Raw genomic sequence first — 144,179 nt, forward strand, 5'->3', positions numbered from 1 at the left:
GTACTAACAAATGTGATTCATTGTCACATGATCTTGAATGATATTGTTTTAGATAGTGGTTCAGAACTCATTATGGAAGACCATGTTTCAATTTTTCAAGACCTTGGCCTAGTAGTTATTATAAAATTTCACCCACTTTGTTCTGTTTTTTTTTCCTTGAAGCCAATTTGAACTGAACCATTTATAGATAATTAAAACAAACTAAATCATTTAATATTAAGTTTAAACCAAACCATTTAAGTGAAACTGATTAAATAATTAAACAAAAAATATTAATTAACGCATTAAATTGATCAAATTATTGAACCATTAAAGAAATTAAAAAAAAGCTAGCTAAAAACCAATAAACCATTATAACCAAGCCACACAATCTTATAAATTGATGAGCTTGAAGTGTAGAAGCAAACTGAAATGAAACCAGTTCATTTAGTAATAATTGAATTGAATCAAATTGTTTAATTATATGCAAAACCCAAACCAAGCCTGTTAGTTATATTCAAACCAATAAACTGTTAAACCATGGCTTAATGGTTCAGTTTGGGTTGAAATTGGTCCCATAGCTAATCAAATCCTTGAGTTGTACCTTTCGGATATTGTAAGTTATCAAACAACATGGTTGGATTTGGTTCTGACCACTTCCTAAATGTGCCTACAAAAATACCATACATTCAATTGATATGATTGCCTTCTTTGTTATTCTCCTCGACACACAAATATTGTTTTGTTTTTGTGTCTTTTATTCTTTCTCCTCCTCCCTTTATATAAAATGAGGACACCTTTTTATAGGTGCAATTGCTTCTTTTTTGCACTTTTCAAGTGGAAAATAATACTCATTGTTTTAATATATGTAATGTCCCATTGCTCGTAAGATTTGCAGTTACATTTCTTTGATTTGACAAGTTTTGTCACGTTGTTATTTGAGGCTAAGACAATGGGTATTTGCACAATTCACCCGAGTTCACCCAAAATCACAGATAGGGATTATTACGAGCATAACCGTAACGTTAGTTCTCTAATCTTAAGGTTAGATGAGGGCTAATTTCTAAGGAACGAAGAATGGGAACTATGGTATCTCAATCATACAGTGGGAAACAACTTTAGAGTGTTTCATCACTTGGCCACTTCGATCAAATGTGTGCCTCATTCAAATATATGAGACTCTTGTAGGATATAAGTAATCAATATGGTGAAATAGTTTATTGTTGAAATCCAAGTTTTTTTAAACAAATTTTCCAATAAATGTGGACCACATCGCTCTTGTATTATTGGAATCATAGTGAACCTATAATATGATAAAATTCATCGAGGATATGTAGTTATTCTTTTATGTATTTGATTTATTACTCTAACTATTGTTCTAAATAAATTTTCACCTATAAGCAACTAGGAACGTATGAGTGATACATCTACAAATCTCATGGAGAGTTACTTGATTCTTTACTAAGTGCAAACAACGAACATCTTTCAACAACATTTTACATGTTTGCATGAACCTTTTTAGAGATGGCTTTGAGGGGTTGAGGGAATGGCTTTTAACCTCTTAGACAAATGAGAAAGTAATGGCAAGCTCTAGTGTTTGTAATAAAGTTAGACCAAAATACTTTACCTTGGATCTATTCAAGTTGGTTGGAATCAATATATATGCCTTATTGCTATTTAATTTGAGAGCACTTTGATACCTGTATGATCTAATATGGTATGCACAACTAATACATGATATTACCTCTCTAACGACAAGACCCTTGCCCTTAATGATGCAGAAATTATGCTGGAATGGGTATATGTGGGATTTTAATGCTATTTAATCTAACGCAACACATATATCCCTTGTGTTTGCTCATTGATTGGGCTTTAGTACCTTGAATGGGTTTGTGTCTTTGATGCAGTGTGAAAAAGTTAAAACACTTTTAGCACCCATATGAGAGTCGAGACATGATATATTTGGAAATATAGAAAATGGAAGTTGTTGTAGCATTCGGAACGATTAAAAAAAGGCGAGGATTATGTGGTCCACATCACTACTATACATATGTGAATGAGTACGAGAATAATTGAATCATTGCAATATGTTGACCCCAACTTGGCCTTGTCTTGTATATACAAATACATTTTAAAATATTTAATCTATTGGAATCTCTTGACCCCGTTGAGGTCACACGTGAAGCTATATATGGGATGGGGACCTCATTTGATATATGTATAGTTCATTATTTTATTTGTTTAGCATTTCAAGTGCGATGGAATCATGGCAGTTGAATTACAAATTGCTCTTTCATGAGTTGATACTTTATCACTACATTTATTTCTTTCCGAATTGTAAAGTGCTATGTGTTGGCCGAATTTTCATGACATTTTTTATTTATGATGAAGACTCACATTCAACCAAAGTTCTTTAGATTTCAAAAAGTGCATGCCATTTTATATACTTTATCAAAGTTCCTTTTAGGGTGGTTTATTAAATGAGCACAATAGAGGGGACAATTGACTTGTTTTTCCTTTAATGCATTTTCTACTCTACTTTAGCCTCTTTTTAAAGCAAAGCTAATAATTGATTTAGCACCATATTGCCAATGTTGGGAAGTGTGCACAATAGCTTGCAAAGGGATCGTTGCATCATTTCTATTAATGTGTTCAAGTGTCATTTCAGACGAGGATGCCCTAAATTTGTGCTCTGAAAACATACTTATCCATATGATTCACTTCCTATTTATCAACATGGTCTATCTGTTTGCTTGTCCTATAATAACATACACCTATCATTGTTTTATCATGTGATTAACATTGTGCATCTCTGTAGGCCCTTGCACATCATGTTACTATGCATAATAACTTTAGGATCATTGTTAGCGCTGAACCTTGAAACCCACTCTTGTGATTATTTATGTCGAGCAACAAGTTTATGCTTCTCGTGTTGTGTCTAGTTATAGTTGAGGCAATTGTAAATGTGAATAATGTGTCAATTGCTTCTTTTGATGTTTACCATTGACGAAGTCGTGCAATCTCAACATCTTATTGAGACCATTCACATCTCTCTCCTTAAGTCAGAACTTATGTGTCCTTGCAAATGAATAGGAGAGCATATCAAAAGAATTTGTATTAAACTAGCACTAATATACGACCTTTTATTTTGTACAAAAAAACAAGAAGGTAAGGTTTGAGAACAAACAAACGTTTACTTGAGAATAACCTCTAATTTACTACCACCTCAAGAAATATAAGAAGAAGAGACATGTGTATAAGAAAACAAAGAAATCTAAGTAAATGTCTTCTTACAAACAAGCTCTGTATTTTCTTTTTCCCAAAAAAGGAGCTACTTTCCCATTAGTTAGGAGAGATTTTTACAAAAAGACTATACAAGATGGTTTATATACAAATCACGGAATCATCCCCCCCCCACCAAGTCCAAGAATATGAGACTACATACATTTCTACTTAATGTAAGTAGTTACCTAGAGTTATAAACAACCTCTGTATTTTACACCACCAACTTAAAATATAGGTGGGTGAGGACTGAGGACGTGTGTAAGGTGAGAACATTAATGTTATGTGTTTTCAAACATGTAAATACAAACACATATGCATTGTAATTATTGAATGCAAACGTTTGCCAAAAGGTGATGGATTAAATCATTTGATCCAATACAAATAATTTTGTCCAGCTCCACTTTTAAACCCTATACTCATAGTGCTAGAATAATGCAAGCGCATTTTACACTATATTGACCTTGGTTTTTTTTTTCCCAAAACAATTCTACTTCCATTAGTTAAGAAAAAGTACATAGGATAATATATAACTTATATTCGGTTTTATTCGAAACACAAATACATGATCAATAAAATTATAATAGAAAGGTTTAGTGGGCAAAATGGGTCACACTTTGTCGGAGTGTTTGATGGAGAGAAAAGGACACGATCTCGACAAGCCATTTGCATGTTATTATAGATCAATTATTAAGAAGAAATTCTTCTATAAATGGAAGCACACATACAAAGCAAGAAAAATTGCTCAAAACATTATTGTAGAGCTTGTTATATCATTCGCAGCCTCATTCAATTGAAAATATTGTATTAAAGTGTTGCCATTGAGATGCTTACTATATCATAATTTATATACATAGATCTCTAATTTAAAAGCTTTAAATATTAAGTAACCTTTCACATATTTTATGTGTATTCTACGTATTTAACGTGTATATTGTCCGAAGAATAATATACGTTATCGTATTTTGAATTGTTCCACGTATTTAAGTAGACAACACATCAATGGAGGAAAAAAGCTAGCATATGCATTGTTATTGCTATTGCAAACTTACATGTAGTACCTTATTTCAAAACATCCAATCAATGGTTGGAAAAATGTCACCATCATCATCCATGTCCATTTGGATAAGTTGGATGGACTTGAACTCTTGTACATATTGTTAATGGGTGGGGGGCGGAGCCAAGAACAACTCCACCCCCCTCCCAAGGGGGTTACGCGTGAGAGAAATAGAGAGAAGGAGAGAGAAATAGAAAAATGATACAAAATGAGAGGGAAAAGTTCTATCCATTACATACCCTATAGGGGGTTTATATAGTACATCAAATGTAACAGTTACATAATATGACCGTTACAAAAAAGACCATTATACACATGCACATAATTGTGCATGTGTTCACACACATGTTCCACCTCACTCACACTCGTATACAGTATACCTACACAACAACCACTTTAACGTGTTCCACCCTTATGCCTCCCCGTACACTCCTACGGGTAACACATACATTTGGGCAAAGTCATAAAACCATGTCCAATGTTCGAATAATCGGAATGGATTTGAACCCAAAGTGCCTTGTGGAACCATATTTATGTTGGGTAAAATGAAAATTATTTCAAAGTTAGTACAAAATGAAGATAAATAAGTCATTGTTGTTTAGGAAAGAACTCTTACAACAAAAATTAGCAAGCTCAAAATTTGGCATGCCTTCTAGCTCTGGGCATTCATGCTATTTGGTATTTCACAAGGATTCACTAGTGGGATATTGAAGATGTGGTGGATGAGGAACACATATCATGTTAGCTGCCATGATTGATATGATTTTGACAAGACGTTATTTAGCTAGGTGAGGCATATGAAACAATATCTGAGTCAACTCACAAAGTTAGGTGTGTTGATGAGCCCCTCGCAAAAGCGACGATGTTTTGTAACCAAGTTCATGGGAGGTGTTGATGGGAGGAGAGCTCCACCCCCCTCCCAAGGTGTTGAACGAGAGAGAGAGAGAGAGAGAGAGAGAGAGAGAGAGATTAGTGTCTTCTAAGACCAAAATTGGCCCATGAGACAATTTGTTTACAACAAAAATGGGGTATCTACCCATTCATCGAAAGTAAAAATAAAATAAAATAAGACTTAAGTTAAAGAGGTCTAGTAAAAAACATGTTCTAGAAAGGAAATGACTTTATATTAGGCCTAGTGTCATTTCCATCCAAGTCTCTCGAAAAGAAGCGAGAGGTCAAAGGGTTTCAATGTGGATGTGGGTCGTGGTCCCAATGTATAAGGAACTCCAACCATAGCTTCTAGGCGGCGCAACTCACATTCCCTTATCTTCTTAATTGTTTCTACTCCACATCGAGTTGCTTTAAAGCCCGACATCCGAGGGTGTTTGGTTGTTCTTTGCTTTTCTGCTTCAATAAGAGAGAGGCTGAGTGGTGTAGGCGTGTCTACAATCATCTCCCCTTGTTCCTGAAAAGTTTCATTAGTTACATGTTGGTGAATGCTAAAATGGTTATGGTTAACATTTTGTAGCTTATTCTCTCTATGTTGTTTTCACTCTAAGATATACCTACCCAGTCTCTTTATATCCGGGGTATCTAATAGTTTGGAGAGGGTGGGAGAGGGTCCTAGTATGTCTTGGTATTTCGCCCTTATCTCGGTGTAAGTTGGACACTTGCATGTAAAGTGATACTCATCATCTATCTCTATGTGACATAATTTACACATCCTTTCCTCTCTAGGGATTCTATTAGTACGACCATTCTCAATCTCAAGTTGGTGAGATGATATCCTAAGTTTTCCAATGGCAACCCTTAGTGCATTTTATAAGAATGTATCTAGATATTTTGGTCTTGTAATAAAACCTAACTTAGAGAAATGCATGAAGTGTTCCTTATAGTACAACATTTTAGATGGGAGTGACTCTCGTGGGGTGATCCATTTATATCGAGTGTAAAGTTGCCATATTTCTTGGCGTATTACTTTATTATGGTCCTCATGAGAGATTAAAGTTTTATTAGTCCCATGGTTGTACTTAAGGGGATGTAGGTTATTAATGTCTATGTCATTTGCAAGTAACCAACTCACTACAATGCTTTACCAAGAGCTACTATCTCGGATGCATATAGGGATTGATTTGCTCTAATAATGTCATGTGGTACTATCGATTTGCTTCGGAATTGATGTGATAGCATCGTCGTCAAAGGTCCCTCTAATTGCGTCCACATGAAAGATGGTAGACCTGAAGCCCAAACTAGTGATGCATACATGAGGGAAGGGGTCACTAATGAGTCAAGAGCTATCCCATAGTTCGTGGCTCTTGAAAGTATGCATGGTGGCCTTGTCTCTCTAAGAGTGAGAGGGATGCATACCCTCTCATTAACCTATCTTTGGTTTCCTGGGTCATCGAGAATTTACCTGAGTGAGCACTAAAAGTGACTCCTAGATATACATATGATCCAACTACCTCAACTGGTTTATGAGAGAGCATTAAGTGACATTTATTCCTAACTCAAGACGATGTATGAAACATAAGGACTTTAGTTTTCGCTAGATTCACTACCAATCCTCGTTGTGTTCAAAAGTCATCTAGCGCATTAATAAGGTGCTTTTGTAAGACTTTGTGTTCAGACTTTGAGAGAAAAACTATGTCGTCTACATAGAATAAGAGACTAACTTGCATACCCCCAATGACTACTCTATTGCCTCCCTTACGAGCAATAAAATCAGTGATCTCATCAATGTAGATCCGAAAAAGAGTCGGTGATAGGAGGCAACCTTGTTTTACACCAATGGTGCTGGTGAAGCAATCAGATAGGCCATTTGGACATCTTAGGCACCTAGAGACTTGCTCATATAGAGCATAGGTGGCCCAGATCATGTCATTTGGTATCTCCAAGCTTTTAGGCCAATCAAAGAACCGCTCCCTAGGAACTGTGTCAAAGGCTTTGTGGAAGTTCACAAAGCAACAATATATGGTCAATTAAGCATCTAAGTGTGAATATATGGTCAATCATGGAGAAGGCTCGTCTAAAGCATGCCTACTCAGGTGCTCGAAGACTTAAGGTTTCCATATAATCACTAAGCTCTACTTCAGATTACTGCACCATATAATTTAGCAAGCGTATGACCTATCATAATGGTTCTATATGTAGTTGGGTCCATTGGGTCCCCTCCTTTATGTATAGGGGTCATTGTGTTCATGGTCCATTGTGGTTTGAGCGCAATTGAAGATTAGAGTGAGAAAAGGAGCTAGGCACTCTCAAGCATATATGATGTGTTCGGCTCGCAATCCTATGTGGTCCATGGATTTCCTATGTTGTAATTTTTTTATGACCTTCGTGACCCATGAGGTCGTAAAAAGTGCCCCCCTGGTAGGTCGAGGTGTGGAAGGCATGGAAATGGATAGTTGGTTTGAGACATGGTAGAGTCTCTCTATATATGTGTGCCAAGTGTTGGGATCCTCGATGGGTGCTTGTGGTCTCGGTTCCCGTAGTCTCTTCCATGAAAGGGTGCAATCCCTACTCATGAACATGTGGTAGAGTTCCCAATATTGAGATGCTTCCCAAGCCTGTCTTTTACGACGTGTCATCTTGCGCATCTCTTTGCGACCCTATACTAAGGAAATAGTACCACTAAGTCGTGATACTTTAAGTTGTCTATACAAGTCTCTACAATCCTCATCATACCACCTATTCTATGGCATAGACCCTATTCTACTTTGATTGGTCCAATGTTTCATGTATGGGAAGCTACTAATTGTTGTTGAGTGAAGGCTGTATGTGAGTTCTATAGTGAGGTTCTCTAAAGGCAGGGAAGAATCAAGAGAGGAGAGATGGGCTTGAACATGTTAGGAGTAGATGTCAAAGAGCTCATGCGTGAAATGTATTATGGTGTGATGGTTTGGTTTACTAGAGTTGGTGGCGTTGGAGGTGTCACATTTTAGCTCAAAGTATATGGTTTGCACCAATAGGGCATGGGGCCACCCGGAAGGAGTTAATCATGTGGGTAGCTTTAGGGCGTCCTATTAGGTAATCAATTGTGCTTTCCCCTCCTCCATGTGGGAAACATGTGAGCTCTTCCGAGCCCGGCCACTTGGCTAAACCATTATATATGATCATCTGGTGTCGACTTCCAAGCTCAAGCAGATGATGGCCAAACCTTGTGGTGTTCGCACCTTGATCTTTTGATCTACGTGTGATGCCTATGGCTAAAGGGTCGACATTCACCATTTCTAGGATCTGAAATATTGTGCATTGTCGGGATTGGGTTCTCGCATTGAAATCTCCTACAAGGAAGACTTCCTCTTAAGAAGAATATTGGATTATGTCATCCGATAAAGGTTCGTATGGAGAAGGCTCATGTGGCACTCCTTCATCAACTAAACTTGCCTCTCCATCCATATTATACTAAGATCCTTTCGGGGGAAAGTAACAAATGGCGACAAATATTGCATGATCCTTACTAGTGAGGACTTTCACCCACATAAAACGGGCTTATGGGTTTGTCCTTAGTATTTCTATCCTATTATGTATCTCTCTCCGAAATAGTATTGCAACCCCTCCTGACCCTCCAATAGTACGTCGACGTGAGGTTTGTCTAAAGACAAACTCCCAACGAAAACCTTCAACTCGTGGCAGTCCTCTATTTGGACTCTGTTGTGTTTCTACTAAGAAAAGTATATCAAGTACCTTCAAAATCTCCTCTAGATGGCCAGGGTGTGTCCAAAGTGCACCATTACAATTCCATAAAGTCATCCTAATTTTATTGTCTATCATATGGGCCACATGCCACCAATTGGTGGCGCGATCATTTATTATTACTCGTCCCTCTCGGTAAAAGACGTGATGTCGTTCTTTATGACCTTCAAATCCATATAAGTTATTGAGAATTAGGAACTTTTTCATGTGTAGATGAAGCATATTGAGGTGCACTATCACTACGTCCAAGAGCAAATTATAGTCTGAGACATTGATCTCCAACATATTCAAACCCATTGGGAAATGGTGGATATATTTACCAAACCACTTGGTTTGAACAAGCTTGGTCAATTTTCATCAATCCTTGGTCTATGACCACTTAATCCATGAGGCTTAAACGGGGGTACAAAACAACAAGTAAAGGTCATCAAAGCTCACTTTCACTGTTAAAGAGTAGTTCCATGATACTTGCCAAGTCTTACTAGGATGTCCATCAAGTAGTCAATAATAGAGTGAATAGTTGTGTGAATACCTATAATCGTGGATCTAATGTGTGTATGGCTAGTGCATTAATGGTATCTTTGTGTCAAGTGCAACTAAGGAATGCTAATAAAGTTTTGATCTTGTCTTTTATGGTTAATACCTTGGGTATTGGGGTCAATGTTACAATTTGAGTTTAAAAAAACAATTCGCACTTCTTGGCCTCGACAAAATACAACAAGAGATAACTATGTTAAATAGAAATGTGGTTTGACAATTGTCGTAATTGAGACCTATGTGCACCTTGTCTCTATAAATGTTGCCTTTATATCAACCTATTTTACTCCACCTTAGAAGGTTTACCTTACTATCAGATCCTCATTGTTACAACAAGGACAACAATGATTTTTGTGTATTCTGACGTTATTTTAATATATACAACTCTTTTACACGAGAGGTAGATAGATATATTTTATTATCAAGAGAGAGAGCGATGTGTTAAAAAAATGGGATATTGTTGCATGATGACATTGAGAGAGGGCCGCAAATGTTTTACAATACATAATTGGAACCTCAAATAAATTACAAGAAAAATGAGGAGAAATAACAAATCCATAAATGATCCACATTAAGTCCCTAGGGTAAAAAAGGGAAACTTGATATGGATCTAGAAAAGCAAGAAACATGGCCCCAAAAAAGTAACTAAAGAGAAAAGGAGAGACTTTAAGAACAATGTCTTTTTCTCTTATAAAAAGTCACTTTTGGATGTGGAAGGAAAATGAGAAGCTTTTGAGAGTGTAGATAAATAGATATGTATTTAAAAGAGAGAAAAGTATTCTTCTTGTGATGAATACTAATGGTGAATCCATCAAAGCTTGTTCGAGTTGAGAAGTTGCCGCATCTACATCTACAAACTAATGGTGAAGGGGGAAAACTCATGAGATGAAATCTTGATCGAACATGTATTTTAGGATATAAGGTTATGTAGTTGTCCTTTTTTGTATTTCATTTATTAGTCCAAATATCATTTCGAATAAACTTTCACCCATAAGTAGTTAGGAACATATGCATGTTGCAACTATGAATATTATGGGGAGGAGTTATGTGATTGTTTTTACTATGTGCAAGGGGTCAAGGGAATGGCTTAGGTTATGTGTATATGGTGATTATGCACCCATAGGATTTTTAACTGCTCTAACGAGTGATCAATATGACCATAACTATCCAAACAATGCATGGACAAAGCCATACTATGCAATCTTCTATACTTTTGAATTTTCCACGAGGAACCTTAACGATGACCAAAAGCGTACAACTATTGTCCTTGAAATAAAATTTCAACCAAATTAGTTTACCTTGGATATATTCAAGTAGGTTGGAATCGGTATATGTATATGCCTTATTGTTGTTTAATTGGTAGCATGTTCGATCATTGTACGATCTACTATGGTATGCACAACTCATGCATCTTATTACCTTTCTAATGACAAATCCTTCCCTTAATGATGCGGAAATTAGGTTGAACAATATAGACCTTGCATATTCTCATTGACCAGGGGTAATGTGTTTATATGCCTTGATGTTATGTGACAAACTCAATCACTTTTCAACACATGCAAGAGATATGATATATTTCAAAATGTAGAAAATGAATGTTGTTGTAGAATTTGGAACTATTAAAGAAAGGTGGGGATTATGTGATCCATGTGAGTGTGAAATTTATTGGATCATTATGGTTCATCAATCATGATTTGACCTTGCGTGTATACAGATAAGATTTACAAATACTTAGTCTATTGGAATCTCTTGACCCCATTGAGATCACACGTGAAGCTATATATGGGATGGTGATTGTGTTCAATATGTGTATAATTAATTATTTTATTCTCACAGATTATACATTTGGTGTTGCAAATATATCTAGAGGAAATTCACATAAAGGTGCATGATGGATTATTTTTAAACTACTAGCAAGCCATTTCAAATAATGTTTACTCAAATAAATAAAGAAGCAATGAAATCAAGGTATTTGAATTACAAATTGGTTAATTATAACACTTGTTTTTTTTCCCAAAAAAACTACTTCCATTAGTTAAGGCAATGTACATAGGATAATATACAACTCATATATTACAGGTCAACTTGCATGTCGAAAAGAAAACAACATGTGTTAATACTTCATGTTTGTTAAACCACAGAGATAGTAACGGTAATAGAGAAATGCACACATTCATAACCGTATAGAGAAGCACAAGCACAAACACGCGCGATAATAGACACACAGTCACACATACACACACGGGCAATCACATAGACAAGTGTGAATTTACATTAATGTATACAAGTGTGAATTTACATAGACACATGCACGAACATAATTTACATTAATGTATACAAGTCTGAATTTAGCTTATGATACACTAAAGTTATGCTCTAAAAACATTTTTTTAATGCAATGTATAAAAAAGTGGTCTGAGTATCTCAATCCTCACCCTCCATTCATTATGAAATAGTCCACAACTACAATTACAAATTTGGTCGTAACGCATGTCTATTAAAATAGCTCAATTATCAACACATGCTCATCAAAAGGATTCACTTTCTAATTATCAACATATTCTAATTGTTTGCTTATCTCATAATAACAAATACCTATCGTTGTTTTATCATGTGATTAACATTGAGCGTATGTAGGACCTATAGATGCCGAGAATTGTTTAATTGGCATTAAGTGACTAAAAGCATAATCAAATGAGGCATGCTACTACAAACTAGAGCACGAAATGGTAAGAGATGAGCAACCAACCTATCACTGAGAAAGACTGATTAGGCTGGTAGCAAAAAATGGAAAGGAAATGATTATTGACCCTAAGCCAAGGGAGATCACACCGGCGACAATGTGTTGGCCTATAGAAGGGCATTTAGATCAGTTATCATGGGACCCAACGATGTATTTTTGGAGACCTCAAGGAGGAACTGATGATGGGGCAAAGTTGGTTTAGTTTTTCATGTACAACACGAAAATTGGGAGGAAAATTATTCTAGAACAAGAACACGACAAGATTGCGGCAAAGAAATTTTGGATACAGGAGGGCATTAGTGAAATGAGACTAGATCAATTCTGGAAAATGATATGGCATGACAGTTATGACCGCAAGATAATGATGTGTTTATGGATTATTGCACATAAAGCCTTGCCCGGTAGGGACGTGGGGTAAAGGCCTCAATGTAGATCCTAGATGTATTGCATGTGGACAAATAGAAAAGCATATCCCATTGTCTATGGGAATGTCATGAGGCAATGGTTATATGGGGAAGGGCACTACGTTTGCTTTGCCATGCCTCTAGTTCGTTCACCCTCAACTGGGGACATGCTTGTTGGAACTGTCTTACGGATGATGTAGCGAAATATGATAGCACATGCAATGCTAAGTACATAAGGGAGAATGGCATTGTTCGGTTGATCACTGACAACAAGGTAACTACAGTTAGTGCATAGAATAAAAAACGTGGAGATCATTGGAAGTTGCTTGCCCTCATTACCATATGGTGTATATGGACAACAAGGTGTACCAAGGTATTTTCAGCACGCAAATGCCCTCTAGTTGAATCGATTAAGCTAATCTAACACATATTAATAACTACACTAAGAGCTTAATACGAGCGGATTGATGGTACTGATGATGATGCAAAATTTATGAGGCAAAATTTTAGAAAGAGGTGGTGTACTACACCGACGACGACAACAAATGGAATGGATATACAATGGAAGTATGTAGTACCCAGATGGTTGTTCCCCCCTCCCATTAATTGAACGAGGGGCGTGAAAGAGATGTCACGTGGGATAGTGAATGTAGGTGATGCGTATGAAAGGATGGCTAGAGAAACATGTGAAACTATAAGATAAATAAGTGAGATTTCTTATGTAGGATAGGATAGTCTAGGCAAGGCCTACCCGAGAAAGGGATTGAGTTTGTGTATATTTCAACTAATGGAGCATATTCTTTTTTGGAAAAAAAAACCATTGAGCGTATGTATAGGCCCTTACATATTATGTTATATCATTGTGATTAACTTGGGGATGATCGTTCACACTGAACCTTGAACCCACAACTGTGATTATTTATGTATAATGTCGAGCAACAAGTATATGCTTCTCACATTTGTCTTATTAGACCTAAGGCAATTGTAGTTATGAATGTTGAGTTAGTTCCTTATTTTGATGTTTACTATTGATGAAGTCATGCGGTTGCAATTTCTTATTAGTACCACTGACAAGCGTTAAAGAGACCAGTCGCAACTTGTGGGTCCTTGCAAGTGAGTAAGAGAGCATATCAAATGAAATTGTATCAAACTAGCACTAATATATGAGCTTTTATTTTGTACAAAAAAACAAGAAGATAAGGTTCGAAAACCAACAAACATTTACTTGGCAATTACTTTATTTTACAACCACCTCGAGAAATATAGGAAGAAGAGTGTCAAGACACATGCACACAAAAAAAAAGAATCAAAATAAATATCTTCTTACAAACAAGCCAATAAAAACATATAGGCCACTTACATATGGGATAGACATTGTATTTCACAACCACCACTCTAAATATAGGAAGAGGAGCATATGCATATTTCAAAGTCATGCGTCTTCGAAACATATGAATCTTGACAAGTCATTTACATATTATTGTAGTGCAGTTACGACATGCGTCGCTCTAAATATAGGAAGAGGAGCATATGCATATTTCAAAGTCATGCTTCTTCGAAACATATGAAACTTGACAAGTCATTTACATATTATTGTAGTGCGGTTACAACATGCGACATGCGGAAGAATTATTGAAATGATCACATGCATTGCAAAACAAGACTAGTGTTGAAAAACACCTGGAGCTTATAATATAATCCGCAACGATATGCATCGAAAATCTTGTTTTTAAGTCTTGCCATTGAAACACACAAGTCTCTACATTTTATATACCTCTATAACGCGAGATGTTCAAGAGTGAAGGAACATTTAGTTATTGAGGTATCAACAAGTAGATTATTCCCAGAAAATTGAGATGGAGATGTATCATCATTCTAATATGATGATTGTTTTCTCTAGTAGCGGTTACAACATCTTGGAAGATGCCGCATATACATAAACACGATGATGCCCGCACAATCATCGAGACACATATGCAAATAAATACACACACACACGATGCGGTCATAGATGGAGACACGAGCACACATAACATAGTGACATGGACACACGTGCATGTACAATAGAGAAATCATGGATCACGAACACACACAATCATAGAGGCACTCACATACATTCACAAAGGGGCACATGCATACAATCTCTCACACATGATCGTCACAAGAGGCAATGCACAAACACAACCATAGAGGCACGGGACGGACGGCACATGGCACAATCACGGAGGCACGCGCATACATGCACAAAGAACACAAGGCATACATACGGTCACAAAGACATGACTTGTAGTCAATGGGTCACAAAGGCACACCCATATTCACAATTCTAGAGAAAAACCAAAACACACACACACACAATAATGGACATGGACATGGGCACCCATTATAATAGACACAAACAAGGACATGGATACGTATGCACATGATGGTAAAACCCTAATTCGAGCTTGGACTTGGTCACAGACACAGACACGGTCGGATAGATACACACATGATAGTAGATCCGGATCCGTACACGAACATGAACACATACACACAAGATAGTAGGCCCATACACGAACCTGGACACGGATGTCATCGTGACTGACATGTACACGCATTATAAATAGCCACGAACAAGGACATGGACACATACACACATGATGGTAGACCCGGACCCGGACACAGACACAGACACATAGTCAGTCACATACACACATTATAGTAGACCTGGACCCGAATCCAGACACGAACACATACACACAAGATAGTAGACCCGGACCCGGACCTGGACACGGATGCGATCGTGAGTTGGAGCATGGCATGCGTGTGAACGGGTCCAATTGAGATCCACGTGGCACCGCCACGTCATCAGGCCGGGCTGTTGAACAGCTGGCTACCTGTTGACGCATTCAAAAATTTCCGACCCGACACAAAACAATTTATGTATTTGCAAAATAGCAAAAAAGAAAAAAGAAAAAAGAAAAGAAGATAAAATGGTAAAAAAAGAAGGCGCAAATTTCTATTTTATTAATTTAAAAATTGGAAATTAATCAACAGAATCATCTGCTTCTCCTACTCTGTTTCTCTCCACATTCACATTCACATTCACATACATACATGGACGAGCCCAGGACTTAACCCTAACCCTAACCCTAACCCTAACCCTAATTCCACCGAAAGAGAAACCTTCTCCTCAATCTGAGCTACCTCAGAGCTCAAAACCCCACACCCAATCTTCGGTATTACTTTCTGTATCACAGAAGAAACCCTTCAACCCTCAACTCTAAATCCTGTTAAGTCTTCTCCTCTTTCCGAGTTAGCTCAGAGCTAAAGGCCCAAACCCTATTATCGGTATTACCTTCTCTATCACCGAAGAAACCCCTCAACCTTAAATCCAGCTTCAGTTCAGCCCTAGGAAAGCGGAATCCCTGACCAAACCCTGAATTCCGTAGCTCATTGAAGCAATGGAGCCTCACCTGTTCCATCTCTTCTTTTTCTTCGCTCTATTCTTGCAGAGGAGCGTTGCACATTCCATTACGTATCCTCCACTCTATGATCTTCTCATGTCTGAGGGTATAGAGAAATTCCAGAGCTCTTATCATCAGCATGGAAGCAATCTTCTTTCTCAAGATTCGGCGGCAGCCCGACGCAACCTCGCCGGAGAGAATTCTACTTGGCAAACTCTCTCAGGTAAAGAAAGAAGAATAGAAGCTCCGAGCTTTCCATAGTTCTCTGTCTCCCGCTCATCCTTCACAATTCCATGTTTTTTCTTCACTGTCTTGCATACACAGAAGAATGGGAAGTTTTTCCTGTAAGAACTGCCACTCTGTGTTTAATTTTTTAATTTTTAATGATTATGCTAGGTATACATGTACACCCTAGAGAAATAATTCCATCTCTGTTCTTACTCAGAAGGTATTCTATCATTAGTCTTCATTGTAAACAATTGACGTCAATGTCAAGAATACTCTTGCACTACTAAAAGAATATGCAGAAACACACCTATACTACAACCAGCAATGATGCAAAACTTACTCTTATCATGTTCATATAGACTCAGCAAATATGTTAATGTGAAGATTCTAGGTTATTACTCTAGCTATGGTGTCTATTAGAGGCACATACAAAATAGAGCAAATGTGACTAACAAGATTATTTTGTGGATTCTTTCAAGGTTCACCTCCCCTTGTTGTGTCGCGTGGAGACAATGGGATTCTCCCAGATCAAACATACCCTGCTTATGCATTTGCAAAGAGTTATGGCCTATCCAGTTCAAGTGCTTTTTTATGCGATGTACAGATAACCAAGGATAATGTCCTGATATGCCGCACGGGATTAGATCTAGGTCGCAGCACCACTATCAACAAGACATTCCCAAACTTATATACCGAGCTTGATGTCAATGGACAAACTGTGTCTGGATTCTTCTCCATTAACATCACTGCTGATCTAGTTGCAAATAACATATCAGGTACAATCTCCTCTCTGTTTGCATTCATTTACGACCTTGGCTGAATCGAATATGTAAAGGATAACGAGTTTCATAATGTAACACAATTGTTCCGATCACAGAAGATGTTAACCCAAGGGTTTGAATCATGTAATTAAATAGCCCAATCTTTAATGCTGATTAAACAAGATGTTAACACAATGCTTACTTGTTGACATGCCAGCCGTACAAGCAAATACTGCACGACCATCACCACTTCAATTCCTGATCACTAGCCCTTATTTAGCATACAACTATACAAGTGGGCCATTGTGGATAAATGTCGAGGTTATACTCTGGTTCTTCAATAAATGATACATTGCATCACGGATAATTATATTTATATACATGTATATGACATATTTATATATGTGTATATATATGTACATCACATGTATATGACATATTTATATATGTGTGTGTATGTGTTGTATGAGGATCTCATACCTGTTTGCCCTTTGTCCAGTATCCAACCTTTTATTCGCAGAACAACTTTGATGTGGGAAGCGCCATAGCTGAACAGCTATTGGGTACCCCTATTGCTTACCTCTCCTCGCCAGAGGTTGGGTTTTTGAAGGATGTGCAAAATATTTTAACAAATTCTACCATGTTTATACTCAAGTTCCGGACCAAGGATGAGATAGAGCCGAGTACAAATCAGACTTACAGGTCTCTATTAAACAATCTTACAACCATTTCAGCCTTTGCCTCAGGGATCTTAGTTCCCAAAGACTATATCTGGTCAGTGAACAATGATTCTGGCTATTTGGTATCGGACAGTGGACTGATTTCTAAAGCTCACAATGCAAATCTGGCTATATTTGCCTATGATTTTGTCAATGAACTGTTTCAACCATCCATCTATAACTATAGCTTCAATCCTGTTCTCGAGTACCTCCAATATGCACCCTCAACAGGCCCCAATGTGGATGGGTTTTTCACAGATTTTCCAATTACTGCATCAAAGGCCCTAGGTAAATAAAATGGTGCAGTTCCACTTAAAATTTCCTGATTCAGGATTCTAGAAGCAGAAAAGGCACTAAAATCACTTGAATTGTTTTGATGCAGCATGTTATAGGAGTATCCCATCTGTGAATCAAACAGGTAAAAAGGAAAAAATGGTTATTAGAGTGAAATTATTTGTGTTTGATGAAAGGCAAAACATCAAAACAACCTGAATTTGTTGGATATTTATTATGGAGAAGAATTACCACACCATCCTAGAAGAGGGGGTATCCTGCTAATAGCTGAAAAATTCTAGGGCGTATGCTTGTAAATATGCCAAAAGCTGGGGTATCTTGGTGTTTTGACCCTTTATTCAATGCTATGCTTTTCTTGCTATAATGTAACGTTACTAATTTGTTTAACACAGGAAAGCAGCCCCTGATCATTTCCCACAGTGGGGCTAGTGGTGATTATCCTGGTTGTACAAGGCTTGCATATGATGGTGCAGTGAATGGGGGGGCTAACTTTATTGATTGCCCTATACAGATGACTCAGGATGGAGTGCCCATATGTAGGGGATCCCCTAATCTGCTGAGTAATACTGATATTGCAGCAAATAGTGATCTTTCTAGTCGTGTTTCTTCTATTCCACAGTTGAAGCCCCCAAACGGTGTTTACACTTTCAACTTAACATTCACGGAAATTCAAAGCTTGAAAGGTATTATGCATGTAGATTGTTTATATGCTGAATGCATGTAGATTATTTATATCCTGAATCACAATTTGAAAGCACTGCCTTTATTCACATTACGATGATAACAAATTACAATCCTCTTGTTCATGACAGCAACGATGGATAATTCTGATTTCGAAGGATTTCCTGTGCAACAGAATACCGGGTATGATGGGCAAGAAGGCATCTTAACGTTTGCACAGTTTCTAGATTATGCCAAAAATAAAAGTGTCAACATCCTTGTTGACATACAGGTATCCGTTTATTTATAATGTTCTCTTCTTTCATTGAGAGATGAAAATCCTGTATCAATTGAAGATTTGAAGCATTACATGGCCTCATGCATTTGTTCTCACTGAAATGGATATTGATTGTTTGAAACAGAATGGTTATTTTCTGGAAACACAAGTTCGTATCGATGTCATTGGAAAAGTACTTTCAGTTCTCTCTGATGCAGGGCTAAATCCGGACAGAATTGTGATCCAATCTGAAGATAGTGCTGTTCTTAAGCGTATTCGTCAGACCAATAACTACACATTGGCGTATAGGGTTGTCGAAACTAATGTCACAATCACTACAGATGTAGTAACAGAAATCAAGGCTCTTGCTACGTATGCGACATTGCCAAGAGCATTAATTCAACCAACAATTGAGGCTTTTCTTGTGAATAGTAGTGATGTGGTGGAGCAATTCCATGCACAGAACGTGAGTGTTTTTGTTTCCTACCTCAGAAATATATTTATCACTTTACCGAATGACTATGAGTCTGATCCTACTGCGGAGATTGATACAATGGTTCAATTTTTCAAAGTAGATGGTCTAATAACCACATCTCCGGCTACAGCAAAAGCTTATTTGAGTAAGTCAACCTCCCTCCATCTCTCTCTTTTGAATTGAAAGATGAAATGTATATGTACATACTCACCTATATATATAACAGGTATATCTCAACATACTCACCTATACATATGTGTGTACGTATTTTGTTGGATGTAAACATACATAGTACATACACAACCAAAAGCCAAGAACAACAACAGCCGTCTGAATGTGCATATGTATTCTCTGAATGTACAAAAGCCAAGAACTTTGGATTTCTGAAGGCATTGATGCAGTCATGTGCACATATATGTATTTATGCATATGTATTCTCTGTATATACACATATATGATGTATGTATTTGTAATGCTGCGAATGTACTTGTTTGTACGCGAATGTATATATACTTGTACATATATAAATGTGCGCGCGCGTGTGTTGCATGTATATATCATGTATTGTACAATGTATACATATGTATGGGTGTGGGGTGGGGTTGTTCGTGTTTGTTGTAACATTTGAGTCATATACCATAGATTTACTGAGATGTAATTGTTTCAGGCAATGGTTGTTTGAACGAGGAGACAGAGATAGGAGGGTTAGGTTATGCATCTCCTACTATCACCCCTGGTGGGTACTCGCGTGGTTATACTCCAAGACTTGGACCCATCCTTGATGTGGACAAAAATCAAACGACATTACCACTTTCAGTCAGCCCGAGCCCAAGCCCGATCCCGAGTGTGAGCCCTGGTTCAACCACGAGTCCGAGCCCTAATACTACTACAAATGGTGCCACTTGCAGATCTTCCCATATCCCTAACTTCTCGCAACTCATCATCGCTATCATTGCTTTTCAATACCTTATGCATTGATTCTGATGAAGACGATAACATTCATCATTCCATAATATTGACACAACCCTGTTATTTGTAGCATTATGCAAATTCGACGTATTTGTTTTTCTGGTCGATGTGTATTCTTGTTGTACGTATAGAACCTTATAAAGGACACCCTTTATTTTTATTGAGATGGTTTTTTGATACCAAGTGTGTTTTTTGTTGATATCAGAGGTACTAGTGGTGATTCAAATTGAAGATCGTTAATGATCGTAAAAGTGTTCGATAAGGATGAGATCAAATGTTTTGAATACAGATGCCAAAGTTAACATTGCTAGCCTTTGATGCGCACCATAATGGCTCCTCTAATGTGTGTGGAGGCTCAAAGATCAGGAGCACTTGGCAGTGTAGGAAAAATGGTTTCCCAACTGCCCTATCCTCGTAACCAGTTAAAAATTTGCTTTAGAATTGGTACGTAAGGTTAGATCTGTAATAGTTGACACAACATACTATCATACATACACCATACATACATACATATATGATGTGACACAATCCAAACCTGCAAGACACACATGCACTAAACCCTAAACCCTAAAGCCAGTCCTTAGGTCTTCTCGCTGTAGTTCCCTGCTATCACTACACAGCAAGCTACTACAACCCATAACCTTGAATTCAGTTGCTCATCTAAGCATCCATGGAGCCTCTCCCCTGTTCCAGCTCTTCTTCTTCTTCTTCTTCTTCCCCATCACTCTGTTTCCGCAGAGAAGCTTTGCGTAGTCCATTCCATATCATTCACCCTATGATCTCCTGATGTGCGAGGATGTAGATAAGCTCCCATCATCACTACAGCAGCAATCTTCTTTGTCCACAATCGACAGCTTGGTGCAATCTCGAAGAAGAAGCAGCAGCTCTGACATAGTTCTCTATCTCATGATCAACCTTTACAATTCCAATTTAATTCTGTCTGTACCCTTACAGAAGGCATTCATTCATTCCATTTTGAGTCTTCATTTTTAAACTACTGACATCAAGAACAAAGAATACTCTGATCACTACCAATAAGTATCTGCATAAAAAGAGCAATTATACAAATGCATGGTATTAGATCCAAAGCTTCTCAACATTCCATTAATGTCACCAATGATCCAATTTCCAATAGCATTAAGAGGTACAATCTTGGTCTCTGTTTGCATTCGTTTTATACTACCTTGGTCGAATCAAACAACAGCAGAAAAAAAGGATCATAGATCTAATAATGTAAGTAATGGACTAATCAAACATCAAGATAAATACCATTAAACATTAAACATTACCATTAGTAAATAAAATGTAAAATACCATCAATGCCCCATACCATTAGACATTGCCCTATATTAGTACTTGATAGATGATTAGATGATCCAAATAAATGAGCTTAGCTCAGCCACAGAAATAGTTAGTCTTGACAACATCTCAAGATGGGTAGCTAGTCCTAGTTATGTAGCTTAAGGCTATGGTGATGCATTAGTAAGGGTATGGTAAACCCCTATGAAAAACCTTATGCCAAAAGATTGAAATGTACAAATATCCAATCAATGGTTTAAAAAGCCATCACCATCACCATCCATTTCTATTTTTATATGTTGGATGGACTTCAACTCTTGTGCAAACATTTGGGCTATAGAACCATATGTTTGTTTAACTCTAACAAATCCAAAATTGATTCAAAAATTTTCATTAAGATATACAATTTTGTTTCTAGTTATTCATAAATTTCATTTGTCATCTCATATACTTTAGGAGCTTCGAAATTTCAGGACAAAATTAGAATGCATGTTCTAACCATTTCTATTGTAATTGCTTTGGTGTATTAGGTTTCGCTTTGATTAGTCTTTATTTAAGAGCGTGGGTGGTAAGTTCTTCGTAGGGATTTATTTCCTTTGAAGAGACTCTTTGATGCGATTGAGTGTTTTATTTTGATCCCAAAAGGATATGTATGACCTCTTAGCTCGGAATGGCCATTGAAATTATCAACCATTTTAAAAACCCATAGCTCTACAACACTACTTGATCTCATCATTAATATTAATATTAACTCTTGTAGAGGCCTGGCACTCCTTCACATTCATTCACACAAGCCAAGTATTGAAGTTGCATTATGGCATCAAATTTGTCAAATATAAAGGCATAGTAGAGGATGAGTATGAGTTTGAAATTTTACATTGCAATTTTGTGAAAGCTATGATGACAAATTTAGAGGGGGCGATGTGAAGAATCTAACTAATTAATTATTCAATGTTTAAACACCATTTGCTTGAGTTTAATCTAGGTTTACTGACAAATCTTCGTCCTTTACAAAAATAATTCTTCTAAGGCACTTAGATTCCTTTGGAGACACCATCGCTTGAGTTTAATAATCCAAGGTTTATTAACAAATCTTCGTCCGTTACCTGATAATAATTCTAAGGAGCTTAGATTCCTTCGGATTAGTCTGTCTTGAGAGCCGGAGATCGACACAATGTGAGATAAGAAGAAGAAGATAGTGAGAAGCATAGCACATATGTAATATACTAGAATGCATTGGCAAACATTCTTTTTCATACGAATGCAAACAAATGCGTATGTTATCAAAACATTGTTATGTTTTTTTTTTCACACTTTTTAACTTAACTTTCGTATCTTAAAAAAAAGAAAAAACCTTTATAATAAATAAGGAATACAAAAGCATTGTTTTTACCATACTTCGAGGGTGTTTACCATACGCGATTGATCGAAAAACATTCTCGAATGCGGATGCACGTATGGTTCATAGTAAGAAGAAGGATATATGATTATATCATATATGTATGAAGGAAGAATGGCAGTAGATAAAAAAGACAGACACACAGAGAGGACAAACATTTCTCCATAGTTCTGATTCATGAATAGATCTCCATAGCTCTCTCCCAATGACGATGACGAATATATTCTCTGATTCCTGAACCCTAAAGACTTCTCTTGCTTTCTGATCCGCAGAGAGCAAACTGGACTCATTGCTTTCTGATCCACTCCATTGCTGCAATTGGGGAGAATCACTCATCCCTTCTTCCTCCACAGTCAGTCAGTCACAAGATACAGTCATGTCACAGTCCAAATTCGAGAAGAGACGCAAAACATTAGTCTCTTTGCAAAATCTTCAGAGATGTCTCGTTGTTGGATCCCGCCTCATTCCATCTTCCAAGTCCTTTCTTCTCCTCCTCCACCCACACCCATCCCTGACCACGAAATCAAAGGCTGTTGCGATGGTAGAGATCCTGCTTCAGCACAGACAGATCTCTCACATTACGTACAACATGTGAAGCTCTGCAACCGTGGAACACACAGTAAGCGCTCTATCTCTCCCCTCCCTTCCATCCATTCCATGTTTGATTCCTGCAACTAATTTAAGTGGAAAGCTCTTCCAAATTACCCTGAGTTTCTCTCTTGATTTCCCCCAACATTTCTGTTATTTCCCCTAATGTAACCAAAACCGAGAATATGGTAGATGAATTGACCATAATTGGTAGCAACTGGCACTGTTTCGGCTCAAACCAAACTGAACCGTTAAACCATGGTTTAACGGTTTATTGGTTCCAAAAAAATTATAATGGTTTGGATTTCCGATAAACGGTTCGATTCGATTCTAAAACTCGGGTTTATAGGTTTTTGGTTAACTTTTCTTTTACCTTAATAGTTTATTGATTTAATGGTTTTTTCTTTATTTGATAAATTTAACTTAAATACTTATTTAATTTAATGTATTTTTGTTTTTTTAGATGTTTAATTAGTTTACTTTAAGTGGTTAGGTTAAATTTTTTTATTAGATGGTTTGGTTTGGTTTTAACTTTTCCCTTAACGGTTTGGTTTCAACTATTTCTTAAATGGTTTGGTTTCAATATTGAGAGTTCATAAACGGTTTGGTTTGGTTTTTGTTTTAAATAAACAGTTCGGTTCAGTTTCTTTGCCTTGAAATCAAACCGAACCGAAACCGAACCACGCGCATTGCTAATAATTGGTAGAGGATAGAGGAGGGGTTTAGCCAAAGGCGCAAAATAAACAGAAACTAAAAAAGTAATTTTGAGTTTTTTCCTTTTATTTGGCATGTTTTTTTTTTGTGTGTTTTTGTTTCTTGCAGCCAAGAGGAGAGATCCAAACTTGTTCCATTTCTTGTTGATAATTCCACACTCATATCAAATCCATCCATCATAGGCATAGTATGAACCATACGTACTATACGTGCATTCGCATTCCCGTAAGAAAAACACCCTCAAAGAATGATAAATGCCATACTTTTGGATTAACTATTTCTTATGAGGTAAATAAGCTAAAAAACTGGGATAAAAACAAAAAAAAAACATTAAAAAAAAGGGAAAAAACAAAAAAAAAACACAAGAATGTTTGAATAACATTCGCATTCGTTTTCCAAAGTAGGAAAACGAATGTTATGTTAGACAAACACAAATTTTATGTACTATGATTCATAGGTATGTTAGAAGAAAAAAAACCTGTAGCTTATAATATAATCTGCAGCGATACTTTATAAATAGACACAAACAAGGAAGGACAACGAAACCGAACCACAAAACCGCGGTTTTTACGGCTTAACAGTTTGAAAATTGTTTAACGGTTTCATGGTTTGGTTCGGTTTAGTTAAGGTTTTAAAAAGGACAACGAAACCGAACCACGAAACCGCGATTTTTACGGCTTAACAGTTTGAAAATTGTTTAACGGTTTTATGGTTTGGTTCGGTTTAGTTAAGGTTTAAAAAAAATTTAACCGGTTCGGTTTGGACCCTCTCAAACCGAACCGTACCATTGTCGATTGTTATGTCTAGGTCTACTATCATGTGTGTATATGTGTCCGACACTGTGTCCGTGTCTGAGTCTGAGTCTGAGCTCGGGTCAAGGTTTTACCATCATGTGCGTACGTGTATGTGAGAAATAAGGTCTCAAAATGAAAAGATTGAACATGGGCTGGCTTCCGACAAACTTGAGGTTTCGACGAGCGAGCCGGTGGTAAGTGAGCTGCTTCATCAGTATTTGCCCAGGAATCTGTGTTTAAAAACAACTTTAAAAATTTTAAAAAAAATAAATTAAAAGTAAAAAACCGTTTAACCGTTTAAACCGCGTTTTTTGGCTATTAAAACCAACCGAACCGAACTGTTGAAACCATTAAGTCGTTAAGCCGCAGTTTCGCGGTTAGGTTCAGTTCAAACCGAACCGTTGTCAATTGTTTCCTCGACATGAACACATGCATAATAGTTGGCCCAAACATGAAATTGGACACGGATGTGATCATGAGTGACATGGACACACATTATAATAGCCACGAACAAGGACATGGACATGTACACACATTCATAGATTGACATATTCGCATTCGTGGGGCCTCCCCCACGAATACCAACGAATACGCATAAGAATACATGTTCAAGTATTCGTTAACTTTTTTTCCCTTTTTTTTTTTTGAAAAAATGTATTCGACGAGTAGCGAATAGGGAAGAGCTTTGTAGGGAATAGTTGAAATAAGGAACAACATCAAACATCGGCTCCTTGAAATTTAGGGTTTACCTACGTCCTTTCCTCCTCTTGCGTAAGACATACGTGAGACCTCTTTCGACATATTGCTTCCTGAAAATTAGGGTTTGGGCAAAACTCGATAAGTCTCCCTTCTCATCTTAGTTGTCCAATAATCCATGATTTATTCATGCAATCATCGTAGGATTATTCAATCATAATTAGATTTTAAGTAGAGGTAGGTTTAATGAACATTTTGGATCAAAACATCTCTAAAAATTATTCCATGAAAATTAAGGTTTTGCCAAAACTCGTTATGTCTCTCTTCTTATCTCAATGTTGCCCAATCTTCCATGATTTATTCATGCTAGCATTGTAGGATCATCCAATCATAATTAGATTTTCATTAGAGGTAGGATTAATGAAGATTTTGGATGAAAAAGTCTCTTAAAATTATTCCCTCAAAATTAGGGTTTTGCCAAAGCTTGTTAAGTCTCTCTTCTCATCTCAATGTTGTCCAATCTTCTATGATTTATTCATGCTAGTATTGTCGGATTATCCAATCATAATTAGATTTTAATTAGAGGTAGGACTAATGAAGATTTTGGATAAGAAAGTCTCTTAAAATTATTCCCTGAAAATTAGGGTTTTGCCAAAGCTCATTAAGTCTCTCTTCTCATCTCAATGTTGTCCAATCTTCCATGATTTATTCATGCTATCATTGTAGGATTATCCGATCATAATAGATTTGAATTAGAGGTAGGATTAATGAAGATTTTGGATAAGAAAGGTTATAATTCATTTTTAGGTATCAAATTAATCTCTTTCAAGATCAACTGAAGGTTAATTTACTAAATGGTGAAGCAAAAGAGCTTCGAATGGAATCATGTGACCGTTTTGAGAAAACATGATAAAGGTATGCCTATTGTTCAATGCGAACATTGTCACCATGTATTTGTTGGTGGACCCTTTCGAATTAGAGCTCACTTGTTAGGCTTGAAAGGTTTAGGTGTTGACAAATGCCGTCAAATCAATGTTGTTATAAAAGCTGAAATACAAAAAATGGTATCTGGTTGTGTAAATGTTGACATGAATGGTGAGTCATCAATGGAATGCAATGCTGAAAACTGTAGCACAAATGTTGATGTGAATGTGGAATCAACATCTATCAATGAAATGCCTTCATCATCTTTTGGTAATGCATCAACAAGTAAAAAGATGAAAGTAGACAATGTTGAACCTTTGAAAGTGTTATGACAAAAGCAACTTGATAAAAATGTCGATGAAGCAATCAGGAGGTTCTTTTTTGTAGAGGATATACCGGATGTAAAAGTGGGAAGTACATATTTTCGTGAATTAATAAAAGCTATGGCACTTGTTGGGTCTTCTTATAAGCCACCATCTCCTAATCAATTGCGCAAAAGGCACTTGAATGAAGAGGTGAAATATGTTGAAAATGAGATTATGCAAATTAGAGAAAAATGGAAAACTATTGGATGCACTATTGCGAGCGATGGTTGGTTAGATACCAAGAATAGAGCTATAATTAATGTCATGGCTACTTCTACATATGGCATTGTGTTTCTGAAATCAGTTGACACTAGTGGAGAATATAAATTGGGAGAGTATATCTTTAAGATTTTAAAGGATGTAATTCTTGATATTGGCCCATCAAATGTTGTGCAAGTTTTGTATGGACAATGCAACTAATTGTGTAGTAGCTGGGAGGATGATAGAGAAAGAGTGGCCCATGATCTTTTTTTACCAAATGCACATGTCATTGCATCTATTTGTTGTTTGAAGATATTGGAAAATGTGTTTGGGTTTGATGTTTTGAAATTAGCTACAAAGGTAATCGTGTTTATTACAAGAAAACAATATTCTTTGGCAATGTTTCGTAAGTTTAGTGAGAAAGAATTGTTAAAGCCTTCCACTACTAGATTTGCCTAAAGTTTTATCATGTTGTCAAACTTATTGGATGACAGAGTCAAAGGTGGATTAAGAAGAATGGTCGTTAGTGAACAATGGTGTCAATGGAAAGGAGAAGAAATAATTTCAATTATACTTGATGCTTCTTTTTGGGCAAATATAAATAAGATAGTAAAGATATGCAAGCCAATCCTAAAAGTTCTTAGATTGGCGGATAGAGAAGGTGCAACCATGGGTTTAATTTATGAATGTACTCATCGTATGATAGAAGAAATAAACCACATTGAAGATGTAGATCATTTATTGCTTGATGAAATTCGGGGAATATGTATGCAAAGATGGACAATGCTACATTCACCATTGCATGCAACTGGCTTTATTTTGCATCCAATTTGGAGAGAAAAAATTCAAGATATTGATGAGAAGCTCAAAACAAGTTGGATGGAAACTATTATGCGGTATACTAATGGTGATATACCTTTATGTGGTGTTTTACTAGATGAATTCTATGCTTATAGAACTCAACAAAAGAGTTCATTTTAGGTTCCTATGGCAAATGATCCAACTAGAATGCATGATGCAATTAAGTGGTGGGAAACATTTGGAGCAAGCACTCCAAACTTAAAAAGGCTTGCAGTTCATGTGCTTTCTCAAGGTTCATGTGCATCTTCTTGTGAAAGAAATTGGAGTACATTCTCATCGATACATACAAAAAGAAGAAATAGATTGACTCATGCTCATGTTGAGAAATTGGTTTACATACATACAAAACATTGTCTCATTAGAAGAATAAGGGAAAGGGGATTATGCCTAATTGAAGCAACATTAGATAAGATCAACAAAGAAGAAGAAGATGAGAGACTTTTGAGAATGCAAAATCAAGCTATTGATGAAAATGAAGCTCATAAGGACATTAGTGATGAGCTTGAACATACAGAAGATGAATGTGATAGTGCATAGACTCTTAAATTTCGAAGCATTACTTCGAAGTTAGAACCTAGAACTTAAAATATAATGGTTCATAATTGCGTTAATTAAAACATTTCTTTCTTATGTTAGTGTGATTTTGAAGACCTTCCATTTTTCTATTAATTGGTGATTATTATGTAAATTTATTTTCCATAAACGAATGGTTTTATAATATTATTGGAGCCATTTTATATTCTCGAATACTACGAATATTGCGGATGTAGAATACCATGCATATCACGCATGGGTCAATCTACGCACACATTATAGTAGACCCGGACACGAACACAAACACATACACACAAGATAGTAGACGTGGACACGAATGCGATCGTGAGTGCCAGCGTCATCCGGCCGGGCTGTTGAACAGCTGGATGCAATAAAAAATTTCCGACACAAAACAATTTTATTTGCAAAATAGCAAAAAAAAGAAAAAAGAAAAGAAAATGGTCAAAAACAGGAGCAAATTTCTATTTTATTAATTTAAAAATTGGAAATTAATTAACAGAATCATCTGCTTCTCCTACTCTGTTTCTCTCCACATTCACATACATACATGGAAGAAGCCCAGGACTTAACCCTAACCCTAACCCTAACCCTAATTCTACCGGAAGAGTAACCTTCTCTTCACTCTGAGCTACCTCAGAGCTGAAAACCCCACACCCAATCTTCGCTATTATTTTCTGTATCACAGAAGAAACCCTTCAACCCTCAACTCTAAATCCTGTTAGGTCTTCTCCTCTTTCCGAGCTAGCTCAGAGCTGAAGGCCCAAACCCTATTATCGGCATTACTTTCTCTATCACCGAAGAAACCCCTCAACCTTAAATCCAGCTTCAGTTCAGCCCTAGGAAAGAGGAATCCCTGACCAAACCCTGAATTCAACAGCTCATTGAAGCAATGGAGCCTCACCTGTTCCATCTCTTCTTTTTCTTCGCTCTATTCTTGCAGAGGAGCGTTGCACATTCCATTACGTATCCTCCACTCTATGATCTTCTCATGTCTGACGGTATAGAGAAATTCCAGAGTTCTTCTCATCAGCATGGAAGCAATCTTCTTTCTCAAGATTTGGCAGCCCGGCGCAACCTCGCAGGAGAGAATTCTACTTGGCAAACTCTCTCAGGTAAAGAAAGAAGAATAGAAGCTCCGAGCTTTCCATAGTTCTCTGTCTCCCGCTCATCCTTCACAATTCCGTGTTTTTTCTTCACTGTCTTGCATACACAGAAGAATGGGAAGTTTTTCCTGTAAGAACTGCCACTCTGTGTTTAATTTTTTAATTTTTAATGATTATGCTAGGTATACATGTACACCCTAGAGAAATAATTCCATCTCTGTTCTTACTCAGAAGGTATTCTATCATTAATCTTCATTGTAAACAATTGACGTCAATGTCAAGAATACTCTTGCACTACTAAAAGAATATGCAGAAACACACCTATACTACAACCAGCAATGATGCAAAACTTACTCTTATCATGTTAATATAGACTCAGCAAATATGTTAATGCGAAGATTCTAGGTTATTACTCTAGCTATGGTGTCTGTTAAAGGCACATACAAAATAGAGCAAATGTGACTAACAAGATTATTTTGTGGATTCTTTCAAGGTTCACCTCCCCTTGTTGTATCACGTGGAGACAATGGGATTATACCAGATCAAACATACATTGCTTATATACTTGCAAAGGAAATTGGCCTATCCAGTTCAAGTGCTTTTTTATGCGATGTACAGATAACCAAGGATAATGTCCTGATATGCCGCACGGGATTGAATCTAGGTCGCAGCACCACTATCAACAAGACATTCCCAAATTTACATACCCAGCTTGATGTCAATGGACAAACTGTGTCTGGATTCTTCTCCATTAACATCACCTATGATCAAGTTGCAAATAACATATCAGGTACAATTTCCTCTCTATTTGCATTCATTTACAACCTTGGTTGAATCGAATATGTAAAGCATAGTAAGTTTCATAATGTAACACATTTGTTCCGATCACAGAAGATGTTAACCGAAGGCTTTGAATCATGTAATTAAATATCCCAATCTTTAATGCTGATTAAACAAGATGTTAACACAATGCTTACTTGTTGACATGCCAGCCATACAAGCAAATACTGCACGACCATCACCTCGTCAATTCCCGATCTTTACCCCTTATGCAGCATACAACCGTACTAGTGGGCCATTGTGGATAAGTGTCGAGGTTATACTCTAGTTCTTCAATAAATGATACATTGCATCATGGATAATTATATTTATATACATGAATATGACATATTTATATATGTGTATATATATGTACATGCACATGTATATGACATATTTATATATGTGTGTGTATGTGTTGTATGAGGATCTCATACCTGTTTGCCCTTTGTCCAGTATCCAACCTTTTATTCGCAGAACAACTTTGATGTGGGAAGCGCCATAGCTGAACAGCTATTGGGTACCCCTATTGCTTACCTCTCCTCACCAGAGGTTGGGTTTTTGAAGGATGTGCAAAATAATTTAACGAATTCCACCATGTTTATACTCAAGTTCCGGACCAAGGATGAGATAGAGCCGAGTACAAATCAGACTTACAGGTCTCTATTAAACAATCTTACAACCATTTCAGCCTTTGCCTCAGGGATCTTAGTTCCCAAAGACTATATCTGGTCAGTGAACAATGATTCTGGCTATTTGGTATCGGACAGTGGACTGATTTCTAAAGCTCACAATGCAAATCTGGCTATATTTGCCTATGATTTTGTCAATGAACTGTTTCAACCACCCATCTATAACTATAGCTTCAATCCTGTTCTCCAATACCTCCAATATGCACCCTCAACAGGCCCCAATGTGGATGGATTTTTCACAGATTTTCCAATTACTGCATCAAAGGCCCTAGGTAAATAAAATGGCGCAGTTCCACTTAAAATTTCCTGATTCATGATTCTGGAAGCAGAAAAGGTACTAAAATCACTTGAATTGTTTTAATGCAGCATGCTATAGGAGTATCCCATCTGTGAATCAAACAGGTAAAAAGGAAAAGATGGTTATTAGAGTGAAATTATTTGTGTTTGATGAAAGGCAAAACATCAAAATAACCTGAATTTGTTGGATATTTATTATGGAGAAGAATGCTTTTCTTGCTATAATGTAACATTACTAATTTGTTTAACACAGGAAAGCAGCCCCTGATCATTTCTCACAGTGGGGCTAGTGGTGATTATCCTGGTTGTACAAGGCTCGCATATGATGGTGCAGTGAAAGGGGGGGCTAACTTTATTGATTGCCCTATACAGATGACTCAGGATGGAGTGCCCATATGTAGGGGATCCCCTAATCTGCTGAGTAATACTGATATTGCAGCAAATAGTGATCTTTCTAGTCGTGTTTCTTCTATTCCGCAGTTGAAGCCCCCAAAGGGTGTTTACACGTTCAACTTAACAATGACGGAAATTCAAAGCTTGAAAGGTATTATGCATGTGGATTGTTTATATTCTGAATGCATGGAGATTATTTATATCCTGAATCACAATTTGAAAGCACTGCCTTTATTCACATTACGATGATAACAAATTACAATCCTCTTGTTCATGACAGCAACGATGGATAATTCTGATTTCGAAGGATTTCCTGTGCAACAGAATACCGGGTATGATAGGCAACAAGGCATCTTAACGTTTGCACAGTTTCTAGATTATGCCAAAAATAAAAGTGTCAACATCCTTGTTGACATACAGGTATCCGTTTATTTATAATGTTCTCTTCTTTGATTGAGAGATGAAAATCCTCTATCAATTGAAGATTTGAAGCATTACATGGCCTCATGCATTTGTTCTCACTGAAATGGATATTGATTGTTTGAAACAGAATGGTTATTTTCTGGAAACACAAGTTGGTATCAATGTCATTGGAAAAGTACTTTCAGTTCTGTCTGATGCAGGGCTAAATTCGGACAGAATTGTGATCCAATCTGAAGATAGTGCTGTTCTTAAGCGTATTAGTCAGACCAATAACTACACATTGGCGTATAGGGTTGTCGAAACTAATGTCACAATCAATGAAGTTGTAGTCACAGAAATCAAGGCCCTTGCTACCTATGCGACATTGCCAAGAGCATTAATTCAACCAACATTTAATGCTTTTCTTGTGAATAATAGTCTTGTGGTGGAGCAATTCCATGCACAGAACGTGAGTGTTTTTGTTTCCTACCTCAGAAATATATTTATCACTTTACCGAATGACTATGAGTCTGATCCTACTGCGGAGATTGATACTATGGTTCAAATTTTCAAAGTAGATGGTCTAATAACCACATCTCCGGCTACAGCAAAAGCTTATTTGAGTAAGCCAACCCCCCTCCATCTCTCTCTTTTCAATTGGAAGATGAAATGTATATGTACATACTCCTCACCTATATATGTAACAGGTATATCTCAACATATTCACCTATAAATATGCGTGTATGTATTTTGTTATACGTAAACATACATATTACATACACAACCAAAAGCCATGAACAACAAAAACCGTCTGAATGTGCTTATGTGTTCTCTGAATGTACAAAAGCCAAGAACTTTTGATTTCTGAAGGCATTGATGCAGTCATGTGCACATATATGTCTTTATGCATATTTATTCTCTGTATATACACATGTATGATGTATGTATTTGTAATGCTCCGAATGTACATGTTTGTATGCGAATGTATATATACTTGTACATATATAAATGTGTGCGCGCGCGTGTTGCATATATGTGCACATGACTGCATCAATGGCTTCAGAAATCCAAAGTTCTTGGCTTTTGTACATTCAGAGAATACATAAGCACATTCAGACGGTTTTTGTTGTTCATGGCATACGTAAACATACATATTACATACACAACCAAAAGCCATAAACAACAAAAACTGCCTGAATGTGCTTATGTATTCTCTGAATGAACAAAAGCCAAGAACTTTGGATTTCTGAAGACATTGATGCAGTCATTTGCACATATATGTCTTTATGCATATGTATTCTCTGTACATACACATGTATGATGTATGTATTTGTAATGCTCCGAATGTACATGTTTGTATGCGAATGTATATATACTTGTACATATATAAATGTGCGCGCGCGTGTTGCATGTATATATTATGTATTATACAATGTATACATATGTATGGGTGTGGGGAGGGTTTGTTCTGTTTGTTTTAACATTTGAGTCATATACCATAGATTTACTGAGATGTAATTGTTTCAGGCAATGGTTGTTTGAACGAGGAGACAGAGATAGGAGGGTTAGGTTATGCATCTCCTACTATCGTCCCTGGTGGGTACTTGATTGATTATACTCCAGGACTTGGACCCATCCTTGATGTTGACAAAAATGAAACGACATTACCACTTTCAGTTAGCCCGAGCCCAAGCCCGAGCCTGAGTGTGAGCCCTGGTTCAACCACGAGTCCGAACCCTAGTACTACTGCAAATGGTGCCACTTGCAGATATTCCCATATCGCTAACTTCTTGCAACTCATCATCGCTATCATTGCTTTTCAATACCTTATGCATTGATTCTGATGAAGACAATAACATTCGTCATTTCATAATATTGACACAACCCTGTTATTTGTAGCAATATGCAAATTCAATGTATTTGTTTTTCTGGCGATGTGTATTCTTGTTGTACGTATAGAACCTTATAAAGGGCACCCTTCATTTTTATTGAGATGGTTTTTTGATACCAAGTGTGTTTTTAGTTGATATCAGGGGTACTAGTGCACGTATGACACGTATGGTTTCATAGTAAGAAGAAGGATATATGAAAGAAGAATGGCAGTACATAAAAAAGACAGACATAGAGAGAACAAGCATTTCTCCATAGTTATGAATAGATCTTCATAGCTCTCTCCCAATGACGATGACGAATATATTTTCTGATTCCTGAACCCTAAGACTTCTCTTGCGTTCTGATTCGGAGAGAGAAAACTAGACTCATTGCTTTCTGATCCACTCTATTGCAGCAATTGGGGAGAATCACTCATGCCTTCTTCCTCATCAGTCAGCCAGACAGACAGTCTCAAGATACAGTCATGGCACAGTCCAAATTCGAGAAGAGACGCACAACATTTGTCTCTTGCAATTCTTCAGAGATGTCCTGTTGTTAGATCCCGCCTCATTCCATCTGCCGAGTCCCTTCTTTTCCTCCACATCCATCCGACCACGAAAGCAAAGGCTCTTGCAATGGTGAGATCCTTCTTCAGCACAGATCTCTCACATTACGTACAACATGTGAAGCTCTGCAACCGTGGGACAGTAAGCGCTCATCTCTCCCTCCCTTCCATTCATTCCATGTTTGGTTCCTGTAACTAATTTAAGTGGAAAGTACCAAACTACCGCGAGTTTGTCTCTTTATTTCCCCGAATGTAACTGGTTAACACCTAAAAGCGAGAATATGGTAGATGAATTGACCATAATTGGTAGAGGATAGAGGAGGGGTTTAGCCAAGGGGCAAATAAACAAAAACTAAAAAGTATATTTGAGTTTTTCCTTGTATTTGACATGTTTTTTTGTTTTTGTTCCTTGCAGCCAGAGGAGAGATCGAAACTTGTTCCATTTCTTGTTGATAATTCCACAGTCAGATCCATCCATCACAGGTATGTTCTGTCCACATCATTTTTATGATATAGACAGCACTATTATGTATGACATAGCCAAAAGAAGACCAAAGTTTTAGTGTTATTTGGAGTTGTATTGCTCCAGAAGAGCCTTCAATGAACATATACATTTATGCCCAGATTGTAAGTTGCTTTAGAATAATAACTTTGAATATTAAGATATTTGTTATTAAATAATTCACAACCAATCTAGGCCTGTTTTTCTTCTTTTAAATTATTTATTTTTGAGCACTAAATGGTCCACAGCATACTATTGATAAACAAGGGGAAACCTACTCCATAAACCCCTGCTTTTTCCTTAGATTCCCAAATGCCCTCGAGTTCTCATTCTTTCCTGAGCGTCCTTGGTCAACCCAAGAAAGTGATCAGCTGAGCTCATAATTGCTCAAATAGCACTTGTAATTGAGAGAAAGGCAATGAAATGACTGTATAATTATGTAAAAGTAAAAAGTTCAGAAGTGGACAAAAGAATTTATTCAAGCAACAATCTGACATGTTGTTAGTTGGCCAGAAATTGAAGTATATTTTCAAGAACGTTGCCAGGAACTACTTAGCGAGCCATTCATGCAATTATTTAATGTTTTGATGGCAGCTAATTGGAGAGTTGAATCTATAAACTAGTGGAAAATTTTGGAAGGATCATGATATATTCTACGAAGTGGGAGTCTCATTTTGATTGGAAGGCAACACAAATGCCAATCGAGCTTATACTTCCACAAATTGATCGTTGATATTGAACTATGCATTCTCATTAGGGAATGACGTCATAGCTTGGAGTAGCAAAAAGCAACCTACAGTGGCCTTATTTAGTACGGTTGAGTATAGTGGCATGGTCATCACCGCTTGTGAAACCATATGGCACAACCAAAACTTGAAGTACTTCAACATTTGGATCAATGATTCCATTGATTATTTTGCAATAGTCTCAACATCATACGATTGGCTAGGAAGTAGTCACGTATTGAGCAAAATCTGAGGCAGTGTAAGTGTTCTATCTAGTAAGAGACTTTGGGCAGCTAATGTGGGGGAGAGTAGGAAGTGGTTCCGGCTAGAATTATCCAAAATTCGGAATCTTGATGGTTCACATTTTGGAACCGGCTAGTCTAGCTCCTATTTGACATACTTCATATGAAAATCAAAGGTTTAAAAGAACAGAAGTTAAAAAAAGAAGGAAGAAAACCCTGTTGCCTCCGTTTTCTCGTGCATTTATTTGATAAAAAAACTTTTGATGTTACCTAATAGATTATGAATCAAAATCTCCCTAGCTTCTTCGCATGTCAAATCCAAAATTTGTGCCTATAGGCCCTTTCCCAAAGCTCATATTTAGAGGTACTAACTATCTGAAATTGTAGCATCAACTATAAATCTCTTCTAGCTAAATTTTGTAGCACTACTTATGCAAATGTTAGAATAAGTAATCGTCATCATCAATGGGCTGGTCTTCCCCTATGTGATATTCAGGAAAGGGATTACGTAATTATTCTTTCCTTCGGTTTGTCATATAGGCGTGCCATCTCACTCCGTTGCTCTTTGCCTTTTCATTGTCATTCCGTTTGGTGCAAATGGAGATGTGGTAGGCATGTCTCTTTCTTCTCAACAACTAGTTGGCAAAGCCTAAGTAGATGAAACATTTATAACACACATTGTCTATTGGAATAATAGGTTAATGAGGCATAGGAAATCTGTATATGTTCTACTATTTGTTATATGATGGTTCAAGTGTGAAAATTTATGAAGAAAAATAGTTAAATAAAAAAATTTAATTCCTTGTTCCGAATGACATGCAGTAGTAAACAAATGGACAAGAAATTTGAAATTCTGGTTAGGTTAATTAGAAGCAGGAAATTTTCGATTGTTATCAAAACATTTGTTGAACACTGAGGTGCCAGTGTTTGATGTACAGATAAAGCACATTGCGGTGCACTACCACTACATCTAAGAGTGGATTGTAGCCTGAGACATTAATCTCCAACATGGTAGATGCCTTTACCAAAGCACTTGGTGTGGACAAGCTTGGGCAATTTTCAACGGTTCTCGCTCAAAACCGCTTGATCCACTGAACTTGAGGGGGAGAGCAAAATAATAGGCAAAGGTCATCCGAGCTCACTTCCGCTCTAAATGAATTATACAAAAGTAGAATAGTGGAAATCTAATAGAAAGAGAGGCGAGTCACAAAAATGGAATATTGCTACATGCTTAAACTGAGAGATGCAAATGTTTTCAAACAATAATTGAAACCTCAATTAGAAGATAAAATTCCGCTTGACGAAAGGAAATAAGAAATCCACAAATGATCAACATTAAGCTCCTCATGTAGAACCAAAGAAATTTGATATGAATTGGAAAACACAAGAAACTAATAAATACTGCATAAAAATGTAACTAAAGAGAAAAAAAGAGACATTAAGAAAGCATCGTTTTCTCTTATAAAAAGGCGCTTTTGTTGGTGGAAAGAAAGATGAGAGAGTTTTTGAGAGTGTAAATAGATAGATAGTTACAAGAGAGAAAATAGTCTTCTTGTGATGGATAAAACATTGTGGAATCCATTGAAGCTTGTTGAAGTTGAGAAGTTGCCACATAGACGTTTACAAACTCATTGTGAGGCGGGAATTCTCATTAGAGAGAATCTCCATTGAATGTGTGCCTAATTCAAATTTAAGAGATTTTTTAGGATATTAGTATTCTCTAATATTAGCGGTTATGCACCTTAGCCATGTGATTTTTAACCTCTACAATGAGTGGTCAATATGACCATAGCTATCGTAATGGTGCATGGACAAAGTCATCCAATGTGGGCTTCTAGCTCTTTGATTTTTCCTCAAGGAAGCTTGCACCTACAATGACAACAAATGTATAGCTATTGTCCTTGTAATATTTGTTGGGTATGTGAGGAAGAGTGAGAAACACACAAGAGGCACACACAAGAAGCTCAAACAAAGAAGCACTCACACAAGGAAGACAATGGCTGGAATAGCTCTCTCTATTGATGAATGATACAAAAACTAATAGGAGCTGAAATATATATCCCTAAGTACTAAGTACCACCACATATGAGTGACTCATGTATGTGGTAACATGGGTAAAAAACCTCTAGCCAGCACTAGAGTAAAAAGTGCCCATGTATAGGGAAAAATGGTTCACATCAAAGCTACTTGAGGAACACGTAAGTGTAACAAACCCCCCTGGAGCGAATGATGTGAACATGTATAAGGAGTGACAGATCAGCCCCCACAAGGCAATAAGCCTAAAGCTTTGTGAAAAGCTTCAAACTTTTCTCGTGGAAGAGCTTTGGTGAATATGTCTGCCACATTATCTTGTGTAGGCACATACACCAAATCAATATCTCCTGCATGAAGGCGCTCTCTCACATAGTGATAATGCACCTCAATATGTTTGGTCCGTGCATGAAATACGGGATTCCATGCAACAGCCAATGCACTCTGACTATCTGTGAGAATACGTGTAGCAACATCAATCTCCATGCAAAGATCCATCAAAAGGCGTCTTAGCCATATACACTCCACTGTAGCTGTGAAAACTGCCCTGTACTCAGCTTCACAACTTGATGTCGCCATTGTAGGTTGCTTTTTACTCAACCAAGATATACATGAGTTTCCAAGGAAAAAGCAATTACCACTAGTGGACACGCGAGTATTGTAACAACCAGCCCAATCACTAGTGGACACGTGAGTATTGTAACAACCAGCCCAATCACTATCTGTAAAAGCATGCAAGCATGGCTGAGTATCTCTACCATAAAAGAGACCCAAGCTCAAAGTGCCTCTTAAGATGTCTAAGCACGCGTTTCATTGCTTGCCAATGCTTAGTGCCAGGGCTATGCATGAATCGACTCAATTGGGAGACTGCATAATGTATATCTAGCCTTGTATTGCATGCATATATAAGACATCCCACAACTTGTTGATAAAGAGAAGTATCAAATGCATCACTAGAATCCTCAACAGAGAACCTAAATCCTGTCTCCACAAGTGTAGAAACTGGCTTGCAATCCTCAAAGTCAAAACGCTGAAGTAGTTTTTTAACATACTTTCCTTGATGCATAACCATTCCCCCCCTCAACGGATACAAACTGGATGCCAAGATAGTAGCTCAAAAGACCAAGATAAGTGACTTCAAAAGTATGCTGCAAATCAGCCATAAGAAAATCAAGTTTTGCTTCACATGACCCAGTCAAGAGTATGTCATCAACATAAAGAACGAGCACTAGAAGATCAGCCCCATCTTTGCGTACATAAAGTGTGCTTTCAATCGGATTACATGTGAAGCCAAGAGCAATCAAGTGCTTATGGATTTTTTCATACCATGCACGTGGAGCTTGCTTGAGACCATACAAGGCCTTATGCAAGCGACAAACCATATGCTCTTTCTCTTTCGTAGCAAATCCAGGAGGTTGCTTCACATAAACCTCTTCTTGCAAATCACCATTTAAGAAAGCTGTTTTTATGTCCAATTGATGCATTTTCCAACCTCTTTGGGCAGCCAATGCGACCACGGTACGAATGGTAGTCATGCGTGAAGTAGGTGCAAAAGTTTCCTCATAATCAATGCCATATTGTTGTGCATATCCTTTGGCAACCAATCTAGCTTTGTAGCGATCAATACTACCATCGGACTTTCGTTTAATCTTGTAAACCCACTTAGTACCAATCACATTCTTTCCTTTTGGCAATTCACGTAACTCCCAAGTACCATTCTTATGAATGGAATCCATTTCTGATTGCATAGCACTCATCCAATGAGGATCATCACATGCATCTTCAAAAGTAAGTGGCTCCTCATTACATGCTATTGCAACAATAGAACAAAATTACTTGATGCATGGCGAGAGCTTGATCTTGTTTTACCAAGTAAAGGTGCACTCAATTTGCTATCTCACAAAGTTTGTCTCAGCCACCTCGGCATAGTTTGTGACCTCTCAATAGCCATACGTTCATTATGTAATACATCTTCAATATGTACATCATGTGTGGGCTGAATTTCATGCTCATTTTCAGCCACATTTTGTTGCAAATGTTCAGCCATATTTGGTTGGACATTTCATGCATTTTCAACACTTATTTGCTGGAAATTTTCATCCCTTTGAAACTCACTTGGCTGGTCTACATGTCCATGGTCAAGCGCACCACTTTGGAACAAAGGCATGAGTGTATCAAACACATCTTGTGAGTTAACTGTTGGGTGTTTTTTGCATTCAAGAAAAGGGAAAGCTGAATTTTCAGCAAATACCACATCTCGACTCACAATAATTGTGTCCGTCAATGGATGATACAAACGATATCCCTTACTTTCAGCACTATAACCAACAAATATGCATTTCTTTGCCTTGTCATCAAGTTTGTGACGTTGTTGTGATGGCACAAGAGCATATGCCAAACAACCAAACACACGCATATGACTAACCATAGGTTAATGTCCATTCCAAGCTTCATATGGCGTAATGACTCTCAATGCTTTTGTAGGGCAACGATTCAACACATAATTTGCACACATAACCGCTTCCATTCAAAACTTGTTAGGAAGATGCTTTCCTTTAACCATACATCGTGCCATCTCTAAGAGTGTTCTATTTTTGCGCTCTGCAACACCATTTTGTTGAGGTGTATATGGCACCGTACATTGATGTAAAATACCTCTTTCACAAAGAAAAGCATTAAACTCATGTGACATATATTCGCCACCATAATCCGTGCGTAGAGTCAAGAGCGTATTTGCGGAAAAATTTTCAACCATAGCTAAAAATGATTTGAAGCAAGAAAAAACTTCATTCTTTGCTTTCATAGGATACACCCATGTATGATGAGTAGCATCATCAATGGAGGTAACAAAATATACATGCTTTCCAAAAGATGGAGTCTTTACAGGACCACACACATCACTATGAACAAGTTGTAATTTTCTTCTAGTGTGTATATGACTATCTTTTGGAAAAGAAGCACGATGCATTTTTCCAAGAATGCAACCTTCACATGCATGTTTTTCAATGGACTCAAGTGTAGGCAACCCAATAACCATATCCTTCTTTTGCAAGTGAAGCAAACTATTGAAGTTCAAGTGACCAAAACGAGCATGCCAAAGCTCCATTTCAGCCATGGAAGAAGTATGGACAGCCAAGGCATTTAGAGAGGCCCTCTTGTATGTTTCCAAACAATACAAGCCATTGCATAATGTACCGGACATCACGATAACATCGCCATTGCTATAATCGTGAACCATGCACTTATCATCAACAAAATGTACATGAAGTCCGGCTATGGCAATCAAAGGAACCGAAATTAAGTTCTTCTTGATACCGGGCACATACAATACATTCTTTAAGATGACAACACCTCCATTTGCAGCCGAAAGCTCAATTTCTCCTACTCCAATGATAGGATAAGAGGCATTGTTTGCACACACCACATGTCCACCTTTGGGTGCATCTTTCAAGGATGCAAAGAAACTTTTGCATGAAGTAATGTGCTTTGAAGCACCACTATCAAAGAACCAATTCGAATCAATCTCACTTACAACCATACATTTAGAGTGCAATGATGCATCATAATGATATGTAACAACACATGCCCAATAATCTTGGGCCATGTTGGCCTCATCACTCTTTGCACTTGAAACATTTTCAGAAATGGTCATGCCGGATTCCTTCTTCTTCTCATTGCGCTTAACAAGCTTTCTACACTCTTCAATCATATGGCCAACCTTTCGACAATATTTGCATCTCTTCTTCTTTTGCAAATCACCATCATTAGAGGAATAAGTGATAGAGGGAGGTTGAGGCTTTGGTTTTGAAGAACCAAAAGCTGAACCATGATTGCTTTTTCCTTTTTGTGAGATAGCAAGTGCTTGTGTTCCCTCTATCAAACCACTTCTATTCACTCTAGATTGTTCTTCTTGCAAAAGAAGAGACACAACCTCATCAAATGCATACATATTGGTATTCCCTTTTGCAACCAAACGAATAGTAGTAGCAAAGCTTTGAAAAGATTCGGGTAATCCTTTCAACAACGTAGAGACAAGTGATGTATTCGAAATGATTTCATCAATGTTTGCCAATTGCTCTTTCAAATCTTTGATGCGTGTCACATACACATCTACCGACTCATTTTCAGCCATATATACATCCTGAAGTTGCTTTCTCAAATATGCAACACGTGCTTCGTTACGCACGGCATACAACGAAGCAAGAGTGTCCCATGCTTGTTTGGACGTAGAGCATGACCGAATATGTGGAACTATATGACGCTTCACAGAAAGTGCAATCAATGCATGAGCTTGAGCATCTTTTCCATCCCATCTAAGTTGCTCTTGTGTGGGTGGCATAGATGAAGTCACTGTGCTCGAAGATGAACCTGTATTTGTGACAGTATACTGTGAAGTGGTAGGACCGGCGGGGCGCTGATCTACATCTACCACTATGTTCCATAGTTGTTTGGCAACAAGAACATGTTTCATCATGTAGGACCACATTGGATAGTTAGTCCCATCAAGCTTATCTTCAGCTTGAAGCATGCCAAACAAGTCACCGTTGTTTGCCATTTTACCAAAGAACAAGAAAGTGGCAAAATCTTACCTCAACAAAATCTGAAATGAGTGCTGAAAATGCAGCTCACAAACTATCACGCGGATGGCGATTTTGACTACACGAACAACTTCGAAATGGGGGTAAAACAGCAGGGTACCTGCTGAAAATGAGCTCCAAGTGCTGAAATACACTTCTCTATATTCGGAAGTTGATTTGCACAGTAAAAAGTGTGCGCGCCGTGATGCCGTGACGCGGACAACCGAAGATGTAGAGGATGAAGAAGTTGGCTCTGATACCACTGTTGGGTATGTGAGGAAGAGTGAGAAACACACAAGAGGCACACACAAGAAGCTCATACAAAGAAGCACTCACACAAGGAAGACAATGGCTGGAATAGCTCTCTCTATTGATGAATGATACAAAAACTAATAGGAGCTAAAATATATATCCCTAAGTACTAAGTACCACCACATATGAGTGACTCATGTATGTGGTAACATGGGGAAAAAACCTCTAGCCAGCACTAGAGTAAAAAGTGCCCATGTATAGGGAAAAATGGTTCACATCAAAGCTACTCGAGGAACACGTAAGTGTAACAATATTCAAGTGGGTAGGGTATGGGTATATATGCATTATTGCTATTTAATTTGGTTACACATATGATACATGTATGATTTTCTATGGTCCGCACAAGTAATGCATCCTAGTACCTCTCTAGTCTAATGACAAACCCTTGCCCTTAATGATGCAGAAATTATTTTAGAATGGGGGGGTATATGTGGGAACTGAATGAGCTATTTTATTCTAGCATAATATATCCTTTTGCATATGCTCATTGACTAACTTAGGTTTATGTACCTTGAATGGGTCAATGATCCTTGATGTTATTTGACAAAGTCAAAACACATGTTTTTCTGAAATGTTAGAGAATGAAGATGGTTGGTAGAATTAATTTGGAACTATTCAGAAAAAAAGCAAGGATTATGTGCTCCAGATCATTACTATTTGTGACCAAGTACGGAAATCATCATATCATATCATATCATTACGATTCGTATGTTCAAATAACCTTAGTATATTGGAATCATCTCTTGACTTTGCTCGATTATGTGTATAATTAATTGTTTGGATTCTCATATTGATAAGCAATGGAATCATCATGGCATTCAAATTACAAAATAATCGCATGGACACATGCACAGACACGGACACAAGATGCAGTAGGTCAACTGTCAATGGGATCCACGTGGGCATTTGACAGCATCCAAAATTGCGACAAAGCAATTTATTTAGGAAAAAGAAGAAAATGATAAATTTTGTTTGATTAATCAGCATAATCGTTGATCAGTTCATCATCATCTTCATCTTCTTCTTCCTCCTCTGTTTCAACAGTTTCTCCTCACATGCATTCAATTCACATAAATGGAAGAGCGGAGTACTTGATCCTAACCCTGACTCCAGCTCTAACCCTGACCCTAACCCTAACAAAGAGTAACCTTTTCCTTTCTTTTACCTAGCTCAGAACTGAAGAACCATACCCTATTATCGGTGTTATTTTCTCTATCATAGAAGAAACTCCTCAACCCTATATCCTGTTAGGTCTTATATTAGTGCTGCCCCCACCATAACCTTGAATTCAATAGCACATTCAAGTGATGGAACACCCCCTGTTCCATCTCTTCTTCTTCTTCCCCATCACTCTATTTCTACAGAGAAGCGTTGCACAGTCCATGCATTATCCTCCACTCTGTGATCTCTTGACGTTTGAGGATGTAGATAAACTCCAGGGCTCTCATCATTACCATAGAAGCAATCTCCTTTTGCAAGATTCGGCAGCTCGGCGCAATCTTGCAGGGGAGAATTCTACCTGGCAAACTCTCTCAGGTAAAAAAGAAGCTCCAGGCTTTCCATAGTTCTCAGCTAACCTTACAAGTCCATGTTTTTCTTCATTGTCTCACATTCACAGATGAAAAGGAAGGTTTTCCTGTAAGAATTTCTACTCTATGTTATATCCTAGAGATGATGATTATGTTATATGTGCATGTACGTCTTAGAGAGGTTATATAATGAACTTTTATATGTGTATACTGGTTGTAACGATCAAATCATCTACGCAATTGTAGAGAAACACACTACACACTATCACATATTCCTACCAGGCACACATATAACACGCCTTCACACACGCGCACACATATCGACCTGCCTAAATGCCTGTACTTGTAGAGGAGTAATTCCTTCTGTACTGTTACAGAAGCTATTCTATCATTAGTTTTTATTGCAAGGAATTAAAATTAACGTAAAGATTACGCTTGCTATTACAAAAAGAGTATGCATAAACCTACCTATAATACAACCAACATAGATGCAGAAACTTAGTCTTACAATGTTTATTTAGACTTGATAAATATATTTGTTCGAAGCTTCTTGGTTATTACTCTAGCCATGTTGGCTATGAAGTGAACATACAAAATAGGGCAAATTTCATTTACAATATAATTTTGTGGATATTTTCTAGGTTCACCACCCCTTTTAGTATCGCGTGGCGACAATGGGATTTTTCCAGATCAGACACGCCTTGCTTATGCAATTGCAAAGAGTTATGGTGTACCCAGTTCAAGTGCTTTTTTATGCGATGTGCAGATAACCATGGATAATGTCCTTATATGCCGCACGGGATTAGATCTAGCTTCCAGCACCACTATCAACTTAACACTACCAAACTTATATACCAAGTTTGATGTCAATGGACAAACTGTGTCTGGATTTTTCTCCATTAACCTCACCTATGATCAAGTTGCAAATAACATAACAGGTCTTGCTCTCTATTTTTGCATTTAAATAACGAAAAAGATCTTGATTTTAACAATGTAACTAATATGATTAGTCCTGATCAAACAAGATGTTAATACAGAGAGTCAAATAATGTAATTAAATAGACTAATCTTTAATCCTGATTAAACAAGATGTTAACACAATGCTTTTCTTGTTGACATGCCAGCCAAACAAGCAAATCCTGCACGGCGATCACCATTTACACGCCCAATCCTTAAGCCTGATTTAGCATACAACTATACTAGTGGGCCATTGTGGATAAACGTTGAGGTTATACTCTAGTCCTTCAATATATCATACTTTGCATCGTGAATAAATCTATGTATGTACATGTACATGACATACGTGTGTATATGTGTTGTGTGAGAATCTCATACCTGTTCGCCCGTTGTCCAGTATCCAACCTTTTATTCGCAGAACAACTTTGATGTGGGTAGCGCCATAGCTTCATTGCCACCAGTTACCCCTATTGCTTACCTCTCCTCACCAGAGGTTGGGTTTTTGAAGGATGTGCAAAATAATTTAACGAATTCCACCGAGTTTATACTCAAGTTCTGGACAAAGGATGAGATAGAGCCAAGTACAAAGCAGAGTTATGGGTCTCTATTAAACAATCTTACTTCCATTTCAAGCTATGCATCAGGGATCTTGGTTCCCAAAGACTATATCTGGTCAGTGAACAATGATTCTGGCTATTTGGTATCTGACAGTGGACTGATTTCTAAAGCTCATGATGCAAATCTGGCTATATATGCCTACGATTTTGTCAATGAACTGATTCAACCATCCATTTATAACTATAGCTTCAATCCTGTTCTTGAATACCTCCAATATGCACCCTCAACAGGTCCCAATGTGGATGGATTTTTCACAGATTTTCCAATTACTGCATCAAAGGCCCTAGGTAAATAAAATAGTGCAGTTCCACTTAAAATTTCCCAATTCGTGATTCTGGAATCAGAAAAGCACTAAAGTTACTTGTATTGTTTTAATGCAGCATGTTATAGGAGTATTCCATCTGTGAATCAAACAGGTAAAAAGGAAAAGATGGTTATTAGAGTGAAATCATTTGTGTTTGATCAAAGGCAAAACATGAGTGAAATCATTTGTGTTTGATCAAAGGCAAAACATGAGTGAAATCATTTGTCTTTGATCGAAGACAAAACATCAAAATAACCTGAATTTGTTGGATATTTATTATGGAGAAGAATTACCACACCATCCTAGAAGAGGGGGTATCCTGCTAATGGCTGAAAAATTCTAGGGGGTATGCTCGTAAATATCCCAAAAGTTGGGGTATCTTGGGGTTTCACCGTTTATTCGATGCTATGCTCTTCTTGCTATTATGTAACGTTACTAATTTTTTTAACACAGGAAAGCAGCCCCTGGTCATTTCTCATGGTGGGGCTAGTGGTGATTATCCTGGTTGTACAAAGCTCGCATATGAAGGTGCAGTGAAAGGGGGGGCTAACTTTATTGATTGCCCTATACAGATGACTCAGGATGGAGTGCCCATATGTAGGGGATCCCCTAATCTGCTGAGTAATACTGATATTGCAGCAAATAGTGATCTTTCTAGTCGTGTTTCTTCTTTTCCGCAGTTGAACCCCCCAAAGGGTATTTATACTTTCAACTTAACAGTGAAAGAAATCCAAAGCTTGAAAGGTATTATGCACGTGGATTGTTTATATCCTGAATCACAATGTGAAAGCACTGCCTTTATTCACATTACGATGATAACAAATTACAATCCTCTTGTTCATGACAGCAACGATGGATAATTCTGATTTCGAAGGATATCCTGTGCAGCAGAATACTGGGTATGATGGCCAAGAAGGCATCTTAACGTTTGTAGAATTCCTAGATTATGCCAAAGATCTAAGTGTCAACATCCTTGTTGACATACAGGTATCCTTTTATTTATAACATTCTCTTCTTTCATTGAGAGATGAACACCCCCTATCAATTGAAGATTTGAAGCATTACATGGCCTCATGCATTTGTTCTCACTGAAGTGGATATTGATTGTTTGAAACAGAATGGTTACTTTCTGGAAACACAAGTTGGTATCGATGTCATTGGAAAAGTACTTTCAGTTCTCTCTAATGCAGGGTTAAAGTCGGACAGAGTTGTGATCCAATCTGAAGATAGTGCTGTTCTTAAGCGTATTAGTCAGACCAATAACTACACATTGGCGTATAGGGTTTTCGAAACTAATGTCACAATCACTACAGATGTAGTCACAGAAATCAAGGCCCTTGCTACCTATGTGACGTTGCCAAGAGCATTAATTCAACCAACATACAATGGTTATCTTTTGAATAATAGTCATGTGGTGGATCAATTCCATGCACAGAACTTGAGTGTTTTTGTGTCCTACCTTAGAAATATATATATCACTTTACCTAATGAGTATGAGTCGGATCCAACTGCGGAGATTGATACAATGGTTCAAATTTTCAAAGTAGATGGTCTAATAACCACATCTCCGGCTACAGCAAAAGCTTATTTGAGTAAGCCAACCTCCCTCCCTCTGTCTCGTTTCAATTGAATGATGAAATACATTAATAGGACTTCATGATTACAGAAGGGGAGTCTGACCATCCTTCTCCCTGAATAAAAGAATAAAAAGAAAAGAACAAAAACCATTTACCTATTCACATATTTGTTCCCATCAGAAATCCAGAGCCCATTTTGAGATAGCTTGTGTTGTTTTTTTAAAGCTTTGTTCTGCATTCATGCATATATAGAGCATACATGGATATAAATATAGAATGTATGTCTACTGCATACAAATGTATGTGTACAAATTCACCTATATGTGAAAAAGGTATATATATTCATGTATGTATGCGGCACATATATATAATTATGGATATGCATTCTCTGAATGTACACATGTATGTTTGCATATGTATTCCCAGCATGTTCATTTTTTTGTACATATAAATGTGTGTGTGTGTGTGTGTGTGTACATGCTTGTATATATTATATATTGTACAATGTATACTGTATAATATACATGTATGTTTGCGAGTGGGGGTTCTTCCGTTTTCTTTTAACATTTGAGTCCAACCACAATTACACTGAGATGTTATTGTTTCAGGCAATGGTTGTTTGAACAACAAGACAGAGTTAGGAGGATTAGGTTACAAACCTCCTACTATCACCCTTGGTGAGTTCTTGTCTGGTTATACTCCAGGACCTGGACCCGTCCTTGATGTTGACAAAAATCAAACGACATTACCACTTTCAGCCAGCCTGAGCCCGACTGCGAGCCCTGATACAACTGTGAGCCCAAGCCCTAATGCAAGTACAAATGGTGCTACTACCACAAATCCCTGTATTGCTTACATGTCACTCATCATCAGTATCGTTGCTTTTGAATACCTTATGAGTTGATTGTCGTGATGTTGATAACATTTCATCATTCCATAAATAATCCAGAAACATGTGTTTGTAGCATTATGAAAATTCGATGGTTTTTATTATTATCCTTGTCTTATGTATAGAACCTTATAAGATGGGCAATCTTGTTTTTGATTGAGATGCTTTTTTTGATGCCAAGTATGTTTTTAGTTGACATCAGAGTTTGCCATTGTTGATTCAAATTGAATATTGCTAATGGTCAGAAAAGTTTTAGATAAGGATGACATCAAATGTTTTGCACTATGTTACCTATGAGCTTCTTGATCCCCTCAATCACTCCTTGTACGCTGATGTGAGGCTCAAAAAGTATATATGTATATTTTATAAATGCTAATGCGAAAGTCAAACATTGCTAGATCTTTATGCACACTATAATGGATCCCCCAATGTCTATGGAGGCTTAAAGATGACGAGCTCTTAGCAATGTCTTAGGATGTTATAAAGAAGGAACTAGCTAGTTTTCTTTATATAATAAAACCCACAAGGCTCCCAAGCCACCACATGTAGGTCCTTATGGGTTTGTACCAATTCTTAGGATAACTTGTTTCCTAACAATCCTATCCTTAACCATGAATATTAGCTTTAGAATTGGTGCTTAAGGATCCCTATGTAGAGGAGCAATATTGAGGCTATGCAATTTTGTTGCAAACTTGCATGTAATGCCATATTGCAAAATATTTGACCAGTGGTTTAAAAAGACTCACCATCATCATCTATATCCATTTTTAAATGGATGGTTTCTAAATCTTGTGTATGTATTTGGGCGAAGACATACAACCATGGCAATTGGACCAGATGGAAGCGCAATGTGCGTCACATGTGAGACCATATAAGTGTATAGTATAATGACTACTTCAAAGGCAGTTCAAAAAATGAAGATCAAGAGGTCATTGTTGACCAAGCAAAGACCCTTAAAGTAGAAATTAGCAAGCTCAAAATTTTGCATGCCATCCATAGGATTTGGTATTTTCATAGGGATTCACTAGTGGGATATTGGAGATATGGTGAAAGAGGAGTGCATATCTAGTTAGATGCCATGATTGATATGATATATGACAAGATGTTATATAACTAGGTGAGGCAACTTAAGAAGCAGAGTCCCTTACAAAAGCAACAATGATCTATAATGAAGTCTATGGGAGACCCTAACAACCATGAATCAAAATTTAATTAAGGTTCTTGGTTATAATGGTTAGTGCCCTTCATTGTCATTTAATATACCCGAGGAACTATGTAAATTTAAAGAAGAAATGAGAATGCATATTTCAACCATTTCTATAGTTGCTGCTTTGGTGTATTAGGTTTCGCTTTAATGCTTATTTATTTAAGAGGTCACTATTATAACCCATTGCTCTACAACAATGCACGTTCCTTTCTTTTCATCAACACATTTAACGTTGTTTGGCCCTTACGCTACAAAGTCATTTCAATAAATCTTAACACCACCACCGTCATTACACATGACAAAGAAGTTTGGATGGAATGTCGGCATAGGGGCATGTATTCCAAAGATGAGACTTATGGTGTTCTGACATCTGGAATTGACAAGCTTATTTGTGGTCGTTGATAGCATAACGTACGAAATGAGGTAGTGAGAGGAGTTATCACGTGAGGGAAATTTTGGGTGTTTCGATATCGTGATCAATGGTAAGGGTTCTCACACTATCGAATTGAATATGATAAGATGAGATGTGAAGAGAGAGCATCTCAAGGTGAGGTAGTGCGAGGAGTTATCGTGCGAGGGAAAGGCGAGTGTTTCCATAATTGTGACTGATGGTTTTGGGTTCTCACACAATTGAGTCGGGTAAGACAGGATGAGAATGCCACACTATTGAGTTGGGTAAGACAAAATGAGAATGTCTCAAGATGAGGTACTGAGAGGAGTTATGGAGCAAAGAAAAAAACCGAATGTTCCATCCAATATGGTGATTGTGGCCCCGATGGTTCTGGTTCTCAAAGAATTGAGTCGGGTGAGGCAGGATGAGAACGTGTGAAGATGAGGAGGTACTGATCTAAGTTATCGAGCGAAAGATAACCGACTGTTCCGAGATCGTGACCCGATGGATGATGGTTCGGGTTCTCACACTACATCCATCCATCCATCCATCCATCCATCCATCCATCCATACATACATACATACATACATACATACATACATATTGAGTTGGGCCAAAGACAAAGACAAAGACAAAGATGAGAAGAGAATTAATGTGTTGTCTTTGTCTCAAAATTTCAATGTACAATTCATTCATTTCCTGGCCTTTAGCTACAGAGCATACAGAGCAGAGCGCTTGTAATCATCACAGATCTCCAACCCCATTCTTCCCCTTCCTCTTCGCCTCCGCCTCCGCCTCCGACCATGGCCAGTAAAACAGAGGAAGAATGGCGCGCCATCCTCTCCCCAGAACAGTTCAGAATCCTCCGTCAGAAAGGCACCGAGTAAGTAAAGAGCTTCTTTCTCTCTCTCTCTCAATTGGTAAAAACCCCATTTTTGTTGTAAACCAATTGTTTCATGGTCCAATTTTGGTCTTAGAAGACGTTAATATATCTTTCTTTCTTTCTTTCTCTCTGTCCTAGAATCCGTATCTGGTTAAGAGTTCAGAATTGATCTAGTTACCGCTTCGTACAAGTAACCCAACAAATAGATCTATGGGGTTACTGTAAATGGGTTGTTTTTGTACAGCTAGAGAAAATTATGTCCTGTGTTTTGCATTTGTTTGAATCATATCAGATCTTCGATAAGGATATTAGATCATATTAGATCTTTGATAAGGATATTTATGTGTATAAACACATATACTTACACACGTGCACCTATATACATGCATACATACTCACGTATACTTATGCACAGACACATCTACTTTTTTCTTCTCGTAAATCATAGTATTATTTGTGGGAAAGCTCAGAGGGACATGAAAACCCACAATGAGAATTTGTTCAAGCATGTTAGTTTAGAAACATTCCAGAATCAGATACTAACATAAGTTCGTTTGTGTTTGTTATGTGTCTCAATCTCATGAGATACATAACAAAAACAAACGAACTATCAAATGGAAAACTTAAATAAATCAAATTGGATGAACTGTCGAATGGAAGACTTAAATAAATCAAACTGGATCACAATCAAATCTATAGAGAATAGTCTGTTCAAGTGGCCATAGAGATGATTTTTCTTGATTGAAACAGCCACAAATAGGGAAAAGTTTCTATTTAGATTTTGCCACAGAAATAAAGCTTCCTTAAGAGGCAATGGAATCTGCTGCATCCCTTTGACTTGTCATTTGCACCAAGCCAATGTCTTCTGCATATGTCGCACATCAGTACAAAATATATACAACCATGATTTGAGCTGTAATCCCATATATGTACCTTGTTGACTAATCTATATCTATATCTATGTCTATGTCTATGTCTATGTCAATGTCTATGTCAATGTCTATGTCAATGTCTATGTCAATGTCTATATCTATATCTATATCTATATCTATATCTATATCTGTCTCTGTCTCTATCTATGCTGATTTTTTAATCATATTCTATGCATATGCTGTGTAGTTTGGGTGTTTGATTTGTATTTGATCAATCTATGGAGAGTTTTGGTCAACATATAATTATGGATTGATGACATTTGATCAATTGATTGTATACCTACAAAAGGATTTGCAAATATATATCTAAATGTTTTTATTATATAAAATCAATACATGCTGAAATTTGACCGGTCTGTTGTATGTGTAGAAAAACATAGACCATTTTTTTAAGACCATAACTGTATAGTTTGATATATCACTGAAATGATGGAGTTCTGACCTCAAGTCTTGTATTGATACAAGGAATCAGTTGTGATATATTAATGCTAGGTATGCAATGTTATGAAACAATTGCATCAAATCTGAAAAACTCTTCCTGCAAATGTTTATGTTTTTACCACTATTTTTGTATATTCCAAAGTGGTTATTGATCATAGAAAGCCCCAAAATAGCAGTGCACATAGACATGTAGAATCAGATTTTTCGCCAAACAAAAAGGCACCAGAAAACATGCTGTGATAAATTTCAGTAGTTTCAAACAGATTCTCTTGCATAAATGCAATCCACCACATTTGAGAGAAATTTCAGGTTCAGTCCTGAAAAATACTATTCGACACTGTATAAAAACTTGTTTGTGTCATGAAATCTAAAGGCTATGATACAAACTGAAAGAAGTTGGTGACCCTAGAAAAACTGGGTGTAGGTGAGTCGGTGAGAAAGAAAGAAAGATATATTAACGTTTACTAAAGGCCAAAACCGTTTCATGAGACAAATCAGGATTACAAGTATGGGTGAATTCATGATATCCATATTAAGGGTGAAAGTTTTACTAGTCAACATGGACAATGGGGAAAGTTCCTCATCCATAGACAAGTAACTTCATAAAATTTCTATACGAAACAAAATATATAATATGCTCAAAATTTTAAGGATAATAGCAGATAAGTGGTTATATGAGTCAGGTATAGGTACAATTTAGGATGTAGGTTCCTAATTAGTAGATATCATGATCTAGAAATAAAAATCATATAAAAATATATATAACATGCACTAACTCTCGAGCATTTGATTCTTTCATAACCCTTTAGTTTTAAGTTACAACTTATACATTTAAAATTGGAGGTACTAGTGAGAAAAGGTAAAGGGACCATTATATATATATATATATATATATATATATAGAGAGAGAGAGAGAGAGAGAGAGAGAGAGAGAGAGAGAGAGATATTAACGTCTTTTAAGAGGCCAAAATGGCCTATAAGACCAAATAAGAGATTACATCTTGAGTGTTGTCTCGTCTTTGAGAACAAATCAAAATAAAATAAATACTACACAGTAAATATAAAAGTAAATAAGATGAAAAGAGAAGAAACGAGGGAATTTGGTTTTTGGCACATGTGAGATTCTCAAGTTAGGTATATTGTAGCTTTTGTCTTCGAAAGATCTCTAGCATAAGTTGATCCAAAATGGAAATGTCTCTGAAGCGAGGGAAGCACCTACGATGGTGGGAGATAATGGCTTTTATCTGTCGATGACAAGGGTGTCGAGGTCGTGGTCCATGGGGCCGGGGCCTATGTGCATGGGAAATTGCTATTGCCCGATCAATTGTAACCCCTTTGTTATGTCCTGGTCTGGGGCCCATTTGTGTCTCCCATGATGGACTTGTAGCATTAGTAGGAGTGATGGGGCTAAAGAAAGTTGTGATTGTTCTTTGTGGATGAGCTTGTGTGGTTGTATTCTTCAACAACTTTTCCCGATGTCTCTTGAGCTCTAGCAAGAAAAGTCCTAGGCATCTTTGGTCCTCATATTCCATTACCTTGCGTCGTGGGCCAAAGCCTTCTTTAAAGAGGCAATGGTATCTTCCTCTGATGTCAGCATGTAAAATGGGCACCCTCCGTTCTGATCGAGGGGGGGAGTATATGTCTTCTGAGTTTAATGCATTTCTGGCTGAACGTGGGATAAAAGGTGTATGGTCAAAAGTCAGGCCTTACCACATAGTTTTTGGCTTGAGGCTGTCATGTGTGCAGCATATGTACTCAACAGGTGTCCCACTAAAGCACTGCACTCTATCACTCCATGTGAAGCTTGGCATGGCCAAAAGCCATCTGTTGCTCATCTGCGTGTTTTTGGTTGTTTGGCATATGCATTAGTGCCTAAACAACAACGCAAAAAATTGGATGATAAAGCAGTGAAATGTATTTTTGTAGGATACAGTTCTGAAAGTAAAGGCTATCGTCTGTATCATCCACAATCTAAACGCATTTTGGTTAGCCATGATGTTGTTTATGTGGAGGATGCAATTCAGCCACTTCTTTCATGTACGAAGGAGACATTAGTTAGCTCTAGAGATGTGTATGACACTTTGTTGCCTCTGTTTACAAGTGGACAGAGAAGTGTTGGCCCACTTGAGGCACCTTCTCAGCCTTTGGAAGCTACTCATAATGATGCAATCATTCCATTTCTGATGCAGATCATTCTATTTCTGATGCAGACTTACATGATGCACTTATTAATGAGAGGGCTGATATAGAGGCAAAGATTGTGCCTAAATGGCTGTTGCAGACTTTGCAAGACAGTAAATTGGATTTTCCTTTGTCATATCGTACTCGTTCGGGTTATCATAGTGCTTCTTTTGCATCAGATTGTTATGCTATGGCTACCTCTAGTCTTTGTGATGAGAATGAGCCTGATTCTTTTGATGAAGCACAAAATTCAGAAAATTGGATGGCTGCTATGCAATCAGAATATGATGCTATTATGAAGACTGGTACATGGTCTTTATGTGACTTGCCTCTTGGCAAGAAGGCTATTGGCACTAAGTGGGTATATAAGCTAAAGCGTAAACCTGATGGAACAATTGACAGGTATAAGGCTAGGCTTGTTGCGAAAGGTTATGCCCAAGAAAAAGGCATTGATTTTGATGAGACCTTTGCGCCCACCTGCTGTATGATTACTATTCGTAGCATCTGTGCAATTGCTGCTGCCCAAGAAAAGTAGTTGCTGCAATGACCCTTGCAGAAGCATTTATAGGTGTAAAACCCTCAATATCTCATTTTAAAGTCTTTGGTTGTGATGCTTATGTTCACATTTCAGATCATAAAAGGACTAAATTTGAGTCCAAAACCAAGAAATATAAATTTCGTGGTTACAACACACAATCTAAAGCCTACAGGTTATGGTTTTTAGAATCAAAGTCCCTAGTCATCTCTAGGGATGTTCATTTTGTGGAGTCTAAACCGGATGACTCTAGGATTTCACCTGAGTTTACGGTTGAAATCCCAGCTCCTCCGGAATCTCGTATTTTAGACGAAGATGTCTCACCTTCAAGCCCCCCATCTCCTCCTACTTAACCTCTAACTCCGCCAACAATTCAAACCTTTCCCTCAACTCCACTCGTTTCCCCTCCCTCTACACACCAACTTCCACCATTTCCCAAGTGGCTTCAAGCCACCATTTGTGATTCTCATCTCGCCGATGCAAAACTTCATGAGTATACATCTAGTTCTCTGACCAACATGAAAAGAACATGTAGGTCACAACGGCCTCTTCACCCATGCAACTTTGCCTTACTGTGCACTGTTGTGCAATCACAAGAACCCACAACAGCAAAAGAGGCCCTTGTTCTTCCAAAGTGGAAAGCAGCAATGGAAATTGAACTTGATTCCATTGAGCGGAATCATACATGGGAGCTGGTCCCACAGCCTCAATATCGACAAATCATTGGACTGAAATGGATTTTCAAGACCAAGTACCATGCTGATGGCACTTTGGATAAGCACAAGGCACATTTAGTTGCAAAAGGCTACTCACAAGTCGAAGGAGTGGATTACGAGGAAACTTTTGCTCCAACAACAAGGTACACCTCTATTCGATGTGCACTTGCACTTGCTGCTCACAGCAAATGGCCCATCTTTCAAATGGATGTCGAGTCAGCCTTCCTTAATGGTGACTTGAAAGAGGAGGTTTATGTTGAGCAGCCTCCAGGTTTCGAGATTTCAGAGCAGAAAAACATGGCCTACAAGTTACACAAAGCCGTGTATGGCTTAAAGCAAGCTCCCAATGCTTGGCATGACAAAGTTGATACCTTCTTTCTCTCTCTTGGGTTTCAGAACTGTTAAGCTGACAGCATTCTCTATGTTTTTTCCCACTTCCCAGGCATGCCATTGATCAGCTCCTTGGTCGACTCAATGTTGAACCGCCATTCTGGAGCTGAGAGGAGGTGTTGGAGGGTGGCAGCTCCAAACCTGCACTCTCTTTCATCTTTATTATCTCTATTCTACATTCTCTTCCTAGATTTGTCACTCTCTAGAATCTGCAACTCTTTAAATGCCTTTTTCTCTCGTCCACTTTTTCCAAGATATTCCCTCTTATTCCTACTTTATTGTACCTGGTAGTACAAGAGTCACTTAACTGCCAAACAACCATTTGGATGGGAGGAGTTTGTTACACCCAACAATTTGTGCTATAAGAGAAGGATCGACTAATATAATGAACTATACTTGAGAGATTAGTTAACGATAAATACATACAAAATGATGAAGTACATTTTCAAGTAGTGGTGTTGTAGAGATCACTTCTTCCATTATGTTCTCTCTCTCTCTTTATGTATTCTGTGTTCTCTTTTTGTCTTATTTACTTATTCTTTTTTACTTATTCTCAAAGACAAGACAACACTTCTGATTTTCTTTGGCCTCTTAAAAGACGTTAATATATATTTCTTTATTTCTATTTGATGTTTCTCTTTTGATGTGGTTTTTGGTCTCTTTTACCTTTCTCACTTGTACTGGACTTTTAAACATAGAAGTTGGAACTTAAGCCTAAGTAGTTAGGAAAAAATAAGGACATGGAAGTTAGAACTTGGGAATAACGAGTTATGAAGAATAGAATGCTCAAGAATTAGTACATGCTATATATGTATTTGATATGCTATTTATTTCTAAATCCTATATCTACTAGCAAATATATATGGCTGATTATATAACTATTTATAAATTATTATTCTGAAAAATTAGAACATATGTTATATTTTGTTTTTGGATGGTCATTTTATAGAGTTACTTGGCTATGGATGAGTAATGGATTTTTCCTTGTGTCCATGTTGATGGGTAAATTATTTCCATTGTAGTCCTAAGATATTTTCAAATCTCTTTTTTTGTCATGTGCCATTTTCAGAGGCCTTAGACGAATGGATTGCCATCAAATTCTCTAATTGGTAATGATGTTGTGTTTGAAGATGATGAGGATGTTGCTTTACATTGTGCGATTATGTTGTGGAGATTGTTGAACACTGACTTTCTTGATGAAAATGGGATGGATACACAACTTTTGTTCTGCTAATGTTGGTAATCAGAGTGGAAAGTTTTCCTTTTTTAGAAGTTTTGTTATCCTTGGTGGTCCATGCATGGTGGATGACTAAGATGATGTTAATCATATTCAGTGGGCCATTAGTAAAGCTACAATAGAATAAATTTCTCTGGATTATTTATCTTGATGATGGAATTGTTGCTGATGTCTTTGATGAATCTATGAAAATGTGGATGCTGACCTATTGTTTACAGCAAGTGATGCACGATTAAAGGCCAATAAGTGTTTTCACCTGAAGATGCCCATGAAACCTGAAGGATTGTTAACATGCTCTGAGGAGATGCTTTTTTTTATGATCCAGGTTATGTTGCAGATGACGTACATGATGTGCACAAGTTGCAAGGGTTGGGTCTTGGATGGCAGAAGATATGTTACACAAGATGAGGTACTGAGATAGAGAGTGATTCATATCTGTTGATAGTGCTAGTTTGGGTGGAAGAATCATATGATAAGCAGATGATGTGGGATACTTATTTTGATGATGGTTGTGATAGTGAAAATGATTATGGAAAGGTGGAGAGTGACCTTTCCTCTAGAATGTGTATCAAGCTATGCACTAAAAAAGGTCAACTCACATGGAACCTGTAAATAATTTGTGCTTGAAAAGATACCTTATGTTTATGATCCAGGTTATGTTGTTGATGACTTACACGATGATCTACAAGATGCAGGTGTTGTGTCTTGGAGTGGCAGAAGATATCTCACATGAGATGGAGGGTGAGTTGTGTGTGGAAGTTATAGTTTCGGTGCAGGAAGGTTTATGAAGAAGCACATGCAAGGATGGTAGATTACCACTGAGCTGGATGAACTTATAGATTAGTCTACAATTATGTTTTTTCTTTGAACAACATGTCCAAAAAGCAGATAAAGTGAAGATGATTGAAATGAAGCCCTCAAATATGGAAAGAGAGAAATACACAGAGGTAATATATGGTGACATGACAGATAGATAAATGATTTATATGAGAATACACAATATGAAAATGATGATGCTGTATGCAATTGTTTTAGCAGGTAGATCATGCATAATATGCTCAAACTTGATTTGTTCGAAACTTTTGAGGGCTATGATAATGTTTCATTGTGATGTGTACAATTTGATTAGTGACACGATACATGATAATCAGGCATTGACTTTTGAGGTTTATAATAATGCTTCATTATGATGGGACAGTTTGATTGGTGACATGATACATGATGGTCACACATAGACAAGACATGTACCAAGATTGCATTTGATGATGTGAAAGAAAAATGCATGGAATGCTCAAATACTTTGGTATTAGATCTAAAGGCAGATGGATGGGTGCTCTCAATGATTGAATAATAAGGGTGTCACCTGTTTTTTGTACATATGCAAGGCTGGATCTGATTATCTTTTCCAGAAAATAAGAAAAACGAACATAGAGATGGTGTTATTAGGAAACTATGAGTAGCCTTCCGAACGTTTTTCACCAAGAGTGTCAAGCATAGTTGTTCAGTATATGTGCAGATGGCATGATATATACATCAATCGTTTTGTAGAGTAAAATTAGCTACTTCACAAAATCCACTGTAGAAAATTCTGCATCTTGCCATAAGTGCAATGGCACTGCATTTTCTTTGAACAACAATCTAAACTCTATTCATTTTTTCAGTTGATTCTCTGTGTGTGTACTACTTACTGTGTGAGCCTTGCATATGCTCATCCATTGAGGGTTTTGGATATGGATGTAGCATTTCATTCCTCAGAATGATAAGACTTGGCTTTAACTATCACCTCTTGTTTGATTCAACCTAACGCTCTTTGCTTGTTAATCACAAACAAGCAAATAAATAATTCTGGGAACTAGACAATGGTTTTTGTTTCTTCTCTCAAGGATGTGTCACGAAACTTCATTTTGTTTTTTAGTCCCCTTTCTGTTACATAGAATAGAATATATTAGTACCATGAGGAGACCAATTTTTACTTTTGGGATCAAATCAATATATCATCTTGTATGTGACTCCTTCCTAAGTATTTTGTAGTATAAACGCTAAAAATAATGTGTACACATATGTGCTCACCCTTTGGTGGAGAATTGAGTATGACACTTAATTATGATGCCCATCAAACAAGTCAACTTACTTTTAGTGAATTACCTTATATGGTGAGCATGCTAGAAGTAAATGATATTCATCCTCTAGGTCTTCATTGCACACCTTACATATCATCATACTTGGGTGATGATGTCATGATGCTACCTCAACACATTCATTGTATGATCAAGTTCAGAAAATTGATTTTTTCATCCTGAAACATTTGACGTCGTGTTTTTTTTTCAGGTGGGCAGGGACTGGGAAGTATAATAAGTTCTATGAGGAAGGAGTTTATCTATGTGCTGGATGTGAGACACCTTTGTACAAATCAACAACAAAGTTTGACTCTGGTTGTGGGTGGCCAGCATTCTTTGATGGGGTTCCTGGTGCCATCAACCGGACTGTATGATCCTATATCTCAACTTTAAAACCTTGTATAAGTAAAAGTAAAGATTTGTAATACATTTCAATGAAACTTACTCATTACATCAATGAATGTTTACGTTGTGCGCCATGCTTTATTTATTTTTCATTGTGTACTCAATTCTCCAGATGGTCTTTTCATTTCTAGTATTCTTGACTTATTATATGCTTGACTTTTCATCATCGTATTCCATCAGCTTCTGAAACCTAATGGAAATGCAATCATTGATTAGTCTTTTTCTTTAGTTGCATATCTACTTGATCCTGTGCTTGAAGAGAAATAGATAAACGTGTGTTGGATGTTTCCTTTTACTGGACCAATCAATTTGCAGTCTTTTCAATTAAATGCTTATACCTCTTCATCTAATTTTTTTCAACTAGAATGGTTCCTATGGTCGGGACTCAGTAATAATGTATGCTTGCATTATGCATGTGATTGATAAATAAAAGAATTATGCTTCTATTGTAGGTTGATGCTGATGGACGGCGTATTGAGATCACCTGTGCAGCATGTGGTGGACATCTAGGTCATGTTTTCAAGGGCGAAGGATTTCCGACACCAACTAATGAAAGACATTGTGTTAATAGTGTCTCTTTGAAGTTCACTCCGGCAAACTAATCATGACAATTATAGTAACGATACTCATATAACAATGATTATGTGTTTATGTATGATATAATTCATTATATGATGATAAAATATTTTCTTTGGATTTCTCCATGTATGCTTCTTAAGGGAACAACAGAACTGATTCGTAATAAGATGATTTTATGTTTGATTTTCTAATTGTTATTTATATGCTTTGCCTCTCTTGGTGTGGGAGTTTGACCTAATGCTTACAAACCCTTTCACCTATACCAGAGAGAGGATGTAGAGTAGACGATTGCAAGTTATTGAAAGAGCGAAAGGCACGACACCCTCCTTGGCATAAAGAGAACTTAATGGGAAATGGGTTAATGTTGAATTCACAACTTGGATGATGAATAAGCATTGATTGCTTGCACGATGAGAATTGATTCACCTCTAGTTATGGGTCGACTTGGAAGATCGAACAAGAGGCAAAATTTGATCTTTCTTGGCCTGTCCAAATTTAGATGAGGCAGTGTTTTCATATCTTTGATGTTAAACTCTTATTGTGCGTGTACTCAAACTAAAAATGTGTAATGAAGGATTAGCAACATCTCATTGCTCAAAGAGTGAAATCACAACTATACATTTGCCGATCATAGCCTTTATCATTACAACATGCTTAAATGCTGAAGTTTAAAATTTCTAAAATTAATACTATATTGAATCAAATTAGTCAAGGGATATTTAAAGTGATTGAGATAATGTATAGAGGCACATCTTGCATCAATGCCTTTTCAGATCTCAATATAATGTATTTTGTTGGCTAAAACACTAACTTCTGTTGAATGAGGTTGTAATCTTTATGTGCACTATTGCTAACAATAGTGCAAAATGTATCCCACAAGGTAGGCAATGTGCATAATAAGAAGAAACATTTTTCTATTCATCGTCTATACTCATTTTTTGTGCTTGCAATTGAGACCATAATGCATCAAAGTCATTCAAATGAGAAGTTGCACTCTCGGTGTCCATCCATGCGAAAACCATAAAGTTTCTTCTTGAGATCAACTTTATTTGATGTTTTCTCCTTCTCATAGGTACTACGTAATTTTTGTCATAGCTTTTCAACCGAGTCGTACTCCAAGACCATGAAATATATGTTGTCTACTACGTGCAATTTTATAGGGACATTGCCAAAAGATTGAGCTATTTTTAGTCATTATTGATCATGCCTTCAAGACTCTTGGCTTCACCACTCAATGACCTTAACTAACTTCTGTATATCAGTACCTTAATTTTGATATTTTAAGAAAAATCTTTTAATTTTGAAAAAAAATTAATTTTGTAATTTTTAAAATTAAAATGTGAAAATTTGAATTTTGGCCTAACTTGAAAACCAAAACCAAACTGTGAAACCGCGGTTTTAACTGTTTGAAGGTTTGAAAGTCTCTAAAACCGTTTGGTTTGAGCTTGAATTTTTTGTAATGGTTCAGTTAAAATGGTTTCAAATTCGGTTTCAATTCGGTTTCAAATTTTTTGAACAGTTCGGTTTTAAATGGTTTGAGTTTGACACTCTCAAACCGAACCAAAGCATTGCCGATTGTTAGGGATGAATTGAGGCGTGCACAATGAACCGAGAATGTGATGAAGGATGAAAAAGATCAAGAGAGGAAAGAAAAAAACAAAAGTGTAGGGGGGACAAAAAAGTAAAATCTAGAACAGGAAATGAGGGAGACGAGAGTGATAAACAAAAACAAAAAGAGTGAAAAATATGTACAAAAACCAACAAAATGTAGTGTTAACAACCCTATGACATGCAAACAAAAAAAAAAGGGTTCTGCTACGACTTCAATGTGTTTCAAAAATGTGAAATTGGAAAGGGGAAAACCACAACGTAAGAGGCATATGGACAACAAGATGAGTTATTTTTCCTCAACAAGAGATCCCCAAGAGCTCCAACCTAAAAGTATCGTGTGAGAACGAGATGTAATTGGGATTAGTGATTTAAGGGAGTCACCATCAGGGTTTCTCATTCAGGAGGACATGTTGAGGATTCAATGTGGTTTGCTTTGGGCACCACTACCAAGTCAATGGTGTTCTCATTGTAGGCCCAAGATGCAAAGTGGTTGGCAAAGGAGTGCGAGTGTGGGTTCACATGAATAGGTGAGGGTAACAATCGGCAATGGTTCGGTTTGAACCGAACTGACCCGCGAAACCACGACTTAACGACTTAACAGTTTGGTTTGGTTCAAGTTCAAGTTTTTTAAACGGTTCGGTTAGGTTTGGGGGGTGAACAGTTCGATTTAACCGTTTGAAACCGTGGTTTAAACGGTTTGATGGTTTTTAAATATTTTAAATAATTTTTTAAACAATCTTTTCATTTTTAAGCCTAATTCTCACGATGTAGGAAAAATCTTTAAAATTTTGAAAAATTAAAATTGGAAATAATGAAAAAAATTAAAATTTTAAATTTGAATTTTGACCTAAGTTGAAAATTGAAACCAAACCATGAAACCGCAATTTTAGTGGTTTACTGCTTTAACGGTTTGGATTTTTACCTGACGGTTTCGGTATGACGGTTTTCTGGTTCGGTTCAGTTCAAGTTTCAAAAAATTTAAACGGTTCATTTTGGGCAATCTGAACCGAACCGCTGCCATTGTTAGACGAGGGGTTGTTCAATGTAAAAATATATGTTTGTCTTGGATCACATAACCCAAAGAAGAAATTTTGTGGATCAATTGAAAACAATTGGTTATGATTGAGGATTATGAGCATTAGAATTTACTGAAAAGGATTACCAAAGATGTAATATGCATTTAAAAGTTTCTTCCATGTGCTCGGTTTCAATAATTTGTCAATTTAATTATATAGTTATTGCAAGAACAAAATTCCACATCTAAATCGTAGATATCCAATGTTTGGGATGAAATTAATGCAATTTATTCAAGCCAAGTAAGACTTCAAAGAGGTGTGTACTGGTGTTAGATCGAATTAAAGAGAAATTTTGATTTCCAATTGGAAATCAAGTTGGCTACTATAAAGCTATCAAAGTCTAGCCTAAACATATTTATTAGAGTTGGAGGAAAGACACAACACCAACAAATATGCCAAGAAAGAAGAAAAACAAGACTCAACTAATAAGATAATACATGTTGATCAAACTTCTCTCACATACATATAGTAATACAATATGTATAGTGATCGTAAATTTTTGGTTTCATCAAAATGATATAAAAAAGGGAGACATTGCATAAAATAAATTCCACTAACAGATGAATAATATCAACTAGTCATAATCACATTGATATGTATAATAGTAAGAATGCATTAACTACAACAACTTTTTTTTTTAATTGATTATATCTATTACATTAAATCAAGTTGTTCTAATTACAAAGAACTAGAGACCATAACTCTATGGAGGATTAAGTGAATATGCGCAAGAGAATTGATTAAACTTTGTGTGTTCACATGCGGCGTGCATGTGAGCATGTAAAATATATACATATGTAAAATACATGTTAAAGGAAAGAGAGACTTGTGCATCAAGGAGAATAATATGATATGAAAAGCCAATCAACTATGTAACCACCGGTTTATACAATATAATGCTTGGTTTATAAAGAACTTCTATGTAAGTAAACACAATGGTAGGAGATTAGGTATCAACATTATTCTATCTAAAAACATCTCCCATTCATTAAGACAATGATGCACTTTTATATGGAGGTGCCCAATGAGTGTGCGCTTAAGCTTATTATCTCAACAATGATCACTTGTCTCAAAGTGCTAATATATTTTATCAAACAACTAAATTAATTGTGCCTAAACAAAAAAGTATGACAAATGGCATATGTTGCAATACAAAGAGCAATAGTGATATTAACTTTTAATTACCAATAAAGATATGATTAATCATCTAAAAGACGCGTTGTTTAGCGCTTGGAGTTACAAGAACATGGGAATGATGACTTGCTGAGACACAATCTTATGTTACATTTAAGCATGGTGATGTTCAATTATAATGCAAAGATTAAACTAATTGTGAACATAACTCCCAAAAGAGAATCATGTGTTTGAAATAATAGAAAACTTTTCAATATGCTAGTCGTGATTCAAAGCTAAACTCAAACTAACTCTCTGGTTGTTAAGAGATATGTTCTCAAAATGTCATAATGTTGTTTTAGAACCATCAAAAGGATAAGTATGCCAAGGGTCTAAGCATTTGTTGTCAACTTTATTGTGATCTAGATTTATTACATGGAAAACAACAATGATATTGGTCAAAACTTTCTTGAATTGAAAATCCATAGCAAGTTGCAACAATTCAAAGTATTTGAGGAATTAAAGATTTAATCACTGATGGTGAATGTACGTCAAATGATGTTTATGGAATAATGTGATAATAAAACATCGATATAACTCCTACGAAGAATGGAGTGCCTTAAACGAAAAATCGGCATATTTTAGAAACTGTAAGGGCTCTGATATTTGACATAAAAGTTAAAAAAGTGCTTTAGGCATTTATATCTCATTATGGAGTGACATTGATTAGCAATGCTTATGTGCAATCATAAAAGACAATACTCCAAGTGAGAACTTATAGTAGTCTAACAAGGTTTACTTGTAGCTATTATGTACATACATACGCTCATTGAAGTTGGAAATTTAGTTTTAATGAAGTCTACAACATTTCCACGAGTTGGTAATATTGAGTTTTCAAGATTGGGAGTTAAAATATAAACACAAAATTTACGACAATAAGATGATTATCATGGAATAGTGTGTTTTAGCAACATAAGACACAATGGGCCGGTAAATGCATGGATAGATTAACAAATTATATATCATTCACACAACATTAATCGTTTATGCCAAAATCCCAAAATTGCATGTTTATGAAGAAAGAATGTGAGAAGAAAATTGATGTATGGAATAAAAATGATAGATGTGAATCTATGTCAAGTCTTGGCATCAAAATACAATTGGTTGCACTTGGATGTATAAGGTAGAATGCATTTGATGGTATTGTGAAGAAAAAAAAAAGCTAGAATTGTTGCAAAAGGTTATGTGTAAGCTATGTTACAAAGGAATTTCACTTTCCAAGAGGAGTTACAATATTGTAATTTATGTTGATGATTTCACAATCACAAGCACTAAACGATTCTTATCATATGTTAATTAGGAACTTGTATGTGAGTTTGGGAGGAAAGATTGGGGAGAACTATGGGGTATTTGTTTTGTTTTGAAAGTTCTAAAATGCCCTAATGGTTTGTCTCATGGTGTGTCAAAAACATTACATGATGGATATGCTGAAATTATTGTCTATGCATTCTTAACCTGCTACAGCAATTGTGGAAACAAACACAAATAAAGCTTGTTTGATTGGAGAACATACACAAATGATTAAGAAATGGAGGGAAATTTGATCTATCCAACCAATTTTATGAAAAGTATATTTTTATATTCACACTAAATTTATGCAAGAGCTTAAGCATGCATGTATTTATAGGCTATAGCCAAAGGCACATGAATACTTTTTTTTGACGCATACTAACGATAAGTTATCTATCCAGTTATATTTCCAATGTAGATTTTGGGCTAGAGATAAAGCATCAGGCAAAAGTACAAAAGGAATGTTTGTGGTCAATATTGTATAGTGTAGTAGTGTTGTCATGGGTGTCGATGACACAATCTATAAAGCATTATATAGAACTATTGCACAAGCCAAATTATTAAGTTAGACAGATGGAGATGTTGCTCAAACATCTTGCACCACTAGTGAAAAAAATCAAGCAGATGGATGTTGCTCAAATTTTCTTGTGAAAATACTAGCTCAAATATGCCGACAAAAGAAATGATGTTTAACACGTGGAATTAAAGATGTGAAGATGCGATTGAAGGAGATGGACATTTAAAGTAAATAAAACCCAAATACCAAGTTACAAAAACATTAAGATTTGATTACATACATTTGTGCTTGAGAGGGGATGTTGCATAAGTCACAAAGCACAAATTTGATGAGTAATCAATCATGTAAATATAAAATGATGGTGTTGCCAATTCGAACAAATGCTTGTTTATTATGGGCAATAGGATATGCCACAAAAATATAGAGACTTAATGTGTACTAAATTAATGATTGTATTTGATAAGAGAGAAGCTATATGGGTCAAGTGCCATGCTATATTATATGCGCTCACTTGAGGCCAAGTGTGTATAAAGGGCTCCCATGTCACATTTAGAATGTGAGGGAAGTAATAAGATAATCATTTGATAAACAACCTTAATTCTCTATGTGGAAACATAACATAACAAACACATATGAAGTTATAACATAGTGTGAACTTGAGTTTAAAAAATAATCTTCATGGGTTTACAAACTCGTTTTCCACGAGGTATTCATAGTTACACTCAATATACTTGGCACCTATCACCTAGAAATTGGCTTTACAAATTCATTGTCACAACCCAAAGAGATGCATATACTATGCCAACAAAAGCTAAGATAATTAGTGTCACCTTCATAACACAATGCTAGCAAAGCTACAATCGTTACGTGCAATGGCTCAAGAAACACATCTATCCCTTAACACAAACTCTACTCATTTGGATTAATTATTTTGCTTTTGATTGTAAGCACTATTACGGAGATTGTATAATTATTGGTTGTTGGTTTACTTATGTATTTGTAGTGTACCGAAACATCACAAGTGTTGGGGTTACACCAACGTATGAAAGTATAGTTAAAATTTGAAGACTTTCTTGTACCCACACAATACATATTTACATTGAATTTGTAAGGAAAGCTTCGAGATGCCCAACATAAAATGTATCTATTTCTCAGGTCATATCAAAGTTCAAGAACAATAATTCATATACACGTGGATGTTGGTCTATCCAATAAAACTTATACAAACTTAATCGTAAACAATAGACTTATTTAAAGACATGTGTAATTGTGGGGCTATGTGTGTGTGTGTGTGGTTTGTATATGTGTCACTTAATGTTTGGAGGGAGGGTGGATTTTGAGAAAGGTGAAGTTCCCGGTAAATGCAAAGGACATGAAATCATGTATGTCGTCTTCTCGTTATGGGTGATGATACAATATATGTGTGGCTCATACTTTATTGGAAGCATCGTATTTGAGCACAAGTGAGGTCAATGGCGATCTTGTCATTTTAAACATAGTCAAAGCTTCCTATCTCTTTGATTCACTTTAAATAAGATTATTACAAGTAGTGGAATACGAAATTATGAGGTTTCTTAATTGCAAAATCTCGAAATACCCGATAATAAGTGAGATTATGATCTTTCTTTTACGTTGCAAATCATACGGATCTTATTAAGCTAGCATAAGTCGAGAGAAGAGTATGTGTAGCTAAAAAGCACAAACTTTTTACATCGTAAATATCATCAAATTGTATAGTAATATAGCATGATCACAAATTTTGGGTGGATCAAGAGTAGTATTATGTGAGGGCTAGCTTTCACATACATGTAATGATGTATGCTAGAGAAAGAAAGAGGGAACTTGGATCTTAATGTTCGAAGACACCAACTATGCTTTTAGCATCCATCATGTACCTCTGAGTGATCTAAGTTGATAGTAAGTATTGTTACATCAGCAATAGAGATTGCACACAAAATGATGGTAGCGGAGCATCAACATCTGCAAGTAGCCCCAATTGCATGGTCTTACTCAAGCACCAATACTAATGTAGCTTATCACAAGGTGTGCCACTACTTGATTGTAAATGTTCAAGGTGATACAAAGTACATATGTATACACACACACACACACACTCAAGCATACATATTATATCAAGTGGAACCCTAGACTGGATCATAATTTACCTTCAGAAAGGCATTATGTGCTAAAATACAATGTGCATCACAAGAACTCGTTAGACATTTAATTTTGCTTATAGATTCACATGAACACATTACAAAATTGCAAAGTTGAACATTCCGAAGTGTTTCTCTCTTGACCACAAGACAAGAGGCTTCAGTTGCGCAATTTTTGGTGTTGATATTTAAAGGAAATGCCATACTTTTGCCATTGTTATTTTAGAATAATCTCCTTAGATCTTTCCATTGACGTATCATATGATAGGGTTTTATGGTCACATCTACTTGTACTTCTAGCCACCCCAGCTCATAAGTGTATCGATGAATGACATGACATTTCTTAGAAGGTCAAAGTTGGAGTTTAGTATTGTAATTCTAAACTTTGATATATACACATGATTTCATGGTAAATCTATTGTTTTACAACATTAAGGGTTTAATGGTTTAGGGTCTTCGGATCTTTTTGCAAAGGGTTTAATGGTTTGTTCATTGTAAAAACTTCTGTAATAATAGTTTGAGATCGGGTGTAATATCCACTAGTTCCCATTAACAACATTTACAATTTTACATTTTCCACAATTGAAAGAGTGAAAATAGGAGCATTGTGATCTCAAAGGCAATGTTAATCAATGGGATAGATCAGAAACTGCAACTATGAAATGAAAACACTTTAGTCCTACGAAGGGCCTAGTCATCATCATAATGTCCATGTGTGTGAAAGCATAGCATGTTCACATTAATCATGATGTTAGATCTAAAAAGTGAGTGCAATGGAGTTTCAATTGTGCTTTTCAATCAAGCGAAGCTCTTCAAATTTATTTTTTTCCATAAAAAATATGCTCCATTGGTATTAAAATTAACAATGCCAAAGGCAATCTACAAATTGTACATAATAGTTTCCACTCCATAAGTATATATCGTAAAAAAAGGGACCAAATAAAGATGGCATTTGTTATGGCCTCTAAAAAACATCATGTTGCAGCCAACATTGGCTGAATGTGATTCCACATATACTGAAGCTCTTCAAATTTAAATTAAAGAATATTGAAATAATAACTTTGAAACTATGAGGAAAAGTTTTGAACTATGCAACTTTCACTAGAACTAGGACAAATATTTATGAATGTGCCAATGGACGATTTTGCACACATAAACATAAGACATACATGTTTTGAATCTTCAATGTTGCCAAAGATATTAGCTTAAATAGTAGTTTCTATGTATGTTTCTTCATTCGTAGTCCCAAACAAATCCAATTGTTATTGGCCTTCATGTGTTTGTATAATATCGAAGTTCAATTGTGTTAGGAAGGAGTAGTGACATCAATTTAAAGGATTGTTAACATTGTTGGTCTCGCTATTCGGAAAACAACTTGTGAATTTATATCATTATTTTGTTTCTTCTTGTAGCATGTAATCGAAAATAAAAGCATCAAGGTTGGCGACACTTAAATTGAGGTTAAATAAATTAAGATAGACATTCTATTCAACTTCCATCCCAAGTTTGCACGCATTCAAGCCTGTCTCCATTACCACATACATTTTGTTTTTTAAAGTGAAGTAACTAATGTACAATTTAACCATTGTTAAAAGTCGTCAATCAAAACATGTAATTAAGAAACAAATTTGTGTTGGAATTTGTGCCTTCCACATTGCCAAATTCCATGCAAAGAAAAGCAAATTTTCAAAAGGGGACCATCTAAGATAACATGGGAGTAAATTCCTCTAAGTATGTATATGTCTTGACCTTTTCGCTGTACCTCACATAACCCAATACCTGACTGACACACAAAATGTCTCCTTAACCAAAAACCATACAGGTTGGTAACATCCAACATGATATGCAATCCAAGAATGACAAAGAAACTTTGTGGAAATATGTTTTGTTATACAATGTAAGTTTTTTTGTGTAGTTTTCTTATATTGATGACAGTTATGGTTGCCTACTTTTGCATGTTCGCTTTAATGGGCACAAATTTGGTTTCCTTGGATGGATTGGCATTACTTTTTCCATGCAATCATTTACGTAGAAGAATCGAAGCTATTAACAAAATTTTGCAGTAATGCCATAAGTAGGGTTTGCTCATTCACTTCAATCTTTTACCTGGATTTTGTCTTTAACAGCATTCAAGCATTGATAGGAAGCTTTTAACATGTTCTAAAAAAGTATACTTGGTAGAAATGTTTTTGATTATTTATGTTTTCTATAGTATATGATTGTGTTTATATGCATGCATTTGTGCACACACATGTTTATAAGGCATCAACGGAATTGAAACACACACCCACATGTGTGTCATCCAACAATCGATTCTCTTCATGTATTTTGCTTTTTGTAAAACATATTAGTTTAAGATACAACATCATATCCTAGCTCTATGAATATAATTTTCCCAAACGAATTTGGTAAAAAATGAAACTACGGAGAGCAATTTATGGTATAGTTTTATAATTGTTTAGTATAATGTGTCCCACCATAAGATTGCTATATCCCAGTAAAAAGCAACCTTTCCCACTTTCATTTTACGATGGTGAAACAATCTCATGCCTATATATTCTATACACAATGAACACACTAGGACTTCCTTGATGCCTCCATCTTGTTACATTAACCTTACAATATTGACAATTTTGTAGTATAGTTGCATGGAAAAAAGATGCTAATCATTTACATTTAGTATGTAAACCCCAAGAAAACCATAAAAAAAATGTGGTTACCCTCTCTAAATGCCGAGACAATTTGTACCCAAAGTCACATGTAAAACTAAGACTACTCATATCAATAAATCTCTCTTTCTCAATGCACACATTTGTTCGTAAAATCATCAAGCATCCAAAGTCATTCTCTCTCTCTCTCTCTCTCTCTCTCTCAATTGGCACTTTTGTTGGTAAATTTTTCAATCATACAAAGTTACTAGTCAACTCGTCACATACTATGTAAACATGTACACTTTTAGTCCCATGGGAGTCATGTGTGGCCACTGACTGAAGCACAATGACAAATATAACCTCTATGATGAACACATCATTGACCATACAAAATCCCTTCTTACCCTTACTACAGCAGTGACTTTCCTCTTTGAGGTGTTGATAGGAGCTGACCTTGGACCACAGTTTGAGATAATCTATAGCCTTACAATGCTACAATACCGTAAAGCATCAATCAATGCTAACCACGTTGGGTCGAATAAGGATGACATTGAAAGTAACTTCCTAGGGCAACAAACCAAACTTCTCAATCCACCTATATATTGAATGTGTTGGCGAACACATGTTCATTTACTTTGAAAGGAAGGAAGAGTGCCATAGACAAATATCCCAAGAAGACACTGATTTCAATCTCCATGTCTAGAAGCCAACAAACACCACAATGACCACGCTTATGGCGAGACATTCAAAACCTATAGTACCACCAGGTGAGCTTGTTCCTATAGTACCACCAGGTGAGCTTGTTCCTAGCAAAGTTTGAAACCATTGCACATACAACAAGATATACTACTAAAGGACATGCATTAAGCCCAGATGTTTTAAAAAAATGAGCATTAATAAAAATTGAATGAAGCTTAGATCCTTTCAGATTACTACTTAACTCATATGGCTTGTTTGATCTGTGTATACATTTTGCTCGCATGCTTCATGGGGAAGCTAAGTCTCAGTCAGTTAACACATTAAGAGAGAGATCCAAGACACAATGTGTTATGTGAATGAGTGTCTCTTGGCATTTTTGCCCAAAGGGAAGGAAAAGTTGTGTGATTTGATCTCAAACATATCAATCAAGCTTTTCCATTTCTAGCTTAGACATGGAAATATCCAAATCCACTCCACCTTCCATGTCCCCAAATTTGCAGCTCTGCTCATCATGGCTATGGCTCACATTGTAACAATCCATGGAGTCCTTGTCTTCCCGTAAATTCTCGCTTTGCCCACTACATTCGTAGCTATCCCTCTTGGACGAGTCTTTGTTATTAGGTACATCTGATTCCTCTCTATCACAAACATCTTTAGGTTCTTCATCCTTTTGACCTTCCATTGATGAGCTCGAATTTCGGCGCACACTGCCCAACCCTGTCCGTCCATCTAATCGTCCACCTCTGGCTGATGGTCCGGACTGACCCGCAGCTACCCTTGGCATTGGACACTCGATTCCATTCCTAGGGGGCACAAAGACTAATGGTAGATATTCATCGGTATCGCATGCAAACCTCGAGTTTCGGAAGTGATCTTCTAATGCCGGCCGTCCCTGCAATCATCAGTACGTTTGTTAGCTTCATTTACATCACTGCAAAAGGTGTCATAAGATTAGTCCATCAGGACAAAAGAAACACAACCAATTGTTTCCAATGGGAAGGACATAGAATGATAACATAATCCGCATCATTAGATGGAATTAAAGCAGCATTGTATGTTTGGATGGATAAGAGTTAGTTGCATGTTTTGATTCCTTTTACCCAGAAAACAACATTGGTTTATATACATGAATCAAATCTATCAGAAAAGAAGAGCAATCAAATCTCAAAGTGAATTTAATGCAAATGCTAAATGTACAATCTACCAATAATATGTCTACCTGGACTCGGGCATACGCGATCTTACAAATCTTCCTCGAGTTGAATGCCTCCCACGCTTGCTCATTAAATGACTTGTAGAATTTTAAGGTTGCTAGAGCAGTAGTGAAATTGACAAATGCATAACCCAAATTACATCTATTTCTGTAAATGAAGGTAGTGACCAAGATAGGGGAAGGATATTAGAACTAAATCCAACAATACAAATTAAACATAACATATATTAGTGCCGTAATGGCAGAGAAACCTGTCTACAGATGTTAATTGCACAAATGCAAACAAAAAATACTTACTTAAAATCAATGGGAAGGTAAACGAAATCATATGCCGACTCGGGCTCATTAATATCTAGTATTCTTCGGTTGCAATCTAGGCAATGTTTATCCAACAAGGACAACAACATTTGCTGGCTGCAGTTTGAAAAATCCAGGAATTAGTATCCAAGCACTGAAAATCAAGTAGAATGCAGCCCATTACACAAGAATTGAATGCAATTACTTCGGACACCCCGGAAAGCTTCAAAATTGACAAGCAGTCACTTAATGTAGCTCTACTGAAATTCATACTACATAGAGTGAACTTCAAATTGAAGCTTTGGGATACTATAACAAGTAAAAAACTAGATATGGTGTACCACATGTGTCACTAACATACCTGTATTTGTTAGGAATGTTCCGGATCATAAGTGTCGTCCTTGGATTACCAGACACCACATAGACCTCCCTCTCATCGAATTCAAAATGCAAATTTCCTGCACCCCTATGAGAATGGTGATGATGATGAGGCTCTCTCATAACTTCACACATTTGCTTCTCAGCACTACAATTCAAGTTCTCGACACCAATATGGTTATTGACAGCATTGACACTACTACACTTGGGGTCGGGATTGGCAGACCCTGATCGCCTCAACCTCCTTGGACCAGCCACAACCTCACCACTATACCCATTTGGAGGGACTGCGGGTGTTTTCCCTTTCATATCATGGCAATGGTCATAGCTCAGTAGAGCCGGCGGCATCTCCTCTGGAACCCCAAGTGACGGGTCGTAATCGAAAGCGTTGAAACCACAAGCACCTACACTGTGGGTAGTGACAATGGGCGGCGGAGGGGACCGGATATTACTGTCAAAGACTGATCTTCGCCATTCAAAGTGGGTAGGGAACATAGCCATGCCATAGCTAGGATGGTAACCCATGTTGTGGTAGCCATTAAATGCATGATCTCCATGAATCCAACTGCATTGATCTTGGTTTATATGATGATGGTCCTGAGGGGTTACAACAGGGTCTGGATGATATATAGTGTTTACTGGTGGATATGGCAATCCTTTGGCATTCTTTCGGCCCATGCTCGAGCCGCCATTGATGCTTATGTTGCTTAGCCGGCCTTGTTTGCTGAACTCTATCTTCATGGGCTTCCCACAGACCTCTTTGCCATTCAGCGAAGACCAAGCGGCTGCCGCATCTCTTATATCGTAGAACTCCACAAATTTGTGTTGCTTCTTCATCGGAGCCTCTCTCAACTCCCTCACATTTCCTGATCATATGCATATGTACATATAAAGGGCATCAATACAGAATGATTTCCTGATCATAAACATATGCATAATTGCATGGATAGAGAATGATTTCCTAAGCATAAACATATACATAATCACATGGACAGAGAATGATTTCCTGAGCATAAACATATGCATAATCGCATCAGTACAGAACGATTTCTTGAGCATAAACATGTGTACGTACATAATCGCATCAATGCAGAACGATTTTTGAGCATAACCATATGTATACATACATAATGGCATCAATGAAGAACGATCTACCGAGCACATACGTATATATTTACAAATAATAGCTTCAATACAGAACGATTTTTTGAGCACATACATATACATAATCGCATCAATACAGAACGATAGCACGATAAAAAAAACTGGCTTTAATGATAATAAAACAATAGCAGAGATCAAGGCAATCGCATCTCTACAGGTCTGTGAAATACAAGGGTACCCCCTCATGCAATTGTAGCGATGGCGTCAAGCTACTAGGCTTCAGGGAGATTTGATTACATATGTACAGAACGAGGTAGATAATTATGTCTGCACTCACCAAATCTTTCGAAGATTTCTCGAAGCTCTCGCATGCTAATGTCGGAGCCGACATTGAAGAGCACCAGAGTACCTTGGTTATGGGCATCCTCCACAGGCATGTTCCATGGCGCGATGTATTGAGCCCACACGACATGGCCACATATCAGACCTTTGCTTCCTTCCTGTCCTGCACAGGAGGAGGAGCTCTCCTGCTGCTCTACAGTCGCGATCCCATGAAGGATCGGATTCATGCACACATTAGGATTTTCTTTGGTGCTGGAGCTGGAGCATGCGCTGGCCGCCATAGCCGGCGAGCTAATAAGGTTGTGATGGGAATGCAGTCTACTGCTAATCTCTTCCTGATTGAATCGGAACCTCTGCTGCCTGAGCAGGTGCTTGCTCTGCATGTCCTTGAGCGCCTGCTTCGCCGAGCGGAGATCGTAGAACTGAACCAGGATGATTCCTTCCGACGCCCTCTCGAACTGAAGGCTCCTTATCGGCCCCCACGACTTCTCTATCTCTTCCCGAACGCCGGCCTCGGAAGCTCCCGGAGGCACACCCGTCAGTAACAGAGCTCTGGAGATGTGCTCCTTACTGTTCGAGCTATGGTGAGATTGCAATTGATTTTGAACGTATATGGCAGGCGCGATTCCTCTCTGATTGCAGGCATCATGCATTGGGTTAGAAGGGGTCGCTGCAGGATAAACCAGAGGTGCCATCATTTGTCGAGGACTAATCAGAGCCGAATTAAACGCAACATTAGGGTTTGGATGGATTGTATTACTGAAGCGTCCCCCATAACCAGGCTGCTCTGGTTCAGGAATGTAATTAGGGTGGACGTGGTTCGCGTGATGGCTGACATTAATCAGGCCGTTGTATGCGCTCTCCATTGGTTGATGACAGTCGTAAATTCGAGGGCTCATATTAATCAGAGATGGTTGCGTCTTCAGATGCATCGAACATGAAGATGAGGAAGATGGCGATGATAATGCTGAAGATGCAGCGATAAAATTGGAGCTGGGATTAACAGGAGTGAATTCAGAAGCATTAGGATCTAAACCAACTGTTGGATTAGCAGGAGAAGAAGAAAAGGATGATGATGATGATAATATAGACGATGATGATGCGACAGTCGATTTCGTCTCTTCGGCGTCTGTTGATGAATCAGACTTGCAGCAAGGTTCCATCTTTGACTGAGACCTTCTATCCTCTGTTGATTCCTCTACTTTCTCTTCTTCGTTCAGACCTTCCATCTCCGTTGGACTGAGATGGTGATTCATGTTGTGAAGAGATAGAGACAGAGAAGCTATAGTCGCCATAGATGCAGAGCTGATCTCAGTACAGACTGAATCCATTGAAGATAGATTAGCAAGGTCGCTCCGATTCTTCCTCTGTATACAGTATTGACGAGAATCGAACAGACAATGATTAAATAAGTTGAAGCAATTTACTTCTGCAACCTAGAGATGAGCCATAGCCATCTGTATATGCCATTTAAAATGAGAAGTTAAAGCTGTGTGGAGATGTACGTTTGAATCGCCATGGCTCACTGGTTATTTCTCAACAAGTATAAATATGGATAAGGAGAGAGAGAGAGAGAGAGAGAGAGAGAGAGAGAGATTTAGAAGCAGAAGGACGAAGAAGCTTTAATGGAGGAAACGATTAATTCTGTTGTTATGTTATATTCTTCTTCTGATCATCAAAAGAAAAAGAAAAGAAAAGAAAGAAAGTAAGGAACTAAAAGGTCAGAGGTTTGGAAGGCGATGAGGCAGACAGACAGTCAGGCAGGCAGGAGAAACACACAGAGGAATTTGTTAAACCCTAACGAGAATGAGAAAAGAAAGGAAGCGCAGCGAAATAAAATAATTGAACAGGTTCTTTCAATCAGTTGGTTAATTTAGTTGATTAAATTGTTCGATAGTTAGTTAACTAGTTGATTAATTAAAAGCCTAGCAGAAGCAAAAATCTATCTCTAATTGGCAGCAGATGAGGTAGTTGTGGGTGAGGTTCCAAATTTTATTTATATGTAGGTTTAGCAGTAAAACACTAAACCCCAAGAAAGAGAAGGAAAAAGGAGGAGGAGGAGAGAATTAACCCTAGTGAGAAGAAATTAGGGTTTGATTAAGAGACGAACGGCCAACTAATTATGCCTTAACCAAAAAAAAAATGAGGCAGTGACTGATCAGGAATTTGGGGGTTTTTGTCAAACGTGATGCTAAATCTATAACAGTGCACAGAAAGAGAGACAATCAGAGTCACAGAGAGAGAGAGAGAGAGAGAGAGAAAGCAGAGAGGTAGAAAGAGAAAGTGGCATAAAGGATATGGAGGATATGCTCTTTTTTTCCCTGCTGCTTTCTCACAAAAATAGAGAGAGATAAAGAGAGAGAGAGAGAGAGAGGTTTTAGGGTTAGGGTTTTGGCAGTGGCAGGACAGTACGCTTCTGTGCTAGTGACGCTAAGTAATAATAATATTATGCAGACACAGAGAGAGAGAGAGAGAGAGAGAATTAACTAAGTCTTAATGACACTTAGATTACGTTAATTAATCAGGAGGCTATGCCGCTAATCACCGCTCCCACCTAAATTTAATTAATTTAAAATCAAATCAAATCCTAAAAATAATAATAATAAATAACAATATATATATATATATATTAAACAAATTTACATTATTGTTGTAAGGGCTCAGCAGCCACCCTCTCCACCTATAATAATAATAATTATTATTATTATTATTATTATAACATTAAATTATATTATTAACTATTAATCTATTATTTTATGACTCGTTTGTTTTATTTATTATTAATTATTTAGAAGCGAAAGGGTGGTGGGTTGATGATGATGAGGGAAAGAAGAAGACATAATAATAAAAATAACAAATGAAAAATGTATGCATGGAATATGAAATGCATGTCATGTCATGTTCGTATATACGTACGTATCTGGAGCGTATATTGTGTGTCTATGGGGGGGGGGGGCGGCGTACGCATACCTCTACGTATGTTGGGCAGCGTATGTATGTATGTATGTATGTATATGCATGCATGTATGTATGTATGTATGTAGATGTATGTATGCATGTGTGGGTATTGGGGGGGCGTTATGCTCCATGGCCTAGAGAGAGAATGAAGAGAGAGGGGGAGGGAGAGCAGGGGTCAAGGCGTACGAGGCTGTCCGAGCTAGAGAGAGAGAGAGAGAGAGTGGAGCACATTCATGGGGGCCTGCAGAAGAGAGAGAGAGAGAGAGAGAGAGAGAGGAGCGCGTGGTAGAGAGGGAGTCTAGAGAGAGAAAGGGAGCACCGTCCTAAATCCGAATATAAGAAAAAAGTAAAATAAATACATAATAATAATAATAATAATCGTCTTATTAATTGGATGAATATATGTACATGCCAGTACATATACATATGTGTGTGTGTATCTATCGATATATATTTTTATTTATATACGCACCTTATATAAATATAAATATATTGTTTGATGTCGGGTAGAGAGAGAAAGAGAGAGAGGGGGGTGGCGGCCCCGATGTCCGTCCGGACTGCTGCCTCGTGTGAAATCGTCCCGTTGATATCTTCTCTCTATATATTTTATTTATGTATTTTTACTCCTTTTTTTCTTCTTTTTTAAATATTTTTTTGCTGTCATTCTTCTTCTTCTTCTTCTTTGCTTCTTGTTTTAATGAATCAAGAATGAATATGAATGAACTAATATTATTACATGCATACTAACACAATCCAATCATAAGTCTCTCTCTCTCTCTCTTCTTCGGAACTCATACTCATTCATTCATTCAATTGCTATTAACAACACTATGTATGTATATATTATCACTCCTATTAAATGTGGCTTTGAAACCCCCCCCCCCCCACAAAATAATAACCCCCCTGAGAATGGAATGGCATCTCTAGGAGGAGGGAGTCATATGCCCACCTCCACGATCTTTTCCGATAACTCGATGTCCTATTATTGTCCCAACCCGGCCGTCCACCCATATCCATGTCTAACCCAAGCAAAGAGTCTCAATTGAGACACATGGTTCCTTCCTTTACCCTACCCCCCTACTTTCTCCCATTGCCATTCACCGAACCGATGAGATCGCATCCCATAAAAGTTAATAGGAATGGAGAATTCAATGTATATATACACATACATACTTCTCTAGCCCTTCATAGAACAATTTTCTTTCCGATACCTCCTTGCCCCAAATTTTACCATGAACACATTCCACTTTCCTCGGTCAAATTTTTACCTTTGTGTTTCTGACAATACTCCATACTTCGGGGGCTTACATCAATATTTGGAGCTTTTCTCAATATGTGAGTTGTGATGTACGTAGTAAGATTATGTATTTCGTGACCCCGCAACATGCACAAGCCTCGCAATATTCTATGTTAAATGGAAAACAAAAGACAAAAATACAAATGCCTCTATTTGACAAAGGTAATTGTTTGCCGAAAAACACATCGTCGAGAACTATCAACTTAGCTAAGGTCGAACATTATTTTCTTATGAGACTTGCAACTTAGTGTTCCTCACCTCTAACTTCTTCTTAGTGTAAGGCATCCAACTATCACATTATTATTATTATTATTATTTTCCAAAAAAGGAGCTACTTTCCCATTACTTAGGAGAGATTTTTATAGAAAGACTATATAAGTATATAAGTCAAGGAATCACTTCTTACCAAAGCATTCTGGATATAGAATTTGTAGATGACACAACAGTCTACCTGCAAGGGGACCTGGACAACCTCCAAAAGCTAGAAAGTGGGCTAGTTTTATTTTGCAAGCGATCTAACGCCATGATCAATTGGCACAAATCCTGTGCAATATGGCTTTCTCAGGAAACACATCCAGCGTGGCACCCTCACCCCGCTTTCAAGTGGATCAATCAAGGAGCGAGCACCAAATATTTGGGCTTCCAAATTGGCTTCAACATACCGTCGGAGACGATGATTGCACCCGTTATCCTCTCCATTTGACAAAAGTTGATACATTGGAGCTCTAAAAAATTGTCGCTAGCAGGTTGCATCATAGTGGCAAATCAGGTACTCCTCGCAACAGCATGGTATAGTCTATCATACTGGACAATCTCCAAGGAAAGTATACATCAGATTCAACGACTGGTCCGCAACTACATTTGGTCTGGTAAGGAAGACCATGTAGCTCGCGCCAAGGTGGCGTGGCCTATACTCACAACGCCTAAGTCGAGAGGGGGATTGGGTCTTATTGATCCCCTTTCACAATCGAAAGCCTTACTTGCCAAATTTGTGGTGCGAGGACTCCAACCAGGAAATGATTGTTGGAAAATGCTACTGAGGTTACGTTTCGCTTACTTTAAGCCACGAAAAGGGGTCAATTGGGCCCCCCAAACGGGATGGATTCTAAACATGGATCTCAAACCTAGTTTCTCCCGCCATTTGGAGGACAGATTCAGTGCATCCATGTGGAAGGCATGGTGTGACATTCGGCGGGGGCTCTAGTGTGATCAACCGAGATCCGAACTTGCCTGGCTCAGTCAACGTATCCTATGGAACCCATGTCTCAATGATGAATCTAATCAACTACTGGGATCACATAAGGGGTTGTCATGGGGATACATTGCAGAAGGTCCAGGCAAAAGTATTGAATGTTGGCGACGGTTTATGTGAATGCCACTACAAGATCAAGCGAACATACTCCATGGAATCAGGGGCGGATGGACTATGAGATCGGAAATCATTAACGCGCTACTGATTAGGGACTCTGCTACTCAAAGGACGACAATGGAGAAATGGATAGGCCACGAGGAGGAGGGCTCTCTGATCCCGAGAGGTAGGGGATCACCAGACATGCTCGAAGGCCATGAAGTGAGAGACACTGAGACACCCACACAGAATAACGCCATTCGAGTACTCGCATACACTGGTCATAAATGGATTGTAGATCTTGATCCGATCAAAGTACAACCCGATTGGCATATATGTACTCATGAAAACACATGGCTGCGTAAGGTCAGTTGGGACCCTTTGCAATGGACATGACGTGATCCCTACGCGGGGCAAGGAAGCAAACCCATCCCTTTCTTCCAATTCACAACTAGATTGGGTCGCCACATTCTAGCTGCTCAAGCCGCCCGAGAACCGACTGCTGCAAAGGTCTGGCGCACATTTCAAGTTCCCTCCACAATAATCACCAAGTTTTGGCAGAAAATCTGGAAGCAACAACACGCGAGGCGAATTACCACTTTCCAATGGCTGTTAATACATAAGTCCCTACCGGTGGGAGCATGGCAACGTGGGAACCTTAACTCTCATAATTGTGTAGAGTGCCCACATTCAGTAGAATCCATACGACACGCTCTGTGGGACTGCCCAACGTCCCATAGAACATGGCGGGGAGTTGGCCGCTTGTTGTAGTTATGCCAGGTGCAAGGTTCAATCAAGTGGGGAAATATATGTTGGCTATCATGGCAGGCTGCAATTGGCCAATATGAGCATCAGGAGGAGGGGATGACTTTGGTGATAAAAGCACAAGAGGTTCTTTTCTCCTCCAGCGACAATGTCCACTATTTTCCTCTTAATGACAAATCTCAAGAGGTGGTGGAATTGGTCAACCCAATAACCCTTTGGATTCTATGGAAACAACGATGTATGCGAGTCTTCTCCAACCAAACCACCCATCCAACAAGGTTACTGCAAGAGATATGGAGTGAAGTTGTAGCCACTCTGAAGAGCCAATATGATGGCCTTAAAGGTGGCTCCGAGGGAGTTGAAAGACAACGCATAGCCTTCATCCAATAATGGTCGTCCTCTCCCTTTCTTGAGTTAGTGGGCTTCCACATTAGATGGAACTATCGCGTCCCTTTAGGGATTTGTACATAATCGCCTCATTTGTAAAATTTTATAACTAATGGAAGGAGTTTTTTTTTTGGAAAAAAAAAAAAGTCAAGGAATCACCCCCCGGTCGAGTTCAAGAATATGAGACTACATACATACCCTCTCTTACATTTTACTTAACTAGAGCTATAAACTAGTGGCAATCAAACAATCAACGTGGGTGCTAGTAATTCCACCACGTGTCATCTTATGCGACTATCACATTATTCACCACACGTCGTCTTACTTTAGGGAAATATACTTTAGGGTAAAGTAAAGAAATATACTTTGGGGAATGTGACAAAAGTCATATATGTGGGTTACAACGACATGTGTGGGATTAACAACCCGCACCTTGATAGGGGCTAGCACTTGCCTCTTTCATAGTAAGGAATGACCTTGAGTTCCCCACCTTCCCTAACACTCATGGTGAGTGGCCATCTTGTATGGCAGTGAGTAGTCCCGCTCATATCTCTCATGGCGCTCTCGCCAATATTGCTCCGATTGGAATCACTTTGTGTATCGAGCTTTGGCCTCCTGGCAGTGTCGATTAGCTTGTCGAAATCTCTCTTTCGGACTAAATTGATTTCTGTCAGAGATCTCCCTCGATTTTCTACCATCAATCGCCTTATTCCCCTCTATACATGTGATCATAAAGTACTTATTAAGACACTCTACCTAGTACTTATCAATACTCAATATTCACATTTGTTTTAATTATATACATAAGCCTTGTTTGAGTGCAAACTCACTTTTCCCCTTATGGCCGGAAATCTTCACGACATCCACCCCCACCAAACTGCACATCTCTAGTATGTGCCGAGTAGTGAAGCATGGAAGATTTCGGCTCGAACCTCACCTTGTATGATGTTGTGTCTTTCTCCTTTGTTAATATACTTGACCTTGCGTATACTCTGTCTCTCTCTCTCTCTCTATCTTATATATACACACACACACACACACACACACACACATAGTTCACACCTATTCCGCTTCATAAGAATCCATCTCTTGATTCTTTGCATGGTATCAGAGTGATTTGGTAGCTCGATCTAGCCCATTCGCCTCATCGTGATCGTGTGTTGTGCTCCACGCCGACGACCAAGAACCGGCTCATCGCAATCGTAGCTTTACTACATAGCTCGCATTCGAAGAGAGAAGAAGAAGAAGAAGAATCGACATAATGAATACTCAAATGGGGAGCGTTGTCCCTACTGAGAAGTTGGATCGAAACAACTTCGCATCTTGGGAGTACAAGATGCACCAATACCTTGTCAGACAAGGCTATTGGAGCTACATCAAAGGAGCGCATGAAGACCGACCCGCCGAAGCGGCTCCCGGATACACGACATGGGAGCAAGCCGCAAGCCGCGTGATGTATTGTTTGGCGACATGTGTTCACGACCACATGCTCGGTTACATTCGAGAAGCCAAGACGCCGAAGGAAGCATGGGAAAATCTACCAAAGATTTTCGCCGCCAACACGACCGCGAGGAAGCTTCAACTCCGCCAAGAGTTGAACACCATTCAACAAAGGGACATGTCCATCACGACATACACCTTGAAGATCAAGGAGCTTTGCGACTCGCTCAGCTCAATAAGAGTAAGTATAGATGATGATGAGATGGTGCAAATATGCCTCAGCGGCCTCGCACCATGGTTCGGCGCGATGCGACCGCCATTCTAGCACGGGAGAAATCTCCCTCCGTCTTCGAGCTCCAATCAATGCTATTGGTTAAAGAAAACCACGTGCGTACAAAGAGCAATGAGTCGGAAGGCCACATGCTCTACACGCACTCTAATGGAGGAAGAGGACACGGACGCGCGAGAGGCCGATTCGGCCAAGGACAAGGCGGACGAGGTCCGACCTATGACAACAACTCCCAATTTTGGCCGCAAAACGGAGGCCAACGAGGAACCTTCGCAAGAAGGGGGAGCTTCCACTCCGGCCCGAGCCGTCAAAACGCAACCGAATGCGGATATTGCGGAAAGCTCGGCCACCACGAAGAAGAGTGCCGAAGCCGATTCGGCTACAACGATTATATGGCATACCATTACGCCTTTATGATGAAGGTAGCGACAGTACGGGAGCCGGAAACCTTTTCGGAAGCCGCGAAGGACCCGTGATGGATCGAAGCAATGAACGAGGAGATGCAGGCACTACAGAAGAACAAGACGTGGGATCTCGTTTCCACCTCACCACACAAAAAGGCGATCGGATGTAGATGGATCTACAAGGTGAAGTATAACGCCGATGGCTCCGTAAATTGCACAAAGCTCGACTCGTAGCGAAAGGATACGCTCAGACGCATGGCGTCGACTACGAAGAGACCTTTGCCCCGGTGGCAAAGATGACAACGGTGCGGACCGTAATTGCGCTTGCCGCGGCGAAAGGGTGGCACCTCCATCAAATGGACGTCAGGAACGCCTTTCTACAAGGAGAATTAGAAGAGGAGGTGTACATGATACAACCACCCGGCTTCAACTCGAGCACCCATCCGAAAGTTGTATGCCGACTCAAGAAGCCACTTTATGGCCTCAAGCAAGCACCGCGTGCTTGGCATTCGAAGATAACGCAATATCTTCATCAAATCGGCTTCTGTATGTCAAAATCGGACAACTCCCTCTACATACGAAGCGATTCCGCAAGTCCGATCATCATCATTTTATATGTGGATGACCTAGTAATTGGCAATGAGCATCTTGTCAACATCAATAAGGTCAAATCCCTCCTTTCCGACAAGTTTGAGATGACGGACATGAAGGAGCTCCACTACTTCCTCGGCATCGAGGTAATTCAGACTTTGGTCGGAATCATGATCTCTCAATGGCACTACATCCTCAACTTGTTATACAAGTTCGGTATGGCTGAGTGCAAATCCGCGGCAACCCCGCTCAATCGCAATCTCAAACTGGATGCGAACTCTGGCACCAAAGCGTGTGAGCTGACTTAGTATCGACAACTCATCAGGAGTCTCATCTACCTCACGATCACTCGACCCGATCTCAGTTATCCGGTCAGTCTCCTTAGCCAATTCATGCAAACACCGCGTGATACTCACTTGGATTGCGCTAAGCGAGTTCTACGATACGTGAGTGGCACAATGGATTGTGGCATCCTCTACAAGACCGCGATGCCAATACGACTCGTAGGGTACATAGACGCCGATTGGGCCGGCTACAAAGCCGATAGAAGATCAACCTCCGGATTTGTTTTCTCCCTCGGTAGCGGAGCAATATCTTGGAGTAGCAAGAAGCAGCCTACCATTGCTCTTTCGAGTACGGAGGTGGAATACAGGGGCGCAACCGTAGCCGCCTGTGAAGCCGTATGGCTCAAGAGGATTTTGAAGGATCTGGGCGTACCCATCAAGGTTCCGACTCCCCTTTACTGCGACAACATGAGCAATATTTATTTGGCTCGGAACTCGGTGTTCCACGCGCGGACAAAGCACATCAAAGTGCATTATCACTTCATCCAAGACCGCGTTCTAGTTGGCGATGTCGACCTACAACACATTAGCACCAATCTTCAAACGACTGACATCTTCACTAAAGCTTTAGGAGCCGACAAGCTATGGCAATTCATGACCGATCTCGGATTGACAATCCCTGACCTGCCAAGCTTGAGGGGGAGTACGTAAGACACTACGCAATCGCAATAACGCGTAGATTTTGCAACCGCGCAACAAAGCCGCGAAGAGCCGATCTACTGCGCAAAGCCGCGAAGAAAGACGCAAGCCTAAGCATAGACTTCGCAACTACGCACAACGCAAGCTGGAGCACGGATTCCGCAACGCTGCATAAATGCGAATCAACGCGAGTCGACGCGGACTCCGGATTTTGGATACCGTCTGAAATCGACCCGACTTGAGCTTGAGGGGGCGTGTTGAGAATCATGCTCAACTTGGTCTAGTGTGTGAACTTACCTTGAGAGTGAATAGACACTCCAACGGTCAAGAGTCACCACTACGTCACCACTTTGTATTCTAGCATTTAGTATGAGTCATAGAATCATATTCTATGACACATAACTTATGAGCTTTCACATTCCCCATGCTCCATGAGTCTTGTAGTTAATGAAGAGAGAGGGTGACTACATAAAGCACCCTCCTCCCACCTTGTATGATGTTGTGTCTTTCTCCTTTGTTAATATACTTAACCCTGCGTATACTCTGTGTCTCTCTCTCTCTCTTTCTCTCTCTTATATACACACACACACAGTGCACACCTATTCCGCTTCACAAGAATTCATCTCTTGATTCTTTACACTTAATAATAATTATTCTAATTCACCATACTCATGCAATTCATGAAATTCCTACCTTCCTCTTTCATATTCTTATTAGCCTTAAACTTCTCCTCCTCCTAGTCCAAAACCTCAACGGTTCCCACCCGACTCACGTAACGACCCGACGCCGAAAGGCATGACACAATTGATGAACACAATGTGAATGCGGGCGGCAAGGAGATGGAGACTCAACAAGAGGCTAACAACATGATGACGATTTTCAAGCGGATGCTACAAGAACAACGCGCGATGTCGGAGATTGTGGCGGCAATAGAGCAGCTCGTGCAACGGAACAGGCAATTCAATGGGAAGGATGTGTCACGTTATCTATGAGACTACAAGGCGGAGATGCTGCGATGCGGGATATCAGAAGGATTGCAAGTGACATCCTTCAATCGGGTGGCTACGGATGGGCTTCAAGGGAGTATCCACGGGATACGACAACAAAATCCGACATGGGCGGTGTTTGAAGAAACGTTGAAGACTACATTTGCTATCGAGGACTCCTCCAAGGCAACACAGAGGGGATTTGAAGATTGGGTGGAAACACCAGACAAGCGGTTGAAGGTCCTCAATGTGTTTTTGGCATTCGAAAGTCGATTCGGGAGGTTTTCTGCGAGAGATCAATCTATCCTCGCACCGAACAAAGAGATCATGTTCTTACGAGCTATGGGTGTCTGAGACCAAAAAGATCTTGGACTTGCTTCTAGAGGATACGACTACTAAGAGTGGCCTCACCAATACATGGGAAAATGTGCAGGACATTGTCGCGCAATACACAAAGAGGGGGCAAGGGCTTAGTAATGAAGAAAAGAGGGTGTTAAGTAATTAGGTAATTAACTAGGGTTAATTAGAGACTAATTATATGGTTACGTTAAGCAACGGAAGATTAGTATGATATGCGCGTGAGAGTGTGTGAGAGGAAGAGAGAGAAAGAGAGGAAGTTACACTTATATGAGCACGAAGATAAATGGGGGATGATTGACTATATTGAAAAGTGTCATCAACATACAAAAATACCCACAATGAGGTATATATACAACCCATGTGCAAAGGTGCACATGTGTGGGTAGAACATAGGTACTTATGTGTAAGTCCTACATTAAATGTACTAAGGAGTGGAGGATCTAGAATATCCCACTTAAGTACAAGGTCCTATTTAAAGGCTTAAGGTCAACACATTAACTAGATTCGATCTAGGTAACTACTAAGTTACATGTGTTGACTAACTAGGTTAAACTAGTTGAGCTTGATATCTCAACACGCCCCCTTAAGCTCAAGTGTGAGGCGTCCAACGTCTGGTTTAGCTTCCTTCGGCTTCGTCGGCATCGGTGCAGCTTGCGGCTTTCTTTGCGGTGTTGCGTGGCTTTCTTCGCGTCTTCGCGGCCTCGTTGCGCGGCTTTCCGCGGCTCTTCGTGATTCTCTGCGGCTTATTCCCCCCCTCAAGCCTGTGACGAAGGCTTGGATCCTCGAGCTCTTGTTTGGCCACTACCTTCATTGCGAGGGCATAGTGATGGGCCATATACTCGTTGTAGGCGTAACGAGTGACTTGGGTCTTCGCTCGTGATGAGCGGCAGAGTTTCTCGTTTGTCGATGTGAGTGCCTTCTTTACTCCGGGTGTCCTCGTGATGGATACATCGAACTCACTGTCTAGTGAGCGAGCCGAATCATCCGAATCATGGTCGTCGGGGTGGACCTCGACTTCGTATTCGGGCATCTTACCTTTGCCTTTGTCCGATGTCGGACTTGGCCGCGACATGTTTTCATCGCGTGGAGGCTCTTGTGGGCCAATTAGCTCGGTAGAGCTTGGATTGTCCTTCGGTGGAGGACTTGGCCGAGTTTCGTCGTCCGAGTTGGCGTTCAACTCTTCCTCGATCGGGTCGGATGGAGTCGCATCGGGCTTATACCAATATGCCGATTCGTCGAAAACGACGTCGCAACTTATCCGCACCGCTCGGGTCGAAGGTTTGAAGCAATTATACGCCTTTTTCGAGGACAAGTATCCTATGGGGATACATTCTTCCGACTTCGCGTCGGGCTTCTCTCGACTTTCGTTCGGGATGCGTACATTCCCAATGCTTCTGAACACCTTGAGGTGCGAGAGGATGGGCTTTCTTCCAACGAAGATCTCGTATGGAGTAAGCTCGTGCACGCTATTTGTGGTGCAGCGACTCATGAGATAGACGGTCGTGGATGCCGCTTCCGCCCAATAGAAGTTCGGCATGTGCTTCTCACGCATCATGGCGCGTGCTACCTCAAGTATTTGCCGATTCTTTCTCTCGGCTACTCCGTTTTGTTGGGGAGTGTGTCGGCATGAGAATTCTCTACGAATGCCTTCACCTTGGAGGTAGGAGGTGAACTCGTCGGAGAAGTACTCCTTTCCTCCGTCCGATCGTAGGCATCGAATGTGCCGACCGGTTTCTTTCTCCACTTGGCTTTTGAGCCTTTGAAAATGGGAGAGCACTTCGCTCTTCTTCTTCATCGGGTATATCCACGCATAGCATGAGTGGTCGTCGATGAAGGTGACGTAGTAGCAGCATCCACCGAGTGTCGGCGTTTGAGCTGGTCCCCATACGTCCGAGTGGATTATGTCAAGGAGGCCTTTGCTTGCGGAGCTCTCCTTCAGGAATGGGAGTCGATGTTGTTTGCCGAGTTGGCATGCTTCACACACTCGGTTGACTCGTTTTGATTCGAAGGCCGAAAGTCCGATTACAACTCCATTTGATTGCATTCCGCGAAGCTGTTGGAGGTTTACATGGCTGATTCGCTTGTGCCACAACTTGATGTTTGTCTCGGTCTTGATACCTTTGGCATACATGGCCGATTTTACCTCGTTCGAGTCGAGGATGAACAAGCGACCCTCTCTCCGTCCCTTGGCTATGAGTTGGCCATCTTTCTCAATGAAGCAACCTTCATTGTTGAAGCGGACTTGCATGCCTTGTTCCATGATTTGGCCGACCGAGACCAAATTCTTTGTTATTGTGGGCATGTGCAAGACATTCTTGATGCATGTTTGCTCACCTTCTTTCCCGAATGGGACATCGCCGATGTGCCGAATGGGATGTGGAGTGTCGTCTCCGATCTCTATGTAGCCGGGTCGATCTGGCGTTCGCAAGTCGCGAAACCACTCTTGGTGTGACGTCATGTGGTGTGAGGCGCCGGAGTCTACGAACCACGCGTGTTCGGAGTTGGAGGTGCTTGCAGAGTTTGCGGGATCGGAGGCCATCATAGAGTTCGCTCTATGCCTCATCACGAAGAGTCCGCCGTAGTCCGTGTATTCCGCGTTCCCGGCGTAATTTGTGAGTTGCCGGCTTGTTGAGGCCGACTCGCTTCGTCTTTTTCGGCACTCCTCTTCGTGATGGCCGATTTTGCCGCAATAGTTGCACGTAGGTGGCGTTGTTCGCCGACCTTGTTTGGCGTGGAAGCTCCCCCTTCTTGTGAAGGTTCCTCGATGGCTTCCGTTTCCTTACCGAAATTGTGAATTCCCTTCGTGAGATAGGTCAACTTGACCTCTTCCGCTTTGACCTCGTCTATGGGCACCATCTGTATCAGAGAAGAGCATTTGTCCTTCCGATGTGTTGGTATTTGATTGAACGTGGTTTTCTTCAACCAATAGCATTGATTGGAGGTTGAAGAACGAGGGAGGGGTATCTCTCGCCAAGATTGCCGTTCTCAACGGGTTGAATCGTTGTGCGAGGTCGCCCAAGCATACTTGCACCATCTCATCCTCGTCGATGTTGACGTTGATGGAGCCAAGAGAGTCACAAATGCTCTTGATCTTGGCGGTGTAGTCCGTCACAGACATTTCTTTTTGTCGTATGTTGTTCAACTCTTGCCGGAGTTGAAGCTTGCGCGCGGATGTGTCCGCGGCGAAAATCTTCTTGAGATTTTCCCACGCCTCTTTGGGCGTCTTAGCGTCACGAATGTGGCTAAGCATGTGGTCGTTTACACATGTTGCCAAGCAATACATTACCCGACTCGCGCCTTGCTCCCATGTTGGGTAGTTGGCGTGTGTGGTTTCGGGTTTGTTTTCTTGTGCGTCGTTGATGTAGCTCCAATACCCTTGGCCGACAAGGTATTGATTCATCTTGTACTCCCAAGATGAATAGGTGCTTTGGTCTAGCTTTTCGCTAGGGAGTGAACTTCCCATTTGTGTGTTCATGTTGATTGTTGTGTCTTCCGTTTTGTTTTTCTTCTCTTGGTCACGTACACGTCCTTCGTAGCGGCACTACGGTAGCGGATAGCGAATAGCCGGGATTTGTTGTCGGCGTCTCGAACACATAATCACGAATAAGCGGTGGGCTTAGTGGATTTCCTAAACCACGTGCTCTGATACCATGTTAAGTAATTAGGTAATTAACTAGGGTTAATTAGAGACTAATTATATGGTTACGTTAAGTAGCGGAAGATTAGTATGATATGCGCGTGCGAGTGTGTGAGAGGAAGAGAGAGAAAGAGAGGAAGTTACACTTATATGAGCACGAAGATAAATGGGGGATGATTGACTATATTGAAAAGTGTCATCAACATACAAAAATACCCACAATGAGGTATATATACAATCCATGTGCAAAGGTGCACATGTGTGGGTAGAACATAGGTACTTATGTGTAAGTCCTACATTAAATGTACTAAGGAGTGGAGGATCTAGAATATCCCACTTAAGTACAAGGTCCTATTTAAAGGCTTAAGGTCAACACATTAACTAGATTCGATCTAGGTAACTACTAAGTTACATGTGTTGACTAACTAGGTTAAACTAGTTGAGCTTGATATCTCAACAAAGGGTTTCAGAACCAATTCCGAGACGAAGAGCCAGATTGGAAGACCATCAACCATGGGCTTGGGAGACTACAACAAGAAGGGAATCGATACAACCACGGTGGTGCAGTTGCTAAAGGAGATAGAAAATCTCAAAATCGTGAGAAGACCGTCCCACAAGTTCCAACTATATGGATTGTCGATGCATATGGTGTGATAACACTGAACATGATCGGAAAGATTGTGATGACCACAAGGAGGCTCTACAACGGGATCCCATCTACTACGAGGGAAATCAGATCCATTAGATGGATTCTTGGAAGCTACTCTGACCGAACTTCCGAAAAAGTGGCATGAAGAAGGTCCTAGAGGAAGAGATAGCGGCAAAAAGTAATCATGTGACATCTAAAGCGAAGTTAACTTTCTGGCCGGAGGTGCTAGAAATCTCGAAGAAAACCGACTCTGATGAAATCCGAAGCACCGCTGAAGGTATCCAAGAAGCTACGGGATGGGAGTTCCCCGTAGATAAAAATAACATATATGCCTTATGTCAATTACATGAGGTGTATGTAGATGAGAAACGACGACACATGGATGATGCGGTCGGACCATCGAAGACACTAGTAAATATGAACAATCTTTGTATTTTCTCTCTCCTGTTGTGACATACCACATACTTGAGCTGGTCGCATCAGATTATAGGTGCCTTGGTAGGGAGAAGCCTTGACAACTACATAACGGGAGAAGGGAAGAACCTCTTGTCAAAACGAGCAATGAATGGAAAGCATGGAGAGCTACCCACATGTCTTTGTACATGTGGCTTCTCAACTCCATGGTTCCATCAATCGCCACAACTATTGATGGAATTTAAAGTGTGAAGGAGATTTGGGAGAAATTGCAAAAGACGTATGTTGGGAGGGGGAATACAATGAGAGTATTTCAAATCGAGCAAGAGATAGATGCCGTCTGGTAGGGAGATAGGATGATTCAGGAATATGCCATAGAGCTGGAGCATCTATGGGCAGAATATGATCATTTTTCGCTTGTGATAGTGTGCAATGATCCTCAGTGTAAGAGCAAGGAAATTTCTTCTCAAAGAAGAACCATGCAATTTTTGAAACATCTCAACCCGTCATTTGATCAAAGAAGGGTAGTTCTTCTAGCCAAGGCTGAAATCCCCACACGTGATGAGGCAATTGCAACTATGATACAAGAGGAGAGTAGAATGAAGCTGCTCTCTGACACTACCAGACTTCCAGGGGTACGATCGACACTAATGGTGTCAAATTCAAGCAAAAGTGAAAATCGAAAATGCTACAATGTTGGTGAAGCTACTCATTTAAAGAATGCTTGCCCTAAACCATCTAAGGAGAGAAAAAATGGAGGACGTGGACAAACTAGAGGTCGTGGTCGAGGGGGGCGAAGAGGTGGAAGAGGAGGTCACTAAGCAAACCTAATGGTAGCAAAAGAAGAGGAAGGAACTGAGGTGGTGGTGTTCACCGAAGAGGATCAAGCTCTCTTAGATATACTTAAAGGAAGCAAAAAGCCGTAGATGATACTTCATTCATGTGAAGAGGTAACATTGCCACCTATGCTTATTCGGCCACAAGTACTAGCAACATAAATACTCTTGCCTCTGCATCAGAATGGATAATTGATTCTGGTGCATCTAGGCATGTGACTGGTAATGCTAGTGAATTCTCCTTGTATACTCACATAACAATGCCATAGAGCATTCAAATTGTTGACGGTACAACACAACTTGTAGTGGGTATAGGTACAGTAAAATGTACCGACTCTGTGACGTTGTCTAATGTGTTGCATACTCCTTCTTTCCAAGTAAACCTATTATCCATAAGTTCTATCATACACCAACTAAAATGTGTTGTTTCTTTTTATATTCCCAAGGTGATATTCCAAGAGAAAGGGACATGTCGGAGACTTGAGACTAGCACATGGCATAGTGGACTAAGGTATTTGGATCGTGAAGGGATGGATTCAGCATTAGCATCTATGGTAGAGGGAACACATGTAAGGGGATCTAAAATGAGCTAGGAGGAGTTGTTGATACTTTACCACCAATGTATGAGACATACCTCTTGACGGGAACTCAATGCTCCTAATGCACAACGCTCGGCCACAACCGAGCTTAGAATGATACACAGAAAAACGGGAAATAAAAACACGACAAGAAGAAGAAGAGAATACACAGGAGGTTTACGTGGAAAACCCCAAACTAGGGGAAAAACCACGGCAGCCCACAGGCTGCAAACTGTCACTATGTAGGAATATACAACAATGAGTTCACTGAGGCACCGTCCTCGTGCTCACAAATCTTCGCCACAAAGGTTTACGTGGAAAACCCCAAACTAGGGGAAAAACCACGGCAGCCCACAGGCTGCAAACTGTCACTATGTAGGAATATACAACAGTGAGTTCACTGAGGCACCGTCCTCGTGCTCACAAATCTTCGCCACAAGCGGCGGTTACAACAGAGGCAACGACCTCTTTCTTTCTCTCTGTACAGTTACGCACACTAATCTCGTGCAAAATAGAAAATGACAACAACTAAAAGTTTGCCCTAAGTCATATTTATACTAATATGACTTTTCGGCTATTTACAAATATAGCCTCGATGGGCTCTCAGAAACATATTTACGAATATGTCTCTTCCTCCGGTTCTCACCGGGTTTGCACCATCCGGCTCTCCGTAGCCGGGTACTCCTCATCCGGTTCACACCGGGTCTGTATCATCCGGCTCTCCGTAGCTGGGTACTCCTCATCCGGTTTCGGCCTCGGCCGAGTTTGTTCATCGGCACTGTACTTCTCCCTTCCCATCCGGAGGGACCTGTCTCCCAACACCTCTTATGGCGTTTTGAGTTGGGTGTATCCACACCTTTTTGAAAAGGCTGATAAAACAAAATTTGTTTGTGATGCATGTGATTTTGGTAAGCTTACTAAAAGCTCATATGCTAGTTCAAGTCATAGGAGTTCCCATGCATTTGATGCAATACACTCTGATGTTTGGGGACCATGTTCCACAAGTTCTATTAATGGATATCGATATTTTGTCTCTTTCATTGACTCCTCTCGTGTGACTTGGTTATATTTGATGAGGAAAAAGAATGAAGTGTTTGCTTGTTTTAAAGATTTTCATAGAGTAGTTCAAACTCAATATGGTGCAGTAGTAAAAGTGTTGAGATTTGATAATGGAACAAAGTATCCTAACATCACATTTAGGCCATACCTCTTAGATAAAGGAATACATCAAACTACATGCCCATATACACCAGAACAAAATGGAGTAATAGAGAGGAAGAATAGACATCTTCTAGATGTAACAAGAAACATGATGATTTCTATGAATGTCTCAAAGCAGTTGTGGGGACATGCAATTTTGATGGTTGCTGCATTGATCAATAGAATGCCCTCTAGAGTATTGGAGTGGAAGTCTCCATGTGAGTTGTTGCAAGGCAATAACTCTGGAATCCTTCCTTTGAAGGTGTTTGGATGTGTGCGTTTTGTAAAGGACAGTAGAACATCTATAGGAAAACTTGATCCTAGAGCTGTGAAATTTGTATTTGTGGGATACTCTACCACACAAAAGGCTATGTTTGCTGGAGTTCAGTAGAGAAGAGATTATTTGTGAGCATGGATGTCAATTCAAAGAGTCAGAGCCATATCATAAACAAGAGGTAACTTCACCCTTTGATGACTTAATTGAGATTGAAAATATGGGGGAAGGAGATAATGGTGAGAGGTTGCTAAAAATAGGATCAATTCCTTTGTTAATCCCTACATTAGCTGAGAAACAAGTGAGCATAGGAGATAAGGAAGAAGAAGACGAGTGTGAAGTCAATTTTTGCTCGTAAGAAAAGACCGTGGCAAATACATCGGATGCTAAGGTGTATAAGAATAAAGCACAATATGAAAGGTTCAAGAGTTAAAAGAAGAATGAAATTGAAGGGATATGAAGTTAGAGGTGTTTCCCAAAAGTAGAAAAAGCAGGAAAAAAGAAGAAGAAAAAAACGCATAAAAAAGGTAGAAAAATCAAGATAGAGAAAAAAGCTCATAACTTCTTCATCTCTTATCCAAATTTCAAAAGAAAAGATTCTTAAGAAAGCTGACAAAGAGAGCTTTCTTGTATGAAAAATTTGGATGAAAAACCATCAATAATGATATGAAAACCGCACCACACAAACTAGAGGATATGTAAAAGAAAAGAAAAGAAAAGAGCAAGAATAACACAACCAAAAACCTATAAATAGAAGGATTTTCTTAGCAATTGGGGGGAAGGAGTAAGAGTAGAATATCCACAACAGAAGGAGAAGAGGAAGGCTAGAAGAAGTGAGAAGAAGCTTAGTAGAAGGAAGGGTGAAGAAGAAAACACTATTTTCCTAATAGTATATTGAAGTAGTTATTTGGGGTTGTTACTTTTGGAGTCTAAGAGGATGATATTGTTTTCCTAATAGTATATAGAAGTATTCTTTTCTTTTCCTCTTCTCTCCTCTATCATTTTTCTCTCTCTCATCATCAACAAGGAACCTATATGTGTTGGGACTCAAGTTGAGGGGGAGCTAAAGGTGTATACAAGGAAGAGGAGGCAGAAAGAAGGAAATATGAACACGTCTTCAGTGCCACTTGTGCCATCAAGTTCCATGTCCCGACTTGCCTCGACTTCTGAAATATCTATAGAACTCCCAAACCCAAAAATCGCAAGTGATATGATTTCCTCTACTTCTCTTATAGAGGTTAGGAGGACCTCTCGCAGCAATGTAGGAGTCCCTCCTGATCATTATGGTTTTTCTCATGATATTGCTCAATTGATCTCTTATTCTAACATCTCAGCTACACATAGAGCATTCATTGCATCATTCGACTCTGTCACTTTACCCAAGTGTTGGCAGGTTGCTAAAGAAGATCCAAAATGGAAAGTAGCCATGCAAGAAGAACTCATAGCTCTTGAGAAGAACAAAACTTGGGAGATTGTGTCACTACCACCAAGAAAGAAGGGGCTTGGGTGCAAATGGGTGTTTACAGTAAAACAGACCCCAGAGGGAAAAATAGATCGATACAAGGCACAATTGGTGGCTAAAGGATATAGTCAGACATATGTCATTGACTACAATGAGACTTTTGCACCTGTTGCGAAGATGAGCACTATTAGAACGCTTATTTCCTTAGTAGTGAATAAGGATTGGAAATTACATCATTTAGATGTAAAAAATGCACTCCTTCATGGAGAGTTGATGGAGGAAGTGTACATGGATGTCCCCCCAGGTTTTGGTACAATTCAAACAATAGGTAAGGTTTGCAAACTAAGGAAGTCACTTTATGGACTAAAGCAATCTCCTCGAGCCTAGTTCGACAAGTTAAGAAGGGCTATGGTGGGTATGGGATACCAACAAACGAATCCAGACCATACAATGTTTTTTCAACAACACAAGGAGCATACTACATTACTTGTTGTGTATGTGGATGATATAATTATCATGGGTAACGATGAAGGATAAATTGCGCAACTGAAGGTGAAATTGGGTAAAGAGTTTGACGTGAAGGATCTAGGATTGCTACGATACTTTCTTGGAATTGAGGTAGCTCGTGCAACAGGAGTTGTTCTATCTCAGCGAAAATATGTATTAGATCTTCTCATAGAAACTGGAATGTTGGGTTGTAGGCCCTTAACTTCTCCAATTGACCAAAAGATCAAGCTAACTGAACTTGCTGGAGAGAAAGTTGATCATGAAAGGTATCAAAGATTGGTAGGTCAACTGATTTATTTGACGCACACCCATCCAGATGTTTCATTTGCAGCAAGTGTGGTAAGTCGCTACATGCATGATTCGAGGAAAGATCATATGGATGTAGTGTACCATATTCTGAGATATCTCAAAGGTGCCCCAGGGAAGGGATTGATCTTTAGAAAACATGGTCATTTTAACATTGAGGGCTATTGTGATTCTGATTGGGGCAGTTGTGCTGATGATAGGAAATCCACATCAGGATACTGCATGTTTGTTGGGGGCAATCTGGTCTCTTGGAAGAGTAAGAATCAACCAGTAGTAGCAAGGTCAACAACCGAAGCAGAGTATAGAGCTATTGTTGTAGGAGTTACAGAGATGTTATGGTTGAGAACTCTCCTAGTAGAACTAAAGGTGAATCAAAAAAATCAGATGATGTTGTGGTGTGACAATAAGTCAGCAATCAACATTGCCAACAATCCGGTACAACATGATAGGACCAAGCACATCTAAATCAATAGATTCTTTATCAAGGAGAAGCTTGATAATGGAATATTAAAATTGAGTCATGTGTTTACTGAACATCAAGTAGTAGATGGTCTTACAAAGGGACTTGGGCCAACAAGTCTTACTAGATTGTGTGACAAGATGGGCTTAGTGGATATTTTTCACCCATCTTGAGGGGGAGTGTTGAATGATTAAAAGTTATAATGGCTAGCCCAACAAGTAATTAGCTCCAACAGCTAGTTAGGCCAATGACTAGATCTTGGCCTTTATAAAGAGGAACTTTCTCCTCATGTAAATATGAGCGATCTCTATATTTTCTCCCTCCTTTTGTGACATACCAATGTATATTATTGAACAAATGTGCCTTCTTATTTTTCAATTAAAATTGACCCCTTTCTTCTGCTGAAACCCCTTCACTACGATTTGGGCCTTGTATTTGGGTGAGCTGCCATCTTCCCCATTTATCAGCTTGAAGACCCATTTGTTTCTCAAGGCTCTCTTACCTTTCGATAGTTCCACCAAGTTGTAAGTGTAGTTCTCATGAAGAAGTCTATCTCATCTTGCACTGCGCCCTGCGATTTCTCCTTGCACTCGTCTTCCATGGCCTCCTCGTAGCATTCTGGCTCATCTTCATCTGTCAATAAAACATATTGATTGGCATATCATGAGGGTCCTTTGCCGGCTCCCATTGTCGGCTCAAGTTTGGAGGTATCTACCGACTCTTCATTCGGCTCGGGTTCATACATGTTGATCGGTGCCTCTATCGGCTTTTGTAAGTTGGTCGACTCCGACTCATATGTATTAGTCGGTTGCTCCAAGTCGACCATCTCGGATTCGACTGTGCTGATTGGCTGTCTTCTAACAACAGACTGTGTAGAGTTGACTAGTCTTGAGTTGATTGTAGTGGGAGTTGATTGGGAAGTTGGTTCTGACTTCTTCTATTTCTAGTCCTCGATTGTCTTGTCTTCCATGAACGAACACAATGTCTCGACTCCTCACCACCTTCTTGTCTAGTAAGTCCCACATCCTGTAGCCGAATTCATCTTCCAAGTACCCCAAGAATATGCATGGTTTTGATTTGTTGTCGAGCTTTGAACTCTAATCCTTTGCTACATGCATATATGCTAGACATCTGAACACCTTCAAGTGTTGATAGGAGACATCTTTACCTATCCACACCCTCTGTGGGACATCACCTTTCAGGGGCACTGAGGGAGACTTGTTTATCAGATAAACAATCTTGTTCATTGCCTCGCCAATACGATTTTGGCAGCTTTGCATGCGACAACATGCTCCTCACTCTTTCCATGATAGTTCGATTCATCCTCTCTACAAGCCCATTCAGCTTAGGGGTCTTAGGTATTGTATATTCGAGTCAAATACCTTGGGACTTGCAATATCTCTTTGAACTGTCCTTTGTACTCGCCACCATTGTCAATTCGGACAACCTTCAACTTTCGACCCGACTCTCTTTCAACTCTGGCTTGGAACTCTTTGAAAACCGACACTACTTGATCCTTCGCCTTTAGTATGAAAGCCCACAACTTTCGACTGTAGTCGTCAATGAATGTTATAAAGTACTGTCCACCACGATGCGATGGAACATCTACATAGCACACGTTTGTGTGTACCAATTCCAGTGCAACTTCTCTTCTCTTTTGGTGGTCTCAAATGGAACTCAACTCTATTTTGCTTTCCGACTAGGCAGTCAACACATCTCTCAAGTGCACTCCTTTAACTTCTGAAAGAAGTTTTTGGTTGGCTAGGATATGCATGCCTCTCTCACTCATGTGGCCAAGCCTCTTGTGCCATATATCTCCACTCGACGAGTCGACATCCACATTTGCTTTGTCCTTACACAACTTGGCATGCATCATATATAAAGTGCCTTGTTTCTATGCTCTGGCTATTATAAGATTTCCCCGATTGAACTTCCATTTGCCATTTCGAAAACTACCACTATAGCCTTCATCATCCAATCTTCCAATCGATATCAGATTCAGCCTGATATCCAGTACATGTTGAACATCCCTTAGGGTCAGCCAACAACCGGTCAACATTGTCAGACATTTCAAAAACTACCACTATAGCCTTCATCATCCAATCTTCCAGTCGATATCAGATTCAGCCTGATATCCAGTACATGTTGAACATCCCTTAGGGTCAGCCGACAACTGGTCAACGTTGTCAGACATACACTTACGATGCCAACTATCTTTCATTCTCTATTGTCTCCCATCTTTACATAGCCATAGTCACTGACTGTGTAAGACGAGAAACACTCTCTCGAGGGAGTTATATGAAACGATGCACCGTAGGCAATCACCCAGGCACACTCTTCATTTGCAAGGTTTGCACTCGTGTGCTCGCAAATGAACAGAAGCTCTTTTTCGCTTGTAGCCACGACTGAAGTGCCCTTCTCCTCAGAAATCCTTCTGGGTTCGACATCATTCAAGGCACATTTTTCTTTCTTAAGGTGTCGGTAGTCCTTTTGGAAGTGTCCAGGTTTCCCGCAGTAAAAACATGTGAGTTTTCCTCTAGACTTGGATCTAGCATGAGACTTGTCTCTCCTTTGTGGGCTTCTCTACTTGCTTCTTCCTCTGCCCGAATGTTGTGACACATTTGCCTCCGAATGAGACAAGACACCCTTGTCCTTCCTTCTTGTCTCCTCATTTAGGATACTTGTATTTACCACTTGTAGAGATAGGTTCTCTTCTTGGCACGAGGTACTGAACAACACCACTAGGTTCTCCTAGTTGTTCGACAAGGTACATAATAGAATCAAGACCTGCATTGCATCATCCAATGGAAACTTTGATATCGCAAGTTGATTCACCAACCCCATGAAGGTGTTAATGTATACCACAATGCTTTCTCCATCTCTGTACTTCAGTTTCATGATCTTTCTCATTAGAGAGGTTTTGTTGAGGGCATTCTTCCTCTCATACAACCTTGATAGTTTATGCCACATTTCATAGGCATTTGTGTCATTAACAATGTGCTATAGGATGCTCATGTCTACACACTATTTGATAGTGGTCACCGTCTTCCTGTTTAGGAGTTTCCATTCAGACTCTAATACCCCTGTGGGTATTTCACTTCTGTCTATGGGTTCATACAGATCTTTGACTAATAGAAGATCTTCCATCTTGATCTTCTAGTTAGAGTAGTTGTTTGAGTTTAGCACTATCATACTTGGAAAATCGCTCCCACCTCCTTCCATTCTTGCACCTCAAGCTTTGATACCAGTTTGTGTTGGGAGACAGGTCCCTCCGGATGGAAAGGGAGAAGAACAGTGCTGATGAAAACCGTATGAGGAGTACCCGGCTACGGAGAGCCAGATGGTGCAGACCCGGTATGCACCGGATGAGGAGGACCCGGCTACGGAGAGCCGGATGGTGCAGAACCGGTATGAACCGGATGAGGAGTACCCGGCTACGGAGAGCCGGATGGTGCAGACCCGGTATGAATCGGATGAGGAGACATATTGGTAAATATGTTTTTGAGAGTTCATCGAGACTATATTTGTAAATAGCCGAAAAGTCATACTAGTATAAATATGACTTAGGGCAAACTTTTAGGGTTGGTTGTCATTCTTGTTTGAAGAAGAATAGAGAGTGCGTGTAACTGTGTACAGAGAGAGAAAGAAAGAAAGAAAGAAAGAAAGAAAGAAAGAAAGACGTATTAACGTCTTCTAAGGCCAAATTTGGCCCATGAGACAATTGGTTTACAACAATAGAGTATTTATCCAGTCATCATAACTAAAATAAAATTAAGTAAAAAATAGAACTTAAACTAAAAGAGTTCTAGTAGTGTACAATATGTAGTATACTCGAAAGTGACTATACACTAAGCCTAATTTTATTTCCACCCAAGCCTCTCGAAAAGAAGTGGGGGGTCAAAGGGTCTTGATGTGGGTTCCAATGTAGAGAGTGCCCTAGCCATGGCTTCTAGGCGGTGTAGCTCACGTTCCCTTATTTTCAATATTGCTTCCACATCACGTCGAGTTGCTTTGAAACCCGGCACCCGAGGACGTCTGGTTCTTCTCTGGTTTTCTGCCTCATCAATGGAAAGGCTGAGTGGTGCAAGTGTGTCGGCATTCGTTGTCTCCTCAGGTTCCTGAAAAACTTCATTTGTTACATGTTCGTGATCATTAGCAACATTATTGTCAACATTTTGTAACTTATTCTCTCTGTGTTGTTTTAGCTCTAGAATGTATTTGCCTAATTTCTTTATATCTAGAGTATCTAATAGTTTGGGGAGGGTGGGAGATGGACCAAGTATGTCTCGGTATTTTGCCCTTATCTCGGCATAGGTTGGACACTTGCATGTAAAGTGGTACTCATCCTCTATCTCTATGTGACATAACCTACATATCCTTTCCTCCCTAGGGACTCCACTAGTACGGCCATTTTCAATCTCAAGTTGGTGAGATGATATTCTAAGTTGTCCAATGGCAACCCTTAGTGCATGTGGTAAGAATACATCTAGATATTTTGGCCGGGTGAAAAAACCTAACTCAGAGAAAGAGGTCGTTGCCTCTGTTGTAACTGCCGCCTATGGCGAAGATCTGTGAGCACGAGGTCGTTGCCCCAGTGAACTCACTGTTGTACATTCTTACATAGTGACAGTTTGCAGCCTGTGGGCTGCCGTGGTTTTTTTCCCCTAGTTTGGGGTTTTTTTCCACGTAAACCTCATGTGTATTTTTTTCCTCTTCTTTGGGTCGCATTTTATTTCCCGTTTTCTGTGTATCATTCTAAGCTTGGTTGTGGCCGAGCGTTGCGCATGGGAGCGTTCAGTTCCCGTCAATTGGTATCAGAGCGAAACGACACAGAAAATGGACGAATCGTTTGGCGGCATGTTCAAGCTCACCGGCTCCAACTATTCGGTATGGAAGTCGAAGATGAGGGACATGCTCGTGGTTAAAGACCTCTGGCTACCGGTTCAATTCGGGGACAAGAGACCGGACAAAATCGACGCCACGATATGGGAGGTGATGCACATGAAGACACCGACGTACATACGATGCTTCATCGACATGGGCCTGTACAACAACTTCAATGAAGAGAGCAAGGCTCATGAGCTCTGGGAGAAGATCGACATAATGTTTCAGAACAAAAATACTGTTAATCAGGTTTCGGTATTCCGGAAGCTAGTAAGACTCCGGTACCAAGATGGCTCCAGCATGGCGGAGCACATGAATGCCTTCCAAGGGTTGATCCACCAGGCAACTTCATTGGAAGTACCTCTCGCCGATGAGGTACTTGCGCTACTCCTGCTCGGTTCCCTCCTGGACAGTTGGGAGACGTTGGTTGTCACTTTGGGCAACGCCGGGCCGGAAGGAAAGCGGTTATCCCTAGCAAGAGTGAAGTCGAGCCTGCTAGATGAGGAGGCGCGTCAGAAAGATAGAGATACGAGCTCTGACTCCAAAGCGCTCCTTACCGAATCGGAACGCGGAAGACATAGAAACCGTAGTCCCTAGAACCGGGAGAAGTCAGGCACACGGTCAAAGTCAAGGGGGAGGCCCACTTGCTTCTATTGCGGCAAACCGGGACACTTCCAAAAGAATTGTCGGCATTTCCGAAAAGATAAGGAGACCGACGGTACCGATTCGAAGCAGACCCCGGACCGGAACGGTAAAGACTGGAGGGGGCCGGACCGGAAGGGAACGACGGCAATTGCGGCAAGTGAAGAGGAGTTGATGCTCATCACCGAGGAGAGTGAGATAAACCTTGCCGGCGACGAGATGACCTGGGTGGTAGACTCCGAAGCGTCATTCCACCTTACCCCGGACCGGAAATGCTTCTCGTCCTACTCAGCCGGTGATCACGGCTGTGTCCAGATGGGGAATGAAGGCACATGCCGAATTGTCGGCATAGGAGACGTGTGGCTGTCGACACCAACCGGATGCAAGTTGCTGCTGAGGGATGTCCGACACGTTCCGGAGGTTCGACTGAACCTGATATCAGCCGGTCGGCTAGATGATGAGGGCTACACGGGTAGCATCCGGAACGACGTCATGAAGTTCAACAAAGGGAGCCTGATTGTGGCTCGGGCCCGGAAGGTAAACACACTGTACCTGATGAATGCCCGGTTATGCCCGGAAGAAGTGAACGTGGCTTCCGACACTGCCAGTGAGCTGTGGCACAAGAGGCTGTGTCATATGAGCGAGAAGGGGATGAAGAGGCTTGCAGATGACAACATCATTCCAGTGAAGAACGTGCACTTAGAGAAGTGCACTGATTGTCTGGCCGTTAAGCAGAACCGGACCTCCTTCCGACCAAGGCCACCGATGAGACGTAATGCACCATTGGAGTTGGTGCATACGGACGTGTGTCAAGTAGACACGAAGTCACTTGCCGGAGCGAAGTATTTCGTGACGTTCATAGATGACCACAGCCGGAAGCTGTGGGCCACACCGTTGAAGACGAAGGATCAGGTGCTATTCGTCTTCAAAGAGCTCCACGCGAGAGTGGAAAGAGAAACCGGACGGAAGCTAAAGGCGGTTCGAGTAGATAACGGAGGAGAATACCGGGGGCAGTTTGAGGTGTACTGCCGCTCGAAGGGAATCCGGCTCGAATTTACCGTGCCAAAGACACCGGAACTAAACGGACTGGCTGAGAGGATGAACCGAACCATAATGGAGAGGGTTTGGAGTATGCTAGCGCATGCAAAACTACCCAAGAAGTTTTGGGCTGAGGCATTGTCGACGGCGGCATATGTGATAAACAGATCACCCTCAGTACCCTTGGACGGAGACACGCCACAGAGAGTATGGACCGGTAAGGAAGTGTCCTACCGGCATCTGAAGGTGTTCGGGTGTCTCGCGTACGTGCATGTAGCTAAGGACCGGAGAGGAAAGTTAGATCCAAAGACCCGGCCATGCATATTCCTTGGTTACGGTGACGATGAGTTCGGCTACCGAGTGTGGGACCTGGTCGACAAGAAGGTATTCCGGAGTTGAGATATTATCTTCATGGAGAACAAGACGCTCGCCGACTGGGAGTCGGAGGAGAAGATAATGAACTCCGAGTCGACCGGTAAGGATCGACTCTACAATGAGCAGACCCAACCGGCAAGAGACCGATTAGCACTCGAGGGACCAGACGGTTACGGTGAGGATACCGAATGGGCAGAAGAAGAAGTAGAGGAAGCTGAAACTGGAACCGGCCAAGACCCCGAATCGGATTCGGATGAAGAGCAGATGGATGAACCTGTCACCGAAGCTCAGAGACGGAGATATCCTCTCAGAGAGAGAAGGGTCCCCCGGAGATTTCTGGATGCAGAGCATATTCTGCTGACCGATGAGGGGGAGCCGGAAAGCTTCAAAGAAGTGTAGGAAGACACCCACAACCGAAAATGATTAAGTGCCATGCAAGACGAGATGGATTCCCTGCATGAGAACCATATGTACGAATTGGTGGAGTTGCCGAAAGGAAAGCGGGCACTCCGAAACAAGTGGGTGTACAAGTTGAAACCGGGAGATGTCGACAAAACCCCGAGATACAAAGCCAGGATCGTGGTGAAGGGGTTCCAGCAGAAGAAGGGCGTGGACTTCGACGAGATATTTGCCGCAGTAGTAAAGATGACCTCCATCCGGACGGTGCTGAGTATAGCAGCAAGCATGGACCTCGAGGTAGAGCAGCTGGACATGAAGACGACATTCCTTCACGACGACCTCGAAGAGGAGATCTACATGCAGCAACCGGAAGGTTTCGTGGAGAAAGGGAAGGAGCACCTAGTATGCCGGTTGAAGAAGAGCCTGTATGGATTGAAGCAGGCTCCTCGACAATGGTACCGGAAGTTCAACTCCTTCATGACCGATCAAGGGTACCACAAGACGCAGGCCGATCACTGCGTGTTTGTGAAGAAGTTCGAAGGAGGAGACTTCCTGATACTCCTTCTGTACGTGGATGACATGTTGATCGTCGGACGGGACCAAGTCAAAATACAGATGCTGAAGAAGGCTCTCAACCGGACCTTCTCAATGAAAGACTTGGGTCTGGCAAGGCAGATGCTGGGGATGCACATCATCCGGAACCGGTCAGCGAAGCAATTATGGCTGTCACAGGAGAAGTACGTGACAAAGGTGCTTCACCGGTTCAACATGTCAGATGCGAAACCGGTTGGATCGACACTTCCGGCAAACTGCAAGCTATTCGGTAAGCAAAGGCCGAAGATGAAAGCAGAGAAGACGGATATGATGAAGATTCCATATGCCTCTGTCGTCGGGAGCTTGATGTATGCTATGGCGTGTACTCGACCGGATATAGGATATGCAGTCGGAGTGGTGAGCCGGTTTATGAGCAATCCCGGCAAGGAGCACTGGAACGCGGTCAAATGGATACTCCAGTATTTGAAGGGCACTTCAAATATGTGTCTCCGATTCGACTCAGGAAAACCTCAATTGGACGGTTTCACCGATTCGGACATGTTGGCTGATGCGGATACCAGCCGGTCTACATCCGGGTATGTAATGACATATGCAGGAGGAGTTGTTTCGTGGCAGTCGAGGCTGCAGAAGACAGTTGCATTGTCAACCACGGAGGCGGAGTATATGGCGGCTGTGGAAGCCGACAAGGAAATATTATGGATGAAGTACTTCATCGGAGAGCTCGGTATCCGACAAGGGGAATACCGACTCTATTGCGACAGTCAAAGTGCCATTCACCTTGCTAAGAATGCGGCCTACCATTCCCGGACGAAGCATATCCAGCGGAGGTATCACTGGATCCGGGAGAGAGTAGATGACCAGGAGTTCGCACTGACGAAGATCCACACGATTGAGAATGGGTCAGATATGCTTACCAAAGTGCTGACACCTGACAAGCTGAGCGCGTGCCGGAAGAGGATCGGACTAGTAAGACACCCCATGCCGGAGTGAAGGGGGAGTTTTTTGGGAGACAGGTCCCTCCGGATGGAAAGGGAGAAGAATAGTGCTGATGAAAACCGTATGAGGAGTACCCGGCTACGGAGAGCCGGATGGTGCAGACCCGGTATGAACCGGATGAGGAGGACCCGGCTACGGAGAGCCGGATGGTGCAGACCCGGTATGAACCGGATGAGGAGTACCCGGCTACGGAGAGCCGGATGGTGCAGACCCGGTATGAACCGGATGAGGAGACATATTGGTAAATATGTTTCTGAGAGTCCATCGAGGCTATATTTGTAAATAGCCGAAAAGTCATACTAGTATAAATATGACTTAGGGCAAACTTTTAGGGTTGGTTGTCATTCTTGTTTGAAGAAGAATAGAGAGTGCACGTAACTGTGTATAGAGAGAGAGAGAGAGAAAGAGGTCGTTGCCTCTGTTGTAACTGCTGCCTGTGGCGAAGATCTGTGAGCACGAGGTCGTTGCCCCAGTGAACTCACTGTTGTACATTCTTACATAGTGATAGTTTGCAGCCTGTGGGCTGCCGTGGTTTTTTTCCCCTAGTTTGGGGTTTTTTTCCACGTAAACCTCCTGTGCATTTTTTTCCTCTTCTTTGGGTCGCGTTTTATTTCCCGTTTTCTGTGTATCATTCTAAGCTCGGTTGTGGCCGAGCGTTGCGCATAAGGAGCGTTCAGTTCTCGTCAGTTTGAAGGGTTCAGACCGTAGATCTATGAGAAAGATAGAATGGAAATGCCCCGGAAATGCACAACGCGGAAATAGAAAAACAACAAATCGATAGAGAATACAAGGTACACCGTATTTACGTGGAAACCTTAAACAGGGGAAAACCACAGGCAACAAATTTGCACTATATAACAAAGATACAAGAAAAGGATTAAAAAGACTTTACTAAAATAGAGTATACACCACTTAGGGTTTTGGTGGCAAGTTCCTCTAACTATGCTTGCCCACACGCTCTCTCTCGCGTCTCTCTTCTTTTCTTGCTGTTTTACACTCTACAGTTCTACACCATATTGATTTTCCCTAGATGTATTTATACTAATACATACCATGGGCTATTTACAAATATGGCCTGTCTTAGGCGCACCAAAACATATTTACAAACATGTCCAAACTTCTGGATACCTCTTCGGATCCAACCGGATGCCTTCCGACCGATCCGACTCAGAATCCAGTCTCTTTTCTTCTTCGGATCCATCCAATCCGGCTCGTGCTCTACCATCCGGTCGGCCCGACTTGTCGGCCTTATCTTTGACTTGGAGCATCCATCCAAGTAGTGAACTATCATAGTCGACTCTCCTTCAAAACCAATTGACTCGCTGGTCGATCCGATCAACCATCTTGTGTTCGACTTGTCGACTTCTTCCTAGACTTCGATTGTCGACTTCTCCCATAGGAATGACAAATTCCTAACACTTTTAACTACTGCCTAATCGGTCGTGAGGCCTTCGTCTGTCTCCAGGAGGAGACCAAACTTCTCTTGGTCGCATGAGTCGACCGACTTGATAATTAGAAGGACCTTGCTCGTGTCGAGCACGGTCTGGTCCCGTGCCGATACTCATGTGAATCTCTTCTCTAACTCCCGGAGAAGCATTTTTGTGTTCCTTCCTTTCCTCGGGAGATCGACCCACTCCATGAGCTCCTTCTTCAACAATCGGAGAGAGTCGTCGAAGCCATACCTTTCGAGGAGTTGCTCCTCGTACTCCAACTAGTTACGACAGTTGGCCTGTATCTTGAACACCTCGGCGTGACAACTCAGGCAAATCCGAATAACCATTTCTCGTTTGGAATGTCTGTCATCATCATTTCAGCCTTATAGGATTCAAGGTAGTTCATAACGCCCCTCCCATTAAATTGGCCAAATGTGCCGACTATCGCTTCGATGGCCCTATCGAGGCTCGTTGAGCTTTCTCGAACGTTCATGAGGTGGTCTATGACAACCACCATTGCTTCTGCAAGCTCACCTCCCCTTATAGTAGCTCCCCTATCGCTCCTTTCACGTCGAGTTCACCAAACATGTCACGGAAATCTACGGCTTGTGGGTCGGCTTGGGCGGGACCATCGGGGTCTCGGACTAGGGAGCTTAATGATAGGTGCCGGCTGAGTGTTTGTTGTGACCAACTGGCCCTAGATCTGGCTTTCGGGGGATGAGCACACAGGCTTGTAGATGCACGCTGGCAAGCACAAGATGAAATGAGGAAGGAGACGACCCATACAAAGATCTCTTACTACACACCACACACCTAGATACAGAAGACAATGAATCGATTAAAGCAAAGAAAGAATACACGAATGGCCCGAGGCCGGGTAATAGAGCTTAACGCTTAGCAGATACACAATGACCTGAACCTTTAGTTGGGAGCACACGGGCTCTCTATGCTAGTAGATGCCTCACTCGAACCTAACCCGCAGAACAAAACAAAACCTATCCGAACCGGAACCCTTCGCTCGTAACTCGACTGTGCTCAATCCGACAACACTTAGACCTCCCAAATGACCCTCCAATAGTCTTCCTCCCCTCCTTTTATAACTCAAGGAGGGTCGGTTACATCAATAGTTATGACAATTGTTTGCGTCAGAGATTTCCCATGCTTTCCTTTAATTCCTCCCATCACGTCCTATTATTCTTCCCCTCCTTTCAATGGCCCATAAGTACTAATAAAAGCTATCCTGTCTTGTACTTATTATTTACAATTGTTTGTACATTGACCACTTCCATGTGCATACGTGCACTCCCTTATTCCCATGCATTCGTCGAACCTTTCTCCTAGTGGTCAGAATCCTCCACGACAACGATCTATCGATAGAAAATGTAGTTAACTTAAAGAAAATCACAATGGTTAACTCAAAGCACAAGTTAAGATTAATGGTTTTCACCATCTTGAGGAGATGTAGGTTCCAGAAGTGGAAGTGACGTCTATTGTTAGTGAAAATGTTTTACATATAAGAGGTAACACTCTAATCCTTAGTGTCATCAAAATCCATAAATTCACAACTCCAAAAATGTAGACAATATTCATAAATTGTCAAAACTAGACGTGAACATTTATATATTATTGGAACATATCACATAGTTATCAGGGTATCCACATTGTTCTCCTATTCTTCCTTTTGAGAACACTCCTCCAAAATTTGTGCAATAGTATCTACTCCACATAGGCTAGCAATGGTAGGGTCCTCGAATAGCTCGTCATCAAAATCAATAAGTTCCCTAGGCTCACAAACTAATGGAGGAATAGGTTCATGAGATGCAAGTTGAAAATGTTAAGGCTTTAATCCTCATGTTAATGAAACTTACTTGATCATCATCCTTTTCTAGTGCAACAATATTTCTGAATAGCTTCAATGTAGATGTAGATGTAGTACCTATTAACAATTAAAAATGAATATTGCTTTAGCTAAACATTAACTAATGGCATAACAAACAAACATATAATAATTTACCCGAGCTGGAGAACAAATCTAGTATCCAATCTCCTTCATTGGAGAACATTTCAAATGACAAATATCAATATTAGCTAGAATGTATTTATGGGCAAATCAAAATTCTCCATGTAAGATAAATATTCCTTACCAAGTAAGGTTTTCTATCCCATGGCAACGAGATCTCAAGGCCTTTGCTACAGAGTATCCTTGGTTCATGCTATGGAATACGACAATTCTCCATAAGGATGTTGTTGTCAACTATGTGAAATCTTTCACAATCTTCTCAAGCTTTTTGAATCGTATGTTGATCCAACCATACGAAATCCGTATGGTATGCCAACAATCAATAATATTCATTCCTTCGTTGACAATATGTGTATCATCTTAGCTGCATCACCACAATAGACATTATAGTTTAAATCTCGAGTGATATCCTTTTTGTGGCTAAATTTCTTAAAAGTGCCATCATCTTCTACACCATATGCCTTCACTAAACATTAGTCCTTTTCTTTCCGAGCTCTTTCAAGATGTGCAAGAAATGATGTAGGAAAATTAGGAATATCGTTAACATCTCTCAGTTTCTTACTATCACTACCTCGGTATCGTTGACCAATATTTTTTGCTTTCTAACTATACTAGCTTCCTCACATTGAGTAGATTCTAAAGGCAAGCCTTGATATTTCAAACGTATTTTCTTGATTGTTCGCTCATCTTGATATTCAGTTGACCTTGTAGGGGCAAGATCGAAAAATATAGAGAAACTCAATTATATGAACTAACAAGTAATTTCTAACAATTTATATGTTTAAAGACAGATTAACCCTAGAAAACGGCTCTAAATGCCAAAAAGGGACTGGTACATGCGAAATATGTCAAAAATTAATGAAATTCTGTTAAATAATATGCGAAACAAACACTAAATAGTGCCGTAAAACATTGAGAGACAACTATTTTCAGAGGGAAAATCTTGAAAAAAAATAGAAATTCATTACAAAAATAGAGATTATTTGTGAAAATATACAATTTATTCAGAAACTAGATTCATAATATCTAGTTGTTTTGGACAATATTATTATTCTTTATAAAGTAAAATATGTACATGACAAGAGAGATGTATTTTACAAAAACTTAATACAAAGTATCTTCCTTTGATTTAAACTAGTATCAAAACCTATTATCCTTGTGCAACTAGATACAAAGTGTTTAGTTGCCTCAAAAAATAGTAATTTTAATAACGAACTCGATACTTTGTATAGAGTTTATGTTTAAAGTTTGAAAAAAAAGAACTTTAAACATGAACTCGATGCATTGTATCGAGTTGATGTAAAAAACAATTTTTTCATACAATTAGATATAATGTGTCGAATTCATTTTTACAATTGTCTTTATTTTCCCGGGAAAAAAAAACTTTGAACATGAATTTGAAATTGTGATGAAATAACTATTTTTTTACATCAACTCGATACAATGTATCAAGTTTATTTTAAAAAAAGTTATTTTTTTGGGAAAAAAGAACTTTTTTAAACATGAATTTCGAATTGCACTGAAATCTTTGTTTTACAAGAGAAAAAGAAGCATGTAGAAAATGCAAAGAAATATGTTGCACAACAAGATACCTCATGGTGGGACATGTTCTTCATTGATCAACAAAAAACCATTAATGGTAATTGGACCTTGTAAATGCCATTTACATTGTCGATGCAATATTCTCGTGGTTCTCAATTACCACTTCATGCGCCTAATGTTGATCTTCATAGTTTGGTCTATCCACAACAAAAAGACATTTATGTGGAACCAATGATGACAAGTCATGTGACAAGGAAACTTGCAAGAACTCAAGGTGGGGAATGGCTACACTTATAGATGGCAATGACCTAGGGCACCAATTCAGGATTGGTAAAGTTTTGGACGTGGTGATGCATTAAAGCTTTGTAATACATCTATCCTTGACATTAGTAAGGTGGATATCATTATGTATGAATTTATAGGGACTTTACATTGACAAAAGTTGGACGTTTAAGGAAGACAATGATAGACATAATAAAAGAGAAATTACCAAGTCGAGAACATGTCTTAGATTGAAGGCGAAGAAGATTAAGTGCACATAATTTGGAAACAGCATTTGGTTTTGGATGAAGACAATGCTTTGATTGGTACATTTGAAAATGAGGAAGAATCACAATTGTATATTAGCTATATAGTAGTGATTCTCATGAAAGGAGTGATCACAATGATGTAAATAACTCATGAATATATATTTTGTGCAATGACATGTAACAAATTTAGACAACATTTTATTGAATGATAAAAAAAAAAGTGGATTGTTTTGAAATCTTTTGCTTATGATTTCTTTAAGATTGACAAACTTATTAGTTGTCATTTTTCCTTAAAAATACAAAGTACCTTTTCGCATTTGGCCAAAATTTGGCATTTTTCAATTTTACCAAATGGTGAAAATTTCAACTTTTTCATCAAGTTTTCAAGAAGTCCATGTGATACTCGTATCAAGGTGTTTTGTGAAATGGCCAAAAAGGCCTCAAAATTAGACAAAATATTCCTTATCCTTCCATTTGTGCGCGATCCTTCCACTTGTGAACGTGTTGAGCAAACAAGCTCAACGTAGGCCATATTGATTGAACTAGCAGAGAGCCGAATCGAGTGAAGACCGATCGGCTAGGCCTGGACCGGATCGGGAACTGGATCGGTGAGCAGATTCGTGTGGAGCCGGTAGGCCATTAGAGGCCTACGATCCTAGGTTACTAGGAAGTTATCATCCTAGGAGTTAGTGTCAGTAGCTTAGTAATGAGCATTGAAGTACCTATCAGTACTTCGGTCAGTCCTTTTATGGATTTTTATAAAAGTGCTCTTTGAGCACAATTGTATGTATGTAGTGTTATTTTAGAAATTGAGTTTTCTGTGTTCTTCTCTCTCTGTCTCTCCCGAGTACTCTGAATTCTCTGTGTGTTCTCCATTGATTCTCAGTTTGTTTGTTGCTCTAGCCAAGCCAATTGTGTCCATTTTTTAGCTTTTGCATGCTAATCTTCACATGCAAAAGCTTGAGGGTTGAGAATCTTGTGCTGCCGACAAGAGTTGTAACATAGACAAACCCTAGACCTCGGTAAGAATAGACAAGAAGAAGAAAATGGACTATGCATCTTGGTCCTCGAGATGCACTAGTACTTGCTTGGGCACGATTACTGGAGTTATGTGGAAGGAGTAAATGAAGTAGCACCGGATTCGGCACACAAGGATTTTCCAGTTTGGGAACAAGGAGCAAGCAGAGTCTTGTATTGCCTTGCATCCTGTGTGCATGACCAGATGTTGGGCTAAATTCGGGATGTGAAGATGCCGATGGAGGCCTGGGAAAATATGAAGGAGATTTTCGTCGTGAGTACCATGCCTCGGAAATTGCAGCTCCGTCAAGAGGTCAATATCCAACAAAGGGATATGACGGTGACTGACTACACCACCAAAATCAAGGAGATCTCTAATGCCCTAGGGTCCTTCAATGTGATGGTGGACGAAGATGGGATGGTATAGATCTGCCTCGATGGTCTAGTTCAGAGGTACAGGCTGATCCGGATGGCAGTTTGCACAAGGGAGAAGCCACTGTCGTTTTTCGACCTACAATCGATGCTTATGGTCGAAGAGAACCATGCGCATGTGCCAAGAAGCACACAATCGGACAACAAGATATTGTACACGAAGGTGGATCAACCCCGTGGTTTTGGAGGACGAGGTGAATCAGCACACAATGGTGGCCCTCCATAAGCAGGGGAAGTCAAGGCGGCCCCGAAAACCAACAAGTGAAATCCAAGACAGAATGCTGGTATTGTGGCCGGAAGAGTCATAGAGAAGGCGAGTGTTGGAAATAGAAGGCCGATATAGATAAATTCGGATCGAGTAAAGTTGAACATCGAAATCGGCAACGATCGTACTACGTCGAAGGGTCAAAAGGCCCAACCTTTGTGATGAAGCACAAGGCCCGGTTTGTTTGGATATTGACGATGGAAGTTTTGAAGAAGAGCACGCGCATTGGTCATATTCTCTATTGGTTCCCAAGTACGCTCGCTGGGACTATATCTGTCATGATATGGCAAGACTCGAACCCATAACCTTATGTTATATGGGTCGAGCTCTTGACCATTACATTATCTATTGTAATACATAGAATACTATTTTAATTCAAGTTTTACTATAGAAAATTATTGTATATTCCAGATTTCTCTGGAACATTCTAGAAGCTTCAGGACTATTCTTGAGAACACTATAAAAAGAGTCACAAGGCATTATTTGGAACCAAATTGGTTCAACGCTAGTCTTAAGCCTCATAGCTGTTTTGTACTTACTCTTCACATAATATATCATATGTTATCATCATCCTCTCTCTCTCTCTCTCTCTCTCTCTCTCTCTCTCGTGAGTCTTACACAGTCTGTCCTCTTAGTACTAATAGTACTTCCCTTCTCTAGTACTAATTCTCTCTCTGTTTTAATACTATTCATGACAGTTTGAACCAATTTCTCCCTCTGGTCTTCTTTTTGGTTTCCCTCATCCTCTTATCCCTTTTTCCAATACTATGGCTATTGTTAGCGCCCAAGAATATCAACCCGTTTTTTCCGAGCTACAATGTCTAAAAGAAAAATTTGTTGCATTGGAACAAGAAAACCAACGATTGTTAGGGGATCTTCAACAAATTGCTTTAGAAAAACAACAAACGAAGCAACAACATGGGGAGTTGCAACAACAAAATGGGGAGTTAGCGTTACGCATACAACAACTTGAAGCAACCATCGTAGCGTTACAACAACAAGGATAAAGTCCCTAAGGACTTCATAAAGAGCCCAAGATTGGTCTTCATGTGAAATTCAATGGAACATGCTCACAATTACAAGGATTCCTTCATCATGTACGCTTAGTCATGCAAATGCATCCTTCCCGATACCCCACAGATGCATCCCGAGTAGGCCTAATAGGCACGTTACTCAGCGGCTCAGCTTTGGCATGGTTCGCTCCGCTTTTGGAAAAACAATCTCCCTTGCTTAATAACTTTGAAGACTTTATTAGCGAGTTTAAAGCCTGCTTTGGAGATATTGATAGCATTAGGATGACGATCAACAAAATCCGACGATTGCGTCAAGGCGATCGTCCAGCCTCTGCCTATGCGGCGGATTTCTGTCTACTCGCCTCCGATATCCCCTGGGATGATCAAGCACTAATGGAGCAGTTCCGCTACGGCATGCGAAATGACGTCAAAGATTTACTTTTAACCTTTCCCGAAGAACCAAAATCTCTTACAGAGGCAATCAGTCGAGCGGTCCAATGCAACAACCGCCTTTTCGAACGATGTTCGAAACGTCAATGTCAAATGCCACGGACTAGGCCAGAGCCCACATATGCCTCAGTCGTAGCTAAACCGGTTGCACGAAATGTATCTCAGGCAAATACTCCGACGTTGATGGAGATCGACACCATGCGTCGATGTGGCCTGTTATCGGAAGAAGAAAAGCAACGACGACATGCAAATCAATTATGTCTTTATTGCGGTGGACCGGGGCATATCGCCATCAACTGCCCCCATAGGCCAAGAAGACATGTAAATCAAATCGTAGCCTGTACTAAACCCGAGTCAATTCCCTTAGGAGTGTTTGAAAGTATTAATAGTACTGATAGCCCAAGTATCTCAAACAAATTTGAAATCCTTAGTCAATTAGAGGAAGAGTTAAACGACTAAGTCCAGCCAAAATAGGAGCCTTTTGGTTGGACAACCCTAGATTTGTGCATCCCATTAGTTGTTCCATTCCCTCTAAGCAAGTTAGCAATTTGTTCTTAGCCCAAGTTATGATTAGTACTAAAAGTACCCCTCTAGTATATGTCTTAGCACTTTTGGATTCTGGAGCCAATTCCTGTTCATGGATCGGAATTTTGCCCAAGCTTCTCAGATATCCTTAAGAAAACTTCCTTGCCCCGCATCTGTAGTAGTCATTGATGGTCGTCCCATTGCTTCTGGGAATATCGTAGAAGAGTCAGAACCCATTCAGGTTGTCCTAGATAGCTTTGTGTGTGTGGTATCATTTAATATAATTAGTAGTCTAGAGCATCCCATTGTCTTGGGATTACCTTGGTTTGAAGTACATAATCCAGACATAGATTGGAGAACAAGAGAAGTTCGGTATTGACAACCCCGAGAATCTACTCATCGAGTTTCGACCATTTCGCTCCATCAATTATGCGAAGAAGGACACAAGGAGTCAATGTTTCTATTTGCAATATCAGTACGTCCTTCCAGCACTATTAAAAAGGAATCCTTAGTTCAATTTCTCGTGAAATATCATCCTTATGCCGATGTATTTAACAAGGTCAGAGCTGGTACTCTTCCTCATCATCGTCCCTATGATTGTCCCATCGATTTACAACCAGGAACAGAGCCACCGTGGGGACCGATTTACAACTTGTCACCAACCGAGTTGGAAGTCCTTCGAGCTTACATAGAAGAGAATTTGGCAAGCGGGTTTATTCGTCTTTGAAATCTCTAGCCTGTGCACCCATTTTCTTTGTAAAACAGAAAGATGGATCCCTTCATCTCGTCGTTGATTACCGCGGCTTGAATAAGATCACCATTTGGAATAGGTATGCACTTCCCCTTATATCAAGTCTATTAGAACGTGTAAATGGTGCCAAGTTTTTTACAAAAATCGACTTACGAGGAGCATATAACCTCGTGCGGATCCGACTGGGAGACAAATGGAAGACTGCTCAGTCTAACCAATGCGCCCGCAGTCTTCCAGCACATGGCAAATGATATATTCAAAGATCTCTTGGATATCTGTTTGATCATCTATTTGGATGATCTATTGATTTATTCGAAGACCCAGGAAGAGCATGATCCTCATGTCCTATTAGTACTAAAACGATTCCGAGAGCATGGTCTTTATGCCAAACTAGAAAAATGTAGCTTTGACTGCAAGCAAGTGGACTTTCTAGGCTACGTCATCTCCTCAAAAGGCATCTCCATGGATCTAGCTAAAGTCCAAACTGTGCTAGAGTGGCAAACTCCACGTTCATTACGAGATGTGCAATGTTTCCTAAGCTTTGCTAACTTCTACCGCAAGTTTATACAAGATTACTCGAAGATTATTTTACCTCTCACACAACTTACCAAGAAGGGACAGTCATTTCTTTGGTCCAATGAAGCGGACATGGCTTTTATGCATCTTAAGAAAGCCTTTACATCAGCTCCTATTCTAGCTCATGTGGATACTAACAAACCATTCATCATGGAGGTCGACGCATCGGATTTCACCCTCGGTAGCATCCTTTCACAACAAGGAGATAAAGAAAAGTTACATATTGTCGCTTTCCACTCACGCAAATTTGATGCCACGGAAATTAACTACGAGATACATGACAAGGAGTTATTAGCCATCTTGGATTCATTTGTGCAATGGTGGCACTTTGTAGAGGGCTCTCCTCATCAGGTCATCGTCTTCAGTGATCACAAAAATCTTGCTTACTTCCAGAACGCTCGTGTACTAAATCAACGACAAGCTCAGTGGGCCCAATTCCTCACGCATTTTGACTTCAAAATCACATATCGGCCGGGGAAGCAACAAGGAAAAATAGATGCACTATCGCCACGTTCATATCTTGCACCTTGTTTGGGTGATCCAACATTTGATAATCAAAAGCAAGTAATCTTGGAACCAACACGTTTGCATACAACGTGGATTTTTCACACTCCACTGGATTCCCGGATTATCGATGCCATACGTGCCAATTTGAAGACAGATAGTTTTGCTCAAGCCATTCTAGCGCAAATTGATGCCTCTCGGGCATCTTGTTCCCAGTCTCAACAACCATGTATGGACTACCGACAATTCGAATATCATGATGGTTTATTATTCTTTGAAAAGCTCGTGTATGTTTCCAATTGATCCTGTCGCCTTCAAATCGTCCAAAATTGTCACGACACCCATACATCTGGACATTTTGGTAGTACTAAGACGTTGGATCTAGTTCGACGATCCTTTTGGTGGCCCCATATGCGACGTTTTGTCGACGACTATGTTCGGACCTGTGATGCTTGTTGCCGAGCAAAGATGCCACGACATCATCCATATGGCTTGTTGGAATCCTTACCAATTCCAAGTAAGCTGTGGCAGTCCATTTGTCTTGATTTTATCACAGATCTTCCTGTCTCGAAGGGTTTCGATGCTATCTTAACTGTCGTCGATCGATATACTAAGAAGGCACATTTTGTGCCTTGTACTAAGGCCATCACTAGTGAGGAAACCACAACCCGGTTTCCGCCTCTGGACGAAATTCTTCACGACATCTGCCCGCACCTAATAGCATGTCCACCGGTACATGCCAAATCCGGTGAAGGGTGAGAGATTTCGGCCGGTGAGAAACCGGTCTTCCGTAATCCGCATCCCGGCTCGCTGCCGGTTTGAACTGTCGGCTTCGGTTCTTCCTTCGCGCTTACCTCCTGGTACGCTCGTTTGACCCATCGATGGGTCCTTCGCCGCGATCTCCGTAGTACGCGTCCTTCTGCTAGCCCTTGTTCGGCTGCATGCACGCTCTGCTCTCCGTCGTATGCCCGATGTCCTTCGCTTGAGGAACGCTCGTAGCGGCCCGCCTGGCCTCCGTCGACCATTCCCGTGGTCCTGATTGTTGTCCTGCGTTGCTTCTCACTGCCTTCGTCCCCTCACTGCCACCTTCCTTCTCCTTGGTCTTACATCGCCACGTCGGCTCGGACCGCCAAGGTCTCCGGAACGGTGTGGAGGATCCTTCTCTGGCCTTCTACGTGCTACCTCCGAACCGCACAACCCATCTTCGCACTCGCCTTTCCGCTCCGGCACCTCCGTGTGCCGCATACCCTTGTCAATTGTTTGGCACTGCCTGTGCCGTACTCCGGTTCATTGCACGCCTTGTCGGCCCCTTTCCCGGCCAGATCGTGCATCCCCGCTCATCCGCATACCGGTGTCCTCCGCATCCGAGGAACACCCCGTAGTAGCCCGCATGGCCCTTCCCGTTTTCGTGCTGCTGCACCAGGTCTCGAGTCTTTCACTTGCCGTCGTCCCCTCGCCCCCACCAGCTTGTCACCCCGGGCTTGCCGTGTCAGTCTTCGCTACTTCGACGGAGCAACCGAGATCTATGAAGCGAGTGTGGAGGATCCTACTCCGGCCTCTTTTGTCATCCTCTGACTCAGACCCTGCGCAGTCCACTATGCTCCCATCACCTCATTCCCAACACCTCCCTTGTGCCGTCTTCCGCTTCCTTTGTTCGGCACCGCCTGCGCCGAACACCGTCCCGCAGTCACGCTTCGATCCGGCCCGCGATGGCCACTTGCGAGACTCTTGTTCTGCCCCAGGTGTCCCTTTTCGGCCTGACACACCTCCCCGTGTTTGCCCCTACCGGCTTCTTCCGAAACCGTAACTGGCCGGTAAGGGTTTCGCACTTCGTTCGCCCCCGCCTTACCGGCTCCCGATCTGCTATCTCGTGTCGACGGGTCCCGTTCCCTCCCGCCACCGTCCTTCTCCCTAGGTCTCACGTTGCCACGTTGGCCGAACTGCCAGAGTCTCTGGATCGGTGTGAGGGTCCCATAGGACCGGACTCCGTTTCTCAGCTTGCCGTAATTCGGGTGTCTTTCGCGTAGCCGGTTCCTGCCTTCGTGTTGCCGGGTCCCGTTTCCCGCCGCCACCAACCTTCTCTCTCGGTCTCATGTTTCCACGTTGGCCGAACTGCCGGAGTCCTTGGTTCGGTGTGGGGATCATGTAGGACCGGACTTCCTTATGCTCGTGACCTTGCCGGTCGGTCCGATTCGGTTCGTAGCCGCTTTGCCGGCCTGATACCTTCCTTCTCCACTTTCCGTTGTCTGAACACGTTTACCTACTGCCACCATCCTTTCCTATAGGACTCACTCCGGCTCTTGGGCCGACCACTGGGTCGGTGTGAGGATCTTCGTGGGACTCCTCATATCCTTGACCCTTATCCTGGGTCTTCCTTTCCTTCGCAAGTCGAGAGGGTGGCTCGCTCCACACCCTCTCCCGTGGTACCGACGTACCGTGTTCTCGGCCTCATCGTAGGCCTGCTCTCTTCCTCCCTCCTAGAATGGTTTATCCGGGAGTCCGCTCCGCCTGGGTCCGTTCGTCATTCTCCGGATTGCCGGGTCCCGTTCTCCTGTCGCCACCAATCTCTCCTATAGGACTCACGCCGGCACTTGGGCTGACATCCGGGTCAGTGTGAGGATCTTATGGGACTGGTCTTCGTTCTCCTCTTCATCCCCCCGTCTTCTCCGTAACTCGTCATCGCTCTCCTTGCTGCGTTCCCGCCTCAATCTTCCATCTCCTTCGGTCTTACGTTGCCCCGTCGGCCGAACAACCGAAGTCTCAGGATAGGATGTGGCGTAACTAATTTCTGAACGTCTTTCGGCAACTCGTCCGGGCCCCCGCCCCTTTTAGTGGTGTCGGTGGATAGCATCCACTCTGTGATCAAACAAGCCCCGCCTGAGCTTGATTCTCCAATGTCCGGAGTTTCGGCTCCGATGCCGACCTTGCCAGACTCGTTCTGAACCTTTGATCACCTTCCTTCCAATTCCCGACCTTCACCCGATCGGTTTTTCTCCCCATGTAAAAGAGGGCGGCTCGTCCCGCACCCTCTCTCGTATCGGCACCTTCATGCCGAATCAGGCCCCGATCGAACAATCCACGACCGGATTACGCTCCACCCGTATCGGAGCGTCGCGCGGTTCGGTTCCTGGTCGGGTCGTCCCTTGGTTTCTTCGTCGACCTTTTCGTGGGCCATCTCCCATCCATCTTTGTTGGCATTGTGCCAAGACTCCTCGATACCATCATCCATCTCCTCGGTCTCACTTGGGCTTAAGGGCCCGAACGCCAAGTTCTCCGGAATCGGGTTCGAGGGCTTTCGTCCGCTCCTTCCCCGTATCGTCTCGCCGGTGATTCCTGGTCTCTCGTGGCCACCTTCCTCCTCTTGGCGCTCATGTGGGCACTCGGGCCCGACTGCCGTAGTCTCGGGAGCAAGCGTAAGAAGACGCAAGGAATCGCTCGTCCGTTTTACGCCCTTGTCCGTAGACACCGGCTCTTCGTGGTCGACAGTCGTCTCTTTACCGATCGCGCAAGCCCCATCTGGGCTTGCTTCTCCAATGACCGGGGTTTCGGGCTGACATGCCCGACACCTCTAGTTCCTATCCCGCGATCAGTTTCTCGGCCTCGTCCTTGGCCGTTCTATCTCCGCAAGTCGAGAGGGCGTTTTGTTCCGCACCCTCTCCCGTGGTACCCTGGTACTGATCTTCCATCATCGCGTGGGGCAGGTCCGTCTCCTCAGTCTCGGCTTGCGGCCTTGATCTTTCCTCTTCCTTGAGCATCGCCTCAAGAGCTGCGTACGCTTCCGCAATCCTGGCCCCAACGCTGACCCTTGCCGACTCTCTTTGCCATTCGGCCTCTTCCCGCTGTGATGGCATGCCGTCGCGCGCCTTCCTCTTAGCCTTCTCGGCCCGCTCATTGTCCAGCCGTTGGCACACCTTTCCAACCTTCGACCAGTCCTCCGTAAGACCATTCGCTCCATCATCGTCTTCAAGCTCAATCCCGATGGCCTCCCGTTCCGCTCGGTCGATCGACCTGACGAACAGTAGTACTTTGTCCACCCCCACCAAACCTTGTTCCCGCTCCGGGAGCCGAGCAAGTTGTCGCTCGAACTCTCGGAATGCCTTCGTCGCGCCCCGGTGGGTCTTTGCCGATGCGACCCACTGGTCGAAGTCATGTCGTCCCCGACTCTTTCGCCGTCCTCCATATGCCTGCAGGAGCGCCTCTTCAAAGGCCTCCCACGAACTATGAGCTTGTCGGAGCTCCTTCACTTCCGCGTGCATACAGACAACGACAGCCCGACAAAAGAACTCCAGCCTCAACGCTTCGTCCACGTCTCGCTCCTCCATTTCCGCATTGTAGGCTTCCAAGTAAGATGGGACTTGGTCCCCGTTGAAACAGCCGACTCTTTCGACCACCGGTCGAGGTCAAGCCCGTCTCGAGCCAATCCCGGGTCTCCTCCTTTTGTGCCGGCGAAGGTTTCTCGAACTTCCTTACCGTAACGGGTCTCGTTGCCGACGAACCTTCGTCGCCCCACTCACGCCGCTTGTCGAAACGGCTGCAGACTCTTTTAGCCATGGCCCAGTCGACCGTCAACCCATCATCTGTCTCTAGCAAGAGACCCACTTGATCCCGATCACACACGTCCACCACTTTGACAAACAACAGGACATAACTCATGTCTAGCACAGTCCTGTCCAGTGCCGAGAGCCATGCGAAGCATTCTTCGAACTCCGGAGGAGTGTCGATGCGTTCCTCCCCTTTTCGGGAGTCTCCACCCACTCCATGAAGTCCCATTTCGATAACCAAAGCGCGTCATCAAGCCCGTACCGTTCGAGGAGCCGCACTTTGAACCTCTAGGTCTGGCATCCAGCCTGTACCTTGAGCACCTCTAAGTGGATGCCTGGTGTCGCCACCCGAGGGAACCTAGTCAAACGCCTATCCTCCGGAATGTCCCTCATCACCATCTCGGCTCGGTAGGCCTCCAAGTAGCTCGTGGCGTCCTTCCCACCGAACCGGCCTATTGTACCAACAATCGCTTCAATGGCCTTGTCGAGTGTGCCTATGCCCTCACGAGCACTTACTATACGATCAACGGCTGACGCCATGGCTTCGGCAAGCTCCGATCCCCTCATCTTCGACTCCTCTACCGCCTTGTTTCACGTCGGGTTCACCAAATATATGTCGTGTTGTTTCGCTTATGCGTGAGAAACTAGGGCGAGATCGCAGGGGGCTTGGACCGAGGAGTGCAAGAGGTCAAAGAGAGAGAGTCAGGCTGGTGAATACCTGCTCCGGCAAGCAGCACTTGCCAGCTGAATGAACCACGACTGCGTATGCAGAACAAAGAGAGACGCGCACGCACCCGATAATGAAAGGGAAACACGCAGGAAAACACTGAGAGACGGAAAACAGGAGAATCTATTCCAACAATAATAATAATTACAATGATTAAAACATTACAACCGGCAAGCCGGTAACAGACCAACCACAGGTGACAACACACCCACGCACGCACACAGTGGAGCCTCTGCGGGAAGCACAAGGGCTTTCCTCGAAGCAGAGGCAACCGACCCAAAACCCACAGAGAACAATGATAGAGGAGGAGAGAGCTCGGTTCCCAGTTCGACAACACCTTGTCCTCGCCAAAATGATATCCCCTTTTAGTCATCTCCCCTTTCCTTTTATAGGCCGCCGAGAAGGGCCGTCACATCCGGAATACTTCATCTTTATTCTCTGTTCCTTCGGACAGAGATAGACATCGATTTCGTAGCCAATAAATCTGTACTACCTAGTATATTTTCATCAGTCTACCTGTTCCTAATTATGTACTCCTTATCAATAATTGTGCCTGCACGTAAGGGCCGGTTTACGCGCCTTTTTCACCGATTTCGCCTAAGGCCGGTTTTCTTCACAACACCGGATGAGAAACAGAGGAAGTTGGATCTGAAGTCGGAGAAGTGCATCTTAGTTGGTTACTCACATGAGCAGAAGGGGTATAATTGTTATAACCCCGAGACTAAACAGGTCTGAGTAAACCAAGAAGTCGAGTTTGATGAATCGGCATCATGGTACTCTCTACCGACTCCAACTTCCGACTCCGACCCGATTCCTGAAGATGAGGCTAGTGAGCCTGAAGAGGTCCAGGTAGAAGATGAGGACTTCGGTACTCTAGATGAGAGTACGATCTCATTCTGGCTAAGTGGGCCGAATGAGCGGCTGAGTCGGGATAACCAGTCAGATGAAGAACCAGGGAGTAGTGGAGACTTTGCCATGCTCTCCCCGCGCAAGGAACCGAGGAGATGGTTCACGCGCAAAGAGAAGGGGAAGAAGAAGATGCTGGAATACGATGCCTGTAGTGAAGGGTCGGATCGGAGTGAATCTGACCCCGGAAAGGGAGAGGCGGATCTTTAGAAATGAAGCTTGAATCGGCCAAGAAGGGCCTCAAACCGGGTAATGACAAGTTACGTCGGTCAACCCGCCAGAAGAACCCAGTCAAGAGGTACGAGTATAATGAGTACATGGCGCATCACTATGCGTACATGACTAAGGTGGCGGAAGTGCGGGAGTCGGAGAGCTACGCATAAGCAGCAAAAGATGTAAATTGGCGTGCTGCTATGGAGGAAGAAATGCGGGCATTTGATGCCAATGACACATGGAACCTGGTTGACCCTCCTCGATAGTGTAAACCGATCGGATGTAAGTGGGTATATAAAGTGAAGTACAATGCCGATGGTTCAGTCAACTGGTACAAAGCTTGGTTAGTGGCGAAGGGATACACATAGACCCACGGAATCGAGCATGACGAGACCTTTGCACCGGTAGCGAAGATGGCGACGGTTCGTGTGGTCTTGGCTGTTGCTGCGGCAAGGGGGTGGCATCTTCACCAAATGGACGTTAAGAATGCGTTTCTTCAAGGTGACCTTGAAGAACAGGTCTATATGATCCAAACCCCTAGTTTCCAATCGGAGATGAACAAGTCAACAGTGTGCCAACTCAAGAAGTCGCTTTACGCTCTGAAGCAAGCCCCCCGAGCTTGGAATGAGAAGATCACGCACCGATTGCATAAGATGCGGTTTGTGGCCTCAAAGTCCGACTCGTCACTGTTCATCCGGAACAGTCTGGACGGTCTGGTTTGTATCCTGCTATATGTAGATGATCTAGTCATCACCGGACTCGGACTTAATGAAATCGGCCGAGTGAAGACCCAGCTGTCGGACGCATTTGAAATGAAGGACCTGGGGGACCTTCATTATTTTCTTGGGATCGAGGTGATTTGGACCGGCCTGCAATGAGAAACGGTTCCGACAAAATCGGAAGCCTCATATACTTGATAATCACTCGACCCGACATTAGTTACCTGGTCGGAGTGATCAACCAGTTCATGCAGAAGCCGACCGTCGAGCACCTTCAGTGCGCACACTGGATACTCCGATATGTTTGCGGCACAAAGGACCGAGGACTGTTATATCGACACGGTATAGCTAGGAAGTTAGTCGGATATACCGATGCCGACTGGGCTGGTCATGCATCGGATCGCCAATCCACCTCTGGTTACATGTTTTCTCTTGGTAGCGCGATTGTTGCGTGGCGTAGCAAAAAGCAGCCAATAGCTGTTCTATCGAGCACTGAAGCTGAATATCGGGGCGCTACTATTGGCATTTGCGAAGCCATCTGGCTTCGGCGACTGCTGCATGACCTCCGGATCGAGATGCCGACCCCAATCCTGATCTACTACGACAACATAAGCAACATATAGCTCGCCAAGAACCCTGTATTCCATGCTCAGACAAAGCACATAGAAGTGCATTATCACTTTGTCCATGATCGGGTCTTGAGCGATGAACTTGAACTTCGATATGTTCACACGGATCGACAGGTAGCCAACATCTTCACCAAGCCGCCTGGATCAGACAAGTTGCAACATTTCTTGGAGATGCTCGACATTCAACATCTCGACATGGCGCACTTGAGGGGGAGAACAGGAATGGGAACGGATAGCACCGGAGAGGAAGAAAGAACCAAGGGGGGAGATGAGCAGATAAAGGAAGTTGAGCTTACCGAAGGAGTCGGCACATCTGAACAAGTCGGAGTAAGTGGCAGGGACGATAGAGTCAAGAAGGACAGAGCTGACCAGAAGAAGGCCAAGACCCGGACGTTGTCCGATGTGGTGAAGGGCCTAAAAACGGAAGACAAGTTGGAGACTACCAACTCGGAGAAGAGCTGGAATGAATTGGAGGAAGTTGATTCGGTCAACAATTGGATTCGGAAGAGCCGATCAACTAAAGGCCAAGCGGACAAGAAGGCAGCAGAAGTCGACACCGACATGGAGGAACCAATAGGTCGACATGCGCCGGAGTCATAATAGCGAAGGAACTGAAATGGGCCTACTGAGTAGACAAGCCAACCAAGGAGGTTGAGGTGTGCAGAACCGAACGGGGCGTGGGAAGCAGAACCAGACTGGACGAGGAACGCGAGCAAGGCGGGAGGATGTCAGAAGGAGCCGGAGGAAAGGACCGGCTACTGCAGACACTGACACCACGATTCGACCTCAAGTTGAGCATGAGGGGGAGTGTTGAGCGAGCAAGCTCAACAGGATCCGGATTGGTATTCGGAACAGAGAACCGGATTGGTGTCCGGATGATATCCGGAACTAGGAGCCGGATCAGATTGAAATCGGTAGGCCGTTAGAGGCCTACGGATCTAGCCTAGTACGTAGACATATTTTTAGGAGTCAGTGACAGTCGCTCATATGAGCATTGAAGTACCTGTCAGTCCTTTATGGACTTCTATAAAAGTGCTCTTTGAGCACATTCTATATACACAGAGGATTACTTTTTTAGAATAGAGTTGTATGTTCTATCTCTCTCTCTCTCTCTCGGGTATGCTAAATATTCTCAAGCTTCCATTGAACCTGTGTTTTCTATTCTCTGTTGTTGCCCGGCTAAACCGGTTTTGTCAAGATTCTGCACGCTAACTTTTTCAGATTGGTCATGTGTTTTCAGAGTCTTCGCAAGCGAAGCTTCAGGTAGGAGGGGGTGACTTCCTCAATCGAGCTAAAGAAAACTAATTTCGGAAGATGTTATCTCGACATGGTAAAGCTTTTGCTTCTTCACCTTCAGAGATAGGTTGTGTGGACCCACAACTGGTGGAGCCAATGATTATCTTTACTGCCCCTCATATACCTTGGAACTTGAAACCAATTCCTGTTCCAAGAGCTCATATTCTGAAGCTCATTGAGTTGCTGAAAGAGAAGGTGCAACTCCATATTCTAACCGGTGGTTGACAATGCCAAAGAAGAACGGATTTATTCAAGATCTCCAACCAGTTAACAGAGTAACAATTCGGAATTTAGGAGTTGGTTCGGTTGTGGATTCCTTCGCAAAATCTTTTGCAAGTAGAGTGATATACTCCATGGTTGATTTGTATTCTGGATATGATCAATTTCAGGTTGCTATGGATAGTAGGGATATTACTACAATGCACACACCTATTGGTCTGGTTCGAATGTGTACTTTACCACAAGGAGCAATGAATTCTGTTGCTCATATGATGAATGCAATTGCTCATATGATGAATGCAATGAATAAGGTGCTCAGGGATCACATTTCTCATCGAACAATGCCTTTCTTGGATGACATTCCAATTAAAGGATGTCTGGACAAGGAGAAGAATGAAGAAGTTGGGTCAGATGGATGTCGGAAATTTGTCTCGAATCATATAGCAAATTGCGAAGACATATTGAAGAATTTAGAGGAGGCACATTTGGCAATTTCTGGAGAAAAATCAAGTTTTGGAAGATCTGAAGTGTGGATTGTGCGACATTTGTGTGGCCCTTATGGTCGGAAACCTAATCCAGCCAAGGTGGACGACATCAATGCAATAGAGGATGTTTGCAAGTAAACTTCAAAAGTAAGACGATTTTTAGGTGCATGTGTTTTTTATCATATTTGGATTCCACATTTTGCACATATTGTTGATCCCTTATATAAGCTATTACGGAAAGGACAAAGGTTTATATGGGAGGAGGAGCATACTCTGGCCATGAAGAAGATTATGATACTTTTGTCATCTGCACCAACCTTCTGACGACCTATATATGAGCAAGGTTGACCTATCTTTGTGACTGTAGATGCAAGTCTAACTGGAATTGGATGGGTTATTAATCAAGATTATGAAACTATAGATTGATATGCTATTGGGTTTGGAGCAAAGATTTTACATGATCAACAAAGAAGGTATGGTCAAATAAAGAGAGAGTTGTGGGGCATAATTTCTGTGATTAAAGCAGACAAGGATTATTTGATTGGATCAGATGTGGTTATAGAGACAGATTGTTTGTCAATCCTTGGAATGATTTCAAGATGCTCTTCTACAGATGTATCCATCTTGAGATGGATTGCCTATATTAAAACGTTTAACCCAGAGATCCGACACGTTACAGGGAAAAAAACGGTATGGCTTATATGTTGTCCCGAGCATGGACTATTCTAGAGCCATCCTCTCTAGAGGAAGAGGATGATTTTGATAATGGATTCTTTTGTAATGAGATTGGTGGACAAGTGCCTAAATTTAGAGAGGAGGAATATGAAGGAGAGTTACAACAAATCGGGAAATTCTTGCAAGCACAAGAAGGAAGCCCTGATTGGACACCAAAGGATATTTGGCTATTCAGGAAGAAGGCTTATAGATTTTTCTTGATGGATGGATATCTTTGGAGACTTGCAAAGAAAGTTAAGGATCCCCCAACTCAAGCCATCAGTTTACAGGTTAAGAAAGATAAGATTATTTGAGACTTTCATGATAGTCATTGGGCTGGACATAAAGGAGTGGTAAACACATTTTCGAAGATGAAGGATTGATAATGGTGGAAATGAATGTATGTGGATATTCAAAGGTATGTGGAATCATGCATTAAATGTCAAATGTATTCTGATTACAGGGTGAGAGATGAACTACATCCGACGTACTCACCTGTATTGCATTATAAGTGGATGGTGGATATAGTTCATATGGCCACTGGTCAAAATCAAATGAAATACTTGGTTCTTGCTCAGGAGGATTTGTCCAACCAGGTGGAAGGAAGACCTCTCCGAAACAAGTATGCATTGGTTGTTCTATAGTTTTTATTAGATGATGTAATTTGTAGATATGGTAATGTTGGGCAGATTGTAACAGATCGAGGGGAGCTTGATTCAGATGAGGCTCGAATGTTCTTCCAAAGATTCGGGATCCGATTGAGTCTGACTACTGCATATAATACGGACGGAAATGATAAAGTGGAAAGGCACCATGGTTCAATTGTGAAAGCTTTGTTCAAAGCATGTGATGGACGAATTTCTATGTGGCCTGACATGCTCCCTTATGCTCTCTGGGTTGATCGATGCACTCACAACTCTATTCTGGGATTTATGCCATTGGAACTACTTTTTGGTAGAAGCCTATTATGCAAACGAAGCGGATGATTCCCACTTGGGGAGTTTTACCTTGGGAAAATAAGATGGAACGTGAAGATTTGTTGGCTATTCGAATTCGTCAATTAGAAAATAGGCCAGAGGATATAGTTGAAGCTGCCAAGAAATAACAAGAAATTCGATTGAAGAATAAAGATCGATTTGACAAGAGACATCGACTTCAAAATATTCCCATTGAAAAAGGAGATTGGGTTTTGGTGTTTGATAGTAGTCTCAAACATCAACACAAATCTATTCGAAAATTCTCTCATCGATGGTTTGGGCCGTATCAAGTGGTAGAAGTCCTGCAAAATGGAACATATATTTTATCAGAATTTGATGGACTTCTTCTTCGAATTCCGATTGCTGGTAAACAGATTAAACTCTTTAAACAAAGAGCCTCTCTTGTTCTTGACATTTTGTAGGATGAAGGATCAGTGGAAGCTAATTCGAATTGGGAAGAAGATGTTGAAGAAGAGGTGGTCCATGAAGTGGCAGCTACAAGTATCCAATTAGAAGTGGTAATGATAGTTTCATCACAGGATACTGGTCTAGAGGAGAGTGTGAATGAGAAGTTAGCTTTTCGATATGAAGGGGTGAAGATGACTCTCGTGTCGATTCCAGAATTGAATGAAGATGATTGGTGTGCATCAGTTGTTCAAATAAAGGGAAAGAGGAATTTGGTTGAATTTTCTCCACTTGTCACATGCCAAAGGATGTGCAGGTTAGGAGGGGGTATATGTCGTAAAGGGATACGACCGACTAGTGCCACCGCGATTCCACACTTGCCTCAACTACAACCACGGATCTCAACTTGGTTCGATGACTCAACACTCCTTGGAGATCCACCTGATTTGACTCATTGGGGTTGATTTACATTCTAGACTCAAGTTTCTTTAGTATTATTGTTATTAGGGATTTATATGCATTATTTTATTGGAACAAATATTGTATAGTCGAAACATATGTGGGCCTATGCCCGAGCGATCACTAGGAGACTCTTGGTACTTCATCACTTTTGTCGATGATTATAAATGGAAGGTCTGGGCCTATTCAATTAGGTCCAAAGACGAAGTGTTCGAGATCTTCGCTCAATGGTTAGTCAAAGTGGAGAACCGATCGGGATACTGAGTGAAGATGCTCCGATTCGATAGCGGAGATGAATACACCTCCTGAGCCTTCAAATAGTACTGGTCTGACAATGGGATACGGTACCAGAAGACCGTTCCATACACACCCATGCAGAAAGGATCAAACGAACGATCCAAGAAAGGGTGACGACAATGCTCCACCAAGCCAGACTAAAGCTGGAGTTCTGGGCCGAAGCATTGTAGACGGCTATTTACCTGAAAAATCTATCATCGTCAAAAGTAGTAAGCCTCGAAATGCCACATGCACTATGGTCAGGCAAACAACTGACCTACGATAGGCTCTATATATTCGGATGCGAAGCCTATGCATTTATCCCTAGGAAGAAACGGACCAAGTTGGAACCCCATGCAACAAAATGCATATTTCTCGGTTATGGACTGTTGGGGAATTCAACTATCGATTATGAGACCTAGAGAACTAGAAACGCATCTGGAGTATTGACATAGTCTTCAATAAAGACTCGATTTTCTCTGAGTGGAACCAGTAGAAAATAGTCGGCAAAAAGGTCTCTTTCGAGATCGATAGAGACATCGTAGAAAGACCAACCCACTGGGCTAAATCAAAGATTCGACAAACAGTTGAAATTGACCAAGCCGACACCACACTTGCTGACTCCGACCCGGCAAGAGGCCCATTAGTTGAATTTGATTTGACTACAAGATTGACAAGTGCAGACAACGACAAAAGTCAAAATGACCAAGGGAAAGGCTACCCTGTGAATCAATCTCGAAACAGGGGAGGATGATTCAACATCACCGAAATCCTATTACAGGGGTGAGTCATCCCGAAGGACTCCTGGATGTGGTTCAAGAAATACCGATTGGCCAATTGAGTTGACTGAAGAAATCAAACCGATCAATCGGCACCCAAGAGATCCAGACGAGTTCGAAGGCCGATAGAGTTCTACAAACCAAGCCTAGACTACGTCAACTACACTGATGCAAGCGAACCGAGATCCTTTGAAGAAGCCATAGCCGCCCCGAACACTGACACATGACTACAAGCCATGAAATCTTAGTTGGACTCAATCAAAGAGAACAACACATGGGAGTTGGTCGAACTACCAGCGAGAAGAAAATCGCTACCGTGCAAATGGGTCTTCAGATAAAAATATGTATCCGGTTTGGAGAAGCCCAAATACAAAGCTCGACTCATTGCAAAGGGATTCAAACAAAAACATGTGGTCAACTACGACGAAATATTCTCGCAAGTAGCCAAGATGACCATCCTTTGGCTCCTCCTCGGGGTCGTGTTGATTGAAGACCTAGAACTTGAGTAGCTAGACGTCAAGAAGGCTTTCCTGCATGGAGACTTGGAAGAAGACATCTATATGTCTCAACCAGCAGGCTTCATGACAACGGGGGAGGAAGGTCACCTCATATGTCGATTAAAGAAAAGCCTTTTCGGCTTAAAACAAGCACCAAGGACGTGGTACCAGAAGTTTGAATCCTACATCCGATTGCTCGAAAATAGTTGGTCCAACTCCGACCATGTCTATATACTCGGCAACTGGATCTATTTGATCCTATATGCGATGACATGCTTATTACAAGAAGCAATCAAGCCTAAATCGGAAAGCTAAAGCGGAGCCTTCACGACTAATTCTCGATGAAGGAACTCGAACAAGCCTCACACATAGTGGGCATGAGGATAGAGCGAAATCGGAAGACAAAGACTCTCCGACTCTCCCAATTCGACTACATGTCTGCCAGTACATGTCAAACCCAGGACACAAGCATTTTGAGGCCGTCAAGCACATATTCAGGTACCTAAGAGGGACCATGCATAGGTGACTTTCGGATCGGCAAACCCAACTCGAAGGCTATACCGACTCCGATTATGCCGGGAATCCGAATAATCAGAAGTCGACATCAGGTTACATCTTCACCTATGGTGGTGGTGCCATATCATGGAGGTTGAAGCTTCAAGAGTGCAAGACTCTATCTACCATAGAGGCTGAGTACATGGCAACCTCGGAGGCAACAAAGGAAGCGATCTAGTTGCCCCGACTGACTGTCGACTTCTCAGCTACAAGGTGAGTCACACCGACCATCTACTACGACTCATAGAGTGCAATACAACTCATCAATAATCCTATCTATCATGTGAAGACAAAGCATATTAAGGTGTGGTATCATCACATCCGGGAGCTAGTAACCGAGAAAAAGCTCGAAGTTCGAAAGGTCGACACCGAGGTGAACATCGTTGATTGACTGACGAAGCTACTCCTAGATCAACGCTTTGGAGCACTGAGGACAAAGATGGGACTACAAGAAGCAACTAAGCAGAAGAAAGCTAAACACAGAGCAGAAGGTAAGTAAAAAACCGAGCAGATCAGATGAGTCGAAGAAGCAAATTCTACAAAGATGGATTACCGAGAGAAGGAAGAATTTGCACTGAGCAAGGACACCGACGGGAGAAGAGACAATCGAGGGATGAACAAGTCAGAAGACGGACTGAGGATCTAGTAGAGAGCACAAGACGAGCACGAGTGGAGAACAGACGATCAGGAAGAGGCCGAGAGTCGGAATTGGATATGAGCCAACCTAAATGAACAAGCCAACTCAAGTAGCAAGTCGACGTATATTGTCGATCTAACCGATTTTGACAAACCTACCCTGATTCGGAGAATCAGCCGAATTAGGCTGCAAACCGAATTTACCTCTATAACTTCGGTTACATGTAGACAACCTGGCTTGCATATCTATAGCTATAGATTCAACTTGTAATTTAGGTTTACGGGGGAGATAACTCCAATCATTTCTATACATAAGAAAGAGTAGTCCTTTTACAAGGGAGTTTGTTGGCATAAAAGGCCAACTCCTTCCACTTTGTATCCATACAAGTGTGAACACGTCTAAATAGTTAGGGAGAGAGTTACCTAACTTTGTAATGATGATGATCAATCTTGAGTCTTGTAGAGAGAGAGTTATAGAGAAATAGAGAATCTCCATTGAAGGTCTAATTGTGTTTACTACGTCTATCTTCTTCTTCTTCTTATCACCACATCGTTGTGTTTTTTGTTGTGCATAGAAAGAAAGGTCCTCATACACACACTTCCGAGCATATATTTGAACATACATCAATAGTCAGGTACTTCAATGCTCATAACTGAGCTACTGACACTAACTACTAGGAATAAAACTTCCTATTAACCTAGGATGGTAGGCCTCTAATGGTTTACCGGCTTCGCACGGATTTGTCAGGAATAGTACTAAGACAGAGAAGGAATTAGTACTAAAAGAAGTATTAGTACTAAGAGAGGTGAAGAACTCTCGAGAGAAGGAAAGAGTAAGTGAGAGGGAGGGAGAGAGAGAGTGATGATAAGAAAAGATATATATTATGTGAAGAAAATGTACAGTAGCTAGGAGGCTTAAGACTGGCGTTGAACCGATTTGGTTCGAAATAATGCCTTGCGCCTCCTTTTATAGTGGTCTAAGGAATACTCCTGAAGTTTCTAGAATGTTCCAGAGAAATCTGGAATATACATCAATTTCCTATAATAAAACATTAATGAAAATAATATTCTACGTATTACAATGTATGGTCTAATGGTCAAGAGCTCGACCCATGTAGCATAAGGTCAGGGGTTCGAGTCTTGCCCTATCATGACACTATCCCCCCTTTAAAACGATGAGTGTAACGAGTCGTTTTGGATTGAGGACCTGGTTTGTCTGGATATTGACGATGGAAGTCTTCAAGAAGAGCACGAGCATTGGTGACATTCTCTATTGGTTCCCAAGTACGCTAGCTGGGACTATATCCTAGCCAATCGACTAGATAGTAGAGGTTGTTGCGAAAAAGCTTGGAATCAACAATGGCAGCAACCTCGTACTAAGGTCCATCTTCAAGCTCGATCGGGGGTGGAGGCTGTGTAATACGTCCTGGATGGTGCTCTCTTGATAGGGTTCGAGGAGAGAACTATGAAACACCGGATGTATCCGAAGTTTTGGAGGTAGATCGAGACGAAAAGCGACATCATTAATCTTTCCTATAATACGGAAAGGACCTAATCGCCGATAATCCAACTTCTCGCATAGGCGAGTAGTCTTGATGTGTTGTCGGAGTAGCCATACCCGATCTCCAATGTTAAAACTGAATGGGAGTCGATGACGATCCGCATAAACCTTGTGTGTTTGTTGAGCTTGTTGGAGATGAGTAGATAAATCCGCTTATATCTTGCATAACCGCTCCAAACGATCCTCCGCGCAAGGATTTGTAGACACCTCAGGGGTTTCAAGTACACGCCACCGAGGGTGACATCCCGTCTAAGCATAAAATGGCGTAACTTTAGTCGATGCGTGGATAGAGTTATTATAGGCAAATTCGGCGAAGTGGAGAATATCTGCCCAGTCATCCTGATGATAGCTGAGAAAGCACCGCAGGTACTGCTCCAACGTTTGATTTGTTCGTTCGGCTTGGCCGTCGGTTTGTGGATGGTAGCCGGAGGAGAGGTTACAAGTGACCTTGAGCATTTTAAAAAGGTGCTTCCAGAATTTTGACATGAACTGGGGTCCACGGTCGCTGATGATACTATCGAGAAGTCCATGATGCTGACATACTTCACGCATGACAATTTCGGCGGTGTCTTCACTGGAGATTTCCTTAGTACATGGCAAGAAATGAACCATCTTCGTATATTGATCTACCAATGTTAGAATCGCATTGAACCCTTTAGAGACTGGAAGATCTGTGATGAAGTCTAGAGCAATGGATTGCCACGGCTTGCTTGGAATTGGTAATGGTTCTAATAAACCATATGGATGATGCCTTGGCATTTTCACTCTGCAGCATGTATCACAAGTCCGAACAAAATCTTCGACAAATTGTCGCATACAGGGCCACCAGAATGATCGTTGTACTAAATCTAATGTTTTAGTACTACCAAAATGCCCAGTTCTATATGTGTCATGACAGTTTTGTACTACTCGAAGGCGGCAAGAACCATTCGGAACATAAAAAAGTTATTTAAAGAAGAGTAATCCATCATGGTATTTGAATTGCTGATAGTCCGTATCTGGTGGTTGCGACTGTGAAAACGACGCTCGAGAGGGATCAATTTGTGCTAGTATAGCTTGGGCGAAAGCATCTGTTTTCAGGTCCACACGTATGATATTGATAACGTGGGAATCCATGGGCATGCCAAAGACCTGTGTTGCTTGCAGTCGTGCCGGTCCCAAGATTACTTGCTTTTGGTTATCGAAAGCTGGCTCGCCGGGATGTTGTCGAGGTATTCCTCGCGGATGCATGGAATGAGGCGGGACCTCGGGGGTCTTGCACCGAAAAGCAAGAGAGAAAGGAGAAGGGAAGGGACCCACTACGTGCGAGCGTAGATTCACGGGGACACGGCCCTTCGACACAAAGACGCGAGTGGGACACCGGCACAGAGAGACACGAATGTATGTATATATATATTAACAAAGACAAACAACAAGAAGCACGAAGTCGGTTACAACTGAACAGGCCGGCGAACAGATGCCGATGCCTGTTCGTAAACGCATAGAAAGAAAGGAGTAGGTTGGAGGTGCTGCCGGAAGCACTCGGGCATTCCTCAGAGCAGCGCGAGCCTCCCGAAACCTGCGCAGAAAGAAGCTACGGAGTTTTGGAAGAGAGAGAAGCCTTCGGCCGACAACCCGACAACACTTCGTCCTCTCTATCCGTGATCCCTTTCTTCCTCCTCGTCTCCCTCCTTTTATAGGCAAGAAAGGAGCCGTTTCCCATTAACTTCCTACCTACCGAATCTACCTACCTAGGATCTCCTATGTACCTAATTCTCTCTTATGTACAACATAAGGCGTACGTGCATGAAGAGCCGGTTCCTATGCTCCGGTGCACCGATTCCGCTTGTGGACGGTTTTCTTCACGACAACGCGGTGCTAGGTACGAACGACGTGATAATGCATCTGCTTTCCCTTGATGCTTCCCAGGTCGATATGTAATCTTGAAGTCAAAACATGTGAGAAAATGGGCCCACCGAGCTTGACGTTGATTTAACACATGAGCTTCTTGAAAATAGGCGAGGTTTTTGTGGTCACTGAATACAGTGACTTGATGAGAAGATCCTTATAGAAAATGTCTCCATTGCATAAAAGAGTCCACTATAGCCAGTAGCTCTTTATCATGAATTTCGTAGTTGATTTCGGCGGTGTCAAACTTGCGTGAGTGAAAAGCCACAGGATGTAGCTTTTCATCATTACCTCATTGTGATAGAATGCTCCCCAATGCAAAATCCGATGTGTCCGCTTCGATGATGAATGGTTTTTCTGGATCAACGTGAGCTAGAATCGGAGCCGATGTAAATGCCTGTTTAAGATTCTCAAAAGCCATGTCCGCTTCTTCAGACCAAACGAACAATTGTCCCTTCCTAGTAAGTTGTGTAAGAGGCAAAACAAGCTTTGAGTAATCCTTTATAAACCTCCGGTAAAAATTGGCAAAGCCTAGAAAGCATTGCACATCCCGCACCGAATGCGGAGTCTGCCATTCTACCACCGTTTTGACCTTAGCTGGGTCCATGGAGGTGCCTTCTGAGGAAATGACATAGCCGAGAAATTCCACCTAGTTGCACCCGAAACTACATTTTTCCAGCTCTGCATAAAGACCATGTTCTCGAAGTCATTTTAATACTAACAGTACATGAGAATCATGCTCTTCTTGGGTCTTTGAGTAAACTAGTAGATCATCCAAATAGATGATTAGACACACATCCAAGAGATCTCGGAAAATATCATTTGCCATGTGCTGGAAGACTGCTGGCGCATTAGTGAGGCCGAACGGCATGACCGTATACTCGAAGTGCCCATATCAGGTGCGGAACGCGGTCTTCCATTCATCTCCTGGTCGGATCCGTATGAGGTTATAGGCTCCCCATAAGTCAATCTTCGTGAAGAACTTGGCACCATTGATCCGTTCTAAAAGACTTGAGATAAGGGGGAGTGCATACCTATTTCGGATTGTAACCTTATTCAAGCCACGGTAATCTACAACGAGCCGAAGTGAGCCATCCTTTTTCTTGACGAAGAAAATGGGTGCGCCGGCTGGAGATTTCGAATGTCGTATGAAACCATTCTCCAAATTTTCCTCTATATAGGCTCAAAGGACTTCCAGTTCGGTTGGTGACAAATTGTAGATCGGTCCCCATGGTGGCTCTTTCACCGGTTGTAAATCGATGGGGCAATCATATGGTCGATGGTGAGGAAGTGTATTGGCTTGTACTTTATCAAACACATCGGCATAATGACGATACTTCTCTGGAAGTTGAACGGTGGATTCCTCTTTAGTGGTGCTGGAGGGTTTTATTGATATTGTGAAGAGGAACATTTCTTCCTTGAGTCCTTCCTCACGCAACTGATGTAGTGAAATCGTTGCAATCTCATGAGTAGACCCTCGGGCTTTTCGATGCCGGATTTCTCTTGTCCGCCAATCTATGTCTGGGTTATGTAATTCGAACCATGGTAATCCTAAAACAATGGGGTGTTGTGGGATGTTAATTATATTAAATGATACGACACATGCTAGATTATCTAGGACAATATTAACGGGCTCTAACTCTTCTATGATATTTCCTGAGGCAATGGGACGACCATCGATGACTACTACAGAGGCATGACACGAGAGTTTTCTGAGAGATATTTGATGAGCTTGGGCAAATTTCCTATCCATGAAGCAAGAATTAGCTCCAGAATCTAGAAGTGTTAAGACATGTACTGGAGGAGTACTTTTAGTACTAACTGTTCCTTGGGCTACGAACACATTGCTAACTTGCTTAGAGTGAATGGAACCACTAATGGGCTGCACAAATCTAGGGCTGTCCAACCAAACGGCTCCTATTTTGGCTGGACTTAGTCGTTTAACTCTTCTTCTAACTGACTAAGGACATCAAATTTGTTTGCTAGATTTGGGCTATTAGTACTATTAGGACTATCAGATATCCTTGTTGAAATAGACTCGGATTTAGTACAATCAAAACTAGCAACTATTTGGTTTACCTGCCTTCTTGGCCTATGGGGACAGTTTACCGCGATATGCCCTGGTCCACCGCAATAAAGACATAATCGGTTTGCTCGGCGTCGTTGCGTTTCTTCTTCTGATAGCGGTCCACGACGACGTGTGGTGTCAATTTCCATCAGAGTTGGAGTACTTACTGGAGGCGCATTATATGACTCCCTCGGAAAAGGTTTCGCTACCACTGAGGCGTAGGTAGGCTCTGATCTTGCCCTCGGAATCTGGAATTGTCGTTCCAAATGTCGTTCGAAGAGGCGGTTGTCGCCTCTCACCACGTGACTAATTGCTTCTGTTAATGACTTTGGCTCTTCGGGGAAGGTCAAGAGTAAATCCTTGACATCGTTGTGTAAGCCATAACGGAATTGCTCCATCAATGTGTGATCATCCCAAGGGATATTGGCAGCGAGTAGGCGGAAATCTGTAGCGTATGCGGAAGCTGGACAATCACCTTGGCGTAATCGCCGGATTTTGTTGATTGCAGTCCTTATGCTGTTAGTATCTCCAAAACAGGCCTTAAACTCACTTGTAAATTCTTCAAAATTGTTTAGTAATGGAGAATCCTTTTCCAACAATGGAGCAAACCATGCTAACGTTGAGCCACTAAGGAGAGGGCCTACTAGTCCCACTCGTGATGCATCGGTGGGATATCGAGAAGGATGCATTTGTATCACTAAACGTACCTGATTCAAAAACCCTCTAAACTGTGATCGGGTCCCATCAAATTTTGCAGGAAGACCGATCTTGGGTTCTTTGTGAATCCCTTGAGTGCTTGATCCTTGTTGTTGTAATGATATGATAGTCGCTTCGAGTTGTTGTACACGTAACATCAGCTCCCCATGTTGTTGTTTTTCCAATGCTATTTGTTGAAGATCCCCCAACAAACGATGATTTTCTTGTTCTAGTGCTACAAATTTCTCTTTTAAGCACTGGAGCTCCGAGAAAACAGATTGTAATCCTGAGCGCTAACAGTTTCCATTTTACTAGGGAGGATAAGAGGATTAATAAGAAGATAAAAGGAAGAGGAGGAAAGGAAGATACGGAAGGAAGATCGACCAACAGCAAGGAAAATCGGTTCAAACTGTCAGGAACAATATTAAGATAGAGAAGGAATTAGTACTAAAAGAAGTATTAGTACTAAGAGAGGTGAAGAACTCTCAAGAGAAGGAAAGAGTAAGTGAGAGGGAGGGAGAGAGAGAGAGAGTGATGATAAGAAAAGATATATATTATGTGAAGAAAATGTACAGTAGCTAGGAGGCTTAAGACTGGCGTTGAACCGATTTGGTTCAAAATAATGCCTTGTGCCTCCTTTTATAGTGGTCTAAGGAATACTCCTAAAGTTTCTAGAATGTTCCAGAGAAATCTGGAATATACATCAATTTCCTATAATAAAACATTAATGAAAATAATATTCTATGTATTACAATGTATGGTCTAATGGTCAAGAGCTCGATCCATGTAGCATAAGGTCATGGGTTCGAGTCTTGCCATATCATGACAGGATCTGCTCACCGATCCAGCTCTCGATCCGATCTAGGCATAGCCAATCAGTCTTCACCCGATTCGGCTCTCGGCTTGTTCAGATGATCCAACCCACGTTGACCTTGCTTGCTCAACACTCCCCCTCAAGCTCAACTTGAGGTCAGTTTGTCGTGTCAGCATTCGTTGTTCCTTGTCTCTAGCTCTTCTTAACGTCTTCACAACTTGCTCTCACTCCTTGACCCATCCGGTCTCGTGGTCCACGACTCTTCTGGTCCAACATTCCTTGACCCCTCCTGTCCCATGCATCTTGACCTCCTCAGTTGCCTTGTCTGCTCATTAAGCCTTTCCCATGTCCCTTGCCATCGTGGCATCGGTGCCCCTCGACCCGTTTACACCTTCGTTTTGGTGTAGGCTTTGGCAGCCTCTCTGACCACTTAGTCTTCATGAAATTAGGCTGATCCGAATCAAACTACTCGACCGAATTGACTATCTTCGATTCATCCTCCTTCCTTAGGCCCTTAACCACGTTCGACTATGTCTTGGTTCTGGCCTTTTTCCTCCGATCAGCTCTATCCTTCTCCGGCTCTTCCGGATGTGTCGACTTCTTCAGTTGATTCAACATCTGCTTTTGCTTCCTCCTATTTCTCTCATGTTCTCCCCCTCAAGTGCGGCACATTGAGATGTTGTAACCCAAGCATCTCCGAAAAATGTTGCAACTTGTCTGACCCAAGCAGCTTGGTGAAGATGTTGACCACTTGCTATTCGGTTCGAAAATACTAGAGTTCGACTTCACCACTCTGAACTCGCTCGCGCACAAAGTGATAATGAACTTCTATGTGCTTCGTGGGAGTGTGGAACCCAAGGTTCTTTGGGCAGCTATATGTTACTGATTTTGTCGCAATAGATTGGAATCAGAGTGGGAACTTCGACCCATAAGTCCTGCAACAGCCGTCAAAGCCATATAGCCTCACAAGTTGCGACGATGGTGTCTCTATACTTAGTTATAATGTTCATTGGTTTAGACGTGCTTATTTGGGGGCTATCATAATGTAATATCTAGGTCATCGGCTTTATTGGATTGAGCTAATGTGTGTCATTGGGTACCCCACACATGATTGGTCAGGTAGATGTCATTGCATGGCCTAGGTCATATAAATAGGGGATACTCCCCTTAGTCAAGGAGAGCCCCATGAGTGGTTCTGACGAAACTCTCTTTGATGTGGACTAGTCATCTACCAAGGTCCTGACGTGGAGATCCTAACTGGTATGGGACAAATCGGGATTCCTCGTCTGTGCTATCAACTCTGGCGCAGGGGAGGATGGGTGGTAACGCGTTGTCGCATGTTTCCGCGGGTATGTGTTGAAACGGGCAAGACCACGGGGGTCTCAGACCAAGGAGTCAGAGGGAGTAAGAAGTGCAACCATGAATGTAGGCCGTGTCGGTTACCGGAAGCCGGGCAACGAGTGTGGGTACGTAGAGGTAACTGTGACACACAGTTCACAGGTAGAGTGGGAAACAGATATGTAGAAACAGAAATAGAGATGAAACCCCGAAATGAGGAGAGATAGACCACGACAATGGAAACGAATGGATTAAGGTAAGCAAAATACAACCGGGCTTGGCCATTAGCAGAGCCATACGCTCCTTGAAACACACCCCCACCTTGTCATGATATAGCAAGATTCGAACCTATGACCTTATGTTACACGGGTGGAGCTCTTGACCATTAGACTATATATTGCAATACAAAAAATATTATTTTCATTTAAGTTTTATTATAGAAAATAGATGTATATTCTAGATTTCTCTAGAACATTCTAGAAACTTCAGGAGTACGCCAGAGAACATTATAAAAGGAGGCACAAGGCATTATTTCAAACCAAATCAGTTCAACGCCAGTCGTAAGCCTGCTAGCTACTACTGCATATTCTCTTAAGATAATATATATCTTTTGTTATCATCACTCTCTCTCTCTCTGTCCGAAGGGTTTTGACCTCCGAAGACTATCATAATATAATCTATCTATTTATCTCTCTCTCTCTCTCTCTCTCTCTCTCTCTCTCTCTCTCTCTCTCTCTCTCACACACACACACACACACACACACACTTGTGATTGATCGTTTTTATTAGAACTATTTAGCTTAAAGCTCTATTTTTATTTTTATTTTTTATTTTCGATGGATGGGTAAATATCCCAATTTTTGTTGGGAACCATTTGTCTCATGGGCCAATTTTTGTCAAGATTGAGAGAGAGAGAGAGAGTATAATTGGCTCAAGTCATTGAATCTATTCTCATGGCATGGACTACTAGGTTTACTTATGTTATTAGAAGTAACAATGGAGATTGAAGTAGTGTTGTGTTGTGCACTTACTTGGTATACTTGACATCTAGGTTTATACAGACAATTCACGGCTATATGTCCTAGACCCCCACAATATAGACATAAGCGGTGTGCTCGACGTCGTTGCTTCTCAGCATCCAATAAGGGCCCCCGACATTGTGTTGACTCTATTTCCATTGGATTTGGGCCATCCCTCAGGATGGGTCTAGAAACTTGTGGAGGCATTGCGACTATAGAAGCTTACGTTTGTTCCAGTTGACGGCACAACATTTGTTGGCGCTTCGAGCGTCGTTCAAATAGCCAATTATCACATCGCACAGCTCGACTAATTGCCTCTGTAAGAGATTTTGGATCTTCATGAAAGGTAACAAGAAGATCTTTGACATCATTACGAAAACCTTGAGGGAATTGATCCATTAGAGCCACCTCATCCCAAGGGATATCGCATGCCAAGAGACGGAAATTGGCTGCGTAAGCCGACGCGGGACAATCTCCTTGTAGGAGCCTTCGAATCTTGTTATTGACGTCCTAGTGTTGTCGGTATCTCCGAAGCTAGCTTGAAACTCCTTAACAAACACCTCAAAATCCTCCAACAATGGTGATTTCTTCTTGAGGAGTGGTGCAAATCATGCTAGTGTTATACTGCTTAGCAAGGTTCCTACTAATCCCACATGAGCAACTTCCGTTGGGTATCGATTGGGATGTAACTAAATAACCAAACGTACTTGATTCCAAAAGCCTCAAAATAGAAACCTCGTACCATCAAACTTAGTAGGGAGGCTAATCTTCGGTTCTTTGGGGTAGTTTTGAACCCCCGATGCTTGTTCTCGTAATGATAATATAGTGGCCTCAAGTTGGCGAACCCGTTGTGACAACTCTTCATATTGTTGCACGTTCTCGGTACTCACATGTTGTAGGTCCCCAAGTAGCCTTTGATTTTCTTGCTCTAGTGCCACAAATTTATTCGTGAGCATGTTGAGTTCAGAAAGGACGCGGATATATTCTTGTTTGCTCATGGACTCCATATCTTACGAGGGAAGAGGAAAAGAAAGAAGGAAACTTATTAAGGTTCTTGGAAGAGAAAGAAATGAGGGAGGAAAGAAAATTTTGGTTCAAACTGTCAAGACTAAGAGAGAGAGAGAGAGTATATTATAAAGATAATGTTGGGAAGTCGGTCCCTCCGGATGGGATCTGGTTATGAATGAAGAGGACCCGGTGAGAACCGGAAGAGATATGGAAACCGGATTGGTGGACCCGGTGGGAACCGGAAGAGATCCAAAAACCGGATTGGAGGCACCCGGTGAGAACCAGAAGAGAAGACATATTTGTAAATATGTTTTGAGTAAGCCTATTGAGGCTATATTTGTAAATAGCCCTAAGTTCATATGAGTATAAATATGACCTACGGCAATCACAAAAGTGTCATATTGTTGTATGTGCATAATTGTTGTATATATATAGAGAGAGAGATATACAGAGTGATACTCTGTTGTAATCGCCGCTTGGCGAAGATATAGAGCTCGAGGTGATTGCATCCGAGTCTCTGATTGTACCTTTCTTATATACTGATAGTTTGGAGTCTGTGGACTCCCGTGGTTTTTCCCTATTAGGGTTTTCCACATAAACATCCTGTGTACTCTCTATTGTTCGTGTGTGTACGTGTACTAATCTCCAACCCCATTTCTGTGTTTTATTCTCATTGAAGTGATTCAAGAATCGGTTGTGGCCAAGCAATATTCTGCGGTAGTTCCTTTTCAATTTGGTATCAAAGCAAACAACACAGGAAATGGAAGAATTGTTCGGCGACATGTTCAAGCTCACTGGCTCCAATTACATAGTGTAGAAGTCAAAGATGAGGGATATACTGGTGGTTAAAGATCTTTGGTTGCTGGTTCAGTTCGGGGACAAGA

General features: G+C 40.7%; 6 protein-coding genes across 11 annotated transcripts; 5 read left to right on the top strand and 1 right to left on the bottom strand.

The window, feature by feature from the left end:
- The first annotated feature begins 15,795 nt into the window (after window positions 1–15,795).
- On the top strand, window positions 15,796–20,644 carry LOC147852030 (glycerophosphodiester phosphodiesterase GDPDL7-like). The gene is made up of 9 exons (XM_087334252.1): window positions 15,796–16,309; window positions 16,794–17,090; window positions 17,293–17,396; window positions 17,575–18,082; window positions 18,177–18,212; window positions 18,481–18,771; window positions 18,901–19,040; window positions 19,171–19,645; window positions 20,168–20,644. Exons 1-9 carry the CDS (start codon window positions 16,084–16,086, stop codon window positions 20,476–20,478), a joined length of 2,388 nt encoding a protein of 795 aa, XP_087190378.1. The 5' UTR covers window positions 15,796–16,083; the 3' UTR covers window positions 20,479–20,644.
- Window positions 20,645–29,430: 8,786 nt separating this feature from the next.
- Window positions 29,431–34,506, top strand: LOC147852031 (glycerophosphodiester phosphodiesterase GDPDL7-like). Of its 3 annotated transcripts, none has more exons than XM_087334253.1 (9): window positions 29,431–29,977; window positions 30,462–30,758; window positions 30,961–31,064; window positions 31,244–31,751; window positions 31,846–31,881; window positions 32,030–32,320; window positions 32,450–32,589; window positions 32,720–33,194; window positions 34,099–34,506. In XM_087334253.1, exons 1-9 carry the CDS (start codon window positions 29,755–29,757, stop codon window positions 34,407–34,409), a joined length of 2,385 nt encoding a protein of 794 aa, XP_087190379.1. In that variant the 5' UTR covers window positions 29,431–29,754; the 3' UTR covers window positions 34,410–34,506. The 3 variants fall into 3 exon arrangements, with proteins under 3 accessions (XP_087190379.1, XP_087190380.1, XP_087190381.1); XM_087334254.1 differs by having other exon boundaries at window positions 31,846–31,871; window positions 32,026–32,320; XM_087334255.1 differs by lacking the exon at window positions 31,846–31,881.
- A 141-nt stretch (window positions 34,507–34,647) lies between these two features.
- On the top strand, window positions 34,648–44,590 carry LOC147852032 (uncharacterized). Of its 3 annotated transcripts, none has more exons than XM_087334262.1 (3): window positions 34,648–35,150; window positions 35,424–35,491; window positions 36,134–36,483. In XM_087334262.1, the coding sequence occupies exons 1-3, from the start codon at window positions 34,878–34,880 to the stop codon at window positions 36,186–36,188; spliced, it is 396 nt and encodes a 131-aa protein (XP_087190388.1). In that variant the 5' UTR covers window positions 34,648–34,877; the 3' UTR covers window positions 36,189–36,483. The 3 variants fall into 3 exon arrangements, with proteins under 3 accessions (XP_087190388.1, XP_087190389.1, XP_087190387.1); XM_087334263.1 differs by having other exon boundaries at window positions 34,659–35,150; window positions 36,105–36,482; XM_087334261.1 differs by lacking the exon at window positions 36,134–36,483 and adding an exon at window positions 44,442–44,590 and having other exon boundaries at window positions 34,695–35,150.
- On the top strand, window positions 44,527–49,291 carry LOC147852033 (glycerophosphodiester phosphodiesterase GDPDL4-like). Its single transcript, XM_087334256.1, has 9 exons — window positions 44,527–44,933; window positions 45,568–45,864; window positions 46,051–46,154; window positions 46,281–46,788; window positions 46,882–46,917; window positions 47,259–47,549; window positions 47,653–47,792; window positions 47,923–48,397; window positions 48,991–49,291. The coding sequence occupies exons 1-9, from the start codon at window positions 44,705–44,707 to the stop codon at window positions 49,284–49,286; spliced, it is 2,376 nt and encodes a 791-aa protein (XP_087190382.1). The 5' UTR covers window positions 44,527–44,704; the 3' UTR covers window positions 49,287–49,291.
- Window positions 49,292–51,617: 2,326 nt separating this feature from the next.
- On the top strand, window positions 51,618–61,477 carry LOC147852034 (peptide methionine sulfoxide reductase B2, chloroplastic-like). 2 transcript variants are annotated; one of them, XM_087333951.1, is made up of 4 exons: window positions 51,633–51,753; window positions 58,511–58,594; window positions 60,514–60,670; window positions 61,160–61,477. In XM_087333951.1, exons 2-4 carry the CDS (start codon window positions 58,566–58,568, stop codon window positions 61,307–61,309), a joined length of 336 nt encoding a protein of 111 aa, XP_087190077.1. In that variant the 5' UTR covers window positions 51,633–51,753; window positions 58,511–58,565; the 3' UTR covers window positions 61,310–61,477. The 2 variants fall into 2 exon arrangements, with proteins under 2 accessions (XP_087190076.1, XP_087190077.1); XM_087333950.1 differs by lacking the exon at window positions 58,511–58,594 and having other exon boundaries at window positions 51,618–51,753.
- Window positions 61,478–72,647: 11,170 nt separating this feature from the next.
- LOC147852035 (protein terminal ear1-like) lies at window positions 72,648–77,148 on the bottom strand. Its single transcript, XM_087334480.1, has 5 exons — window positions 75,789–77,148; window positions 74,331–75,213; window positions 73,970–74,086; window positions 73,679–73,820; window positions 72,648–73,351 (listed from the first exon to the last, which is right to left on the bottom strand). The coding sequence occupies exons 1-5, from the start codon at window positions 77,122–77,124 to the stop codon at window positions 72,881–72,883; spliced, it is 2,949 nt and encodes a 982-aa protein (XP_087190606.1). The 5' UTR covers window positions 77,125–77,148; the 3' UTR covers window positions 72,648–72,880.
- Between the last annotated feature and the right edge of the window lie 67,031 nt (window positions 77,149–144,179).

This window comes from Azolla caroliniana, unplaced genomic scaffold (genome assembly GCF_043228905.1).
Source record: "Azolla caroliniana isolate FFs.n. ecotype wild unplaced genomic scaffold, voAzoCaro1.0.p SCAF_18, whole genome shotgun sequence".
NCBI classification, from domain to species: domain Eukaryota; kingdom Viridiplantae; phylum Streptophyta; class Polypodiopsida; order Salviniales; family Salviniaceae; genus Azolla; species Azolla caroliniana.

Bases quoted from the DNA above. Each gene is read 5' to 3' on its own strand.
- LOC147852033 (XM_087334256.1), top strand. From the start codon at position 44,705: ATGGAACACCCCCTGTTCCATCTCTTCTTCTTCTTCCCCATCACTCTA. The intron at 44,934-45,567 runs GTAAAAAAGAAG...GATATTTTCTAG, and splicing joins TACCTGGCAAACTCTCTCAG to GTTCACCACCCCTTTTAGTA. The intron at 47,793-47,922 runs GTATCCTTTTAT...TGTTTGAAACAG, and splicing joins ACATCCTTGTTGACATACAG to AATGGTTACTTTCTGGAAAC.
- LOC147852030 (XM_087334252.1), top strand. From the start codon at position 16,084: ATGGAGCCTCACCTGTTCCATCTCTTCTTTTTCTTCGCTCTATTCTTG. The intron at 16,310-16,793 runs GTAAAGAAAGAA...GATTCTTTCAAG, and splicing joins TACTTGGCAAACTCTCTCAG to GTTCACCTCCCCTTGTTGTG. The intron at 18,213-18,480 runs GTAAAAAGGAAA...TGTTTAACACAG, and splicing joins CCCATCTGTGAATCAAACAG to GAAAGCAGCCCCTGATCATT.
- LOC147852034 (XM_087333950.1), top strand. From the start codon at position 51,674: ATGGCCAGTAAAACAGAGGAAGAATGGCGCGCCATCCTCTCCCCAGAA. The intron at 51,754-60,513 runs GTAAGTAAAGAG...TTTTTTTTTCAG, and splicing joins CTCCGTCAGAAAGGCACCGA to GTGGGCAGGGACTGGGAAGT. The intron at 60,671-61,159 runs GTATGATCCTAT...CTTCTATTGTAG, and splicing joins CTGGTGCCATCAACCGGACT to GTTGATGCTGATGGACGGCG.
- LOC147852032 (XM_087334261.1), top strand. From the start codon at position 34,878: ATGCCTTCTTCCTCATCAGTCAGCCAGACAGACAGTCTCAAGATACAG. The intron at 35,151-35,423 runs GTAAGCGCTCAT...TGTTCCTTGCAG, and splicing joins AGCTCTGCAACCGTGGGACA to CCAGAGGAGAGATCGAAACT. The intron at 35,492-44,441 runs GTATGTTCTGTC...CTGTTTCAACAG, and splicing joins GTCAGATCCATCCATCACAG to TTTCTCCTCACATGCATTCA.
- LOC147852035 (XM_087334480.1), bottom strand. From the start codon at position 77,124: ATGGATTCAGTCTGTACTGAGATCAGCTCTGCATCTATGGCGACTATA. The intron at 73,821-73,969 runs GTAAGTATTTTT...CTTCATTTACAG, and splicing joins TACCTTCCCATTGATTTTAA to AAATAGATGTAATTTGGGTT. The intron at 73,352-73,678 runs GTAGACATATTA...TGATGATTGCAG, and splicing joins TCGCGTATGCCCGAGTCCAG to GGACGGCCGGCATTAGAAGA.
- LOC147852031 (XM_087334253.1), top strand. From the start codon at position 29,755: ATGGAGCCTCACCTGTTCCATCTCTTCTTTTTCTTCGCTCTATTCTTG. The intron at 32,590-32,719 runs GTATCCGTTTAT...TGTTTGAAACAG, and splicing joins ACATCCTTGTTGACATACAG to AATGGTTATTTTCTGGAAAC. The intron at 33,195-34,098 runs GTAAGCCAACCC...TAATTGTTTCAG, and splicing joins TACAGCAAAAGCTTATTTGA to GCAATGGTTGTTTGAACGAG.